The following is a 117,688-nucleotide window of genomic DNA, read 5'->3' as shown; positions in this document are numbered from 1 at the left end:
TGTCTCTGGCTTATAATTGTCTGTTTGTTTTTGTTGTGTTGTGTTTAGTATTGTTATTATTCCCCCCCCATGCCTAATTCTGTTCCCCTATATTCCACCTATAAGTGATATCCGATACTTTTCTTTTTCCTTCTGATTTATTTCACAGAGCATAACCCTTTCTAGCTCCAGCCTTGTTGCTGTGAATGGCATGAGTTTATCTTTTTTGATTGCTGAATAGTATTCTATTGTATATATATATATATCACATCTTCTTGATCCAGTCATCTATTTTTGTAGCCCAGATTTTAAAAGGTTGGAATGCAGTTTTCCACAGGGAGGTGGAACTGGATGGTTGGCGATAAAGACAGACTTTCTTTTACTGCATCTGTTCTTTTAAAATTCACCATTATATGCATATATTACCAAAAACAAAAGGACAAAGTTAAAGAGTAGAGATATGAGTGAGATGACTACAAGGAAATAATGTTACAGGGCAGGGAGAGGGGCACTCCGGACCCTGCAAACCTGCCTGCTCTAAATGGGTTCTGCCATCCTATGCATCACATCAATACAAAACATATGAGACTTTAATTGGAAGGAACTTTAATATAATTAGGAAACAATACAGAAAAGACAAAGAATATGGTTTCTAAATCAAGCACCCAAAGTTACCCATCCCCTCGTGGGTAAAAGTCCATCCAAATTGGGATTGGCCCAGAGCAAGGCCCCAAAGCCTGCCACAATTCTAAGGCATCTTCCAGTGGGGACCCACAGAAAAGGATCAGAAACAACCAGACAAGTCTGGAGGGAAAAGAGCAAAATCAACATCAAGACAAAAACCATCATTGTCTCTTCCTCACGGATCTCTCACCCACATATGTTTTAATCAGTCCAGGACCAAAAGGCAAGCAGAGTTTCTTTACGTGTCTCTCTACTCCATGTGCCTCCTCCAGGTCTCCTTCTGGCTCTCCATCCTGCTTCTTTCCTTCCTCCGTCCCTTCTCCAGCTGCTGCTTCTCCCAGTTCAGCAACACCCTCCCTTGGGTGGGGCAGGAAACCTGGAACCTCCCCCTTTCCTGGGGACCACCCTATTACAATAAGAGCAGCATATCAGAGTAGATTGGGCAGTAATGGTGTAAACCTTGCAAGGCTAGTGATGGAGTCACAACTGGACAAGGAGATTTGGGTTGGAGGGACCTGTAACTTGGGCAGGGAAAATATGGGAAGGCAGAGCTTTAGGATCAGTAGGTCTGCAAAATGGCTTAGAGTGGAGGCAGATGGGAGTGAGGGACTCCAAGTGGTTAATTACAGCGGTATAACTAGTACTAACAATGAAAATGGAAAGGGTTAGACTCAGTTCAAGTCATCATTAGAGCAAGACTTCCCAGACCACTCTATCCACTCTCTCCAATAAATGCACTAACCTGAATCATTCATTGGACTTTTATTGCCTAGGAATGTCTGGGATGGTAGCTGTTCCAGATATTTGCAGACCTTAGATACGTATTTTTTTTCTTTTTCTTCTAAATATTTTATTTATTTTTGCGTAGAACTGTGGGCCAGAGGTGTGGGGATGGGGGGGTTTGATTCATCAGAGACAGAGTGGGAAGCAGAACAGGCAGATCTACTGAAATAACACTGCTTTGGGGAGCAGTGGGCTAGACAGGAGAGGTCTGCTCTGCTGTGTGGGTTAGCTCCCTGCCTGGGGATTGAATTCAGGCCATTGTGGTGGTAGTGCCAAGCCTTAACCCCTAAGCCACCAGGGAGGCCCTAGAGCTCAGATATTTCAACTTGCAAAAAGAAAGTAAATTGTCCATTTTCTGGGTAGGTTCTCTTAGTTCATAATAGTGCTTGAATTAGATGATGAAATGTATACAATTTACAACTGCCATTCAACAACTCTGAAACATTGTCACACACATACACACACACACACACACACACAGGTCAATTAATGCACCAAAAGCAAATGTTAGGATTCATATCATCTGTCCATATCATGTAGACAGGCTGCATCACCCCAGCCATACCCCTTAAAAATGGTAATCATTTAGAAAATGCATAATCCTTTAAGTAAGTGAATAAACTACTTTAACAATAATTCTAGTGCTTGGATGGCTTCATATGTTCAGACTCCCAGATAAGCATTCTTTCTTTTTTTTTGGTCTGTGCATAAATATTTTTTATTTATATTTTTGTTAGTGAAGTATCATTTGTTTTATATCTGTTAATATTTTGGGGCCTCCCTGGTGGTGCAAGGAGTTAAGCACAGCACTATGAAGTTATCCACAGCCTCTGCAGCATGAGTTCAATCCCGGGCTGGCCAGGGAGCTACCCACATGGTGCAGCAGACCTCTCTTGACTTGCCCGCTGCTTCCCTCAGCAGTGTATTTCAGTCAGTCTACCTGTTCTGTTCCCCACTGTCTCTGGTGAATCCTCTCAAACCTCCCCCCTCACCCCGGCACCTCTGGTCTGTACCCCAGTTCTTGTATGCAAAAATAAATAAATCTTTAAAAAAATATTTTGACAGTGTATGATTCTCCACTCAGGTGTGACTATCATAGCTCTCCCACCAACAAAGCACCCATAGTCCTCCACCAGTTGTTGTGCTCCCTCTCCCCCTCATTGTCATCTCTTCCCATATCCCTCCCTCTCCAGATAAGCATTCTTATAGTACTGCCTGTGTTAACTGTTTCTGAGCTTGCCATCAAGCTCAGTAACTTCCAATCAACAGGTACAGAAATGTTTATTAAACATTTCCAGAACAATAGAAAGGAGAGAGAGACCCCTATATGACAACTGACAGAATTTCCATCTTTAGAAAAATAGTATACCAGATGATTAAAAATCTCAAAGCTAATCCAAGGTTTCAAACCTGGAAGACATTTCTAGCAGAAATGGGAATGATGTGAGTATGACAGTTTATTGAACATGATATGAGCATATTTTCAGATATGGATTGTGGCAATGGGACATGTCATGAGAAAAGACATGCTGCCCAGTACTGTCTTTACTGTAAGTCCTGTTTAATTCCTAAGGAAAATACAGAGAGAGCCCATTATGTTATTCTATACTCCAAATTCACATCATGGACCCTTCACATTTTCCCAACATATTATTTTTAAGATTTATTTTTATTTATTTATGTATACAGGAGCTGGGGTACAGGCCAGAGATGTGGGGGGTGAGAGGATTCACCAGAGACAGAATGGGGAGCAGAACAGGTAGGTTGACTGAAATACACTGCTGAGGGGAGCAGCGGGCGAGACAGGAGAGGCCTGCTGTGCCATGTGGGTAGCTCCCTGGCCAGGGATCGAACTCGTGCCACAGTGGCTGTGGACAGCTTCGCAGTACTGAGACTTTACCCCTGTGCCACCAGGGAGGCCTCCTTTCCCTACATATTTATGTTAGATTCTAATTTTAAAGAATAAAGATTCAAAAAGTAATTTAAAAATCATTTAATATGCAAAGTGAAAAACTGTCTACAATACAAAAGCATTTCACATTTTTTAAAAACAAACAATACCCTTTAACTTACTTAACTGAAGACAGAGATCCACAATTCTTTATCTGAAACCCTTAGGGTCAGATGCTTCGGAATTATGAAATTTTCAGGTTTCACAAAGGTAATTTGATGCACAAAGCATACTATATAACCCCCCCCCCCACCCCACCAAGCAGGGTCTATGACAGCACCCTGCCCCCTCATTATGAAACACATTATTAGTTCTTCAGAAAAATAAATGAATATTCACACTGATGGGAGAAGTAGTCAATGTCAGTTCAAATTAGGCTTGCAAACAAATGAGCTTTGTTGCCAAGCTTACAAAAAACCTGTATATAGCTTTTTGAATTTTGGAATTATAGATAAGGGAGTACAGACCTTTATAAATTTGTATGACAAGAAATGAAAGATTTCTTAAACAAATGAGCCATTTTTACAACTGAAAAAACAGGTGAGTTTTCAAATACATTATAAATTAACAGACATCATCACTATGATATTATTTAAATGTACATCTTAAATACATATATACATAGCACACTCATGTAAGGCACCTGGTATTAAAAACACAGATGCGCAATCTCTTATGTAGGAAAGGAATACTGTCAAATGTGCAGTAAAAGCAAAAATGTAATTGAGCCAACTCCTTATGATGCCAGGAAGAGCACTGTGCAACACAAGGAGGTAGGGATTTTTCTTCAAGAAATATTATTTTACTTGTGAGCAGTCTCTTCCATTGAAACATAGGCAGACAACTTTTACTAGGAATACATAATTATTAGCTGAGGTTTTCTTCTCTGTATATATTTGTGGCTTTATACCCAAAAGTTAAACATTAAAAGATTCTTTTTACTCAGTTAAATAAGTAATGTTTTCCCAAGTTTGAAGACAAATGAATTGCAGTGATACCCTACATAGCTGCAGTATTTAAACAAATTCACTGACTTCTTGCAAAGTTCTATCTGTTCAAAGTTGAAATTACCCAAAGTAAAAATATTGTGTTAGTAAAATCATAAGTAGTTTCTAACCATAGACGTTTCTTCCGATGACTAGTATCCGAAGAATGGGTTCATGAGTGATAACAAGTTTTTGACACTTGTTAACAACTTCCACAGAGAGACAGTGAACAGATAGTCATTCTGTCAACCAACTCCAATCAAGATTCTAAAATAAGCCATGAAAAAGGTTACAATTAGAAGGTGACTATAAGTGGTAGGTATACAGGCATTTATTTTTGCAAGTTTTCTGTATGTTTGAACATTTTTAAATAAAAAGTTAAAAAATCAAGTGTAAATATGTTACAATTAGAAAATTTAGTTTACCTTATTTTCTGCTAATGAAAAATTTTGGTTTTTGTAAGTATTTGAAATAAATAATTATTCTTAATGAAAAAAGGAAACACAAAGAGTTGACAGCAAACTAAATGTAGTAAAAGTTAATTCAATAAACATTTTATTGGAGTTTCTTCCAAGTTTTAATAAGTAACCAAATTTTAATATAAACACTATTAATTACAACAGTAATAACATTATTCATTTTGCACATAGCACTTATTATATTTGAATTATAGTACAAATTCTGCCCCATTTTATTGGAGAAAATTGACTGCTGAGCAAAAAGGTACAAACCATTCAATTTTAGTGGTTACACTGCAAAGAAAGCTCACCACTCATTTGACCAAAAATACCCCTAATGACATAATCACAGTATATCCCTGAGTAAGAGAAGATGGAGATTTGAGGTTGAAGATAGTCCTCAAATGCTCTTTCCTCTGAGTCCCTCTGTTTGCCCATCTGCTTCCCAAACACCCTATACAAGGCTAGCAGGGAAACTTAACCTTTTGGTAACCAACATACCTCAAATACACCTCTATCCACATAAAACTTACCATGCTACTGTCCTGTTCCTCATTTGCTTCATGAATAATAGTGCTTAAATGGCCAAGACAGTTCAAATTTTCTTCTATCATTTGTGCTGAAGTCTCCCTATGAGATGGAAAAAAAAAAAAAAACAAAACAAAGCCTTTTCAAATTCAGCAAAAGAACTTGTGAATTTCCTCCAATTTCTGGTCTTCAGGGTCAGAATTACCCTGGCCCCTCCTCCAGTCAACACCCCAATGCAGCTGACTCCTTTAGTCTCGTGTTTCCTCACCCAGAGGCAGAGTCCCACCCAGAGGCAGAGTCCTTGCTGGTTACTCCAGGCTGTTGCCTCCGCCCAACCCTAATGATAAGAAGTTCACTAGAACTCTGGATTTGTCTCTGAAATATAAGTGGCAAGATACAACTTTTCCCTCTTGAAAATACTAACTCGTGTCGGGGAGGGAATCTGTGGCATTGATAGATGGAAAGTTTCTCTCTCTTTTTTTTTTATTTCTGAAATATGTCCCTTTCCTTACAAGTAGTTAAAACATCAGTGTGCTTCAGAGACACAAATGAAGAGAGAAGATATGAAAATATAATTTGTCCTGCAAAGATCAGGGAAATAAAAATCTCTGGTTGAAAACTACAGATGACAGCAATGAAAAAGAATACAAGCAAGCTGATTTCTGAGGATAGCAGAACACAGTGTGACAGGGGAGTGCCCAGAACCAAGAAGTATTCCTGGAAGTTTATATTTGAGGGAAATCTGATTCTGGTTTCCACCTTCCACGCTTTCCTCTCCATATGGCCTCTACCCTCATCTTTATTTATTTATTTTTATGTGGGACCCTCACCAGTGGCCGGCGATCAAACTGGCGCTGCAGAGGCTGCGGGCAGCCTTGCAACCCAGCGCTCAACAGCTGCACCACCAGGGGAGGCCCTATCCTCATCTTTTACCAGCCCTTAGTCCCTACCCCACGAGAATTAATTTTGGACCATGGATGATAGCCACCATTAACTCAGAACTAAATCCCAATTCAGCTCTAATTCAACAGATGAAGAAATTGAAGATAAAAGTTCCTAATCCATGACAGTTAAGTACCATGGGTACATTATAAGTGAAATCAGTTTTCCTTTACAACATATTCCTACTATAAAATATAATTTAAATCCCTGTCAGATACACTTTTGCAAATAATCAGAACCTCAAATGGAAATTACCTGTATAGGGGTGACATTTGCAACCATTAGAAACCCCAACAAACATAAATGTCTTTAATGAAAGCAAAAAGGTTAGCAAAATATTAACTTTTGTTTGCTTCAATTCTGATTGATGGTTTATTTGCTAAAATCTGTAATTAATTATAGTCTCTGCTACAGCTATGGATGTATTACACTGGGCCAATTCTATAATGACCCCAAGATATACCCTGGAACTTGCCTTCTTTAAAAGAATAAAATACCTGATATCAACTTGCCTTCCTGCCATGTGCTTTTCTGTCATAAAAGTAGAGTAACAGAATGTGCAACTGCATGACCTCCTGAGCAGTGATGTAACATGGCTGCACTTCTGCAAAACTAATTATGGGCACAGCTTCCAGGAAATGCTGGTGCTTGTAGAGGTCTCCATGAGTTGTGAGAAAAGCGACAATACACAAGCTAGCAAAGAGCCACTGGCTCTCGATACGGCACATCTTATGCTGAGAAAATAATAGAAATGGATAGTCATTCAGCTTTTAGCAGAAGAGCAGGTATTAATAAAAGAAAATATAGGGATTAAAACGTGAGTTCTTATTTGTCAAACTGATTTACGGCATTGAAAAAGCCTGATTTTAGAAACACCAAGTTATAAAACAGAATAAACTGAACAATTATTAGAGGGGTAATCAATGACCTGCAAGTGACAAATGTAAAAAGATAGCATAATTTCTCATGGAGATAAATAGTTAAGGAAGGAATAAAGTTTGGGTAAAAGAATTGACAGCTAATAACACAAAGGACTTAGAACTTGAATTGAGGTAATGAGTAACATTTGTTATTTACTTCCCAAGCACATTACATATATTACCTAATTAAATTTTCACAGTAGTCCCTATTTTATAGATAAGGAAATGTATTTAAAAAGTCAAGTTAACTGCATAGGGTTATCTATTACAAAGAGACAGTCAGGACTCAATCCTGGTCTATAAGGCACTGAAGACTGCCTTAACCATTGCTCTACTGCCTCATTCCTGCCACTGCTCTTGAAAATACAACTATCTATTGTTATAAAGTGAACCCACCCATCTTGAGGAGTTACCACGCATGACAGAGAAGGTTCATGTTCTGCTGAAGTTGGGGGTAGCCATGCTGATGACTGAGGGGTTACTGCACCTTCTAGACTGGATCCTACAAGGGATCGGGCAGAACTCTGTGTCTAAAGCGGAAAAAAAAAATTTAATTATATGCAAGCACCTTTACTTATTCGTATCATTTTCTACCATATTCCTAGGACTTACATTTCTATCATTAATAATATGTACAACCGGAGTTTCTATACAAAGTACCCTCACCTTTACACACCACTGCTAACTATTCTGTCCTTGGCCCCTTTTTTTTCATTGACTAAAATAAAATGTATCTGCTCCTCTAATTCTAGTTTAGTAGGAGGAAAAAAAAAAACACCCCAGGTGAACAGAGGACTGGTTTCATTACATAGTCAGGCATAAGTGAGCCCCAAATTGGGGTAGAGTGTATAAAAATAGATTGGAAAGGAGAGAGGTAACAGATGATCATGAAGTTTGTATCTGAGTTGATAGTCAGACTAAGCAAGGAACATGAACAGCAACCCACATAAAATACACACTACTTCAAGAGGACACAGATGATGCTGTTGAACTTCCCTTTTGCAGGAATAATAATTTGTTAATAGTTAAATAATTTGCTAATAGTTACTTACACAAGCAATTTTAAGGAGATGCCATATTTCTTTTTGCCTCTTTCCCTGCATAAACATGACAGTGTTGTCAGCTTCTTTGATGCTACTAAGGGCGATTTCCACCTTGGGCAGGAGATCAATAATCTTCTGCTTACAGCCCAACAACTTGCTGGAGAGATTAAATCAGTGTCAGACACTCAAACATCCCCCAATACTGTACATGATAATCCCAAACCCAGCTGGAGAAGTTATTCACTATCAGCATCACATTTAATGACTGATTTCCAAAGCAATGAACACAGGCAGGACACACATGCTCACAGTTGTGGTCAAGCTGCCCAGGGCGCTGCCAAACCTACACCTAGATCTAGTGTATTTAGCAAATAAGGGTATCATAGTTTGAAAGTAACATGATAAAGTACCCTAACTTTTCAATAAGAAATAAACAACTTTTCTACCTCAGATGACCAAACAGCTCCTTGAGAACCCGGTCCTGACTCTGCACAGTATGCACAATGATCTTCACCATATCCGTACTGTCACTGTAGGAGTGATCTAGAAAAGACCTCAGTCAGTGGGCACAAACTCTTTTCTGCATTAATATATCAGCCTCCAAATAAAAAGTTCATAAAACTCTGAAATTAATTTTAACTAAAAAGCAGCTCCATTTAAATTAAAAAATTGGATTAAGAAGATCTTAATCTTAAAACATGAAAGATTTTTAAGATTATATAGTATATTTCTGTAAATAAATAATAAATATATGCCTAAAAACAAATGTGTTTATGTGCATATAATGTATATATAAATTTACTGCTGTTTCTTCAGAGACCTTAGTTGCTTGTTTCTGAGAAGAATGGTTTTAACTGTGTTTAGTCTTTACTAAAGCAAGACCCAGACACATATGCAACCTTCTGGCCAAGAGATCCATTTTTCTTGGATGATTAACATCACTCATTTAAAAACAGAAGGACAATTCATCAAACTCTGGATGCCTCAAAGGAAAAAGGTCCTTGCCCCAAATATGTGGTTTGGAATTTCATGTTTAACCATCTGTTTCTAGTCCACAAAAACTGTGAAAAAGCTGAGTGACTTAAGTCAAATCTGATACATTAATAAAAGGACTTCCAAATACCCTAAAAGTTCAGTTTGAGGATAGTATCATCTCAAGGAAAACTGGCAGCTGATAAATGTCCTTAAATGGGAAGGTTGTGTGGTCACAATGAATGAGATCTACAATTTATAGGAGATGCTACCTCAAAAAAAACAAAAAAAGAAAACAAAAAACCCTTAAAATCTCAAAACAAAAAATTAACACTAATTGTTAAATTTCAGAAAATGGCCACTTAGCTTTTAAAAAATTACAAGGTTGCTCATGAATCATGCTTGTATTTCCTTGGACAATATTTAATCTCAGGTGCAAAAATAATATTGTTATTTGGTATTACCTGCTTACAGTGTTCTCATTTAACCGTTACTGCAGTGAGATGGCTACTATCATTACCTACATTTTATTATGAAAGGAGTCTCAAAAGAGGTATAAAAAAAAAAAAAAGCTGCAAAAAAGCTCTCCTATAGTTCAACTTTATTTCCGGCATCTGTTCCTCACCAACCAGACACAGAGGCTACAAAAGGGCTCCAAACAGCATCCCTCCCTACATCCCGCAGACCATGCCCAACAATTTTTCTATATAACCATTATAACTTAAATCACTTTTTGTCAATATCTCCAGTACTTTTGTTCTCATATTCTATCAGCAAAATCCTAACTCTGGATCAGGCTAAACATCTGCTCTATCAGTCCTGTATCCAAACTACTAACCACTACAAGCAAAAAAGTATACTATCATTCACTCTGCTGTCTACTAATTCACAGGTTCTCACTTCTGCTCTGAATTGTTTGTTTGTTTTGTTTTGTTTTGTAAATGTTCTGGGTAAGCAACATCTTCCTGTGCACACACCAGCTTTAAGAAAGTTTTTTAAAAAGTTGATGTCATTACCTCTTCCCTTACAGTTAACCCCAATTCTTATTTTAGAATAAGAGGCAAGGGGCCTCCCCAGTGGCGCAAAGGTTTAAGACACAACCTATGAAGCAATCTACAGCCATTGCAGCACGAGTTCGATCCCCCAGCCAGCCAGGAAGCAACCCATATGGCGCAGCAGACCTCTCCTGACTTGCCCGCTGCTCCCCTCAGCAGTGTATTTCAGTCAGTCTGCCTGTTCTGTTCCCCATTCTGTCTGTGGTGAATCCTCTCACCATCCACACCTCTGGCCAGTACCCCAGTTCTTGTATGCATAAATAAATAAATCTTTAAAAAAAAAGAAAGAAAGAACACCAAAGTGTTTTTCAGGAATTAAACAGATATTTTAAAATATGTATTCACTTAAAAATAGTAACAACTCACCTATTAACATACTGCTATTAAAAATAACTATCTTTTCCAAAACAATATATAATGAAAAACTGGCACTATTTTACATTTTTATAAATCTTTAATATCACCACTGATCTGATAAGAAAAGTCTTTTAAGTATTGGGAAGCTGAGAAATTTCAGTTGATAGACACAAGTTTTCCTAAATTTGAATTCCTTCCTTGACACATGGAATTTATCATTGCCAACAAATACTGGTTTCTCCCCTAATAGTGACAGGTATGCTTCATTAATTTTTGAGGAAATATATGACATGTACCCCAATCTGAACAGCCACAGTTTGTCTTACAATCACTCTTTCAATTAAAAATGATGTTTCATTAAACAAGAGGTCAGTCAACAAGCAATGTGAACAACTGTGGAAATGGATTTCCTTAAATACAATTTTTGCTGCTTTAATCAAGGGTACTCTTAAATGAAACTTAAGATTGTGGTGAAAAGTATAATGACTACTAAAACTGTTTTGGCAATGAAATGAATAATTGGTGACCAGTGTAGATAAAGGTGTTATTTTCAAGGCAAACTGCTTTGTACTGGGAACTGGACCTCCCTCTGACCTTCCATACCTGAGTCCCCTGCATCAACTTCTGTCCTGCCCCTCTAATAATGAGCACTTACTTTTTCCATACTTCCACATATTTTCTTCCCTCTTCCTTTTTACTCTTTTATTCCTTTCTTTCACTTCCCTTTATTTTTTCATCATTCCATACATTTTTTTGCTTTCTCTCCCCCTTTCTTGAGTCCTTTTTTCTCTTTCATGCATTCCTTTCACTTCCCTTTTATTTTATTTTTTTTAATTTATACAAGAACCGGGGCACAGGCCAGACGTGCGGGAGGGTGAGAGGATTCACCAGAGACAGAGCGGGGAACAGAACAGGCAGACTGACTGAAATATACTGCTGAGGGGAGCAGTGGGCAAGGCAGGAGAGGTCTGCCCCGCCATGGAGGACCCTCGCCGGCCGGCCAGGATCGAACCCGCGCTGCAGAGGCTATGGACAGCTTCACAACGCAGTGCTCAACCACCTGTGCCACCATGGAGGCCCCACTTCCCTTTTAAAAGACTGTCATCTCTTAAATTGCCACAAACTTAAAAGCTGTTGTACTATAAACATCTCAATGGCAATATCAAAGCTGGAATTTATTCTATAGCTTCTTTAAAATTCAATCCCCTGAATTTGCTAAACTACTGGTGCCTTCTTAAAAAGCCTATGTACACTGAGATAAAAATGTCTTACCTGGAGGTCTGTGCTTTAACTGCTTATACAGATCAATGGCACGCTGTTCCCTGCAAAAGAGAAGGCATGCTTCTATGTGTACAGATAATTTAATGGCGCTAATAATCCACCACTTAATATCGTTTGAATAGAAAAAGTATCACTTTTTAAAGCAAATACATATAACCAATGAATATTTTACAGAGTATTTCACTGAGTAATAAGCAAGGTCTTAAAATGTAAAGCTTAATGTACTTCATATATGTTCTAATCTACCACCATATATACAAAATTCTTAACACAGAAACACCTAATTGGGCAAATATTATGGTCTGTGACTAGAGAAAAAAGTGTTAAGTTTCTAACTCAAACACTTAGGACATCAACCTCACTTAGGGCATTTACTACACAATATCTTAGACCAGAATAATTATGATAAGTAAGGAAATCATTTATATTTTAGCATATTTGAAAAATTCTTACCCATTATGTGAGAAGATGCTTTGATTTAAAAAGTAAAGATCAACTCAAAAAGTCATTTCTGAAATTTCCTATGACTAAGAAAAAAAACTCTTTAAAATATGATGCCAATATGCTTGAGGAAAGAAAAACTATAAAAAGAAGAACCATGTACATGCTTAATCTGCCAGATCTACACAGAAACAACCTGCTAAAAAAATTACAGACATCGGTTTTAGAACATGAATACATTCTTACAGAGTTTCCATCAAGTCTCCCTGACGTCTTCCATAGGGGCTTTTCTGTAGCTCCATGATTTCAGTGTGCAGTGACATAATCTGATCCTCCAGGTAACCGATGATACCCACCTAAAACAGAGAAACAAAGGAAATGACAGGCTCACCACCACACAATGCAGAAAAGAACTCAGATTGTAAGGAATGGCCTGCTACCACACAAGAGAACAAAATCATTCAATATGCAAACTGATTTTGTTCAAGTCTTTTTATCTTTTAGATTCTGACATTTAATCTAACCAAAAACATACTTTTCCCATTCTCCTTCCTTTTCTGACAACTATAAGCTACTAGCATTTACTCTCTCCTCCTGAGAAGCAAAAAGATGGAAGTGTCACTAACAAAGCCAAGAAAGTAACCACCAAAACAATTGATGTGGTTTTCACTGCCCTAGTTTTTACCTCCACAGTTTTTGTTGCTTCTTACTCCTTACTGCCTTGAGTAATATGGCAAAGAGATAAAGAGTAATCTGCCAGATCAGCCTGGGATATCAACTACCTCATCCATGTTCTCAAGGTAAGAACTGGCATCACAGACAGCAACAACTTAGGAGGCCTAAGAATGATGCTCAGGTACAGGGTAAAGAAGGAATCTGCGATCTGGAGTACGCTCTACACTTGGGTGACCATATTATTGTTCAAAATAGCATAATTTTGAGAGTGAAGGGAGTACAATAGCTAATTATGGTAAGACAGAGACTGGAACTATCCCAAGTTAACAAGATGTGGCACCCTCCTATCTAAACTAGTGATAAAAATAATAGCAAGAGCTACCATTTATTACTCCCTTCAAATTAATCTGCATAACTCTGCCAAAAAAGATATAACTCCCATAATATAATATGGAAATTGAACCCCAGTGAGGCTTTAATTTAATCTCATTTTCCCAAAGCCCTTGTTTTTATCCCTAAGTATCCACTAGATATTTGTCTGATATTCAGGAGTGACATGAAAGATACTTCACATACCTAAAGCAGAGATAATTTCAAAGAGAGACCTCAGGAATTAAGAGGCATAGAGAATGAGCTCAGTGGTTTTACCTCAGCATAGTGGATAGCCTTTTCTTCCATCTCCTTCCACGCTTTTAACATTTTTTCTGAGGCTAAAAAAAAAAGTATAAATTAGTTTTCTCAGAAATAATCACAACCTCAATTACTGACCTACCTACCTCCTTGCTACATCACCATCAAAAATGGTGTTATTGGTTAAACTATCCCCAAAAAGATAGCTGAAGTTATAACCCCAGTATCTTAAAATGTGACCTCACTTGGAAATAGGGTCATTGCAGATACAATTAACTAAGTTAAGATGAGGTCATTCTGGAGTAGGGGGACCTTTAAAGCACTCTGACTAGTATCCTTACAAAATGAGGAGAATAGAGAGACACAGACATGTCATGGGAGAACTCCATCTGATGATGGAGGCAGAGATTAAAGCGCTGCAGGTGCAAGTCAAGAAACTAGGGATTGCTGGCAAAACATCAGTAACTAGGAAGAAGCAAAAAAGGATTCTTTTCCATAGGTTTCTGAGGGATTATGGCCTTGCCAACACTTTAAATTTGAACATTTGCCTCTGGATGTAAGGACAATTTAATATATATTAATCAATCAATGTAACACATCAACAAAAAAATAAAGGTTAAAATCATGATAAATATCAATACATGCAGAGAAAGCACTGATAAGATTCAGCACCCATTTATGACAAAAAGGAGACATAAGACAATGGGTGTTCCAGAAAGTGAAGAAAGACAGAAGGCAACAGACTCTAGTAAAATGAGTAAATAAGAACTTCCCAGACCTAGGAAAAGAAATAAACATGGATTCAGGAAGCAGAAAGAACAGCCATATTTCTAAATATAAAAAAAAAGACACATCATTGTTAAATTATCAAAAGTCAAAAATAAGGAAAAAATATTAAATACTGCTAGGAGGAAAAAAAGGTAACATTTCAGATTTTTCAGCAGTTACTCTAATCTCAAAAAGAGTGGAATGAACTGTTCACAGTCCTAAAAGACAAAAACTGCCAGTCAAGTAATACTTTAACCTGCAAAATTATCATTGCAATATCAAGGCTTTCCCAGACCAAAAAAACATAATGGAGTCAACTACTACAGACCTGCCCTACAAGAAATCTTAAAAGAAGTTCTTCTAGAAGAACAGAAAAAAAATAAAACACAAATTCTTGAGCAGTGACAATAAGAATGCAGAATCAGAAGTATAAGAGTACAAGAGTAGTATCAGACAATAAAACACTGTAGGGGAGGAAGATGAGATGAGAACAAGCAGAATGACTATGAGTCCATACCAGTTCATAAAGGACTTTCTTGGACAATTTGACATAATCCTCATGGTAACCAAAAGCAAAAATCTAGACAAGACACAGAAGAAGAAATGAAGAAACAGAAAGAACCACCAAGGAAAGCCACCCAAATAAAAATGCAGAGAAAAACAAATAAAAAAGAAACAACCAAAAGGCGAAACAATTAAAAAAAAAAAAAACACAAAAAGACAGAAAATAAAACTCATATCAATAAATCAGAGAGTCCAGATACTAAACAGCTTCACTTATTTGTGGAATATAAATAACTAAAGAAAACAAACTGGCAAAGCACAGCAAAGATAATTCTCAGCTCTGAAAAATACACTGGGTACAGGGGAGGCGGGCGAGGGAAGAGAGGATGCAGGAAGGAAGGGGACAGGGCATGGGCATAGGAGTCTTGGTGGAGGGTAAGTGAAGCTCATGTACATGTGAAGATGTGAAAACACGCTACCAGAGTGTAAACAACTTACAAATTAATAATATTTGAAAGGAAAAAGTGAAAGAAAACACAAATACTGGTGATGATCTCTTCAATTTATTATTTAAATTTTAACTCTGCTTTTTACATTTCTTTAGTACAACTGAAGGGAGATAAGCTTGGTGTGAAATACTGAAAAACGGAAGACTGTGTACAATAAAAAACAGTGCAACTCCAGAGTAAAAGGTATGGGTTGGAGGAGAAATAATCCTAGAATTATTTACAGTATAAAGATGAGTTTAAGACTTCCCTGGCTAGAAGCTACTTCAGCATGTATTTTATATCTATTTTAAAAGGAAGATTTGAAAATCACAAATTCTTAAATCACTTCTGTATTTTTCTGGAGTTAATTTTAATTCAACTGTGAAAATAAGAATGTACAGTTGCTCAACTAAGGGTTAGAAAACCAAATATACAAAACAAACATGGTTTATGACGAATTGCCCTGTCTCTTGTTCTAACAAAAACATAAGTGAAACAACTGCTAGTGAGTAATGAAGGCAAAACAATACTGGTTTTAAAGACTAGATATCTTTCAAACACATTGTCCAAACACTTACATATGCCATAAGTCATTTGCTCACTATATCTTTCCAAGTCAAGCTGAATGCTTTTATGAAAAAATTCCAATTTAGCTTTCAGTTGCTGAGATGCTGAAATCAAAGTGTTCTTCATTTTCGTCAAGTTAGCATTATATCTAAGAAGACTAAGCCTAAATCATACCAAAAAAGAAAAAAAAATCAACATTTTAGAAACATTAGACAAAATTTAAAAACTTAAATTGCAATACACCAAAGCCTGTGTCTATTATAAATTACAAGAAACTGGTAATCTCTTGAATCTGGTCTCTCTATTCCTTCCTGTGATCTTCTGTAATAAAACAATCTTCTGCACTAGGCCCACTCAGGAACTACTCTCAAGTTATTCCAACTGGACAGTTCCAGACTATTTGTAAGAATTCTATAAATCTGACAATATTACATTTCAATTCAGGCCAATATCTTACTATTGTATGTATATTGATAAATGAAAACTGGTGAGATTAGTTCTTCAGTATTAATGCACATGACACTGCTCCTCTAAGCAACAGAATCTACTTACATTGCTGCTCTTTGTCCCTGAAAGAGCCTGCTGTAGTCTTCCTTTAGCCCAGACACATAGTGCACTGCTTCGGCCCATACTTTACGTAGCTGTATAATAGGAAGCTGTATCTTGCTGTCCTGTACTACATGTAAGAAGATGGGGGAAAAAGAAAACAGGGGCCGTTATTTTTTAAGATTTTAAGGTCTTTTATCATTCTTTGCGATTTTATGTTTAAATATTATTCTCATAGATGCTACAAATAACCACTTGATACTGTTTAATTCAATTCAATATACATTTACTGAGCACCTACAATAGACAAGCCTTGCTTCAGCTGCAAAGGGAAATAAATATGAGCATAGTCCCTACCCTTTCTGTACCTGCCTTTTTTTCCTTGCTTCTCTCTAAACTGGAATACTGTTTCTTCCCACTAATCCAATTTGTTTTATCTTTCAAGTTCTAAATCCACCACAGTTGATCCCCTCATTGACTAATAAATTTCATTTCCTGGACTACCAACCCAGCTTCAGAAAAACATACAGGGTAAATGGCAGTTCAATAAGATACAGTTTCTTCAATGCCAGACTCACAAAATCATTTATGTATCTTTTATTCTTTCTTTGATAAAGGGAATGCTATTTTCTAAAACTATGGCAGGTAAGTGTTCAGTTTACTGAAATCTCCAAGACTGGAAGAAATTAACCTTAGACTTTAAGGTAGTTTCTGTGATTATTTTCCAGTGAAAACCTTCAGGGACAGGTTGCTCTACTAGTGTTCATATGAGAAAACACACTTTCTGAAGTAGATTAAAAAAAAAAAAACACTACCTGGAAAAATCTTATTTCCCATAATAATTATTAATAGCCTCAATTAACCTTTCTTCTATTTTCATAAGACTTCCTATAATAGACCAAAATATCAAAACCCAAACAAAACAAAAACAATCCAAATACTTTTTGAAATAAAATGTCTGAGGGAGGGGAACCTTATGAGCCTCCCCACAAAACATATTCTTTAAAACATAAAATCTGAAAGAGCTTAAAAGGAATGATACCCCATTAGCAACAAGCACACCTAGAGTCCAGATCTTGGTTTCCAAATACCATTCTTCAATTAAAGAAGCCAGGGATCCTTGGAGAAATACCTGATTCTATGACTATGGCAGGAAACACACAAGATGAGTCTGGAACATCTTATAGTGCTAAAATGTAGGAAAGTTTTGTTTGTTTGTTTTTTTAAAGATTTATTTATTTATTTACACAAGCACTGGGTACAGTCAGAAGCATGGGAGGGTGAGAGAATTCACCAGAGCCAGAGCGGGGAGCAGAGCAGGCAGAAGGACCGAAGTACACTGCTGAGGGGAGCAGCGGGCGGCAGGAGAGGTCTGCGCACCATGTGGGACCCTCCTCTGGTGGCCGGGGAGCAGCTGGGGATCGAACCAGTGCTGCAGAGGCTGCAGGCAGCTTTGCAACCCAGCGCTCAACCTCTGCACCACCGGGGAAGCCCAAATGTAGGGAAGTATGAAAAAGAAAAATGCACTGGGGGCCTCCCTGGTGGTGCAAGGGGTTAAGACGCAACCCATGAAGCTATCCGCAGCTGCAGCACGAGTGACATGGCGCAGCAGACCTCTCCTGACTCACCTGCTGCTCCCCTCAGTAGTGTATTTCAGTCAGTCTACCTATTCTGTTCCCCGCTTTGTCTCTGGTGAATCCTCTCACTCCCTGCACCTCTGGCCTGTACCCCGGTTCTTGTATGCATAAATAAATCTTTAAAAAAAATGCACTGGAACCAACTGAAAGGCTCCAAATGACCAAAACTGCAACAACACAATAACACAAACTGCAAAACTTCAACAACTCAAACATTAGTACTGGATTATAATCTAAAGCATAAAAATATCCATGAATGCAAACTGACACAATAAATGATTGAATAAATATATAAATGGGAGAGAAGAGACAAATCTTTAAATAAATTAGGTAGATATGCTATCCTAAAGAAGGGAAAGCATAGTTCCCCCTCTTTAAGTATGGGTTATGCACAGTGACTTCCTCCCAAAGAGTAGAGTATGGGTTTGGTAAAAAAGACTAAACTTAGAGTGGAGAAAATGGACAAACACTACTATAGCTGGAATCAAAGTCATACAGGTCATAAATATGCTGATAGTGTGTACCTTTTATATAACATGATGAAAATGGCACTTTATTTCTGCAATATTTTTCTGAAAACACTATAACCCTAGTCCAATCATGTAGGGGGAAAAATCTGATAAATTACAACAGAAATAAACTGCAATATCTATAAAACAGAGACAAATTACAAAATACTTGCATGGTAACTCCTTAAAATTATCAAGGTCGTCAAAAGGAAGGAAAGTCTAAGAAATTTTAACAGCCAAGAGGAGCCTCTTCAGACATTACAACTAAAAGTAATGTGGCATCCTGGATGAAATCATGGACAGAAAAAGGACACCAAATAAAAACTTAGGTATGAATAAAGTATGGACATTGGTTAATATTAACATGTTGGTTCATTAATTGTAACAAATGTACTATACTAATGTAAGATGTTAATAAACGGGGAAACCATGTGTGAGAAAGGGGAGTAACATGAGAAAGAATACTATATATTGCTCAGCTTCTTGTAATCTAAAACCATTCCTTAAAAAAATCTTATTAATAAATAATAATAACAATAAAATTAAGTCTGGGAGGAGGGTTAACTGGAAAGAGACATGAAGGAACTGTCTGAGGTGAAGGAAATTTCTGTATCTTGATAGTGATGTCAATTATACATGTACATATATTTGTCAAAAATCACCAAACTATAGGATCTGTGCATTTCAGTATATTCAAACTATAAAAAACTTAAAAACAACAACAACAAAATGGTAACAGAGAGGAAAGATTATATAGTTTTAGCCCTTATGTCCAATTTTGTTCTTGATTTTACAAGTTAGTACTTGATTTTAATTTTGACTAGACAGAAATTGATCACTTAACTTATTCCAAAGAAAGAAATAATTCTCACAGAGAAGTGAAAACATTTGAACACCAAGGTTGCCTAATTCAGTATACAGTACAAAATGAAATAAATATTTGAACATACTTAAATAATAAAGGAGCAACTAAAAAAGTAGGCTTAGTTAATAGTGGCAATTCTTCTATCTATAAGAGCCCTATGGTTAGGAATATGTCTTCTCCCAAATGAGGAATCTGGTAGGGTTTAAAATCTGTCTTTTCACCTTTCAAATTATAAATACATTTCTTGTCACATATAGAAACCTCAAGTATGAGACACAATAAAAACACCAAAAAACAATTTCCACTAATTATGTTGAGTCAACATTATATTATTTCAGAATTAAAAACTCAGTTAATAAATGGACTGTACTTACCAATATAATTTACACAGTCAGATAAACTTCTGGAAGCAAATGGTCCTTCATATACAGTTTTACTTTTATCAAACAAGTAAACCATATAGCTATCACAACCTCTCTGAAAAAGAATTAAAAAAAAAGTTTCTTAAAAATCCTATATTCTCTAAGTACTTAAGCCATAGATTTCCTACATTGAAATGCAAATGAATGAAGCCAACACTTATTAACATAACTCTCAGACTTAGGGTCAAAACTTTTGCTTAAGAAAAATAAATAACTGCAGAATGGGTTAAAGTAAAAAACAATCACCACCCCCACCCCCCCAAAAAAGCAACATATATCCATGCACTGGGAATGCTATTCCATAATCAAAAGGAAATGAAGCACTGATACAGGCTATGGCATGGATGGACCTCCAAAACATAAGTGCAAAAGTCAACACAAGACACTACAGATTATATGATTCCATTTACATGAAATGTTCAGAAAAGCAAATCTATAAAGTAAATTAGTGATTGCCTGGGCCAGTGGGCAGAATGGAAATTAACAGTCAATGGACATGAAAGGTCTTACTGAGATGAAGTGTTTTAAAACTGATTTATGGTGATGGCACAATTTTGGTTAAAAAAAAATTACTTAGTTGCAATATGCCCCAATAAAGTGATAAAAAGAAAAATGAAAAAATAAATCACGACCACAATCATATTTTACCATCCATCTATCCTCTGGCAGGATCTATGAGGCTTCTGGTCTAATTTCAAGGTTCTAGGCTTTAAGTACAAAACGTGAAGAAGGAGGAGAGAAGTGACACCAAAGAGAAAGTCATTTGTATCTTGTTCACTTGGCAAAGCAATGATAACCAGTAACAGTAAGATAAAACTAAAAGAATTATAAAATGTGAGCCATCCCCCACATACATACAAAAAACATGAGACATGCAAACCCTTACAGCAAACAGATTTCTTATACTCTAAGTATATTAGAATTCTCTTACAACTCCATCTAGAACACATTGAGAGGCTGGTTTCCGAGGATCCAGAGAAATTCCCATCTCTGAAAGAAGCTCTTGAGAAACAGTATTTATTCCCGTTTCACGCTCAATGCGAGATTGTAGTGAATGAAGACTTTCATCCGGTGGCAACAGAAAGGAAATTATCTTTGCAGAAGTCATATTTAAGATGTGTACTATCTGTACAAATAAGAAAAAAGAGAAATGATTATTGATCATCAAGTACATAAAAGACTCAAGATGAGAAAAAGATTCTATCGCTGCACTAAACAAGGTTTAATCATATTCAAAGTGAGATCTCCTATAATTATGAAATGACAGACTGGAAGCTGAAGAGCAGAGTTTACTTTTCTACTACAACAGATGTTAGTTCAAGGGAAAATATTTCAAAGGTTTAAGGATGTACAAATTCCAGCACTAAAAATTCCAATTTAAAAAGAAAACATTTATTCTGCAAAACATATCATGGACCTAGAAGAAAACATTCCATTTACCAAGTGCCTAATAGATGCCAACCATGTGCATAATATTTTGTTAATTGGAACTTCTAATCACCATTTGGCAAAAGAGAGAAACCAGCTCTCTGAGAAGTTAAATAACTTGTCAGGTCACACAGCTGATAACTGTTAAGAGCTTAAATATGAACTCATAAATTTCTTGACTACTTTCTCAAGAAATAATTACCTGACAGAAAAGATAGGCCTCTATTTAAACAGGAAACTGCATTGTTATCCTCATTTTCCAGATATGAGACCCAAATCTGAGAGCAGTGATCTGGCTAAGGGCCCAAAGTTAGATAAGAAAAATCTTAGTCTCACTTAAAGCCCCAGTGAAAGTAGCCTGAGAGGGGACAAGAGAGGGCAAGAATGAGTCAGCTGGGGCTTTACCATGGAGCCACAGAACTAGAAATCAGTCTTTTGAAACAACATTTTATTTTTTATTATTATTATTTTTTTAAAGATTTATTTATTCATGCATACAAGAATGGGGTACAGGCCAGATGCGTGGGAGGGTAAGTGGATTCACCAGAGACAGCAGGGAACAGAACAGGCAGATTGGGGCCTCCCCGGTGGCTCAGCAGTTGAGCGCTGGGCTGCGAAGCTGCCGATAGCCTCTGCAGCGCCGGTTCAATCCCCGACTGCCGGCGAGGGTCCCACATGGCGCACAGACCTCTCCTGCCACGCCTGCTGCTCCCCTCAGCAGTGTACTTTGTTAGTCTGCCTGTTCTGCTCCCCGCTCTAGCTCTGGTGAATTCTCTCACCCTCCCATGCTTCTGACTATACCCAGTGCTTGAATAAATAAATAAATAAATCTTTAAAAAAAAAAGCGGGCAAGACAGGAGAGGTCTGCCACACCATGTGGGATTCTTGCCGGCCGGACTGGATCCAACCTGCGCTGCAGAGGCTGCGGACAGCTTCACAGCGATGCGCTCAACTGCCTGCACCATCGGGAGGCCCTGAAACATTTTAAATCCTCTTCCTCCCACTGCCTTTAGGTAAGTCACACAAAATTATTATCTGTTGACAAGTATATAATTCCTTACACTGACTAGTATATGCAATATAAGGAAGGGGAAAATAAAAAAAATACTTCAAAGGAATAATCAATACCACAAAGAAGTAAAACAGAGAAAGCTTAAAATTTCAGCTCTAAGAATATTATTTTATTTTTCAAATAAGCATCAAGATTATTAAAATATATTTATGTTCACGTTCTGAATAAAATTGTTAACTTCAATATTAGACTTATTAGGTAGACCCCCTTTGAACTAACCTTCAAATTCAGAATGTGATCCATTAATACAAAACATCTTGGCTGCTTCAAAGTAACATCAATAGGTCCTCCTCTTTGCTGAGGATCCCAATTTAGCATCAATTGTAGCCAGCTTTCCATGGGTTCTATTATTAAACTAGAAAATATACAAAAATAGACTGAAAATCATGTTTCAATTTTCCTTTAGTACTGTAAAAAAGGTAATTTACAAGTTGTCAATGTCCTTTGTCATTACTTATCTATACCATTTTATATCAATTCTGAAATGACAGAGGACAAACTTTTTTCCCATTAAAAAAAATAAACACGATAAACCCATATATATAAGCTAGTTACTGGCAACCTCAACAGGAGAATCCAGTTTCTTTCACCAAGAAATTCATTAACTGCACCATCCCAAGAATTTTCTTGGTACTGAAGATAATAGTTAAATGGCAGTAGTTCTGGTTTCCACTAGATCTGTGCTGTCCAATATGGTAGCCACCAGTCACAAGTGACTACTTGAATTTACATTTAAATTATTTAAAATTAAATAAAATTTAAAATTCATTTTTCAGTCACAGTACCTACCCTACCTTTCAAGTGCTCAACAGCCTCAGGTGACCAGCAAAGATATAAAACATTTACATCAACACAGACAGTTCTATTGGATAATGCTACTTGGAAAACACAACTACTCTATTGTTCTTTTTTCTTTTCTTTTTTTTAATTTATGCATACAAGAACTGAAGTACAGGCCAGAAGTATGGAGGGGGTGAGAGGATTCACCAGTGACAGTGGGGAACACAACCAGCAGACTGACTGAAATACACTGATGAGGGGAGCAGTGGGCGAGACAGAAGAGGTCTGCTGCACCATATGGGTAGCTTCCTGGCTAGCCACGGATCAAACTCAATCTGCAGAGGCTGCAGATAGCTTCACAGTGCTGTGTTTAACCCTTTGAGCCACCAGGGAGACCCTCTATTGTTCTTTTTTAAACCCTGAAGAACTTCCTCTACTAAAATGCACTTACCCACAAAGACTATTTGGTTGAGGTAAATGGCTACTAAACCGAACTTCCCCTGTCATCTCTTCACCTACAAATATACACTTTGGATCCTTCTTCTTAATCTTCTCATGCCTATGAAAACAAAAGCTGCCTCAGTTGACAATCTGATTCTCATAAACACATTTAGATTTTTCTTGCCACTTTATTGTATTCAATTACATTTCTAAAAGCATTGTACCATGAATAGAGAAGTGAAAAATAAAGCAGGCAATTGAAAATCTCCATTTCCCAAGCACACCAAAGCTCTCTTCTACTTCTTACCAGGTAAATGGCTGCAGATGATGCAAAAAAGGCCTGTATCCAGCAATACATTCAAATACCATGGTCCCAAAGCTCCAGTAATCAACAGTGGCTGTGTAAGGCTTATTCTCAAAGAGTTCTGGGGCCTTAAAAAGAAAAAATGTTTTAGATGCCGTCATGATAAGACAAAAGTTACCTTATTTTGTACCATTATATTCATGACTTTTAGAATTAAGAATGAAATTGATCCACTTAAATTCAAAGAAACAATACTTAGAGTGTTATAAACCAATATAATTTCAATTAAAAAATACACATATGAAAATCAATTAATGCAACTCAATGAAGCATCAACAAAAAGAAAAATAAAAACCATATGATCCTATCAACACATGCTGAGAAAGCATTTGACAAAGTTCAACATCCATTTATGATGAAGGTCCCTGAAACTCCTGGGATGGAAGGAACAATACTTTAAGCCATATACAACAAACCCACAGCCAATGTTCACTCTCACCTCTGCTTTTCAATATAATACTGGAAGTTCTAGCTAGAGCAATAATCACAAAAAAACCTTGAATAACCAAAGCACTCCTGACTAAATGAGGGAGAATGGAGATATTATGCTCCCAGACTTCAAACTATACAACAAAGCCATAATAATTAAAGTAGCATGGTACTGGAACAAAAAAAAGGACACACAGACCAGTGCAATCGAATTGAAAACCAGAAATAAAGTCATACATATATGGTCAACTAATCTATGACAAAGGAGAAAATAATATGCAATGGAACAAGCATAGTCTCTTTAATAAATGGTGCTGGGAAAAACAGAGAGCTACATGCAAAAGAATGAAACTAGACTACTACCTCATACCATATACAAAAACCCATCAAAATGGATAAAAGACTTGAATATATGATCTGAAACCATAAAATTCACAGAAGAAAACACATGCTAGACACTCCATGACATATACCTCAGAATCACTAAGGACATCCAGAAGCAAACAAAATGAAGGAAAAGCAGGAACTACATCAAGCTAAAAAGCTTCTATACAGCAAAAGAGACAATAATCAAAACCCGGAGACATCTTACTGATTGGTAGAAAATATCTGCATTCCATACAACTGATAAGGTACTGATTTCAAGATCTACAAAGATCTCACATGACTCAACCAAAACAAAGCAAACAACCCAGTGAAAAAATGGGCCAAAGAGCTAAAAAGACACTTCTCCAAAGACGAAATTAAAATGGCCAATAAGCATTTGAAAAATGCTCAACCTCACTTATAATCAGAGAAATGCAAATCAAAACCACAATGAGATATCACCTTACACTGGTGAGAACGGCCCGTATCAAAGACTGGCAACAACAAATGCTGAAGAGGATGTGGAGAAAAAGGAACCCTCTTATACTGCTGGTGGGAATGCAAACTAGCCCAGCCACTATGGAAAGCTGTGTGGAGGATCCCCAAATTCCTAAAAATGGAGCTACCATGCGACCCAGCAATTCCACTCCTAGGAATCTACCCAAAGGACATAAAAACATTAATTTGAAAGGAAAACTGCACTCCTGTGTTTATCGCAGCACTTTTTTTACAACAGCTAAGATATGGAAACAACCTAAATGCCCCAATACATGAATGGCTCAAGAAGATGTATATATACACCATGGAACACTACTCAGCAATCAAAAAAGATAAACTCATTCCATTTGCAACAAGATGGGTAGAGCTGGAAAGGATTATGCTCAGTGAAATAGGTCAGAAGGAAAAAGAAAAAATATCAGATGATATCACTTAGAGGAGGAATACAGGGAAATTGAACAAAGAGAAAAAAAGACAAAACTAACAGGCAAATTAGAGATCTGAGATATACAGCAGGGGAGGGGGAGGGAGAGAGGGATCAAAACAGGTGAAGGAAGAGCACAAGGCACTATGGTGATGGTTCACAGGGTGATGTCCTAATGGGAGATTTATGGGACTACACCCAGGAGGAGAACTCAAATATTGTACAAAAAATGAAAAACAATGTAAGATAATTTTAAAAAAACCTAAAATAAGACAATGAAAAAAAAAAATACAAGTCTTACCAGATACTGTAACGTTCCCACAAAAGATGTGCACAGACTTCCCTGATCAACATCTTTTGCATATCCCAGATCAATTATTTTATGCATAATCTGCAAAATATTAAATGGTTGACAAATATGAAAAGGAAAGGCAACAATGCCCTTAACAGTCCCTAGAGAAGTTTGTAGTAGAGCTTGCATTTTGTAATAACACAAATATGTTCCAAGTCTGATCTCTACCACTTTACTAGTCATGTGATCTTGATTAAGCTACTTATCTTCTCTCAGTTTCCTATATATGGTATTACTAACAATCCCTACTCTACATAATTGTTATTAGGATTCAACGAAATAGTGAAAATATTGAAGCAGCATTATGCCATCTTAGAATGGATTGATGCGAGCAAATGCCTATCTAACCTCAAAAATATCCTGGATACACAACAAGGCAAAGTTGGTGCAAAGCATAAATGAAAGGCTCTGCAAAAAAAAGCATCAGCTATGTCGTATCACCTAAAACTGACCAACATCTCACTAACTAAAGAACTCAAGGTTCAGACTCTTGGGTCTACACAGATTCTGGGCACTGGAAGCAAGAAAATTGCTCAAATTATTCTGATAAAAATAAAAATTTTAGGAGTCAATTCACAATTTCTGTTTGTTTGTTTTTTTTTCCCAAGATGACTCATTTAGGAATCTGAGAAATCAAGGGTTTGGATTTTAATTTAACAACAGCACTTGGAACCTTGTGGGAGAAGAATTAGTTGGGTTTTTTTCCTTAAATTAGTTGGGGTTTTTTAATCTTAAAGTAAGGCAGATGTAGGATGTGTGTGTTTTTTGGATGTGCTTCCTAAGGATTAACAAATTATGTACTCACTGCCTACTCTCTCTGGTAGAAACTGTGCTGGAAAAACAAGTATACAAGGTAGTTCTTTCTCTGAAAGAGCTACTTCATTAGCAGGGAAGAAAAACTAAACACGAAAGTATAGTTCAGTGTAGTAAGGACTGGGGGAGCAAAGAACAAAATGCTAGGGGTATACAGGAAGGCACCAAACCTCAAAGACTAGCCACATCAGGGAGACTGTAGTCAATAGGCATGGGTCATTTCTTCAAGTTCCACCTACCTTTCCACCAACATCCTGAAGAACTATGTTTTCTGGTTTCAGATCACGATGTATAATTTTGTTTTCATGCAAATATCGGATGCCAGACCCTAAAAGTTTAAGATGCATTTTGAGGTAATAGCAAACACTAAATTAAATAAAAAATAATTCATTTCACATTTTGTACAAATCCGCTCCAATGCTCAAATTCATATGGGCCACTACAACTAAAGAATAAATGATATTAAAGCAGTTGAGATTTTCTCCACAGAAAATCCAGTAACATTAAGACAAATACTACAGAATTATAATATATGCTCATTTAACTTATGAAAATTAACATTGAAAAGAACATTAAAAAGAAATGAAAAAGCATATATTTACCCTTGTAGCCTTTCCCTCCAACCTACATCACCCTCTTCAATTAGACTTTGGACACTATGACCCAAGAAAGAAAGCAAAACTAAAATATATAAACATATTCTTGGTCTTCAAGTTTCCGCCAAGGGCCTAAGTACTAGTTATTTTAGGGCTTTTTTCAGGAGTAATGAATATAAAGAGATGTTTCACCTGAAAAGCTGACTTTAAAACCTCTGCCCAAGAAACAGTGACACTGGTAAATAGTTACTATGTTAATTGGGGAGGAGGAATAAAATTGAAAGGTCATTTCACATAATCTTTCATCAGCAATTAATTCATCTATTAACCAAAAATGGACACCTAGTCAAAAATAAAAATTAATTACAAAATATCTTAACTTTAATTTAACATCCACAGTAACACTTAAATTTTTTAAAAAGTCTCACATAGATACTAAAATTTTATGCTTTGTATATATAGCAACAATTTTCTTTAATTCCCAAGCAGTAGTATGAGAATCTTTTATACTACCAAAGGGACATTATATAATAATAATTGCATAGAAGAATTGGGGTGTGGGCCAGAGGTGAGAGGATTCACCAGAGACAGTGTGGAGAACAACACAGGCAGATTTATTGAAATACACTGCTGAGAGGAGCAGCAGGTAAGACAAGAAAGGTCTACTGCACCATATGTGGGTTAGGTCCCTGGCCAGGGATCGAATTATGTACTCAATGTCACAGCAGTTATAGCAATGAGACCTAACCCCTAGACCACCAAAGAGGCCCAGGGGCATTAAATTATGATAGTAATTTTATATTGCTTACATACCTATATCACTTAGTAAAGAAAGTATCTGGCTTTCTTTAAGTCCACAGCAATTTTCTGGTTTGTTCAGTAGCTAAAGAAATAAAAAGAAGTCTAAAAAAATGTATACTGCCAATATTGCTGGGCAATAATAACAACATATTTAGCACTATAATAAGATTATTCAGACAAGAAAATAAGTTGTAATTAATAAAATATGAGGGTAAAAATCACCAAATCCATACTGAGGACACATAAATTTCATGGCAAAGCTTATGTAAGTAAAGTAAAATATTTGAAATTGGAAGGTTAAAAAAAAAACCCTGAAAACTCAAACAATAGCCATATGGTAGATTTAAAATGAGACAGGAAAGATTTGCAGCAGAGAAAACAACTTTTTTATAAACACCTTCAACATGGATATTTTGATCTAACATCAATATAATTCCATTCTGTAAACACCAATATCAAAAAAAGGCCTGTTGTAAACCGGAGATCAGTCAACATTTCCTGTAAAAGGTCAGATGGCAAACACTTTATTCTACTCAACTCTGTCACAGCAGTACGAAAGCAGCCATAAACAATGCATAAGAAAGAGCCTGGCTGTGTTCCAGTAAAATTTTATTTAACAACAACCAAAAAAAGGTAACTGGTCACAGTTCTCTGATCCATAATCTCAATGACCATATTGAAAGTTCTTCAAGCACTGCTAAAGTTCCTGATTTACTCTCATCATCTCAAAAATTCACACTACCTTCCGGAGATCTCCTCCAGAGCAGTATTCCATTGCTAGAAGAGGCACATCATTAATTAAAAAATTCAGCTCCTCAGGAACATCACAGGCCTTTACAACATTGGCATGGTTCAACCTGAAAAAGAAGGGGAAAATATAATTAAAAATTGTTTTTCAATCAGTGGACTGTGGTGGTGGACTATGGGAGCGTTGGTGGACTATAGTGGGGGGTGCACTACGGCAACAACGCTTGAAGGCAGGGAGCCCACACTACTCAAATACAAACAGTGGCATAAACCAACATTACCACAATAAAAAATGAAAATAATAAAATAAAAATTACCTTCTAATGAAAACGGACTAGGTTGGAAATGGTAAGTAACTGGAGGGCAATGAGGGGAAAGAAGGTTGGCATTATTTATAAAATTTGCCTTTTGTATAATTAAAAATAAAAAATTTTATAAAGAAAATATAGATAAAAATACTATTACTACTACTACATTTCTATGTGGAAAACAGTAAGCACTTTACATATATTAACTCACTGACTTATCGCAATAATTCTAGGTAGACTTAATAGTCATATCACACAAGAGAAAACTGAAGCACAAACTGGTTAAGTAACATGTGATCACAGTTTGTAGGTGATTGCGTAAGGATACAATGTGCCAGCCTGGTTCCAAAGCCTATATAAGACCATCTCTCCCATAATCACAATGTCACTCAAAGCTGAGTCTATTAAAATTTTGCTGTATTTACTTCCAGATTTTAATCTGTACACTAATATATTTTCTTCAATGAATATTGAACCACACTATATGTTGTTTTCTGACATGGTTTTTTTTAACTTAACAATATTATCATTCCAGCCTCCGCCACCACCACCACCACCATCATCATCAGACAGAAGATGTCAAACCTAGGATTGACTCACAGGTCCTAAAGAAACAATCTCCAGGAGGAGGGTTGTGAACACGCTTTCCTGATGCTGCCCCCACATTACCAAGTTTGGGCACAGACACTAAAGTCAGAAAGTGCTTATTTTAAACCCAGACTCTATTATCTACCAGTTGTATGACTCTATGAACTTCAACTTTGTTACTATAAACAAAGATAATACCTAACTATAGAGTTTTTGTGACAACTAGAAGAATTATTTATAAAGAACTGAATACAGTACCTTTGGAGTTTCAAAGATACGTCTGCTTTTCCCTTCAAGAGCTTACTTTTTCTCACCTTTAGAGTAGACCGTTCTTAGTGACTCATTTCTAACAAACACAGTGCGGTAGAAATGATGAAATGAATTCCAAGGAAAGATCATAACCGATATGTTTCCTTCTTGCTCTCTGTCTCAGATCCCTCATGTTGGGAAACCTAGCTGCCATGTCATGAAGACATTCACGCATCCCTGTGGAGAGGCCCACAAGCTGAGGAACTGATGTCTCTGGCAAAAAGTCATATAAAAGAACTTGGAAGGAAATACTCCAGTCACATCTTTGGGTGATTATAGCTCCAGTCAACATTTTGACATAATTCAGAAGAAATTTGAGTCAGAAGCACCCAACTAAGTCACTCCCAAATTCCTCAGTCACAGAAACTGTGAGATATTAAATATTAGCTGTTTTAAGCCACTAATTTTTCAAGTAATTTTTGTCAAAGCAATAAGTAAACTATTCAACTAAAATAGATAAGAGTAAAGAGATAAGAGTAACTTATCTTTAACTAGAAGATATAGCAGATGAGTATTGCCCAAGATCCAGAAGAGATAGATTCTGTCCTTGGAGAAAGTTTTATAATTCCTAGATGACTTTTTTTTTTTAAAGATTTATTTATTTATTTGTACAAGCACTGGGTAGGTACAGTCAGAAGTGTGGGAGGGTGAAAAAATTCACCAGAGCCAGAGCGGGGAACAGAACAGGCAAAAGGACCAAAGTACACTGCTGAAGGGAGTATCGGGTGCGGCAGGAGAGGTCTATGTGCCATGTGGGACCCTCGCCGGTGGCCGGGGATTGAACTGGCACTGCAGAGGCTGCGGGCAGCTTCGCAGGCCAGAGCTCAACCGCTGCGCCACCAGGGGAGGCCCCTTAGATGACTTTTTAAACTAAACTTCCTTATAACAATCATAATGTGATGCTATTTGAAATAGAACACACTTATTTCATGAGAGAGAAAAAAATATGTACCCAAAAAGATGCTGAGAAGGATAAATTCCTGGCCCCCTTCCCTATGATGCCATCTAGGTAGGCTGCAAAACTGAGAAAATGTCATCAAGTACACTTACTTCTTCATGATCTGGATTTCATGGCACCACCGCTCTCTGTTTTTGGTACTTAGCTCTAGGCGACATGATTTAATTGCTATTTTGACATCAAGTTCCTGCCAACATAAAAAATGAACAAAATAATGTATTAGGCTCTTGTGCATATTTACTTGTTATCAAAGAAATGTCAACTTGGGAAAACAAAACTCTTTTAGCTCTACTAATTAAATATTTATCCATGGCTCTCCTGAGTCAACACTTTTGCTAGGTAAACTATGAAGCTACACAAGCAATGTTTTAAAACTGACCTTCAGACACACAATCAAAAAGTGACTAAGGCTGATCCTCTATCAGGTCTCTTCAGTACACTGTCTCACAATATATTACTAGAAAGAGAAATACCAAGGACCCTGTCCCTCCAAACTCTATTCAAAGTTAGTTAAGACAATTAACAAGCCTCTAGACTAAATAGAATGAAGAGGAGAATTCAGAATTCCCTGAATTCCAAGAAATAGTTTTTCCAAGAAATAGTTTTAATATGACCAAGTCTATTATAAAAACTGCAGAATTAGTTCCTAATCTTTACATTTCAAATGACATATAAAATAATCCTACAATGATTATACTTCTGTTTCCAAATATTATAAAATGAACCTGTCCACTCCTGCCTTTGACTAATGATTTAGTCAATTCTGACTAAAATTAAAACCACCCAGAAGCACATTACAGGAAATAGCCAGAGCTCATCACATACAGGCATCACTAAAAATGAGGCTCAGGACCAGCAGTCAGGACCAAACAGGAAGGAAAAAAATATACAGATGAGGAAATAAGACATGGATGGAACAGTCTAAAGGTGGGGCGGGAGGGGGCGGGACACAGAGGAGAGGCTACAGATAGGATATTCAATGCATACAGAGAGAAGAAAAGAACTAAGACTACAATCTAGCCTAACTACAGTCCTCACTCCCCTCAATCTTTCTTTTGTTCTGAGCATGTACCTTCCTGTAGCTAAGTGCCATGTAAACTCATGAGACATTCTGGTACAAGCATGAACAACATACAGTCCTAAATTTTCATATGAATGAGACAGGAAGCTATGTATTTTAAAAAGATCCCATCCTAAAAGATTATTCAACTCCTCAGTTTATATTTCACCTACTCTGTGAAGGCCTTCCTCTTTACTCTACCTTTTCAGAATGTTCTGTGAAAAGTTTATAAATGTCCTGCCCCAAAAAAAAAGTTGTTTTAAAAAATAGAGAGAGGGGTAGTGGTGATGACTGCAGAGTGTATGAATGTACATCATGTTCCAGAATTTAAAAATAGTTAAAATGGAAACATTATGCTTCTCTTACAACAGTTAAAAAATACAAAGGAAAATAGAAAGTTAAATTAGTTTCTTTACTACAGAACTTCTCAGAGCTTGTAGTAAGCTAATGTGAATTGTCAATCTCCAAATAAAGGAATACTGCACGATTTCCCAATGTATCAGACCAACATAACCTCTTTTCCCAACCTCTTTTCTGAGATTAGTTTTTCCAAACACACTTTGAGAAAGAAGTGCTACCCTACTGGAGGTAGAGTTCTTTGGTTATTTTGTTGTTTCCATATCACTTTAAAAATTCTTCATTGTAACCACTGCACTTAAAGTGTTTCTGTGTCTCTAGCCACCACTAGACTTGAAGTCTCCTTGGGGGGGGGAGGGGAGTGTGTGAGTGTGTGTGTGTGTGTGTGTGTGTGTGTGTGTGTGTGAGTGTGTATCATCCAGGGGTGGGGGTGTGTGTGTCTGTGTGTGTGCGTGTGACAGAGAAAGAGATTTACCATAGGCATCCAGCAAAATAATGAGCTAAATAAACTATCTCATATCTTTTTCTCTTCCTCGTTGTTTTAAAAGGTGTGGATGAAATCCTGGGATGTGGCTTGTACCAGAACACTGGGATCTTGAAAACCATAAATGCACACCTTAGTCAGGTTTGGAAAAGGAATGATATTGCTTCCAACTCTTATGACAAAGCATGTCTTCTCTTCTTGCTATAGGCTCTGTTGTCAAATGTCCCAGTTTGGGGAAAGGGTCACGCTGGCAATTGGAAAGTTCCTAAGAGATTTTTTTTTTTAAAAGATTCATTTTATTTATTTATATATACAAGAAATGGGGTGTAGGCCAAAGGCATGGGGGCAGGGTGGGGGGGGTGGGAGGAGAGGTGTTGGAGAGGTGTTTGAGAGGCCTCACCTGAGTCAGAGTAGGGAGCAGAACAGGTGGATCCACTGAAATACACTGCTGAGGGAAGCAGCGGGCGAGACAGGCGTGGTCTGCTGCACCATGTGGGTCAGGTCCCTGGCCAGGAATCGAACTCAGGCCATAGAGCTCAGGCCGACTCAGGCAACAGTGGCTAGTGATAGCTTGATAGTGCTAGACTTAACCCCTGCACCACCAGGGAGGCCCTCTTGAGTGATTTTTCAAGATTCTAAAGGAAGCCAAATGTCTTCCATTTAAGAAATGATGACTGTTACAGAAACAAAAAGTAGCAAAGGTGATTGTCAGCGAATGGGGGAGGAGGAAATGGGGAAATATTGTTTAATGGGATCAGAGTCTCTGGGAAGACTGAAAAGTTCTGAAGATGGTTGTTGGTGATGGGTGCACAACTGAATGCAACTGAACTATACAGTTAAAAATGGTTAAAATGATAAATTTTAAGCTATGTATACTTTATCACAGTTAAAAAAAAAAAAGACATATTCACCCAACCCCAAGTCAGGGAACAAGGAAAGCATCCACAAAAGCATGCCAGCATGTATAACACATTTTTTCTTAAGACCAGGCTGATGGGCAGCTTAGTTAGCAAGGCCATGAGCAATATTCTACTGGAAGCACTTGAGTCCCTCTCTTTTCTCTTTGAGTACTTTACATCCCCTCTGATGAGGAGAATAATTAAATATACTGTTTGACTATCAAAGTATTTAATGCCTTATCCTTTTCACCTTCCATCCTCTCTCTCCCCAAAATTTCCTCTTATGAAATCTGCTTCACAGAATTTCATCAACTCTATCAGTGACATCTGTCATTCTAACTGCACAAAAGTGTACTATTTCCGCCACATAAACTCTCATCTCCCACCCTGAAGTGTGGGTTCTCCCCACTGTTCTCATATTCCTTAAGACAGCAAATCATAATTTCTCCATTTATAGGTCAAATGCAGGCATTTTATAGTAAAATCTTAACTGTTCATCTTGTTTCATGTTTTTCCACTCAGATTTATCTTTTACAAAATAATCTTCTTAGAACACCACTACATCTTGATATTTACCTATTTAAGAATGATAATAGCAAGAATAACACAGCCGCAGGAGTTAATATTTCACAGCTTACCATGGGCGAGGTACTATACTTAGCTTTACACACATTATTATCTTATTTACCTCTCAAAACAGACCCACAACATTTTACATTATTATACACATTTAAGAGATGAGAAAACAAAGGTGATACTGCAGAGAATAATAGTCCAGCGTTTACATATTTGAGAATGTCCTTTAGGAGTGCATAAACACCCTCAAATGGCAATGCATATAGTGTTGTGGATGTGCATTTATGCATTTTTTTCTGCAAAAGGGTTTATAGTTTTTATTGGTAAAATGCCTCAAAAGAAGCTCAACTCAAACATAATTATTAACTCCTGCTACAGCAGTCAAACATTTCCTGTTAAATCAAAGTAAAATCCCACATCTGAAGGCAGGTGTCTTCCACCCCCAGAGAACCTTACCCCAGGTCCACGACCTTCCTTTCTGAAGTCATGATCATTTTAAAAAGCTGTTCCCCCAATCCCAAAGCCTACCCAATGCTTCCAAAAGCGTAACTGTACACCCTCCATGAAACCTGTCTACCCCAGCCCCTACTGGCATCTCATGTCCTCCTAATACACACACACACACACACACACACACACACACACACACACACACACTCCAACAGACAGCCCTCCTCATCAGCCCCCTTTACTCACGCATTCGTGTTCACACGTACACTCTGCTGTGTCTGCCTCACACGCCCTGACTCCTCTACATTGAGAGACACATGCGCTGTCACACTCAGTAAACAACCTGTCATAGCTTGACACTCAGACCAAAAGTTCCCCTAACAGTTCTATATACCCCACACACTGACCTAAGACCTCAGGTACCACCTGAGACGAGGTCACCAGGCTCACAGGCCCTCTCCCTCTCGCCCCCCGCCCCGCACACGCACGCACGCGGGGCACTCTCCGGCCACAACAGTGCCCCGGTCTCTCCGACAGCCTCACGTACTGACAGTCACGGCTCCACAGGCTATGACAAGCACCCAGCGCGGCTCCCTCGCGCCCGCCTCACCCGATGCTGGTACAGGCAGACGTTCCCGAAGCCGCCGGTGCCCAGCCGCTCCCGCATCTCCCAGGGCCCGCCCGCGCCCGGCCGCAGCCCCGGGGGCCGCTCCATGGGGCGGGAGGGCAGGCGGCCGCAGGTTCCGCCACCGCTCCAAGGCCGGTTCCGGGCCGCCGAGGCTCGCGCAACCGTCCTCTCGCGAGACGATGCGTCATTTCCGTACTGGCCGAGCGAGGGTGTCTATTGTCCCCCAAAGCCCCGCCCCGAGCTCGCGCGAGGAGCTGCAGCTCAGCCCTCCAGAGGGTGAGGCGTTGAGGAGCCCTCCGTCCGCTGTCTTATGTTCCCAGGACGTTTTCTAGCTGCGTTTCACAAAGCTCTCTCCGAACCCTGCATCGCCTCCCGGTCACGTTCCAAACCAGTCTCCCCTACACGCCTCTCTTCAAGACCTCGCCATCTCCTGCAGCCCCCACCACCCACTGCGCTGGTACTGGCAAAGGCCACCAGTGATTTAAATAGTGTGGAATCCTAAGAACTAGGAAGAACCCCGTGCTAACTGGTCCGCTGATGCACTCGCCTTCATAGTTCATTTAAAAAAAATCATTAATCTTCCATAAACTATTCGTCGTGAGCTCTTCCTTTGCTTGACCTCTCATACACCTAATGGATACTCTCCCCCGTAATTCCAAACAACTTAAGGATGTGCTGCTCTATTTAGTGGAGTCATGTGCTCTGGGAAGTCGTGTGTAGCCCAGCCTGTCAGCTCAGTACTTGGGATTCCAACTAACATATTGTAACATGGTTGAGCCAAGACATATGTAATATTCACAACACTTAAACTCACAATAGCAACAGGTCGTGGCTATGAAATTACTGCATATACTACAGTTAATTTTATGTAGTTACAACATTTGTTTACATTTTTCTCAACTGTGAATGGCACCACATTCAGCTTGTTTGTGTGAAGGTTTTGATAAATTAACTTTTCATAATAAATATGTATGTTTTATAGTGCCTAATGAGAGAGTACATTTTAAGCATTCATTACATTCCTTTCTCTTAATTTTTCCAATACTTCTAGACAATGCAGTCCATTTGAGTGATTTGTTTTTGTTTTTTTAAAATTGTTGCAAATCTCCAAAAAAAATATTCCCATGTAGACCTACACATTTCAAACTCATATTTTCAAGGATCAACTGTACTTCATTTCAATGGTTATAAGTAACATGAAACCACACTTTCCAACCATAGAAAAGCATCTGGATTTTATTTGATAGTTTACATGTTTCTGAAAATGTTGACAAAATCAAGCTATATTTGTAGCTGATGTTTGTACTTTTTAACAAATTTTCACCCTAGAATGTGACTTTTTCTAAAATACTCCATTTTAAGCCTCTCGCACCAGGCAGGTTCCATGGGAATGCACCAAAAAGAGGCAGGGAAACAGTCCCCATGGGAGACTGTCATTTCATAAAAAAAACAGATTGCTACTTCCTATGAAGCTCATAAAGTGCTTTTCCCCTTGCTTAGTCATCCAGGGTGAAGTCAAAGGGCTCAAAATCTTTCCGAAAGCGACGAGCCAGAGTCTCCTCCTCTTCCTTGCTGATCTGACACTGCCTCCAGTCAGACTTGTCAGGAATATTCAGGATGGCTTCACTGGCTAGGACCTCCCTGCAGAAAAAGCACAAGGAAGTCAAAATGGAGAATAGCAGCCTGAATTTCCTCTCCCATTTCTCTACAATCACAGCCCTCACCACAGCATCACCCAACAAAGGTAGGCAAATTCTTCTGATTTTGCTTATACAATTTCCTTTTACCCTAGTGCCATCACTGCCATTCTATCAAGTGCACATGCATTTCAAGTGACTGGCTCAGGTCTTATCTCTTTCCTAAACCTTCATATTCCATTTACTTCTCTTTTGAACAACTTGGAATTATATTACTGAAGCAATATGACACAGCAGAAAGAGGGCACGCTCTGGTGTCAAAAAGGTCAGAGGCTGGATTTCATCCATAGCTCCACCACTTGGTATCTATGACTTGAACAGATTACTTCAACTTTCAGTCTTGATTCCCTCATTTATGGAATACAAATTAAGGGTTTCTTTGAGGTATGGCGGTAACAATCAAAGCACCAAACCTGCTGTGCTTACATCCTGCTATAAACTGCAGTTTGTCATCCCAAATAGACCATGAATTTGCTGAGAGCATGGTTCAGAGTCAGGCACAGTGTGTCATAGCCCTCTGGCTTAAAACTCCTGACTCTCCTTGCAGGGGACTGGGGCACACATAGGCACAATAGCACAAGCTCAACACCACAAAATAACTTATCTTAGCTCTCAGACTAAAGTATAACTATGTGCATGCACAGACACACACACACATGCTACCTTCTAATTGCCACTGCTTTAATTTATTTTTACTTATAATGATACATTAGAAATAACTTTATTTGCATGTAAAGTTCTTGGCATAGTCCTGGTACAGAGTATATGCTCAATTAATGGTAGCACTTTACTCCTTCAGGTTAGAAAACCACCCCATGTCTGCCTTGTAAATCTACCTCTCAGACCCAAATTCTATCTTTCATGAAGTCTTTGACCAAGTAGAAACAAGTTCTCCCTTTTCTGATTTTCTAAACTACACTGGCCCTCAAAACTCTGTTATGGTACTTTTTACATTCTGCCTTAAGTTACTGTCATATATATATATATATATATATATATATATATATATATATATAAATATCTGACTTGCCTTAAGACTATTGGTTTCTTGGGACAAGGACTTTTTCTTATGTGGCTTTTTATTCCACCATCTATGCAGTCCACTACTATGTTCATAGTGGGTCCACTGAAAATACATCAAATTACACACACACACACACACTCTCTCTCTCTCTCTCATACACGTATAAACACATACATATGTGTACAAACCTTCCAAACTGCAAAGGAAAATTCTTTTTAATTCTGTGGAAAAGCTTCTCTCCTGTGTCAAGTTCAACATAAAAATATGCTGCTCCAGGCTGTGCAATCTAAAAAGTAAACAGAATTAAACATTCCACTAATTTTTTTTTAAGTGGAGAGCAGCTTGGTAATATTAGTACTATAATTAAAAAGTAAACAGAGCTGCATGAGGACACACTACTGCTCTAGAACCCTAAACCCCTAACTCATCTCTTATAAGCTTGAATTTAGCAAAGAATTGAGTCTAGAAGCACCAGAAAAAGGATATGAGCAGCTATAGGTCCCAAACCACTTAGCGGAACTAGAGTTTAAGCCAGACTGGCAGATTCTCCCAGTGACACCCATCCTTCTAAGTTCCTATCTTAAGAAATGTTTTGCCCTTCCCAGGAAAGCATGAAGGCACTGCTGTCATGCCATCTCTATCCCCAGTCTAAACAGTACCCTAAGCTCGAGTTCCAAACTGCCACCTGTATTTAACATTTTTAGAATTCCTTGCTAGTACCTCAAACTCGATATATCAGAAACCAGGTCTTTCCTTCTCCCTGAACGTCATCCTTCCCTCCTGTTTTACCTGCTTGATGTCAGAGTGCTCTGGGATTTCCAGCAGCTCTATCTGTTGCTCCTGTGCCTGGGTAATGAAGGCATCTTTGATGTCATCAGTACTGCAGCAACCGAGTGGCACAGGAATAAGCTGGGGGTGGGGGAAGAAGAGATTGCCAGCAATTCTTTGTGCAGGACCCACAGAGTTCAGACCTTCTGCACAGTCCCTGAGAAGTAGCAAATTCATCACAGGGGTGAAGAAAAACCCCTCAGCATAAATTCTCCTCAGGTCAGACAGGCCTGTGTCAGCCGGTCTGTAAGGACTTAAACTTATGAGAGAGCTTGCCACATGTGGGAGCCAATCTCTGATGTGGAAAAGGCTAGAGAAAGATCGCTTTGTCATCCAGCCTTTACCAGCTCCTATGCAATATCTGTGGCAGAATCAGGCCCATTTGAAAACTTAACAAATGTGCCAGAATGAAAACCACCACAGCTATAAATAAACTGTCTATAAACAAAGTGAATTTCTCAGGGACTGTCCTATCTCTGAGTCTTTACTCACACTGGGCCTCCACATAAAATATTCACTTCTTCCAAACCCTAGTTATCAAGACCCAAATCTTTCCTGGAACCTTTCTCAACTACACATTCCTCTTCTAAACAAGGCCCTTACTGTCTGTGCTGTTAATTGTAGTGATGATGCATCTTCCTGTGAAGTCTCTAGAGTTATCACCTTTTAAAATTCTTTTTTTTAAATTATGCATACAAGAACTGGGGTACAGGCCAGAGGTGTGGGGGGATGAGAGGATTCGACAGAGACAGAGTGGGGAACAGAACAGGTGGACTGACTGAAACACACTGCTGAAGAAAGCAGCGGGTGAGTCAGGAGAGGTCTGCTGCGCCATGTAGGTAGCTCCCTGGCTGGGGACTGGACTCGTGCTGCAGTGGCTGCGGACAGCTTCATACGATACTTCTTAACCCCTTGTGCTACCAGGGAGGCCCGAGTCATCACCTTTTAAAAGAGACTTTTTAACCTTTTACATGATCATTATTTAAATATTAGTAAGAAAATTCCTAGTAAATTTTCAAATATTAAAAAAGTAGTGTTTAATTTTAGATTAGGACCAAATATTTAAAAATTAATTAAAACTGAGTATTAAACTGACATTATTTAAATATTTATCAACATCCAGGTGCCCAAAGGGCTTTTAGGACAGAGACCACTTACCTGTAGCTGGAGGTGATGGCTCTTGTAATTTCTCTCAAATAGAACACACCGTTTCCCTCGACTCTTAAAGAAACGTTTCAGTGTAACTTTGTACTTCTCCACCTCTTCTACTACCTCTGCTGAAAGCTCAACCACTGACTGGTAGTGTCCAATGGGCAGAATGAGGACATGGTCATCAGATAAGCCTCCCTTGGCTAGAGCAAGGTAGCACTGAAGAGAAAACACAGAATCGTGCCATCAATATATGATTATTCGGGATCTCCCCAGTGGCACAGTGGGTTGAGTGCAGCGCTGTGAAGCTGTCCGAAGCCTCTGCAGTGCCGGTTCGATTCCTGGCCGGCCAGGGAGATTCCCACATGGTGCGACAGACCTCTCCTATCTCGCCCACTGCTCCCCTCAACAGTGTATTTTTGTCCTTCTGCCTGTTCTGCTCCCTGCTGTCTCTGGTGAATTCTCTCACCCCACCCTCCTGCACCTCTGGCCTGTACCCCAGTGCTTGTATAAATAAATCTTTGAAAAAAAAAAAAAAAGTATTTCTGGAGCTAGCCTTAAATCTAGGCCATCTCCATTTTTTAAAAAAAAAATCAATATATGATTCTTCAGGGTGAAAAGCCTATACAAAGAATGAGCCTGAAGGTGTGGAAAAAAATGCTTAAGAGGCTATCCAAAGAAATTCTCCGACTTTGAAAATCTGATTTTATGTGGTGAGCATGGTATATATACATCTGACAATGTATGAACTTATACCCTCAATTCATATACAGTGTTGGAAGCCATTATTACCTCAATAAAAATAATACAGTTATAATAATAATTACTACCTGCAAAAAAATACGATTTTAGAAGTTATAACAACAATGTTCTCAGGTATCTGCTAAAGAGTAAGATTCCATGCAACAAAATTTTTTTTAAATCTCCTCTCTCCAAATCCTTCTTGTAATGTCAAGTGGTGCTTCAACCCAAATGCACAGGATATATGCCATAGATAAGGGAACCTGTAGACATCCGAGTCATACATGGTGTGAAAGATACAAACCTTGGCTCAATGCAAAGGCGCAATCAAAGGCTTAGAGGGATGGTGTGCCCTTTTCCCTCCTCATTTCTCTCTCCCATCGGGCTTACACTAAAGTCTGAAAGTTCTTTTTGAGTGGAGCCAATGAGGTTCCAGAGCTTTGGATGGTAGATTTGGTTGTACAACATTACAAATTACATTGAAGAAACAAACAGCTCAGGCCTTCCATCAGCAACCCTAGTGGCAGCAGGTCCATGGCCTGACTTCCACATCTAGGTGGTGGACAGGGAAGGGGGAATGGGTGATTGGTGGTGCTAGTGTCAGTTTATGATGGAGCAGCATGATTCTCCCCGGCCTATGGACAAGCACATAAAACATTTAGAACTCCTCCCCTCAGCCCTGCTCTGCTGCAAGGAAGTCACTAAGAGAGAGTGATGGCTGGGCACAAAGTGGTGAGATCAATTTTGGGATCTACTGCAGTGAAGTAAGTCATTCATTTGGGACCTATTTCACACATGACTAAGCAAAAACCAGAAACTTCTATTTCACCCTTTAAACTGAGACATTCCAACCAATATATTTATCAATAACAAATGTTTCAACTCGAAACAGGCCTAGCTACTGCAAAGGTTGAAGTGTGGGAAACATATAATCCAGCTCTTAGATTTTAGCCCAAGCTCTAGCTTCCAGCAAGACTTTCTGCAGATTTCTAATTGAAAGGCAGAAGCATGTGGTAAGAAGGCAGCTATGGAAGGAATTCCAGGATCATGAGGCTGAGCCTGTAAAGCTGAGTACTATAATGCAACAAATCTCTATGCAACTTCAAATGAACTGGGAGCAAAAGAGTAGCACACAAGAGGGCTGTTGGCTTCAAATACAGGAGCAACCCAAACAACAATTGGTTTCCCCAACCAGGCTCTAAACTTAAAAATAATTTTTTGGCTGTCACCTTCAGACACAGAAAGATTTCACTTCTGATTTCAAAATGACTACTTTCCCTATAATAGCATCCAATCCCACTCCTTCCCCACATGACCCCATACACAATGCCCTGGGCTCACAAAATAAGGCTAAGGTGACTTGATTAGCATCCAATGTCCTTACAGCCTTAAATTGCTGACTAACCTCTATAAAATGAAAGCAAACACATATAAGGATGGAAGAAAAAAGGAGAAACCTCATACTCATACATTCAAAGGGGTAGAAAAGTATGGTTCCTAACACTGGATGTCAGCAACTAAGTATCAACTAAAATTACTTCTGTTAAAACCATACATGCAAGAGGCTCTACCACTCTTGACAAATTTGAAGGGAAAACACTATGAGGAGTAGAAAAGGGCCTATGACTATCAGTACAGGCAAATGAAAGTACTGGAGCTTTAGAAAAAACAATCCAAGCTATACTTTCAGTGTGGTGCGTTCAAAGTTAAGACTGAAGGAAGGAATCAGTTATTTCTCATCTACCATGAAAAAAAGTCCCAGCAGATTGACCTGGGAGGTATCAGAACCAAACTAAAAGCATAACTATCCTTGACTTATATCCTTGACAGAGCACTGAGCACAACCACTTAAAAATGTTTACAATAACCATTATTTATTGTATTGTATTTGAAGACTTTCTTTTCATCTTTTCTTATGCTGGGGCGGAGAAAGTCACCGCCATAAAGGCCACTTATTACTTTGTGTTGCACATTTTGAGGTTCTTGAAAGTTTCCAGTCTAGACTAAGTAACAAATACCCACCCCCAAACATTTCTTGTGAATAGTTTCACACTTGCCCATATCCTCCCTCCCTGTCAATCTATCATCTTCTAATCACCTCTATACTTGAATTATCTCTAATAATGTGCAAACAGGATCTGAATAAATGCTGTTCCCCTAAGTAAAATGCACGAATTCTGCAGCATTTATACTGGACTCTTAACAGCATTCCTGTATAGATAGGAGTTTTTCAAGTTTGTTCTTCCTTCCAATGAAGAGTTCATCTTCATGGTTCAACTCTGTCACAGACTTGACCCCTATAGATACAGACTCCTAGAGATGCAATTGTGCCCATAATCAAGACATAAATATTACATGTAAAAGACTAGGATTCTTCGGTCTGAAACAACAGAGTCAGGAGAGGAATGTGACTTAAATTATAAGATGAAACTGAGACTCTATAAGAACTCACAATAAAGGGTAATCAGACTCTCAAGAGAAGTGGAGGAAAAAGTCACTTTGAAATACCATACTTAAACAAATCAATGGAAAATGGATAGCAGGATCTGTCTGCAGAAGTACCACATACTAAGAAACATCTGTAAAGACTTCCCTCAGGAGCCTTGGGAAATAGCCAATTCTAATCACAGGTAAGTAAGGTACACGTATAATACTGAAAATTAAACTTCTTATTGAATGAAAAGGAGGTATCATGGTTTACTTGCAGCCAGAGATAAAGGGTCAGAGAATAGTATTGTATAATGCCTAACAGACCTGTCCACGGAAAAGTCTCCAGGAAAAACTGAAATAGAATGACTTTCCTGTGAGACACACACAGTTGTTCATCAGTTTTCTACAGCCTGTGTAAAATCACCCTTGACATCCAGTCCTTATAGTATAATTCAGTGCTTATCAAGTAATCTTAAAATTATTATCTCAGGTTTCCAGGTACTCACACCGAGAATGCGGATATGGGTATTTCTGTCATTAGGAACTACATACTCTTTACTAGGCAAAACTGAGAATTAGTTTTGCCTTTAGTTTATTATGTTTAGTGTGACTCAGTTCCCTTTAGTTTAATATATTTAGTGTGACTCAGTTCTCAGCATGATATAAATCTATATAAATACCACTAAAGTCAAGTTTCTGATTGAAGATATATTAAAAAGAATGTAAACATTTTTAACCTAATAGGGTTTTCTAGACAATAAGACTCCCTTTTTAAGACAAAGGAAGTCTGTTTTAAGTAGCGAATTATTAATAAAGGCAACTCATCACCTTCAAAGTAGTTATACACTAAAAATACAGTGTTCAAAAGTATATAAAAGCATCACCCTACAAAATCAATACCTATCTGTCAGGGAGGGAGAAACCAAGAAATCTTGTGAAACTGGCTCTAGGAAATCACAGGAGAATTACTATAATGAAAAAGGCATACAATAATAGCTGGCTTATATGTGGAAAAACTGAAACCCCCATACATTGCTAGTGAGCATGTAAGATGGTTCAGCTATTTTGGAAGTTTGACACTTTCTTAAAAAGTTAAACATAAAGTTGGGCCTCCGCAGTGGCGCAGCGGTTGAGCGCTGGGTTGCGAAGCTGCCCGCAGCCTCTGCAGCGCCAGTTCAATCCCCGGCTGCTCCCCGGCCACTGGAGGAGGGTCCCACATGGTGCGCAGACCTCTCCTGCCACCCGCTGCTCCCCTCAGCAGTGTACTTCGGTCCTTTTGCCTGCTCTGCTCCCCGCTCTGGCTCTGGTGAATTCTCCCACCCTCCCGCGCTTGTATAAACTAAAAAATAAATAAATAAAACACAAATGTTTAAAAAAAAAAAAGTTAAACATAAAGTTACCGCAGTTCCTAGGTGTCTATTCAAATGAAATAAAAACATACAGATAAAGATTTGCATACAAATGCTGATAACGTTATTTCTAATAGTTTTAAAGTAGAAACAACACAATTGCCTATCAATAGATGAATGTATACACAAAATGTAGTATGTCCATATAATGGAATACCATTCGATAACAGGAAGAAATGGAATACTGATACATACTACAGCATGGATGAGCCTCAAGAGTATTATGCTAAGAGAAAGTCAAGCCATCTCCAGAAAAGGCAAATCCTGATGCAGAGAGTGGAACAGGTATTAAATGTAAATGGGCAAGAGGGATCGAAGTGATGGATACGTTTTAAAACCACATTATGTGATGGCTTGCATACTTAAAGTGGGTAATTTTTGTATGTAAACTATAACTCAAAGTTAATAGAAAACAAACAGGTATCACCTCTGCAAAAGATTCTTGGAAGTAACTCACATGTGTGCCAATGTTGACCACCAAATGCTTTTCTACTTCAGGACTGGCAAGGCAAAACCAACAGGGTCCTGGAGGCTGAGCTTATGTGGAAGAATGCCAAATGTTAGCGTGTCAAGAATTCCAGCAAACAACTCCAGCATATACAATCTTGTCTGATCGTTACATCCTGCAAAAACTGGTGTATGAGCACTGCCACAGTGGCATGCGCTGTTGTGCTTTTCACTATGAAACCTACCCCCACCCCTTCACTATTAATAATGAAAACTAATCTTTACTAGAAAACTTCTGAATTTGTAACCAATCCATATGTAAGTGACCCACAAAAGGATAACCACCTATTGACTAAAGTAGCATGCAACTGGTAACACTGATCTGGGTGTCAGGAGCCTCAATCCTAACCCCAGCAAAGCCATTAGCTGTCCATGTGACCCTGGATAAGATGACTACTTTCCCAAGATCAATTTCTTCATCTTTGAAATAAAAGAGTGGAGAAAGAGGATCTCAATAAAAGAGCCTTCAAATTCTACCAGTTTGATTACTCCACTATTTTTTGAAGATATGTTGGTTTTACAGGCTTTTTACCTCATGTTTCACAGATACGAAGAGAGCTCTTTCCCTAGTCTTATAAGAATCACCTGAGACTATTTCCAAGTCAGGCCATCTTTGTATTGTTTTTATTATTGATTCATTGTACAACTTTCCTCTGTCTAAACAGGCTGTCTTAGCCATGCTGTTTCCCACATAAGACCTGAAATAGCAATTATTGCTCACACAGGAGACCTTTGGTACAAAAGTACTTACGAGGTTTGCGAGGCTGCTTTGCGTGAGGAGAAGACTTGCTATCTCTGCCAGTAGATGAACGCTTCCTTCCCTGCTTTTCGTTTAAATCAAAGAAAAATTGACAGGCTGATTCCTCCTGCAATGGCCAAAGCAGAAGAGTAAACACTCTTAAAGAAACTGTTAGACAAGTAGTCAAAAATTCATATACAAATATACCTGCCTTGTCATGTCCAGCTTTCCTTCCCAGCCCTTTCTGCCTAGTCAAGTGAAAACATCTTCCCAGCCCTGATGCCTGGACTTTCAATATTTCTCAACACTTATCAGGCTTATACCATCAAATTCATCTCTTTGCAAAAACAAGTTAAAACACAAGTAATAGGGGGCCTCCCGGTGGCGCAGCAGTTGAGCACTGGGTTGCGAAGCTGCCCGCAGCCTCTACAGCACCGGTTCGATCCCCGGCCACCAGGCAAGGGTCTCACATGGCGCACAAACCTCTCCTGCCACCCGTTGCTCCCCTCAGCAGTGTACTTCGGTCCTTCTGCCTGTTCTGCTGCCTGCTCTGGCTCTGGTGAAATCTCTCACCCTCCCGCACTTCTGACTGTACCCAGTGCTCGTATAAATAAATAAATCTTTAAAAAAAAAAAAAAAAAAACCACAAGTAATAAAGCAATTCTTCCCTAAAACAGGGACGGGCCATAAGCATCGTACAAGTTTCAAGGGTCACAAAAATCTCAGCTTTAATTATAAAGATGAGTTTACTCATAAAGGGAAAAAAAAGTCTGAGAAAGCAAGCCATGAATACTACTAAGGGAACTTAATATTCCTTGGTTTAAAGGAAAAAATGATCAGGAAAGCTTACTATAAAGAAATTTCCTCAGTGACTCTTATTTACCTACTTACACTCATTACATTGCTACCCAGCACTTGGATCTGCCCTGAAAAGTTAACACTAGAAAAGGGAAGGCAACATATGAAATTCCAACATATGAATCAGAATCACACAGAGAAGACTTAACATATGCCTCTCTTCACCCAAACCACAATAAAACATCCTGAATGTACCTGAAATCTGCTACGGTTTTCTAAACACCACCATGATTTTCCAAGGATTAAAAAAAGAGTTAGATGCTAAGGATTAAACTTGTATTATGAACTAAACTATAACCAAGAAAAGCAGATTTGCTTACGGGCAATCCTGCCCAGAAAAATGCCACCTCTGAATCAGAACATACCTCCGGGGCGGGAATTTGTTTTCCTATGGATACTTCTTTTCCAGATTTTCTGTAAGGGTTTTCAGTGACATCTGGAGGCTGTTTCACCAGTTCTGCTGCATCCATTAGTTTCATAGGAACAATACTGAATGCATAAAGATACTTTGGAGAGAAACAACATAACATTAAGAGAAATACTGTTTACTCAAATGTAATCAACCGATTTTATGGTGAAGATTTCACAGAAAGTTTCAGAAATTGAGTACAACTGGCCCATCTGTAGCTCAGAGAAAACACAGTAAATCAAATGCCAATCCAGTAATCTCTGCAGGAGCTAACCAAGAGTGACAAAGTAACAAGCAACAAATCAAAACTCCAGCCTTACAAAAATCACCCCTTACACAGAACAACCATCACTATAATGCCTAGAGGGATTGCTCAGAAACCTTTAAAGACAAACTGCTTCTGTCTCTGACACCTGTATCTTTGCATAATTTGTCAACAGAATCAATGTACTAGCATTCTTTTTTTTTTTTAACTAATAAAAACTAAACTAAAAAAAAGGAAAGAAAATTAAACTGGACAACTTCACCACTTCATTATTATATTATACAACAGCCATATATTATACAACAGCCAGCACTATGAATCTAATATATATATATTTACTTCTTTGCTGCTTATCCTTAGAAAATTTTTCAGCATATTCAGTAGAAATTGTGTATATATATATGTACATATATATAACATGTATAGATGTATACATATATATGTATATATACAACATATATACAACATGTATATATGTATACGTGTATGTATACATGTATATGTACATATATACATGTGTGTATATATACACGTACATATATATACACACACACACACACCCCTACAATCTCAGACTAATGACATACATATTAGAAACTTCACATGTGACAAGAACAGACCCATAATGTCACTGGTGATCAGAGCAATGCCACTGATTAATAGTGACACACCATCTTCACCTATCAGCCTGGCAAAAACTTTAATAAAAATTTGACACTATCCAGTGAGAATGTGTGTAGAAAAGAAAATCATACACCCCAGCAAGGGTATAAATTAGAACAAAATTTTGAGATGAATTTAATGATGCTTGCCAAATTTTACAACATGCAAACACTTTTTTTTCTTTTTAACTTTTCTTTGTTTTTTCTTTTTTTAAATTTATTATTTTGTGCATGCACTTTGAAGTATGAATTGCTGAGGCTAACATGTCTCTGGTAGTAAAGTAGCAGAATGAAAATGCTGTGAGTGTGCTTTGGTTTTGAAAGTGAAATTAAAAAAAAAATTACAGATCTAACCTTGCTAAGAATACACTGGGCTTAAAAACTTAAGATATTATAGAAAAAACAAAACTTGTCTTTGCTTACATTGGTATGTACATTATTTGTGTCATGTTACCGTGAGTACTCTTCAGATTATTACTGCCTATTTTCCCAGTTGCCAGACTGTTCTGGTCTTAAGTGTCACTATTAACCACATGCTGCTTTTGGCCCGAGAGTCAGAAATGCTCTCTCAGGTGAATGAGAAAAATTTACCTGCACTGTTTTCCAATACAAAGCTACGTTCCAGGTATCACCACGTTTCCCAAAGTTAAGAAGGGGTTAGATAAATTTTGGGGAGGATTTTACTATTTCCACACAAAGTTGATAAAAGAAGCAGAGCAAGAGTACTATCCGAGGACAAACTCGTGAATATCCTCAGAAGCAGGGGTAAGAAAGGAACGTGGGAAGAAAGCAACATCGTTCACTTGAAGTTTTGCTTTTGTCCACTGGTCCTAATTTCTCAAATCCTTTGTACAAAAGACCCAAGGAAACTTGACCTTTCATTACCATATCTTTACAAAGGAGTCACTGAGCTTCTAGGACCTTATAGCTGGGAAAAGAAAAGATCTGAATGCCCCACTGGGCAAGAGACAATGAGTATTAACCTACCCCTAAATACTCAAATTCTCACCTTTTTCTTTTCTGGATTTCCAACATTTGCCAGCGCTATGAACCTAGTGGCATGCTGTGCATTTTCCTGCAGAACGATGTGGTTTCTAGAACATATTTGAGAGGTAATTGGTTACCAACAAACTTTACTTTTAATTCACAATTATGAAATATGTAAACTCCACAGGCCACAAAAAAGCCCAGGTCTTAAGTCCATTATCATCAGTAACATCATCTCAGATGTTCCCTGCATGTCTGCAGGACGGTGGCAGCTCACAGGACTTCTGTGAGGAAAAAACAAGATCATATATCCAAAGTACAAAAACTGCAACTTTAGGTTTTAAAACCTAAAACCTCTATTTGTATCTTAGGCTGTGGTAGTATTGGGGAAAAGGTAGGTTATTCTCTTCATTTTGCCCGCCTATATTTTTCAACAACACATATATTACTTTTGTTTAAAAAAAAGGTTTTTATAAATTATTTTAGCGATTATCCATGCCCTTTACCAGTTAAGAGGAGTTAACTCTATCACTCAACAAAAAAACACTGGTTTTCTTTCCTCTGCAAAACAACCTTTAAAAAACTTAGTTCCAAATACAAATACAAACAAGAAAAAGAAAAAGAAAAAAAGCTCAATACAAGCTCTTAATTCCTAAATTGAAATACTTCTGAAGGGATTATACTGAGAACTGAGTTTTCAAAACTGGTTTGACCTGATCAAAACAGGACCTACTGTGCTATATTAAGCTCCGACGATTCATTAATATTGGTACCGCAGACACTCAAATCTTTAATGGGGTTTATATATAGTCCACTCTCTTATATTTCAAATTAAGAAACAAGTCAGAGAAGTTGAATGATTTAAGAGTTAATCATTTCAGTGCCTGGCTGGCTCAGTGGAACCAAGACATTATATGACTAAAGTGAGCATGAGACGTCCACACAGAATATTTAAGGCTAGTTCGTCAACAAGACAAAAAATGAACAAGGTACTTCTCACCGATATGGAAGTCTTTCATAATAGGTCTTTTCCAAAGCAGCAAAATGATATCTTGGTTTCAGGCCAGTGGCCAAGCTGGAGATCAAAGCAGAGCCACACTTTTTTGTATCCACTTCTCCCTAGGAAACAGAAACTCAATCATAACAGACCTATGAGTTATCAAGAAAGGCAAAGATATAAGAAGACACTGAAATGCTGACATTCATCTGTGGATACAAATGTGGGCAGCAGTATTTGCATGGTAGATTCCACACTTAAGTTAATCAGAAAAATTTCACTTAATCAGAAAAATTTCAATCTTTTTTGTATCTCTCTCTTTGAAAAACTTCACATAAACATGCACTCTCTTTTGCTTCAGTTAAGGATGCCATGGTTTGTGGAAGGGCGCAACCTTGCAATTGTTACAAAGTTTATAACATAAAGTCTGACAAGAGTTAGACTTGTTTCCAGAACATTCCAGTTTCCACTAATAGCAAATTAAGTCTCTCATCCATTACATTATTTATGAACTCAATTCCAAGGGAAGGCATTAGCTGGAAATAAAGGAATTGCCAAAACTAATTTTCTACTACATAAATCAAGAACTTCTTTTTGTCTTATTCTTGCCTCCTTCAGGTCTCTCCTGAAGGGCAGGGAACTGGTTTTGAGGTTAGTTACAGCATCTTAGGGACTGGTGAATTATGTTGGTTTCTTCCCTATAAATTGTGTGTATGGTTATTTACAAACTTCAATAAACTTCAATTACAAATTATAAACTGTTTTAGTACCCCCAAAATGAAGGGGCCTCACTCTTCTCATCCTTCCTTATGGGACATTACACGTATCTTTTCCGCTTCCAGCATCACTTGAGTGGCCATTGGGGTCTTCTTGAGCTTTGCTGAATCTCCTCTATGCTGCCTCTTACACTCTAGATGAAGAATAACCCTGGGTTTGTGGAAGGAGGAGAAAGTATTGCTTCTTTTCCTTTCAACACCTTCTCTCACAACGGTTGATACCGCATGGCCTTTTTGGTCATGAACAGATTGTAATAAAGTTCATAGGGGGTGTTTTACAAGACTCTCTATTGGGTCTCCACAAATAACTCTTAATTTATTAATTGACATTTGTGCCAAAATACATCTTACATTTCCCTTCCCTGCACATGCTTTCTGCCTTCACATAGACTTTCAAAATCTTCCTCAGGCTTATTTCCAATGTAGCACTTCTCTTCCCATAACAGCTATCACTCACCAACCTGGTGGACCTTTTTCTAGACTGCTTATACAATTATTAAGATGGTGAGCAACACTGTATTCCAACATGAAAGCTTTCCCACTAGAGCAGTACCAAGTTCTTAACATCTTGTTTCCCATTTAGATCAGTATCCTCAATCCCAAAATGATTCCATCTTTAAAAATACTTTGATAGCTGAAAGACTGTGATGCAGAGTGGAAGGGGAGAAATACAACTTCAGAACTGCCACTACTCATAAATCTTTTCACTGAACATCAGTGAACCACAAAACATATTAAGAAGCAGCTTGAAAGAGAGCACTTGAAATAGAGACGATAATTTAAAGAACCATTCATTTATAGTTAAGGTGTTAGCAGTCTCATCTGTGAATCATGCTTTCAAAAGATCAACTTTTTTTAGCCAACTGAGTTTGAAGTGTCTTGAAAAAAAATCATAAAAAATTTCTATTGAATGGTACCGAGAGCTAAAATATTCAAATATAAAGAGCAAAAAAAAAAAAAAAAAAAAAAAGGTCCAAATTAAGCCAGTGCAACTTGCTTTTAGAAATTCCAACTGAACAAGCACTACTCACAGAAGAATTCCCAAAGTTCCCCACATACTTGGGCCAGGGGGATGTAAGCAAGATATCAACACCCTTAAATTGGGATGTTGAACACAGCATTGTTCTCAGGGAAGACACATCCTTGGGACTGAAACTGTAACCTGAGACGGGCTCATTTAAGGACTCAGTCCCACTGAGGTACACAATCTGCAGCCCCGAGCTTCCAGTGAAGATACCTTTCCGACCTGGGTTCAAAGAAAAATAGACATGCTGTAGTCAAAACTGCAAAATGAAATGTCATTAGAGATGACGCTTCCTGTGCCATGAATCTCCCTCCTCCCTGTTTTTTCCTTTTTTCTACATGCCTGAGTATAAACTCTCCTACAGGGCCCCCACCCCAACCCCCGTCCACTTTGGTGCTGCATGACCACAACAGCCAGCCTGGTTAGTAAGCAAGAGGCGCCCTTATGTGGAGGCCAGTCAGATTACAAATGAAAAAAGGTGGGAGGCACTGATTTAGAAAAAAGCTTTCTAACTTCCAGAAGATACTAAAAAACTCAGACATCTGGACACAGGGAGAGGCAATTAGAAGAAAAAATAAGTGCGGTTTTGAAGAAATTTAATCTAAAACAGATGTACTCTTCATGGAGCAACAACTTCTAATTGAAGGAAAACATTTGGAAAGAACAACTGTTGGCAAAAATTAGAGACTCTACCCTCTTCTAAATTTATCCCTGGCTGTGCCCTTGACTCCAGTCCTTCCTGTTGCCTCTAAGACCTTGCTCCATCAATTTTCACCCTCCTTTCATCCAGAGTCTCTTCTCAAAGGGCTCTTTCCAGTCAGAAAAGAACAGAACATCATATTCTTTTCTGAAAAGAAATATACATACTAACAAAGGAACATACATACTACAAGGAATAATGAAGGAACAACGAAGGAACAAAGGAACACTCAAGCTAACTAACTAAAGGGACAGACTAGTGAAAAGGAACACATATACTAATAAAAACCAAGAAAGGAACAAACATACCAATAAAAAAACAACAAAGGAACAAGCACACTAAGAAAGTTCCTGTTCTGTTTCAAATTTCTCAAATGAGGAGGACATGATGCTGAAAAGTTTTACCTTTAGTTAGTCCTCAGCACACTGCCATGGTTCCCCTCTGCCACCAGGCTCTCAAAGGTCACTATCACCCTTTAATTGCCAAAGATCTCTTTTCCTGAAACTATTCTGCGGGGCCTTGCTGCCCCAGCCAGATAAGATGCTGGCAAGCAGTTAAGAAAAGGGCCTCACACCGTGGGGCTGAAGACTTTTAAAGGGCCTCACACCGTGGGGCTGAAGATTAATCTATAACCTATAAATCTCCCTTTGTTTTTTGCTCTTGGTCATAAAAAAAAAAAAAAAAACTTCTCGAAAAATACACTGGGCAATAAAGTATATGTATAAGAATATTGTAAGCACATGGCACGGAAAATTACCTGCTTAAAAATTAATCACTAAACAATTTGGTCTACTTGACAATGGGAAACAATTTATTATACCTGCCTGACAAGCAATCCAGGACAACTACTATAGTAATTCCTTCTTTTGCTTTTTTTGAAGTTTCTTAGGAAAGCTTTTAAATGACGCTAATTGTGTTAAGAAGTTCCTAGGTAGAAAACCCTGTTAGCTGATAACCAGAAAGCAGCTGGTCTTCGGCTGAAGGCCATATAATAAGAAGAGTCTATACTGACGGCTATAGGCTGTCTTAGGTAATGATCTAAACTGAAATAATAAATTTTAGTGTAAGGTTTAGTTTTTTTATCTATTAACCTTGAAGGCTACTATCTTGCTGAGACCTGTAGGAGCCATAAGTTTATGGGAAAAGAATGTACCGATTGTTTCTGCTTTGTTCTATGCATATATTGGTGTAATCTCACTGCTTGCAAAAAATGAATAAATAAAGACCCGTTGAGTCCCTCAGTAGGAGATACTTGCACCAAAAAAGAGTGTCTGTGTCTGCCTCACTCCCCTTCTCCTCAGCCCTCAAGTTTCGCCGACGCTGTCTCATCCTTTCAGGGACTCCTGACATGACATTTTGCCGAGAGTGGCTTTCGACACTATTCTCTCTTCACTTAGGGTCCCTGAATTTGACAATACCTCTTTATCTGTCCAAATACCCCTGCAATCACTTTCATCTCTCTCTGCCTGCCCTCTAGATAGATATACACCCTCCACCACAGGTATTACTATCTGCCTGCTTCCCTTATTGTATTTCTTCCTTAACAACTTAATTCTCTTCTCAGCTTTTTCATCTTTATAGGACCAACTCTCCAAAACCTGTACTCTACAATACTGACCTTGTACATGATTTTCCAAATGTACATTGGATGTTATGCCAGCACTTCAAGCTCTCTAGCACATATTCACTATCAAACTCATTGTTTACTCATCCCACCAGATCTCAAAAAATAACCCTAGAACCTCAAATGCTCTTACATTCCTGACACTATCTCATATTGTAAAATGACTGCCAAATACCTTACAGCAGTGATCTTAATGTACATCTAATAGCCACATTGAGAACTGCCACATCCTTATGAACATCAAGCCCTTTGTTAGATGTACAACAAAAGGATTTCCAAATATGCATCTCACAACTGTGGTTAAAAATCACGAATAGGGCCTCCCCTGGTGGTGCAGTGGTTGAGCGCTGGGCTGCAAAGCTGCCCGCAGCCTCTGCAGCGCCAGTTCAATCCCCGGCCACCAGCAAGGGTCCCACATGGTGCGACAGACCTCTCCTGCCTCGCCCACTGCTCCCCTCAGCAGTGTATTTTGTCAGTCTGCCTGTTCTGTTCCCTGCTCTGGCTCTGGTGAATTCTCTCACCCTCCTGTGCTTCTGACTGTACCCAGTGCTTGTATAAATAAATAAATAAATCTTTAAAAAAAAAATCACAAACAAAAACTCATCCATAATATTGGAGCAAGATGAGATGGGACCGTTTACAATGAGGGCCACAGTCAGATGTAGAGAATAAAGGTGAAGATAGACCGTGATGGGGAGAGAGAGTGACAAAGGAAACACAGCTTTCTAGAGAAATGTGACTGAGAGGAAATATAAAGAGCAGTGGGATCATTTTAGAATAAAAAAGTTGACTGATACAAGAAGCAGTACACTGGCAGCAGGGGGTTGAGAGTGAGACAAAAGCAAAATTTGATAGTATTTCAATATTTTTTAAAAATATTGAAAGAACCATTAAAGATATGGGGGATTGTGCAGGGAACAACTTTAACCTGGAATTGAAAAGTGGATCTGGAGCCAGAATGACAGAGTGGAAAAGCTCAAGATCAGCACTGAAAATGTGAATTTCCAAAAGCTTAGAGTATTATATATATGGGGGGGAGGGGCTGGGAGAAAGAGAGAGAGAGAGATCACTAGCACACATGCAAGCAGTGTTTTATGATGAGACCACAAACATGGAATTTCTTAATTTAAACCTGAAGTACTTCATGCATTGCAGTCAAGTAGCTTATTCCTCTAGTGCTGAAAAAGTACATATTGGGTTGTGGAAACACAGGTGGGAAAGACAACAAAGAAAAAAAATGCCATAGTCTTAAGGGTATAGATACAGACTTTGAAAAAGAACTTTAAGCTTTGTATGTTTAGGCAGCAATGGCAGAAGAATTCAGCCACAAATTTCTGGAAGACTAATTCCTGGCACACTATATTATGTTCATTACAAATGCAAAAAATGGGGGTGGGGGGAAGCAAATATTGTCTAAAAAAATGTAAAAAAAAAGATAAATGTTAAAAGGAAAAAAAAGAAAAAAAAATGCAAAAAATGTTGACTTACCCAGATAAGTAATGTTTTCAGCTAATTCACACCCATCAACATCTTGGAAATATTTTACTGTTTCCTGGTTATTGGCACCCAGCACATATGTCTGAATAGGAGCTAGTGAGAAGAAACACGATACCATATAGTTACTAGACCTGCTTTGAAACTAGAAAAGTGCCTCCCTAAAGGAGAAAATATTCACAGCCAAAGTAGAGCCTGCAATCCTATATGTGAAACATGCTTAGGGTACACTATAACCAACCTTATGGCCCGACTATTAAATGGTATCACTAGGCTGATGATGTGACATCCTAAAGATAATGGTCAATATATAATTAGAAAAACACAGACCCTACAAACCTTAATATAGATACTAAAAATGGAAAAAGGATACAGACTGCATTTACTCAATTTCTGCTACTTAGAAGAGTTATTTTTCTGAAACTAAATAAAACCAAATTAAAAATGTAAACATTTAGATGCATGGTTATTCTTCCCAGCATAACGCAGAGCTCAAAGGGAAATCCTTAAATAACTAGCATCCATGAAAAATAACCCAGAAAGAATGGTGTAAGCTGAAACTTCATTAGAAATCATTTGTTAGGGCCTCCTCTGGTGGCGCAGGCAGTTGAACACAGCGCTGTGAGGCTGTCGGCAGCCACTGCAGCACTGGTAAAATTCCGGCCGACTGGCGAGGGTCCCATATGGCGTGGCAGACCTCTCCTGTCTTGCCCACTGCTCCCCTCAGCAGTGTATTTCATCAGTCTGTCTGTTCTGTTCCCCGCTCTGCCTATGGTGAATCTTCTCACCCTCCCGTGCATCTGGCCTGTACCCCGGTTCTTATATAAATAAATAAATGAATCTTAAAAAAAAAAAAAGAAATCATTTGTTAAATAAAAATAATTTCTGTACCTTTCTTGATGCCAGTTTTATACTCCTCCCACTCAGCATCTGGAGTAGAGCCAAAGAAATTTCCGACACACAACAGCAGCTAAAATGAGTTTTTAAACAGATGAGTTTTTTTTAATCAAATGGTACACCATTGATAATAACATCATTCAGCTAATCATCCTACTCAGTGATCCCAAATCAATTTGCAAAATTTCAATACATAATTCTTTAGTAGTGATTATAGTAATTATTTAATTCTATAAATTATTACTACTAAATTTTGGTTCACTGGCAATCAAATTCAAATAGGGGATGGGGAAGAGGTGGTCAGGGAAAGATAGAAAAATGGACCTTAACGATTTCCTCTGTGAAATACAAAACTTTAAAATATTAGATACTGAGAAAGAGAGAAGGCAGAAGAGAAACCTGCCTCTTTACTCAATCTTTAACCCTATGAACAAATTATCTGCATTCCAAAGAGAGCCTTCTGTGCTGCAGGAGTCTACAGTCTAGTTGGCAACCACACAAAACATGTTTATAGGGTTGTTTAGTTTGTGAAATACTTGTACACGTTATCTGATTTAATGTGGATTAAATATATCTAACCCAGGGAGATTTTACTAGTCTGTTTTCAGTTTTGTATAAAGTAACAAGGCTCAAATTTTAAAATTATTAAAAGGTAAACAGGTCTTCTTTTTCCCACTACTCTGGAGTTTTGTGTGCCTATGCTCACAAAAGGAATTCATTTGGACAAAAAAGGAAGAGTATGCATTTAATTTAGAAATGAATAAGAAGCCCAAACTATTTCAGTATGTTTGTCTACAACAGTAAAATTAAATTCAGTAAAAAGAAACATCTTACATCGAAGTCTCCACTTTTCTTTTGAATTGCTCGAACTCTATTAAATAAAACATCAAACTTTCCTTCAACATCTCCACAAGCCAAGCTGCAAACAAGAGATAAACATTAAGGCAATTCAAGAAACACAAAGGCCTGCCAGTTTTCCTGATTAAACAGATGTCTGATTCAGTCTCTCTGAGGTTCCCTGAGAGGTTCAGTGCATGTGAACTATTACTGACCACTCCAGTAAGGCCTCAACATTACTTCCAAGACATCATATCTAAGATTTAGCTTACTATCTCCTCCAAAATTGACCCAGTTTCTTCTCTCTTCCCAAGTTTTGTGGATGAGTCAAAATTCAAGTCAAAAATTCCCCATTTGGGGCCTCTTTGGTGGTGCAAGGGGTTAAGGCACAGCACTATGAAATTTATAATTATCCGCAGCTATCCGCAACCACCGTAGCATGAGTTCAATCCCCAGCCAGGGAGGTGGCCCATATGGCGCAGCTGTCCTCTCCTGTCTCGCCCACTGCTCCTCTCAGCAGTGTATTTCAGTGGATCTGTCTGTTCTGTTCCCAATTCTGTCTCTGATGAATTCTCTCACGCCCCACACCTCTGGCCTGTACCCCAGCTCTTGTATGCATAAATAAATAAATCTTTAAAAAAAAATTCCCCATCCAATCATTAAGTTTCATCAATTCCATTTCCCAAATATCTTTCACAATCCTTCCGTCCTTTTTCATTTCCACTGCCACTATCTCAGCACAGAATGTTTGTCATCCATTCATCAAATAGTCTGGGACACCAACAATATGCTAAGTATAATATCCAAGCACTATCCTAAGGACATCTTAGGAGTATAAAGAGCAGGAATGCTCAGCTCAAGCTTCAAGGAGTTTACCATCAGGGAAGGGGATACTGTGATAATTATAAATTTACATGAAAAGGCCAATAATAGGAGCTAAAGTGTTAAGGGGCAGAGAGGTAGAAACTGGCAAGAGTTGAGTTTCATAAATCAGACTGACCCCAAGTTGTGAAATAACTTATTCTATCATCTCATTTCTGAGTTTTTATAATTCTGATTTACATGGTTTTCCCACTTTTCATATCACCTTCTTAATGTATTTTAATTCATCTTCAGCTATCACAGTTCTTAATATTTTGTCAGCATGTTTTTTCTGGTGTGCGAAATGTCATTGTCCATATCACAGAACATTTTCAAGTTGGGTAGTGGAATGACCAAATTTGCTTCAGAAAAATTATTTTAGTAACAGAACGAAAGAAGGTCTGGAGAAACAAGTGATTATAGGCAAATATTCCAGCAAAAAGGCAATGTCAAATGAAGATGGGGAAGAGAGAAACAAATGAGAAATTTAGAATTATGAAGACCTGAACACAAATTGGAATGGAGAAGTAGGATGGGAAATGAGGTAAGAGGAAAAATAGAGGTTAACTACAGGACTGAGAATCCTGTGATACAGTAGATGGAGACTCAAAGAGAAACATAATGAATCTGGATTCATTATATTAAGTGCATAAAAGACACTTAATTCTCTTCCAAAGCTTTTTCTTATTCCTATTCATCCTACATATAGTCATTTGTTTAATGTTCTTTCCTCCAAAACATCAGAACACCACTGCCTTAAAACAGCCTTCCACAAGTCCCTGATCACTCCTCCTAGTGCCTTCTCCAAATTATCCTACCAGAAACTTTTCCTACTACCAATCTGATCACTCTCTGCCTCTGCCAGTCCTGTGGTAGTGATTTCTAACAGTTCCACCCTAACCATCCTGAGTCTATTTTTTTCCATTCTTCAAGGCCAAGCACATCTCTAAAGCCTTCCTGACAGGCTCTGAAAGTCACCCTCTTCTCAAAACTTCAGAAACCCATACAGAACTTCAGCGCAAGCTCTGTAATAAACTATTAAACATTTTTATCTTATGAGCACCAATTCTTCTAGGGACCACTCCAATCCTTATAAGCCACCAGCTCCTGCTGCTCCCATCACAACACCCTCCACCTCCCCTATCATAGCAGTTGTCATGTGTGACTCTGATTGTTTCTGTGAGAGTCGTCATGGAGTTGGTCCATCACAGGGCACCTCTGAATTATCCTCTCCTTATCTGGCCCCTTACCCAATATCTCCTATCCCACAAAAGAAAAACAAATTCAGGCCCCTGACAGTGCTGACTCTTTCTTCTCACAACTTAACCAACTCCCACGCCTGTTGAGTCCATCTCCCTAATACACGGAATCCCTGCACTTTTGTTCTGACATCGCTCTACCTAAACCCAGCTGTCCTCTACTTTGGCTCTAATTCGTTCTCCAAGTAGCAGCCAGAATCGCTTCCAAAATAAGAATTTGATCATGCCAAGGTGTCCTTAAACAGTTCTCTGACTTATAAAGGGTAAAGACAAAAGTATTCATCCAGGTTCAATCCTCGTTTCGCTGAATTGTCATATTAAGCCCTATTATAAACTGTCCCACACCAGTGAACGTTTTCCTTCTGACATTTATCATTACTGTGATTTTACAATTACTGGGTTGTTACGTTTTTCTAGAATACAAATTCCACTAAAGCAGAAAGTCCATCTGTCCAACACCTAAACACATTGCCTACTGAACAAATTACAACTGTTCAAGAAATATCTGTTGAATGAATGAATGAGTGGACGATCTCTCTTTACCACCCTTCTCCCAAAAAGGTGCACCAGAGCAGGAGTCCTATCAATCTATCTACAGGGCACACCACTGACCAGCGTCCATCAATGGACTCCGTGCCCAGAAAAGTATGATAATAAATAAACGGGTTGCGGAGACAAAGTGGAACTTACGTGCTGGGGCAGAACGGGCTAAGATGGAGACCTGAGACTGGCAACTTCCGCTTCTCCCAGCGAGTGTTGCCAAGAGACTACCTCTAGGAAACGAAAGCCGCCGGGAAACAGACACGCCCCGACAACGGAAAGAAGTGACCAGAGCCCCCCGCGCTCCCTCCGGCCGGCCACTGAAAGAAGTGATCTGAGCTCGCGGTTCCCACCCCTGCCTACTCGTCCTCCCTTCCAGTCTTGAGGAAGACCCCTACAAGTAAAACACACACGCACTCTTCAACTTCAGGGACACACACACACACACACACACACTCTTCAACTTCAGGGACACACACACACACACACACACACACACACACACACTCTTCAACTTCAGGGTCACTCACAGGCGCAGCGGCTTCTGAGCCATCGGTCCCAGCTGCATGTGTTATAGCACAAACCCCCTCCGCGGAAAAACGCGACCGCACCACAATAAGACGTCAGCGCTCCCAGCCAATGAGGAGTCAGTTATCTACGGAGAGCGCTGAGGGACAGAAACCTCTTAGGCGGTTTTTCTTCAAGGACTCAGGAAGCTGAAGGAATATGACCAGAAAGGATTTTTATTAGGATCTGTTCCCCCCTTCACCCCTACCCCGTAGCCAATATAAGTTCTTGGAAAAATGCTGTGCTCTACCTTAACCACATCAGTCTGGTGGACAAGACAATTTGCCTCCACATGCTTCTATTAGTTTAACCTATTAAAAGAATAATCGCTATCACTTCGATTCAGTATCAACAGGTTGCCACATTACTCCTGCGTCTGCTCTCACTCCGCTTCAAGATGCACAAGCACTTTTATTCTCATGGTGTTGCAGAAATTCTGGCCTTTTTCCCAGGCAGAGGAAGAACAGGCGGTACTTCAGGAATGGTGAGGTCAGGAAAAGCTTTATTATTCATGCATGAGGTCCCAGATCTGGGTAGCCCTGTAAAGTCTGAACACCTGTTTAAAGATAAGGGGTTTATTTTATACATTACTATCTTACATTGATAGCATCGGTTTTCAGCAGACACAACTATTTGCTGCAAAGTCACCAGGCAAAGGGGGAAAGATACAGGCATTCAGGGATGGCCTTGGAGAGAGAGACCAGCTTGGCTGGCTGCCCAATCTTGTAACTTTGTTTAAATAAGCTAAAACTTAGTCAGAAAGTTCTCTAAGGAAAAATTTGTTAAGTGAGAAAACTTGTTAATTATAAAGCATTGGATTATTAACTGCTCCAGGCATAAGACTCTTTAGCATGGAGCTTTAATGATTATTTGCTTAGTGGTTCCCTTTTAATGGAATCTTAAAAATAAATCACAGACTTCAGAGATATTTCAGCATGAATTTCCTAAAATAAGGATATCCCCTAAATAACTGTAATGCCAGTAACAAGCCCAAGAAAATTAACATTAATTCAATAATATCATCTAATACATACCCATATTTAAAGTTCCCCATTTACCTTCCCAAATTTATTTTATACCTGGGGTTTGTTTTCATTTATGATCCAATCAAGTTTCACACTTGCATTCATCTCTCTCTCTTTTTTGCATTCTCTCTTGTTCGGGAAACTGAAACAAGACAGGAAGTTCCTGACAATTAAGGGGGAGAGTGTCATCCAGTTGGTCCATCACAGGGCACCTTGGAATTATCCTCTCCTCATCTGACCCCTTACCCAGTATCTCCTACTGGAAAATAGTGAGTGAAGATTCACTACTGGCACAAAAAAGTAATTCAAGATTAACAAAAATATAAGATAAAAAATAAGTTTAAGGAAGAACCTCAAACTTCTGGTTTCCCTCAACGTCTGCAATCATTTTGTTTATTTTTAAATATCAAGTTCCAATAGATATTAATGCTCCCTCTTTTCTGGCACACAAAGCACTTTTTTTTTCTACTTTGGAAGTAATGGGGCACAGCCCAGGTGTGAAGATTAAGACAATCTTGAAGAAAAGTAGAAGTTTGGCAAATATGGGCAGGTAATAGTTTCAGAAAGAGGAAATAACTCTGATATGAAAACTCAGACACATGGAATTCTGTATAAATTTCACAACTCCCCTGCAAATCTGAATTTACTATAGTATTAAGAGTTTATGAAAACATCTATAGGAATTTAAGGGTAGCTCAAAACTGTAAGTGTAACACTGTAAGTGTGAGAGTTACTGGAAGTGAAATTGAAAAAGGCTGGGGGGTGGGGGGGAGGAGGCCTCCCCGGTGGCGCAGCGGTTGAGCACTGGGTTGCGAAGCTGCCCGCAGCCTCTGCAGCACCGGTTCGATCCCTGGCTGCTCCCCGGCCACCGGAAGAGGGACCCACATGGCGCGCAGACCTCTCCTGCCACCCGCTGCTCCCCTCAGCAGTGTACTTCTGTCCTTCTGCCTGCTCTGCTCCCTGCTCTGGCTCTGATGAATTCTCTCACCCTCCCGCGCTTCTGGCTGTACCCAGTCTTGTATAAATAAATAGATAAATCTTAAAAAAAAAAAAAAAAAAGGTTGCAGGGAATAGAGGGTTTATGTGTGTGCTAAAGTTTGCCACTTGTGAGACAACATGGATGAACTACAGGCATTATGCTAAAATAAGTCAGACAGAGAAAGATACTGTCTGATTTTGTTTACATGTGATACCTAAAACTCAGAGGCAGCTCTCCAGTCCCCCTCTGACTATGCAGGTATCTCTTCACAAACCTGCCCCTGAAAGGGACAGCTTTCTACCTGCTTGTGTCTGTGCAAACCTTTCCTTTCCTTTTTTTAAAATAATAAACCTGCCCTTTTGGGTACATATATAAAAAACTCATAGAAACATAAATTGCTGATTGCTGAGGTTGGGGGAAGGGGTGTAAAATGGGGAAATGTTGGTGGAAGGGTACAGCTACCAAGATAAGATGAATACATTCTGGGGATTTGATATACAACACAGTGACTGGTGTTGCAATGAATACTTGAAAGTTGCTAAAAGAATGAATCTTAAATGTCCTTACCACACACACAAAAGGTAACTATGTTGGGGGAAGAAATAGAGTTAAGCGCTAACTCTCAACATACATACACATAGAAAAACTGGTATATCATCAATACTATTTTGGGAGTACCCTATGTCCTAAATGTAATTGGGGAGGTTGTCCACTATATATGTGTATACCAATTTCAGAGTATTTTTGTGTCAGGATGCTGATCTAGCCATGTTTCAAATCTTGGTGAAAAACTTATACAAGCTTAATAAAGGACCAAAGAAACTTACATCAGACTAGTTCATCCTCAGAAATACAAAAGGGAATTAAAATATTTCATTAAAATGTTGGTTTCCAAGTTAAAAGTTCTGTTTTTTTTGTTTTTTCCAAAGAGGCCATTAAGTCACTGAAGGATTCCAAGCAGGTTACTAACTTGGCTAGTTTACATTTTAGAGAGACTGTTTTGGCAGTAGTATGGAGGACGGGTTGGAGGAATAGTTGAAAACAGACTGCAGCAATAATCCAAAAGAGCAGAGTATGAATGATAGTGGTCTGGGACAGTGAGAAATGGCAGAAGAGAATTAAGAACTCTTTTGTAGAGGAATCAGGGACCTCAAGTACCTTCTTTTTTTCTTAGCTTGATTTATTTATGCATGCAAGAAGTGGGGTATAGGCAAGAGGTGGGGGAAGGGGTGTGAGAGGATTCACTAGAGACAGAGTAGGGAACAGAAAGGCAGAATGACTGAAAATACACTGCTGAGGGGAGCAGCAGGTGAGTCAGGAGAGGTCTGTAGCGCCATATGGGTAGCTCCCTGGCTGGGGATTGAACTTGTGCTATAGTGGCTGTGGATAGCTTCATAGTGTTGAGACTTAACTCCTCGCACCACCAGGGAGGCCGCTCAAGTACCTTCTTAACTACTAACACCTAACTCTGGATGAGGTTGCCTATCTTCCAAATTAGACTGATCAGTCTGTATCCTCCATCCTCTGATGTCTTAGTCTAAAAGGAAGATGATCAGGTACCCCTGGAACCCCCTCTCACCTTGAAAGCACAAGAAAATATTATATAATTTTTGGGGGGGAGGCCTCCCTGGTGGCGCAAGGGTTAAGTCTCAGCACTATCAAGATATCACTAGCCACTGCAGCCTGAATTCAATCCCTGGCCAGGAAGCTAACCTACATGGTGCAGCAGACCTCCCAGTGCTCCCCTCAGCAGTGTATTCCATTAGATCTGCCTGTTCTGCTCCCTGCTCTGGCTCTGCTGAATCCCCTCACCCCCTGCCTACACCTCATTCTTGTACGCATAAATAAATAAAAATAAATCTTTAAAAAATTTTCTTTTCTGAGTGGCAGCCCCATCTCCCCCTCCAACACACATATACACATCCAAAGGGGAACATATATCACGATGTCATTCACTTCTCAGACATCTGACTCACATAGAGAAGAGGTAGCAGGGCCCCATCACGTACCCCAAGAGATGGCAACACTTCTTTCGATGTTTCTGCTCAGTCTAGAAGACTCAGTCTGGAATTATTATAAGATTGTCTGTTATTGTAACGGTATGGGAAAGTAAATTAGTGACATTCACAAAATGATAAAATGTAAAAAACAGGGTTTTTTTTTCCTTTTTTATTTCAGTATCTTGTTAGCAATGCAATAGCATCGTTAACAGAACAACCATTTACAGAGTAACTCAAAAACCAGCCTTCTAAGAAAATAATGTAGTATCAACCACCGCCAGAATAAATAGGTCCTCTCATTTGATTTTACTGGCAAGCCCAGGTTTATCCTGAACTCTGAGAGACTCCCTGTCCTGAATGGACAATGAAACATTCAAGTAAAAGTTAAGGAATTATTAGTATGAGTTTCTGAGGGATACTGCCTCAAAAGACATTCAGGAGTGGCCACAGTCCTCCAGTTTACTCCAATGTTGGCATATTTCTGGGAAGAGCAGCATAGTTCCTTCCAAGGAGTTTTGACAATTCATCAGTCTCAAGATTCATGTCTTATAAAATATTCTTCCACATTAAAAAAGACTGTCCCACAGGAACAAGCATTTCATCGCTTCTCCAGCTTCTTGTACTTGGCTTCTGCTTGGGAGAAAGAAAAAGGAAGTTATATTTTTTAAAACTGAACCTTACATAGACACTTTTTGGTTAGCGTTTCCAGGCAAATTCAAAAACACCTACATTAGCTTTCATTTCATCATCTGTCCCAAAAAACAGATCGGTAACGAGCACAACTTAAATATTCAAACAAACACACATACACACACACAATTGAGAACCCAACATAAGGTTACTAAGTTTTAACCCTGTAAATAGCACCTCTGGATATACTGGCACTTGAGCCACCAGAAGAAGCCTTCCAAAAGCACAGGAAATTACTATCCACGTTACTGTCCCAGGTATCTCTGGGAGCCAGAATGGAACTCTCAGGAAATATAAATGTATGTTCCCACCTTTTGTTTATTAATTCCTACCTCTCACTCTAGGAAAGCAATTCTGAAAGAGAGATTTATTACACCATCAAATAAGCCTCTCAATGTGATAGATTTCTTTGAAACGTCAAAAGTACCTGGTACAATGCCTTCTACATATTAAGTAAACTCAATTGTGGACAATGAGACTGTTAATCACTGCCCATGTCACCACCCTGGTCAAATCTCAGCTACAAACCACTCTCATGAAGTAGCAAAACCATTGTTGATGAAAATAAAATAATGTGCAAATTATACCTAGAACTAAAACAAATTCATTATCTTTAATCATGGACAAAAATAATTAAATGAAATTTAATTTAAAATAAAATAAAAGAGCCATAGTCAGTAAGTCATAAGCACTACCAGCATCCTTAAAGGAAAAGTATTCCATCATGAAAACCTTAATTGACCACTGTTTTTTTAAGGCATGTATCTACATTATTCAAGATGCTTTAGCCTGCTGCATCACATGTATACTAGGTCTTCTATATACTAGCTTTGTATTCTTACTCAAGCTACTTAACCACTTCAACCAGTAAAATGGAGGTGAAAATCATGTACTTATCTTGTAATTACAGGGAAGATAAAAAACATAATACATGTAGGGCCTCCCCAGTGGCGTAGCGGTTGAGCGCTGGGTTGCAAAGCTGCCCGCAGCCTCTGCAGCGCCAGTTCGATCCCCGGCTGCAACCCAGCCACAGAAGGAGGGACCCACATGGCGCGCAGACCTCTCCTGCCGCCAGCTGCTCCTCTCAGCAGTGTACTTCGGTCCTTCTGCCTGCTCTGCTCCCCGCTCTGGCTCTGGTGAATTCTCTCACCCTCCCGCGCTTCTGACTATACCCAGTGCTTGTATAAATAAATAAATAAATTTAAAAAAAAAAAAAACTTAAAAAAAAACAAAAACATAATACATGTAAAACCCTAAGAACAGCATCTGATATAGCATTAAATACTCAGGAAATGTTACTTTTCTCTACTAAAAAAGTTATTCTGACTAAGCTTTTGTGAAAATTAAAATAGATCTTTGTAGGCGCACCATAAATGTTAGGTATCATATTAGTTAAGGTCATACTGGCATCAAATCAAAACAGAAATAAAAATGGTTACCCAGTTTTTTTGAATATGCATCCAACTTGTAGGCTGCCTGCTCAAGAGCTGCTACCTGCTCCTCAATTACATTGATTTGATCCAGATAAGGCTGCAATCCAGCATCTTTAAAAACAAAGACAGGTCACATGTTTACACAGCATCATCCAGGAGTGTGGAAGAAAGGGAAAGTGAGAATGTGAATGTCTCTCCAGCTCTACGTGAGGCAGACTAGCTGGGGTAACATGATTTTGATGACTAGCAGGGCAGATTTTTTAGAAAACAGTAGCTAGTTGATCAGGCATGAACTCAACAAATAAGTCCTTTTCATCTACTAGTTTTCCTCTCTTTTACATGCATTGCTCTCCAAGCAAACTTTCCATGACTGATTCAATTTCTCGGGTACTCCCAGAACAAGAAAGAATAAACTAGAGACAGGGAACACAAATGACAATGGAAATGTCTCTTTTGCCGCTCTAATTAGCATTTTTCATTTACAGATGTTCTAGTTTTCTGTTTATAGAGTAGTCCTTTATATATTTCATTGTTAAATCCATTTATTAGAATCTAGTCACTTTTCCTCTGCCCTGACCCCCCTTTTCCAGAAGAAACCAATGAAATTAAGATTCAGAAGCAGAAATAATCACACCACTAAGCATGCTAATCCTCAGAATGGAAGAAATTAACCTTTACTTTGTAATTCACTTTTAGGAGATGAGCTCTCTGAGGACAAGGGCCATGTTCCCACCCCTTCTCCACAGCCCCAAGCACAAAAGAAAAAAAAAAAAAACATTAAAAACAAACACGTTTAGTTATAAATTTTATTACTTACACTTCTGGTTTAAGTCCTTTAAGTTTCGACTAATGTTTATAGCAATATCTTTCATTTCAAGATACTTCAGGCTGGTTAGTTTATTCATATTTTCCAGGAGTTTATAGTCTTCACTAGTGGCTTTAAAACAAACAGAAGAGAGGATGCCTTTAAGATTAAATCTTAGATCACTGGAGCGTGGAATTATCGGTCAAGTGGTTGTTCAAGGCTGGACCTGGGGACTGTCAAAGGATCAGGTGATTTTTGATCTATGACATTCATACACAGCCTGTGTACTAGGAACATCTAGAGACTCAGACAATATTAGCAACCAAGTAAGAACCAGAAGCTTAATCATCTTGGCTAGAAAGGTAAAAGATAAACTTAAGTGCTCAAAAAAGGGAGGTAAAATATAGTCCTGGTATCTCTACAACTTGAAAACATGTAATCTGGAAGATAGCATCATACATACATACGTAAAATCAACTAGGATCACACCACTATTAAGTAAATCATTTATTACAGTGATTCCATCTTGTATTTTATGCACTTAGTTTTCCAAACCATTTGCCTTCTTTTCATATCCTCAATTCCCTTCCCCACCCTACTCAAAACAATTGGCCTTTATTCCAATTTTCCTAAAAGCCAAGTCCATTTACATAAGTTCCCTCAACCTTTCTGCCTCTCGTCTAAACTCTTCTGTAGCATATTTTCCCAAGAGGCAGAAGTGTTTCTGCCAAAACAACAACTCTTGTGCCATTGATCCCAACTTTTCTACCTCCTCAGGAACTCTCTTCAGTCATCTCCCTTCTCTTGCATTTTCAAGATCTCTCTCCATGCTGAAACCTTCCTCTCTATCTAGAAATATCTCCATTGGGGTTTCTCTAACCCAAAACCACTGCCTCCATTCAGCTAGACCTATACTATTTGCTTAGTAAGGCAAAGGTGCTTCACTGTTAACGTCTAAGAGCAGCTTTCACTCACTGCTTCCTTTTCTTCACCATTCACTCATATAAACTTGGAAGGTGGGCCTCTCCTCCCACCATCCAGAGAAACTGCATGCTCCAAAATATCACTGTTCTCCTAAACACCAAACCCATGACATCCTCAGTTATTATCCTCCTGAACCTCTCCATAGTATCTGACACCACTGAGCTAGCTCTCTTCTGGAAATGTTCATTTCCTTCGGCTGCTCTGGCATTGTACTGCTCCTGGTTTCCTAAACTCTTTCTAACTGCTCTTTCACTTTCTATGTCAAATCCTTTCTTATCCAAGCCTTTTAACTACTAGTTCTCAGCTTTTTCTTAATTATAACATATGACTCATGTTTACATGGGTGGCACATCCCCATGGGCATTCCTAAGGTTATGCTAGCTTCCTCTCAAACTTAAGAAAGCATTTGTGCAAGCAAGAATGAATGGCAATTACAGGAAAATTATAATCTGCTTAACTTTATTTTTATAATAAATAAATCAACTGAACACCTAGGTACCTTAAATACTGAAATTAAAGGCAAATTAATTGCCCTTTTCCCTAAGATTTTAGTCTAGAGCCTTTTATTTGCACTCTAAGCAAATCTTTGGCAATCTCATCCTTTGCGCAACTCACACCACTATGCAGGTGACTCCCAATCCATTTCTCCTGCTCTGAGTACTCCTCATACTCTGGACTCACATGTTCAAGTTGCCTGAGCATCCTGAAAATGGTCACCTGAGTGTCCTGATAATATCTAAAATCAGTTAAGCCAAAACTGAAAGTATTATTTTTGCACTAGGATATGGTTCCTCTTTCCAACTTCTCTGTCTCGATGATACCACAAAAGCTTAAAATCTCATACCATGTCAGGCTGCTCCCATTCCTCAATACCATAACACTTCAACAAGTCCTATAAATTCCATTTTGTTGTGTTCTTGCACCTGTGCTCTCTCCTGTTCCTTTTTATCACTCTGTTCCTTTCTCATCACTCTCTCACAGACCATGATTATTTTCCACCTGAAACATTGCTCATCTATCTCTGGTATCTCTCCTCCATAGTCATAGTCAGTGCTATCGTATTAGTTTCTCTAAAACAAGGGTCACACACTCAAATACCCAGAAGCCAGAAAAATAATATAAATGTGTGAAGCAAACAAGATGTTCATATATTAAACACATTAGAAAAATTACTCATTTCCACAAAGAAATATGCTCTCTCTCACTTCTTGGAATATGTGGTTCTCTGTAAGTCTATTGTTTATTTTACCAATGTTAATAGAGAAACTAGTACAGAAAACCATTTCCGTACCACTAAGTTGAAAAGCAACAGTATAATAATAGTGGTAAATAGTAGGTGACACCAGTTCTCAGCAAGAGGAAGAAAACAGGGAATGGACTCCCTGCACATCACTAACCTATGTAAGAGACAACTGCTCAGTTCTAGTCAATTATAGCCTCAATTAGTATCGCCAAATCTTTATAAATTTAAAAAAGACAAGAATCTAGATTTTGTTACTTGGTTTCTCTTGGTAATAAGTAGTCAGATTGATAAACCCTCCTATTCTGCCTTAAGCCTTTTCTCATAGAGTCTGATTTCCAAATTTAGCTCACAGCAATTTCCTGGGAAAGAAAAACTGTATAATAATTGCTTACAAGAAGCCACACTGAACCCGACTCTTTTTTTAGACGCTCCTCTACACATGAGTTATATGTTCACCTGGAAACACACACACACACACACACACACACACACACACACGTCCCAAAGGCTGGGTCACCAAATCCTCAAACCAACCTAACGAGTCCCTAAAGTTGCAGGTCACAACCCATTCACCAATTTAATTTCTCTTTGGCCGAGTAAATACACCCACTGTAGCCAAAACAACAACCACACCCGTGGTTTATACCACCACTCCACTCACTAGTCGTTAACTCCTTTCTCAACTTTGCTCAACATACACTTTCCACAAGGACTCACTTCCTTTTTTTTTTTCTGTTTTAGTCTACACCACGGAGTTCCACAGAGTTGTATTAATTCTTATATTTCGGAAACGGAAAATATTTCGTGAATTTCCCCCGGGGCTGGGGGGTGGGGGTAGAGGAATGAGCGGAGCAGTCAGGACCCGTCCCTCGTTCAGCATTCATGACCTCCCCAAACTTCCCACAGGCATATTTCAGGGAATCTGGAGTGATCATCGACTGATGCTGCTGAAGCACCTCACCCCTCTCCCACCGTTCCAGAGAGTGGTGCATCAGGCTACCAGAATCAACCCACACTCCAGCTCACCCGTCAGTTCCCCGGTCAGGTAAGTTGCCATTTTGGAGAACATGTCCCGGCAGAGTTCATTGATGTCAGCCTCTGCGGGCTCCTTCGCTTCCTCAGCTGTCTCCACCGCGGCATCGTCTGGGTCAAGAGAGAATGGGTGTCCTGCCTTACACTGGGTCCCAACGCACAGCAGCCTCTTCCCACATCCCTCCACCTGTCATTCGATCACATCGGCTCCATTCTGAGCCAGAATTTCAAGTCCCCCTTGCGCCCTTGCCCCACTTAACACGCCAACTTCTCCACCCGCCTCCACCCGCCGACCCCTCAGTTCTCCACCAACCGGCGGCCAAACCCTGTCTCCTTGACAGCACAAACACTCCCAGACACACAGGTGCACCCCTCCCACCTGCCCGCCCTGCTCGGTGAGCCCGGCCACCCAGGGCCCCTACTTGGAAGCCCAGGCCTCCCCCGGGACTTTTCATGTTCGTCCACTCCAAGTACCTCGAACGGGCTCCTCTCGCAGAGGGGCCGGGTCGCCCTCCGCAGCCGCCGCCATGCCGGACCCGCGCCGCTTCCGGTTCTGGGAGCCTGCGCATGCGCGTCGGCGTCCGGCCCGCGGCCCGCAGCCCCGCGCGCCCTCCGCCCCTGGGCTCAGGGGAGCCGACGACAGTGACCGCCGGGTGTGCGCGCGAGGCCGGCTGTGTGGAGCCCTTCCACATTTAAGACTGGCGACTTCTGCAACTGAGGGTGTGCCCCTCCCCGCAGCCATGCCCTAAAGGTGTCACTCGTTTAGCAAAACCTACCAACTGCCTGGGGTGGGTGGACCCGGGGTGTCCCGCTGACCAAAATATGCTGAGCTAGTTTACTCCCTCCCCAGAGACTCCACACCCCAGCCGGGACTGGTCGCCTAAAGACTGCTCAGGAATCCTCGCAGTTGAAGGTAGTCGCATCCAGGCGCTGGGAAGCCTCCAGGCATAGACCCCTGAGCCTAAATATTTTTTCTTCCAGTGTCCTGTATTTACAGCAACTCATTGGTTCCTTTTGCTTAAGCTGTAGGCCAGTGCCTACTTCTCTTGGATTGATACCACCTTTCTGGAAGAAAGCTTAGATCATACATTATTTTCCGGTCATACTTTGTTTCAGATCTAGAATCCACTCTGGCTATCTTAATTGCATTTAGCTGCTTCACAGCTCACCTTGGTATAGCGTGTACTTGATGGAATGCGAGACCGGGTGGGTGAAGGGAATGGAATGGACGAAAAGAAACTACTGGGGAGCAACAGAAAGTTCAAAATGAGGAAGGAATAAAGGTCACAGGGGATGGGAGAGGGGGCATATATGTAGCAGATTTCCCCATGCAGGCCTGAGCACCCAAAATCTTGGTGCAGGAATTTTTGTCTTACTGTCCTCCCTTGCAGTCCTCCATGCACACCCTCTCACTTCCCATACCAGACAACGCTCACAACAGGGACCTCCGATCCCAAAGTAAGGGCTACTTTACTCTCCCTGAAGGCACAGGGTCTCCCTAGGTCACTGTCTGCACTCTCTTTAATGGTACAATCACAGCTCCTACCATTTCAAGCCACTCCTCAGAACCACAAGTTCTTGTTTCAGAACTTAAAGCAACCCAGCTCCTTTCCATCATCACAGCCCCACTCCACAGCTCCTCGGGGTGAGCTTTCCCCAGCCCAAGAACAGAACAGATCAGTTCCTGCCTCTCTTTTTCCCTTGCCATCACAAAGCAAAGGCACAGTCCTGTTTTCTTAAGGATTTTTATTAATAGTCAGCAGGGAAACCCGCATTGTCCTATGGAAAATAGAGTCAGAGCCCAGCACACTTAGTGACAAATTCTTGACTTCCTGTGGTCATTTCATTGCCCGGTTCTCCTCAGGCCCCAAGTTAGGCTCCTGGATTACGGCCTCTTCAGTTATTAGTGTTCAATGGTATGCCGGAAAGCAGGTCCTCCACTGAGTCTTGGTGGACTTGGCCCTGGGGACATCACTCCAACTCCATGCCACATGTCATCTCCCCCCAAGTGAGGAAATCTCTCCTCTAAAGGCTTCCCCTTCTCTTTCAGGGAAACTCCATGGGGAAGACAAGAACCCCAGAGGTACTAGCAGAAGATCTCCAGATGCACAAAGGATAAGATTCACTGCTGTTGGGAAGAGGTCTAGATATTATCACTCACTTGCCTCCTGCTTTTTTCACAAGTCATGGCTACCTGGGTGCATAGGGAAGGTCATTGCCCTCCTTTCCTTTGTTCTGTTTGTGATTGCCTTTTTTTTTAGTTGTCACAGCATGACTGAGAGGGAGTGAGAAACCTGGTGGAAAATGTTACTTCACAGAGCTACAGGGTTGCGTGGCTATACAGACAAAGGCTGAGTCATAGGCCCAAGCATGACACCTGCCTACACACAGACACAATGACTCAAAAGACCAGACACTGGGTTGGACTCAGTGGCAGCAGCAGAGGTTCGAGCAGCTGCCCTACAAGTGGAGGGCTTGTGCAGAGGACACTTATGGGGAGGCAGAGGGAGAGAAGCCTGCTCTCTGGTGCTTTAGGACCCCTCCCCCATCATTCTCATGCCCATTCTGGACTCCCCAGGAGGCTGGAGTCACAGCTGGAGCTGGCTGGAGGTGCTCCCAAACACCTTGTTCTCCCTGTTGGGAAAAAAAAAGGTACGGGTCACTGGAAGGAGGAGTTGGTGTCCCACTTTCCTTTTATCTGGATCTGATTCTCCAGCCCCACACCAAGGCCAAGGCATTTCTTAGACCCGAATGACCAAATTCAGGTCTTCCCTCTACCCCCTCCCCTTTGCTGATATACTGACTACTCTGAAGAAAATGTTGCCCAGGAAACTGAAAACATAGGTCTTTCAAAAATGTTTTGTCTTTCCCCCCTCCATCTCTTATGGAAATGACTGTAGATTTTGGCTGTGGGGAGTTAAGAGACCCCAGGTGAAGGGCCACTCACCATTCCTGGGGAGGGAGCCAGCTGCCCCTTCCTTTCCAGCATCTTCAGCTTTGAACCCACAGCATCAACCTGGGACACAACTCCTTCCAGAACAGACTCCAGCTGCAGGACTCTCCTTGTGAGTCTGTGCAGGGTTTGAGAGATCCCAAGGGAGGAGAAATATGAGTCTGGGGAGGCCGAGTATCTGTAGAGGCCAGGGTGTGTATATGTGGGGAACAGAATGGTGCATCTCTTAATGGGAGCAAGGAAGGTACGGCCTACTTCATAGGGAGAATTAAAGGACAGAGTTTCTCCTTAGACTAGGTCAGGGGATTGGAAGATTGTGGAAAGAAAATCAAAGTAGGATTTTACAATCAGAGTCAGCCCTGGGGCTCTTGTTTCGCGTACTTGTAGAATTCTTCTCCTGAAACCCCGCCACCTGCTCCGGCAGCCTTTGGAACCGAATCTCCTGGTGGGCTATTCACAACGCACTGGCCCAGGATCTGAATCTCAGTGTTGAGAGCCACCTTGACAAGGAAGTCAGAGGTCAGAGAAGGGAAATGACTGGAAGACCATTGTTCCTGTTCCAATACCTGATTTAATGGACTCCCAGGACCTGGGGTCCAGTCCTTGCTCTTCCCCTCCCTTCTAGAAGCCTCGATTAACCAAGTGCTCCCTGGAAACCCATTCAGTTCGGGAGAGGAGGCACAGACCAGAATACCTGCAGCGTATCCTCTTGCCTTTGGCCTTTTGGTCTCCCCTGGGTGGGGATGAAGGAGGCACAGCAGGGGCAGCTGAGGATCAGACTTTGAAAATCCTAGAGATGTCAAGTCTTCAGAAAGAGTTGCCAGGATTCAGAGGCAACTGATCCTTTCCCCCAAGACTATTTTGGAACAATGGTTCTCAGCCTTGACTGCGCATTGGGGGACTTCTAAAAAGTACCAATGCTGAGCCCCCTAGAGAATCTAGTCTAGGGTGTGTGGCCTGAGCATAAAGATTTTGAATAGCTCCCAGGGTATTCTAGTGTGCAACAGTTTGCAAACCACTGTTTCAGAGAGTTGTTTCCTGTCCATCTATCTGAAGATTTTCGTTTTGGGTTCATGTTCTGGGTGTGTTGACAGGGAAGGGAGGGTGAGCAGCTTCTTTACACTGCCTCTCCCCAACCAGCTGGGCTCACCCTCTCTTCTTCCAGACCCTGTCTCATTTGGTCCTGCTCCTTCTCATCCAGGATGTGATTCCCATCTTGGTCAAATCTGGTGAAGGCGGCTGTTAACTCAGTGATCTCCTGCTCTGCGTGCCCAAGTCTGCGGAGAACAGGATGATAGAATGACTTCTGCCCTGCCATGGCTGTCATCTCTCTGTTATCAATTTCTCCAGACTCCACTCTTTCGCCAGACTGTGGCAAGAGTTTTGCTCTCTGGGGAAAAGGGGGGCTACATGGGAAGGTCAGGATGTCCAAGGGTGAGCAATTTTACCTCCAAGAAATCACTTGAATCTATTTCTTCCTCCCTTGACTCCTGCCAGCTAAGTTCAGGCCCTGTGATTTCCTATAGGGATTATTAGAAAATCTCTCTGCTCTGGAAAACCCATCTACCCCCTATCTCCAGGCTTCCCCTTCATTCCCTACCCCTGAAATCCAGAGTAATTAATATTTTTTAAGAGCAGGACTAAATATACCTCTTCCTTGCTTAAAATCCCTCCTGGGCACCCTGTTCTTTGGATACACTGGTGATCATCTCTTGCCCTCACCCACAGGCTGCCAGGCTGCCTTTCCCAAAGTGGCTGGCGCCCCTTTCTCTGACCACTTCTCCTGGTATGCCCCACATTTTACTTGGCCCTTTAGCAAGACTCAGCTACTCATTACTGCTGTGTGCTGCAGATCTCTGTGTCCTTGTAGAAGCTTTCCTCTTGTGGAATTGCTTCCTCTGCTTGTCCATATGTAAGCTCTTTATTCTCTAAGACCATTCTTAAGCATTACCTCTTCCAAGAAGTCTTCTCTTAAACTTAAAGATCAAATTGATGACTCTCTCACAGGTCACTTTTTTGCTGAACTTGTTCTGTGCTCCAAATTATTTGCTTACATGTCTATGAACTCCTAGAAGATAAAGACTGTGTCTCATTTAATTTGGGCCCTGCTTATTGCCCAGCTCACAGCACTGCTTACAATTTATTTGTTCAGTGTTTGCTTATATGTTTAGCTGGGAAGCAGGGAGAAATGGCTAAGGGAATGGCATATGTGGAAGAATATAGATCTAAGAGCAGAGTTATGTGGGGTTGAGGGATGTATGTAGTAACTAGGGGATTACTTTATCACATTACTCCTAGGAGTTGTTCAACAAGGTCCAAAGTGTTACTGAATATGTTCAGAGACCTGTAAATCAAGGGCACAATTCTGAAGGTCAGGATCAGAGACCTACAGGCCAAAAGCAGAGGCTTGTAGGCAAAGGGTATATGACCAATGCCAGGAAGCCTGGATCTCTGGTTTCTCACTCTTTCAAGGTATTGGTGAAATCTTCAAACTGGATCTTCTGGTCTGCACCCTGCAGGACCTTCTGCACATCTGAAACCTGTTCTTTCCTCAGACGCAGCCTCAGTAGGGTCTTGTTATAGCCCTGAGAGGAAAAAGGAAACAAGTCCTGTTCCCACAACCTCCTCCTTATCTCTTGCCGCCACCACAGGCTGCCAGGATTAAATCAAAGGCACACAAGACCATGGCCTCTACACTGGTCAGGGACAGACCAGGACAGAGTCTGAGCCCTGATGCTGATGTGTGGTTCAAGATGATGGAGGAGTCAGTCACCTGTTTCAGGAGGTCAGAAAGCTGCAGCTCATCCTTCTGTCTAGCCAGCTCCTCCTTGACCTCTGAGTATGTGTCATTGATGATGGCCAGGAACATGTTCTGGAGAATAAAGTAGGACACTTTATTACCCTCAGACCCACTAAAAGCATTGAGCCCACTGACCCTACTAAGATCTCAGACACATGTTCTAAAAGGGCCTCTGCTTTCAACCCCAGCTCTGCAGTCTACATGGGGACTCATATCTCAGGGCCCCCAGAGTCCAACCTTTCAGAGCATCCTGTTAAGGGTGGACCATGCTCCCTCATCAACCTGGTGTCCTTACTCAGTTGCTGCATAACCCAGCTACAGTGATACCCCAACATATTCTACCTATCCCTTCCACATAAGGGTCTACTAGGCACTGGAACCAGAAACTTTTCAAGGTGAGGGAGTAGTTGTACTCTGTTTATCATCTGCCCCAATCCATGTCTGTATCGCATCTATTGGTCAAATAAAGAAAATTGTATCGGGGCCTCTCTGGTGGCGCAAGGGGTTAAGATGCAACCTGTGAAGCTATCCGGTCACTGCAGCTCGAGTTCAATCCCTGGCTAGCCAGGGAGCAACCCATATGGCGCAGTAGACCTTTCCTGTCTCGCCCACTGCTCCCCTCAGCAGTGTATTTCAGTCGGTCTCCCTGTTCTGTTCCCAACTCTGTCTGTGGCAAATCCTCTCACCCCCCCCACCCCCCACACACACTTCTGGCCTGTACCCAGGTTCTTGTATGCATAAATAAATAATCTTTTAAAAAGGACTTTAAAAATAAAGAAAATTGTATTAGTGACTTTGTTAATGAAACTCAAACCCAGACCTTTCATGGTTGGCAGGGAAAGAGAATAAATACAAAGCAGTGGTAGCAGAAAGAGTCTGAGATTCCCGGAAGGGAAGTCTTGGAGAATGGAGCTAGAAGTTTTCAGGTGCAGCTCCTTCTCATGAAACACTTATATCCCTTTTCTCCTTGAAGGACAAGGGTTTGATTTAAGTGAGGGGCCTGCATATTCCTCTGCATATGTTGGTGCTGACCACACTGGCCACATTAGCCAGGTCTCAGAAGATCCCTACCCCCACTCTCCATCCTTGATTTGAGGAACCCATCCTACTCTTGACTCGTCAGGTTTTTGTTCTACACTCTCCCACAAAACCCCCCTCTGCAGGCCTTCTCCATCTCTATCCCTCAGAGCCCCACCCTCAGAAGGGCCCTCACCAGGAGCACAAAGAAGACAAAGAACACATAGGTGACGAAGTAGGCAGGTCCCAGGATGCGGTTCGCATTGTCAATAGCATTGTAGTCGAAGTCCCCAAGGATGATCCGGAACTGAGTAAAACTGAAAGACAAGGGTTTGGGCCTCACCCAGAGCCCCACCATATCTCTGACTCCAATCTATAACCCATCCCACTCGTCTAACTACTGCTCTTTGCTCTTCAGTGAACTCTGAATATAGACCCCCCCCCATTGCACCTCCAATCCAACCTGACAGGTGCACAGAACCCCGAGCACACACCAGGCTTCTGAGGACTCTCATACAGATGTTTCAAGCACAGACATGCCCACACATATTTACCTAGCACCCTTAAGGACACACACACACACACACACACACACATACACTATGGAGTGGGAGGGGCTGGGATCAGTGAAGGGGACAGGATACACACATGCACTTGATGAAAGTGCTAAAGTTTTCCACTTGGGTCCCAAAAAGCAGGTAGCCGAGTTGAGCATAGGCAAAAAAAACGATGAAGAACATGACAGCAAAGCCCAGGATGTCCTTGGCACAGCGGGCCAGTGTGGAGGAGAGCTGGGTCATGGTTTTGTTGAAGCTGATGTACTTAAATACCTTGAAGGACCGTGTTGAGCCAAGCATTGAAAAAAGAAAAGAGAAAATCTTTGAACAGTCTACTTCCATAGCCTCTAGAGGCCACAGGAGCTACCAAACAAGACGAGGGAAATGAAACAAGTACTGAGGAAGGGAGAATGAGTGCCCAGATATGGAGCTGGGGGTGGGGAGTCCCAGGGTACCTTGATCCAGGCAAAGAAGAGGTTGACAGCATTCATGTTGTTGTACTGTGTCTGCCAGAAGGCGAGGAACTCAAAGTCTGCATATGAGTTTGGCTGCTGCAGGAGCTTCCCCATCAGCCGATTCACCTCGAGGGTTCGGAATATGTGGAAGCCCACAGCCACAATGGAGAGCTGCCATCACAGGGGGCAAAGGGGGGCTTGATAGTCAAGGAGAATCTCAAAGGGAATTAAAAAATGTCCCAGGGGAGAGCTGGGGTAGGCAAGACAGGTGGGGGAAAAGTCCCTCCCTGCTGAGTTGTCTACTACTTCAGGTACAAATAGAAGTGAACAGGATGATTGGGAGCATCTTAAAGTCGAGGAAAAGGCTGTGGGGCCAGTGGTAAGTTACACAGTGTTCTTATCAAGGACACCAGAGAACTGGAACCAAGTAATTTTATTTCTCCCAACACTTCCCAGCTTTGGGCAGGAAATAAATATGTCTTGTTAATAGGAAGGAGAAAAGGGGAGATGCAGACTATTTTGATAGAAGACAAGAGAAAAGGAAGGAGTTTCAAAGGGGCAGGTCAAAAAGGCAAGGGACAGAGAGGAACATGTTGTCAAACGCATAAAGAAGAGAGCAGGACTTGGATTACAGGCAGAGGGAGAGGGGATGTGAGAAACAGGGTTTTCCCCAGAATGAGCCAGGGGAACACCCGCCTCTGGCTTAGGGATTTGTCACATGGTGACCTGATCAGTAATTATGAGGCGTCTTGGGGCTCCAAAGGGAACAATTTGGAGTCCCTATCAGGGTGTATCTCCCCCTTATCCTGACACATCTCATGTCCAACAGCAACTGTCCCTCACCAAGATGATGACCAGGTCCAGGATGTTCCAGATGCTGCGGAGATAGCGAAGCCGGTGGATGTGGAGCTCCAGAATCTCTTCTACCACATAATAGAGGATGAAGACACAGAAGATGATCTCGCAGCCAACAATAAAGAAGTCCCAGTTGCTGACATAGCGGATCAGCTTGACTGTGCGGATTTGCCAGGATGGGATGGCCCCTCCTGTAGCTGGAAACTCCACCACCAGTCTGTGGGAGGAGGTGGAAGAGGAGCAGTTCTTCCCATCATCTCTCCCCCCACCCTTACTATAGAGTCGAAGTTTAGGGAAGGACCCACCTCAGCACACAGAAAAGATTGATGTTGGCATTGTAGACTGAGAAGTCGATGAATACTACCCGGGTGCCCCTGTCTAGCCACAGCCCCTCCTGAAGCTCCTGGAGAGCCTCTGCACTGGCCTGTCGGGACCCTGGAAGGTCCAGGTAGTAGCCACCTCCACTGTAGCTGGTGAGTAGGCCCCAGTGGGAGGAGCCTCCCAGCTCATCCTGCGAGTGGTATGTCCACCTGACACAGAAGAAGAGTAAAGGTCAGAGTCAACTAAAACTTGGTGTCCCGAGGCAATGGCAACACCTTACGATTCCCTAAGATCATAGAGAATTTCGTTTCACCTATCATAATATATATTTCACATAAAATATCTTGTTTGATCCTGATAACTGGTTGGCCAAAGAGGGCATATATCATCCATATTTTGCAGATGAGGAAACTAAGGCTCAGAGGTGTGTAAGATAATCCAGTTAGTTAGCAGCAGATGTCAATCTCCAATTTTCTTATGTCACCCAAGACAATGGATGATAGACCCTAGCCCCACCTTTTACCTCAGCCTGAGTGGTCAACATGAGGTAAGCTCCTGTTTCATACCATCCAGAAAAGACCCGTTCTATTCTTGTGCTTGTACACCTGGTTGCTTGCCCCACTGATTCTTTGTTCTGTCTATAAGCTTTCCTCCTTAGACCGTTGTTGCCATCTTCTTTCTGACCTATACACCCTTTCCCCTTTCTGCTTTAGTTCCCCATCCATCCTTCAGACTGTGCTCCCCTATCAGTTCCAAGGGTCAGATTCTTCCAACCCCAACTCATGTGGCAGCATCAATGTTTCATCCATTCTCCATGCCCCCAAGGGACTTCTGGGCAAGAAAGGATGTCTTCTCTGGCAGGACCTGTGTGCAGAACAAGTCCAGAAGATATGGCTCTGCCTGCTAATACATCTTCTCTATTCCTGAGTGACTGAGACCACTGTCTCTAAACAGTGATACTTGGGATTCAGAGAGATGTACCCCTGCTCTCTCCAAGTACTCCCAAGTTTCTTTAAGACTCAGTGGAAGTGGTTCCCAAACCTGGGGATGGTGTCAGGCCCAGAGGGACAAGCCCTGCAACATTGGTGGGGAGACTCACGCTGTTCCATTGAAGGGCCCAAAGGGGAGTTTCTCTTCTTTTTCAGGAGAGTAGACATCATAGCAGCTCAAAATGTCTTCACGGAAGTCCTCATGCACCACGCAGGAGTCATTGCGGACCCTGAGCTGCCGCAGTCTTGGAACCCCCAGCAGCAGATTCTCATAGTAGATGAAGGAGTGGGAGCCATGACCCAGGCTCTGGTTGTTGTACCATTTGGTCCAGTATAAACTGTCCAGTAGTGGACCCTGGGCAAACTAAACCACAAAGCTGGATTGGGCCTGATCCAGCCTCTCCTGACCCCTACCCTTAGAATGACCTTTGCCCTCCCTCCCAGACCCTCCATCTTGTCTCCAGTCAGCTTCTATTGGACTTCTCAGCTGACCCATAAACCTTGACCAGCTCTTGACTTGATATGGCTTTATTCTTTACTGAAACAGCATTTTGAAGTCCAGCTTTACCTCTGACTCCCAATTCTAGTCACGTTGGCTTGACCCTCTGATCAACATCTACTTGAACTCAGATCCAACCCATTAATTCTTGCTTGACCCTTTGAATTTCCCCAATCACAGACTGACCTAGTCTTTGGATATGGCCAGATCCACCATCTGACATCCCTGAACTTTGGCTTGTGGCCTCACACTTCACACCATTGAGAAGGAGAGGGGAGGGGTAGAAACCTCATACTTACATCCCAGAAGTCCGTCATGCTGCTGATTGCCTGAAAGGAGACTCCGGTGTCTGATGGGGTATGTAAGAAGAGCTCAGACATCACTTTGGTGTAGTAATAGGCACTGGAGCTTGTCATTCCATAGGTCACTAGAAAATAACCCAAGAGGCTGTGTCCTGCTTTCTGTTCCCATCTGCATTCTCCAGAGGAAACAGGAAAGTCCATTGTCCTGGGCCCAGAGATGCTACCTTGATGGAAACCCATCGGACCTACCACCTAGAGTTCACTGAGGAGGCTGGTAGTGCTATCAGGGAAACCAGAGGGTGCATTAGGGAAGAATTGTGTCCACAAAGACTCTTCCTAGCCTTCCAATTCACTTCAGAAAGATTGAACTCCATTAATGAATTGTCTCTTAACACTGTCATCTGAAAATTCACTTTTCTCTTCCTGAACCATTTTAATTTCTTAGTTCTTACTCCCTAGAATTAAGAAATTTCTACTTTCTGCATCAGGTAGTACTTCCTCTTATTTGTCCGACATTTTATATTCTTGGAAAAATACCTCCAAATTCTAGAGTACTCCAAGGCTCACAATAGACATTTTACATTGGATATAAGGACTCCTGGAATCATGGAAGTAGGAGGTGGGGACAGCACCTCTGATCCTGGTGCATCCTGATGGGCATAGTTGTTTCCTGAGGGAGAGACCTGGAGTATCACCAGATTAAAAAAGACTTGGCTTTAGTCCTGAAGAACTGGATCTCTCTCAACTACTCTACCACACATATTTACTCTAAACTAGGGCTATCGAGGATGTTATCAGTTTTCTGGTTACAAGAATTTGAAGAGTATAAGTCATATATTTTGTATATTGTCTCTCAATTTAGACTTGCCTGATGTTTCTTTACTTTAAATTCAGGTTATACAGCATGACAAGGAATATAAAAGAAACAATATTGTGTTCTTCTTAGTCATCGTATCAGAAGGCACACACTGATTAATTTTATCATTATTGGTCATATTAACTTTGATCCCTTGTTAAGTTAGGTGGTGTCTTCCTGCTGTCTTCAATGTAAAACTACTGGTTTTCTCTTTTAATTAATACTCATTTTGTGGGGAAATACTTTGAAACTATCTAGTTTTAGCATACACAGATGACTTTTATCTCATTATTACTATTATAGCTGTCAAATGGTGATTTTTCTCTTTCTGTCTTTCCTTCTGCATTATTTGTCGACATTCTCTTCAGGAAGAGTTTGTCCTTCTTCCTCATATATTAATTTTTGTATATCAGTATGAACTCAGGATTCTTGTGCTGTTTCTATAGGTAATGATTTGTCAATATTATGATACATATTCTAAATAAAATTTTAAACTAGTTTGTGAAAGACAAAGAAAGACTCAAGAATTGTTTCAGATTAAAAGAGACTAAAGAAACATGAAATCCAAATGCAATATTTACAGTTAGCTAGTGCTGGATCCTGGATGATATTTTTTCCTCTTTCTATAAAGGCCTTTAGTTGGATAGTTGATAAAACTGTAATAAGGTCTGTTTGTTAAAAGGTAGTACTGGATCAGTGATAATCTCCTGATGATGAGAAGAGAATCTCCTTGTTTTTAGAAGACATCCATTATATTATTCAGAGTAATGGTAAATTTGCTTTCAATTTACTTTCAAATAAGTGTGTGTGTGCGGGGGGGGGGTTGTATGTGTGTGAAAGGGAGGTAGAGTGAAAGAGAGACATGATAAAAGCAAATAAGTAAGGTAAAGTGTTCATATTTGGACAATATGGATGAAATATATATGTGTATACATGTATACACAGGCTGAGGAGGTCGACCTGCAGGCCAGCCCCAGCCCAGCCTGGAGAGTGAGGAGATCAACAAGTGGGCCGGCCCTATCCCAACCTGGAGGCTGAGGAGGTCGACATGCGGGCCGGCACCAGCCCAGCCTAGGCTGAGGAGATCGACCAGCAAGCTGGACCCAGCCCAGACTGGAAACTGAGAAGGCCGACCTGCAGGCGGGCCCCAGCCCAGCCTGCAGCTGAGGAGGTCGACCTGAAGGCCGGACACAGCCCAGCCTGAATGCTGAGGAGGTCGACCTATAGGCTACTCCCAGGCCAGCCTGGGGGCTGAGGAGGACCACTACCAGGCAGGGACCAGCACAAGACTGGAGGCTGAGGAGGTCGACCTGCAGGCTGGACCCAGCCCAGCCTGGAGGATGAGGAGGTCGACATGCGGCCTGGCTCTAGCCCAGCCTGGAGGCTAAGGAGGTAGACCTGCAGGGCTAGACCAGCCCAAGCCTCGAGGCATAGGAGGTACACCTGAGGCAGGCTCCAGCCCAGCTTGGAGGCTGAGAGGACTACATGCGGGCCGGCCCCAGTGCAGCCTGGAGGCGGTGGAGGTTGACCTGAGGGATGGCTCCAGCTGAGCCTGGAGACTGAGGATGTGGACACATGGTTCTGCCCCAGCACAGCCTGGAGGCTGAGGGGTTCGCCCTGAAGGCCAGACTGAGCCCAGCCTGTAAGCTGAGGAGATCAACTGCAGGCCGTACCCAGCCCAGCCTGATGGCTGAGGAAGTCGACCTGCGACCTGCGGGCCAGCCCCAGCTCAGCCTGGAGGCTGAGGAGGTCGACCTGTAGGCAGCCCCAGACCAGCCTGGAAGTTGAGGATGTCAACCTACGGGCCGGCCCCAACCCAACCTCAAGGTTGAGGAGGCTGACCTGGGCCGGATCCAGCCTAGCAGAAGGCTGAGGAGGTCATCCTGCGGGCAGGCCCCAGCCCAGCCTGGAGGCTGAGGAGGTTGACCTGCGGACCAGACCAGACCCTGCCTAGCCTGGAGGCTGAGGAGGTCCACCTGCGGGCAGGCCCCAGCCCAGCCTGGAGGATGAGGAGGTCGACATGCGGGCTGGGTCCAGCCCAGCCTGAAGGCTGGGGAGGTAGACCTGAAGGCCTGGACCAGCCCAAGCCTCGAGGCATAGGAGGTACACCTGCAGGCAGGCCCCAGCCCAGCCTGAAGGCTAAGGAGGTCGACATGTGGGCCGGCCCCAGCGCAGCCTGGAGGCGGTGGAGGTTGACCTGTGGGATGGCTCCAGCTGAGCCTGGAGGCTGAGGAGGTGGACACACGGTTCTGCCCCAGCACAGCCTGGAGGCTGAGGAGGTCGACCTGCAGGCCGGCCCCAGCCCTGCCTGAAGCCTGAGGATGTCAACGTGCAGGTCTGCCTCAGCACAGCCTGGAGGCTGAGGAGGTCCACCTGCGGGCAGGCCCCAGCCCAGCCTGGAGGCTGAGGAGGTCGACCTGCAGGCCAGCCCCAGCCCAGCCTGGAGGTTCAGGAGGTCGACATTCCGGTCTGTCCCAGCACAGCCCTGAGGCTGAGGAGTTCGCCCTGAAGTTCAGCCCCTGCCCAGCCTGCAGGCTGAGGAGGTCGACCTGAGGGCCGGACCCAGCCCAGCCTGGAGGCTGAGGAGATCGAACTGCAGGTTGTCCCCAGACCAGCCTGGAGGCTCAGGAGGTCGACGTGAGACTGGCCCCTGCCCAGCCTGGAGGTTGAGAATATCGACCACCAGGCCAGCCCCAGCGGAGCCTGGAGGCTGTCAGGTCGACCTGAGGGTCGTCCCCAGCCTGGGCTGGAGGCTGAGGAGGTCCACCTGAGGGCTGGACCCAGCCCTGCCTGGAGGCTGAGGAGGTCGACCTGAAGGCAGGCCCCAGCCCAGCCTGGTGGCTGAGGAGGTCAACCTGCAGGCTGGACCCAGCCCAGCCTGGTGGCTGAGGAGGTTGACCTACAGGCCGGGACCAGCCTAAACCTGGAGGCAGAGGAGGTCCACCTGCAGGCAGGCCCCAGCCCAGCCTGGAGGCTGAAGAGGTCGACATTCGGGGCTGCCCTGGTACAGCCTGGAGGCTGAGGAGATTGACCTGCAGGCCGGCCTCAGCCCAGGCTGGAGAGTGAGGAGGTCAACCTTCTGGCAGGTCCCTGCCTAGCCAGGAGGCTGAGGATGTCTACCTGCAGGCCGGACCTAACCCAGCCTGGAGGCTGAAGAGTTCGACCTACAGACTGGCCCCAGCCCAGCCTGCAGACATATATATATATAACATATTCTTATATATAACAATATACATATATAAGATATGCACATTCTTATATATATATGTTGTTACACACACACACACACACACACATATATATATAAGAATTCTTTGTATTATTCTTTCAGGTTTTTTCTAAGTCTATAATTATGTCAAAAAATTTTAAAGTAGGATTTATTTATTTGCGTTATTCCCTTTAAAATTTTTCCTTTCATAGGTTGTGTCGTAACTCCTTGCACCACCAGGGAGGCCCTTAAAATTTTTCCTTTCAAGAAAGTCTCCTGCACTGATGGTGGGAGTGCAAACTTGTCCAACTACTATGGAGAGCTTTGTGGAGATTTCTTTCTTTTTTTTTTTTAAGATTTGTTTGTTTGTTTGTTTGTTTGTTTGTTTATTTATTTAGACAAGCACTGGGTACAGTCAGAAGCGTGGGAGGGTGAGAGGATTCACCAGAGTCAGAGCAGGGAGCAGAGCAGGCAGAAGGACCGAAGTACACTGCTGAGGGGAGCAGCGGGCGGCAGGAGAGGTCTGCGCGCCATGTGGGACCCTCTTCTGGTGGCCGGGGAGCAGCCGGGGATCACACTGGTGCTGCAGAGGCTGTAGCAGCTTCGCAACCCAGCGCTCAACTGCTGCGCCACCAGGGAGGCCCTGTGGAGATTTCTTGACCTACTAAACATAGAGCTTCCATAGGATCCAGCAATTCCACTCCTAGGTATTTACCCAAATGACACAGAAACATTAATTCAAAAGGGCACCTGCACCGTATGTTTATAGCAGTTCTATTTTCAATAGCTAAGCTACGGAAACAACCCAAATGACCAAAAATAGATGACTGGATCAAGAAGATGTGGTACATATACACCATGGAATATTACTCAGCAATCAAAAAAGATAAACACATGCAGTTTGCAGCAACATGAATGAAGCTAGAAGGGATCATGCTCAGCGAAATAAGTCAGAAAGAAAAAGAAAAATACCAGATGGTCTCACTCATAACAGGAATTTAGAAAACTTAAATAAGGGACCAGGAAAAAGACTAATCAATACAAAGTAAAAATCAAAATCAACAAGCAACTATAAACCAGAGACACACTGGGGTGGGGGGTAGAGAGAGGGGCGGGAAGAGGAAAGACTAGAGTCAAAATAAGGGGGGGGTGCAATTTTATGGGGAATATAACCATAATGAAAATGCATACATTGTGCAAAGTTGAGAAATGATGTAAGAATTATATAAAATAAAATATTAAAAAAAATAAAATAAAACTTTTCCTTTTCAGGGCCTCCCCTGGTGGCACAGGTGGTTGAATGCCGCGCTGTGAAGTTGTGCGTGGCCTCTGCAGTGCCAGCTTGAACCCCAGCCGGTGAGGGTCCCACATGGCGCAGCAGACCTCTCCTGTCTCACCCGCTGCTCCCCTCAGCAGTGTATTTCAGTCAGTCTGCCTGTTCTGTTCCCAGCTCTGTCTCTGGTGAATTCACTCACCCTCACGCACATCTGGCCTGTACCCCAGTTCTTGTATAAATAAATAAATCTTTATAAAAAAATACCTAGTTGTAATTAAATGTTTATAAAAAAATTTTCCTTTTCAGATCTTGTGTCATATTTTCTCCCACCACCCTATCTGGAAAGGAAACGTATGGGGTGGACTGGAGTCTGTCCTCCGTCTCGAAAGAAAGAGGGCCCTGGAATGGTACCACATCAAGCACAAGCAATATCATACTTGTCTAGGGGGAGGAAATTAGCGAAGGAAGCATTAACACTTCCCATTCTACCTGTTAGGTCCAAGAGATGACTGTACTTTTCTCTAATGCAAACCTATGACTACCTGGAAAAGTCAGACTCAGCCTTTCAGAATCTGGAAAACAGGCTACAAATGAAACGTCTATGTGCCGAAAGCCCATCACACTGTTATAACTGTTGGTCAGTGAGTTAACTTTTCCGAATGCAAAGGCTGATGAAATTGCTGCTCCGTGTGAACGGCCACTAGGTGGTACTTGTTGCTGTAGCTTTTCCTCTTGTCCAGTTATCCAATTCCAAGTTACTGCCAGGAATTAACACTGTTCTGAACAGCTTGTTGACCCTTTGTGGAGGAATACACGCCCGTTATCCAAGACAGTAATGACTATATATTCTGTGAAAAATGGCTTTGCCTCTTCAAATGCCCTCCTACTCTCAGAAGCTCAGTATTCACTCTTTGTCACTTTTTCATTGAAGTACATATGTAGAGAAAAGACTAAGAAACTACTTTAAAATTCTTGCAAATTAGGATCTAAACCTTGTTTAGGACTTTTTCAGTACCTTCTTTCCAACCAAATATCCTTTCTTCTTTGTTAATTCCTAAGTCTGAAAATCTTATACTTTGCTCCATGAAACAAGACATGCTTTCCTCCATTATTCTCTGAAAACCAATAGAATATTTCTCATATTCCAAATTGATAGTAGATCATATTATCCATCAAACTGATTATTCTGAAGACATGTTTTTATTAAACAGACCACTCAAAATTGACTATGTGTCAAATACCTTGCTAGTTGTCATTTATGTCTACCCACAAAAACTTCTATTGAAGAAGAGCTGTCCCAGGATGAACTTGGTACAGAATAAATATGAGCCTTAGATTAGAACCATACTGACCTAGGTTCAAGTCCCAGCTCTGCCATTTACAGTATAGACTTGGGCTCTGAGTCTTAGATTGTTTATCTGATGAATGGGGAATTAGTACCTTTCTTTAATTGAAGATTAAAGTTGATGTCTTTTCACAACCTATGAAGCTATCTGCAGCCACTGCAGCATGAGTTCAATCCCCAGCCAGCCAAGGAGCAACACACATGGCGCAGTAGACCTCTCCTGACTCGCCCGCTGCTCCCCTTAGCAGTGGTCAATATGCCTGTTCTGTTCTCCACTCTATCTCTGGTGAATCCTCTCACCCCCTGTGCCTCTAGCCTGTACCCCAGCTCTTGTATGAATAAATCTTAAAAAAAAACAAAAAAATGATATCTTTCGAACGTGCTGAATATAGTAGTTCTAGTCACCTCATTGTATGTTCTTCCTGGGACAAGGATTGTTTTCTTCATTTAGCATAATGCCTGGTATATAATGGGTTCTCAAAAAGTGTTTGTTGGGTTGAACCAAAAGTGAAAATTTTTTTTTTCAAAAGTGAAAAATTTGGGCCTCCCCTGGTGACGCAGTGGTTGAGCGCTGGGCTGCGAGGCTGCCCGCAGCCTCTGCAGTGCCAGTTCGATCCCTGGCCACCAGCGAGGGTCCCACATGGTGCGCAGACCTCTCCTGCTGCCCGCTGCTCCCCTCAGCAGTGTATTTTGTCAGTCTGCCTGTTCTGTTCCCCGCTCTGGCTCTGGTGAATTCTCTCACCCTCCCATGCTTCTGACTGTACCCAGTGCTTGTATAAATAAATAAATAAATCTTTAAAAAAAAAAGTGAAAAATTTTAAAAACTGTACTACAGAGTAGAGTGGAATAAGCAAATCATTTATAAACTGAGTAAAATGTTATGGCTCCTTATTTAACTCATACCATCAATGTCATCAAATAGTCAGGACAACTTCTATTTAGTAGATGTTGGAAAGAAGCTGGAACATCCCTTAGTCCAAAGGGAGAACAATAAAAATCATATAAATGATTTTTATCAATCATATAAATCTGGCGTAAGAGAAATGAAGCCAGGTCTTAACAGGCCTGAGAAGCAAGCAAAGTTGGCCAGTTAACCCCTACACAGTGCGGGGGTGGAAACTGTGTTGGCAGAACTCAATCTCCCTAACAAGTCATTTATCCAGATTGCCATTGGGTGTAGAGGTTGCAGCAATCTGAGCCCAAAAGTCAGGCAAAAGAAACCTGGTATTAGGTGATAGGGTGATGATTCCAGTCCCCACCCCCTTTTATAAATCCACTGAGATGCAAACTACAGCATACATCAGAATCACCTGGAAGACATGTTAAACTACAGCTTGCTGTAAATCTAGATGGGTCTCAAAATTTGTATTTCCAATAAGTTCCCATGTAATGCTGATGCCCCTGGTGCCAGGAGAACAATTGAACCCACTGCCTTGACCTGTTGCAATATCATCCCACTTGTCTTTGACAGAGTTGTCAAGAAGGTAGACTTCTCTAATAAATAGTGCTCATTTCAGTGATTCTCAAGATTGGGAGTGGGGAAGAAGGAATAACATTTCTCCCAAAGAACTCTCCAAACTTCCCTGGGATTGGGAGAGTTTTTTTTTTTTTTATAAACTCCTAGCCCTCTTAGAGCACTCCTTTTCACCCCAGGAGAAAATTAGAGAATCCATTGCCCCCATGACCCACCGGTGGCCATCGGAGGGAATCACATCCCTCAGGTATTATGCGGTGGAAGAAGACTGAAAGCAACTTGTATCTTTCTTGGTGTCCTCCTCCAGGCACTCCATCCCATTAACTTCCATTCAAGTTATAAGGATCATTGTTGGACTTCACCACAAGGAACCAGTTTGCCTACCTGGAACATCTGGTTCAGAGATTTCTGATCTGACAGGGACTAAGCATGTCCAGTCCACCTACAACCGTCTCCATATCGGCAAAAAAAAAATGACCAGAATAACTGCTTACTCAGAACACCTATTACATGTCCTGTGCTAGGTGCTTGACATACCAATTTCATTTAATCCTCCAACAATTCTATGTATTAGGTACTGTTACTATCCCAATTTTCCAGTCTCAGAGAGATACAATAATTTGCCCAGGGTAAATGAGTAACAGAACCAGTATTAAAATGCAATCTGTTGTCAAAACTAATTCTGTTCATCTCCAGGGACAGAACTATATCCAAGAGGTAGATGATTAGGAGGGAAAACATAAAAGCATAAAAGATCTTCCTAAACACTAGTGCTTTCAGTTGTGCAATGATCCAGTTCATCAACCTCCATTTCACCTCAGCATAGACTGCCTGCTGAGGATTAGGGTGGGAGTGGGTGGATCATGCACTGGGGCTGAGCTTGGTCTTCCAGGTTCCTTCATGTAAGGTCCAGTGAAGGAGTGGAAGTGCTCTGTGTGTTTTATTTTTTTATTATTTTTTTAATAGAGGCATGCTTTATTTATTTATTTTGTTTGTTTGTTTGTTTGTTTTGTTTGTTTATACATGCACTGGGTACAGTCAGAAGCACGGGAGGGTGAGAGAATTCACCAGAGCCAGAGCGGGGAGCAGAGCAGGCAGAAGGACTGAAGTACACTGCTGAGGGGAGCAGCGGGCGGCAGGAGAGGTCTGCGCGCCGTGTGGGACCCTCCTCCGGTGGCCGGGGAGCAGCCAGGGATCGAACCGGCACCGCAGAGGCCGCAGGCAGCCTCGCAACCCAGCGCTCAACCGCTGCGCCACTGGGGAGGCCCTGCTCTGTGTGTTTTAAAAGGTGACATTAGACTAGAGAGTGGGTAGGAGCTGAAAGGAGTCACAATATGAGTTAGTATACCAAAGGTCAGAGTATCAGTACATCATGACCTTTTTGATGTGGTGATGGTCTCATCCCAGAAAATTGTCAGACACTGAACAATGACTGCATGACAGTGTTAATAAGGGATTCAGAGACCAGTGATGGTTTCACTGACCAATAGAGTATCTGGTTTATTTAATCTCTTGGACAGAAATTAATGTCTCCTATACATACTGTATTGTGCCTTTTAACTTTGACCTCAGATTAAATTCATCATTGCTGAATAATAACAATAACCACCTTTATTGACACAATATTCACTGGGTTTTGCATTCATTGTCTCCTATAATCCTAAAGATATTTTAAAAAACTTCATAAAGTAGGAACAACCACCTGCATTTTATGTAGATAAGTCAGAGCCAGAATGTTTTTAAATAACTTGTCCAAAAATCAAACAGTAAGCAGGTAGAACTTGGATTCAAACTCAGATCAGTCTTACTCCAAATATCATGAATTTAACAGCCACTCTATGCTACACCAATATAACATACTACCATTCTAAAGCCTTCCGATTAGGGTTTCTGACTTACTGTCTAAAATCCAACCCAAATGGATAGGATTGTGCAAGTTTATAAGGTGCCCTCATAAGAAAATCTATTTGAAGTATTTAGTATCTGAGCCAAGAGATGAATTGTGAAAGTACTTGGTAGACTCCAAAGATTACCACATTTTTTTTTTTTGAGCCAACTTTGGTTTACATCATAGCTTGTACTTGGGGATTATAGGACCTACCCCCACCCCTGTCATAGGTGAAGATGATCATCTTAAGAAAAGCTTCAAATGTCTTCATTCTAGCAGTTGTAAATAGATAATGGTATATAAATCTATGTTAATAAATAGTTCTCTGGCATAGATGAGTCCCAAAGGACAGCAGGCACAAGTATGTTACTGAGTTTATTTATATAATCAAAAATTGCCAATAACCTATGTCCTGCAAAATGGCAATGGTTAGGTAAATTCATGGTATCACTGACCCACTTAACAGAGTCTTATATACCCAATGAAATGGTGATAAAACCAGAATATGAAATTCTTGCCATACTGTCATTATAATTAAATATTTTTTAAAATACTAAGTACATTAAAACTTGAAGGAAAAAATGGGTTTTTAAATGAATGAATAGTATGATAGGTGGATTCCATTTTTCTATATTCCCAAGGAGTTCAGTTAATGATATAATAATAAAGAATAATGAAATCATTTTTAAAACTTTCCATCTATTTATTTCCAAGTTACAGACTGATATTTCCAGGTGCTATAGCCAGACTGTGTGACTGCTTCCCTGAGATTCTTTTTGGTTAACACCATGGTTTTATCTGAGGTGTCACATCTCTGTGTATCATCTCATATATGTTGCCAGAAGCTGAATCCATCCCTGGCTATAGGACTTGGACAGGAAGCTTAGACCTAAATGAATCCACGACTACCCCTCTCTTAGTCTTGTTACTAATTCAAGGGTGAGCACATTACCCATTTCCATTTCAGTCCAACTAGTCACAAAGAGAGATTTCTGGAATCTTTTCAATTCTCTCTCATATCAGATATGAATGAGAAAGCCCAAGAGGATTCAGCCTAAAACTTATTCTGTAGCTGCCAGGACTAAATGACAGAATCAGACAGGTCTTTGATAATGTCATTTAGCCACTAGCTTGATCAGCCCTGAACCCTGCCCTCCTTTGGACTTTCATTATCTACATAATAAATCCCTTAATTGTTTAAGTCAATTTTCATTAGATTTTACTTCATCCTAGCACAGTCCTTACTTACATAGTAGCAATGATATTTTTTATTTTTTAAAGATTTATTTTTATTTATACAAGAACTGGGGCACAGGCCAGAGGGACAGGAGGGCGAGAGGATTCACCAGAGACAGAGCGGGGAACAGAACAGACAGACCAACTGAAGACACTGCTGAGGGGAGCAGCAGGTGAGACTGGAGAAGTCTGCCACACCACGTGAGTCTCTCCCTGGTCAGCCGGAATCGAACCCACACCACAGAGGTTGCAGACAGCTTCACTGCGCTGCACTCAACCCCCATGCCCTTGGGGAGGCCCAGCAGTGATATTTTTTTTAAAAAATTATATTATTTCTGACAAAAATGTAGGTAGAAAAGCTTCTGAACATCTCTAAAGGGCAGTGGATGACTTTAGTATATCTGGCAAAGTCTCCATTAATTAAAATACATTATTACCCTATATTGAAGGAGGCTTGTTCACCAAGCCCACTAATGTTGATATTTTAGACACATATCATAATTCCTCAAGGCTTTCCAAGCTTTATTTCTGGGTAAAGTCAGGTCTCTAGAATATTATGAAAATTTATCTATAAAGGCTATATATAAATTGTTATAGACATTTTAAAAATTGCATAGACATTTATGTATGCATATCTAAATTTACCCTATAATGCCTTCAATTATTTATATGCATATAATTATTGTTAAAAATGACTTTATACAATGAAGTTTTAATATAGATGTTAAGGGAGGCAGACATAAATAAAGAAAAATAGCTCAAATTTTTAACATTGCTTTTATGCTTTTATCCGTTATGATATTCCATGTCCTAAATGCAAAATCCACAAGCTAATTCTTTCCAGAGTTAACATCTCTTTATTAATTGGTGTGCTTTTTCTTTTTCAACAAAAAGAACTGTGCATTCTATTTGTGTTTTCTTCTTTGCTTCGGCTGCCAGCAAGTGTAGGCTTGATTCTCATTTGCAGTACTCTTGTTTATCTTAAGTTCTCTGGTACAAGTTATCTTCCTCCTTTATCATTGCCCACTTCTTTGGCTAAGTCTTTTTATTATAGTTCTAATGGACTATGTTTCATTTTATCTGTGCTTTTTAATATAAACTCAGATCCCTTTTAGATGTCGGTGGGACATAAACATGTTATTAAAGAAGTTTGACTGTAATAATTATTATTAATCATCATCATCATGAGCTTGGATGATAACTTGATTTTATCTATTCCTCTTTTCAGTAGAGCCTAAATATTCTTGTCCTCTCTTCTGAACTGCTAGAACTTTCCAGCTCAGAGAAATAACAAGAAGACAGCAATTGCTTTGAGCTTCTCTTTTCCCAGGTGATTGTCATAGAGGCCATAAGGCAAGTGAGTGCCTCTTCTGTTCCTAGTTACTATTCAGTGAAAATTAGTTGTCTTTTTCTAATGGCTCTCTCCTTGGGCAGGAATGAGATCCCTCCCTCCACTACTTCACGAAGAACCTTGAAGAACTAAGGTGCTTCTGCCAGCAAGTATATAATTGGAAATTCTGCACCTTCAAGTTTCTGACATTTGAAAAAAGACAACCAACAGAAGCATTTCATATTACTATATCCATGTCAGAGGAATTTTTCTAAGAAAATAAGGGTAGGCGTAGAAGGAAGAAGAGATACAGTTGAAGGAAACAAACTGACAACACAAAATGTCCATTCAAAGAAAAGTCAAGTCCGAGTGCTGATCTCTTGGTTAAAATTATTTATTGAATAGGCAGAACTTTGCTCTTTTTCTTATTAAGTTCTCTATTAAGAAATACTTTATTTTTTTCTTATTTATTTATTTATTTATTAACACTATTTGCTTCCCCCCACCCCCTCAGATTGAGTCCCCATAGAATTTCCTTCCCCAAGACATCCATGCACCATCACCACAGTCTTCTGTGCTCCTCCCTCCCTCCCTCTGATCCCTCTCCCTCCTCCTCCCCAGCAGTATGTCTCTGATTTATAATTGTCTGTTTTTGCTTTGTTGTGTAAGAAATACTTTAAATGTTGTTGTCATCATTATTCTTCTTGGGCAATTCCTTCTTCCAATCCCTTTTTTTGCTTGCTATCCCACCCACTCGTTATGATTAATGCTCTTGGGTCATTCTAAGGTGGATTCCAAAGGCCTCATGTATCTTTTTTTTTTTTTAAGATTGATTGATTGATTGATTGATTTATACAAGCACTGGGTACAGTCAGAAGCGCGGGAGGGTGAGAGAATTCACCAGAGCCAGAGCGGGGAGCAGAGCAGGCAGAAGGACCGAAGTACACTGCTGAGGGGAGCAGCGGGCAGCAGGAGAGGTCTGCGTGCCATGCGGGACCCGCCTCTGGTGGCCGGGGAGCAGCTGGGGATGGAACCGGTGCTGCAGAGGCTGCGGGCAGCTTCGCAACCCACCGCTCAACCACTGCGCCACCAGGGAGGCCCATGTATCTTTTTTTTTAAGATTTGTTTTTATTCGAGAACCAGGGTACAGGCCAGATGCGTGGGAGGGTAAGAGGATTCACCAGAGACAGAGCGGGGAGCAGAACAGGCAGACTGACAAAACACACTGCGGCCTCATATTTCTTACCATGGACTGGATACAGGAGAAAGTTTGGTCCTGGAAATGATGAAAGGGTTAAACCTTAGAGTGTTCGCTGGAGGATTGTAGAAAACTGGTGCATTTCACATAACTGTCTACAGAAGCCACAGAGAACTAGATCTTTCACATATGCCTTGGTTACTAAATTTATGAGCATAACTAAGTCTATGAGCACATTAGGGCTAAGGTTCAAAAGATTTTCAAATTCTAGAGAACCTGTGACTATACATGGCCAGTTACTTCTTAGGAAATTAGATTCAGGGTCAAGAGTTTTGAATTCCTATTGAAGGGAATTCAATCAGGTTGAAGGTGATCAGTCTCAGAAATGTAAACACAAGAACTGATTAATGACTCCCTAAAGTTTCTGGTAGCTCTGAGGTCTTAGGATAGAAGGAAGAAAAATCCTATAAATACTTGTTCTTACCGAGTGAATGTAGCAGATTATCCCAGTTGGGGTGTACATGTGATACTGACATTAGACATCTAGAGGTTGGAGATGGGCCTAGGGAATAGGTTGTAAAAGTACACTTGTGATTAGTGGCTGGTACTTCTGTTTTATTCAATTCTTAGTGCATATTCAAGGGAGAACAAAAAAAAAATGGATTCTCATACATTTAGTGTAATCTTAATTGATGATTTGTAAACTCTTACATGTATTGAAATAAATTTCTAAACCCCACATACCTAGATGCAATTGCCTGGAGTGTCAAACTTTTGTGTTTATGTCAATGTTCCATGATATATGCCAACCAGTAAATCCTTATGATGCCGGAATTGTCAGGCCTAGTCTCCCAGCCAGGAACGGATTCCAGGCTGCAGGGCAGTGCTGAGCCCCAGCCGCTAGACCCCCCACGGGTTGGTGTCTCACGAAGCCGCAGCAGGAACTTCGCAGACGCTCAGGCAAGCAAGCGAGAAGAGGCAGTTTGTTTAGAAAAAGAAAAAGTTTATTGAGGGGAAAAAGAACAGAAATAAAGTGGGACTCCCAGGCCAGGGAACCAGGCCTGGGAGGGGCAAGGAAGCCAAAGTAGAGTCGTGTCTTAGGGAATATATACCTTTTTTCCCTCATTATTCTAAAGCTGCCCCAGTCTCTTTGTGATTGGTCAGTTCTCGGCTGTCTCACTCAATTTGCTACTGAGTGGGGATCTCCACATTCCTTATCTAACAGCTTTTTCTTTCCCCTTTTGTTGCATCTTTAAATTTATGGCCCAGTCTTCTGGATGGGCATCCCTGTATTGAAGTTAAACAGCTGCCCTTTTAATGTGACCATAAATTAAACCACTCTCCATTTCTCCAATCTCCGCCTCCCTTTACCACCTGAAGGAAACCAGGACCAGCATTAACAATGTTGTCCTTGGTCCTGGCATGTTTGTTTTTCCTAATGGAATTGGTTATATTTCTTTGGTTGTCCTTATCTCTGAAGCCTCCCTAAATTCTTCAGAGGTCCCCTCCTGCACTGTCCCTAAAACTGCCTAATAACCCTAGCTTGCCCTGTCTCAATTAAATGTCAAGCCAATGCCAGACTATTTATTTCCTCATTCCTAGATCTTTCTAAATTAGGTTAGATATGCAACTCCTGCCAATCATGCTCTGTTTCGGTGTTTCAACTTATAATGCTCAATAAAGCATGCTCTTGCCCCAAATCCCTTGGAAAGAGTGTTCCACAGCTGGTGAGGCACGGATTTCCCCAATTCACAGATTGTTTTCCCTTGAATACAGGACCTCAAACTTGTCACAAAATTGCTTGTTTTGTCATTTCACACATGGTTTCAAGTTTGTTTAAAGAGTTTATTAAGGTGCCAGGAAATGAAAGGTCAGCAGGAAAAGGGGTGGTCTTCTTCTTCAAAGTCATCTGAAGAAATTGTGCTCTCCCAATAGCCTAGTTCTTGGGCTGCCCAGAAACATTAAGACACAGCATGAACTGCAGACAGTGTCATGAAAGAGACATAAGACTGTATAGCTTTGGTCTCTAACAGGAAGAATAGAGTCCTGCTTCAAGACAGTTGATACCAACCAAGACCAGCTTTGGAATGTTTTTTTTTTCTCTCTTAATATGGGGATTGATGAGTCAGAGATGGTTCTATACACATTCTCACAGATGGATTCCAAGGAAGACTATGCTTGTTCTTAACTGTGTTCCTTGAATTATTTTACCTGAGAGCTCCTAAAGACAGAAGCTCTTGGAAAAATTAAGACCACAGAGAATAGTACAGAGCTGATATTTAAAGACTTTTTGTTGCCTATATCTACCACTACCAAAGAGATATTTTGGTATACTAGGAACTGAGGGAGTATTAAAAGAGGAGACAGATATCAACAGGTGCCATACGAGAGCCCTTGAAAATATGGACCTGGGAGATACGGGAAGCCAGACAAGACAAACCTATAACCACACTGGTTACTCCATTTATGCTGCACTCATTGCATGTACTACCTTAACAAATAATATAAGAAAGGTGACTAATAAGAAAGGTAGGCAACTGGACACAGTGTGGGCCCTTTTGGTCACATACAGATAGCTGAACAATATGGAAATTTTTTTTATGGCACAGAAAAGACTTTATTATGTCATGGCTCAAATCTGCCTCCCCAATCTTTATAGGGTTAGGACTTTAAAGGATGAGTGGAGAACACAGAGGTGTCTGTATTGGGCAAGGAGAAGAGAGGAGAGAAGTTCCCAGTGCACAGGTGCAGCAGCTGAAGTGTATATTTGAAAGTCGTTAGGAGAGTACATCTTAAAAGTTTTCATCCCAAGGCAAAAAACTAACTATGTGTGCTTAGGTGTTCACTAAATTTATTGTGGTGACCATTTTGTAATACACACATCTATCAAATCATTATATTGTACACCTGAATACAATATTCTATGTCAGTTATATCTCAATTTTAAAAAAAAAAATCTCCTTCTTGATCCCCAAACTTATTTCAGTCTCTCCTATTAATGCCAAATCCCATCAATCTATAGCTAGAACTATGAGAAGCAGAGTAAACAGAGGGAGATTTTTCCTTACAACCAGTGATAAGGAGCACCCAACTGATGTTAATTAGCAAGTAAATGCAAGTCACCAAAGGCTGAGGGTCTCTGTCCTCCCCTACTCCATGGGGACCAGACCCAGCCTTGTCTGGCTCAGAGCCACCCTTCTCCAGGGCTAGTTCCAGGTGCACCTTTGAGATAACAATACTGTCTCCTAAAACAAATAGCTATTATTTCCATACAAAGACCTTCAATGTTTCCTCTATCAACAAAAGGCTAAGCCATCCTGCTGAGAAGACAAAGGGCTGGGAGCCCTTTCATAAATATGATGATAGTCAGAGGGGTAGGCTGGAGGCAGGAAGATCATTCTCCAGCATTTTCTCTGCCAAGAAATAGGACCGACTCCACCCAGCAGGCACCTTCTGAATTACTGATCATTCCTGAACTATTTATTCACAATGACAATAAAAACTGCTTTCTAATCTGTAGAACAGAAATAATAATATCTATCCATTACAGGATTGCTGTCAGGAGCAAATGAGATAATAGATGTGAAGCCTCTTGGTGAGATTTAAAGGTCTGCACAAGTGATACAGTTACTAGGAGATTGATGGTTCACCCACATTGCCTGCATTAAAAAGATAGCTCTGTTTTAGCCAGATAAGACTCCAAATAGCTCTGGTGTCTAAGCCCCTCTTGGCCCCACTTCTTAGAAGGGAGAAGAAATGAAGTCAATAAGGGAGAAGAAATGAAGTCAATATGGGGGAGGGGACACTATAGTCTACTAGGGCCTATCCCAGGTCAAAAGCTGTGCCTACTTGTTGGCTATTATTTTTTCCAGCACCAGGGAACCCCTATCTTAGAGATGAGCCCCCTGGTGGTTGATGCCACCAGGCACCAACTTAGAGTCTAATGCTGCAACTTCACCCCCTCATTGCATTTTCTCCCTGTCCTTCTTAAAATATATCTTTCTTATGCAATTTACATGAAGATAAATACATACCATAAGTCAAAATATAAGCAAAACGATCATTTGTCACTAGTGATCGAAGACAAATGAAGACAAATCATACTGTGTTATGCCTATTTAATAAGAAAAACTAAAAATGAGATGTGGATAGAATTGGTGTGATCTTATAGGACTAGCAGTGTAATAAATTTCTCTGATCTTTACAGAGGCAAAATGACAACATAGCAAGTTCTAAAAAGCTATTCCTCCCTTTTGGTCTTTCTGTTTTGTGATCTCTCTTCTAGGAAATTCCCAAGGAAATCATCCAACAGTAGTGAAAAAAAGGCAGCAAGTTTAGCTATATTTACTTATACTGGACAACGATCGAAATAACAAGAGCAATAACAGTGTGACTATAATCATTAAAATGAAAATGTAAAAACAAGAGGAAATGTTTATGATAAGTCAGAGTGTACAATATGATACAACTAGGTCAACTATGTAATTATATAGAGAAGGATTGGAAAAGTGAAAATATCTTTGGTATTGTGGTGGTCAATTTTATTTCAAAACATTCTCTAATGTTTCATATCATCTTTTAAATACACCAATAAAGAAAAAGAAAAGTAATCAGTTGGCAGTCTTCTCTCAAGATCCTGCTTCTATTAGGTATGGGCAGGAGTTTATCCTTGCTAAGATGCTGACAGGTGTTAACAAATTAGTGTATAACACATTTGCAGGCAGAGGCTAGAGAAGATTTTAGCAGTTAAAAGCCTCAGAATTGGAGTCAGACCAACAGTCACTAAATTGGAATCTTGTGTGGTCTTGGGCATGCCATTTGACACATCTAAACCTTTCTTGATTTGTAAAGTGGGGGTAATAACCGAACCCATTTCATAGAACCATTGGAAGAAGTCAATGAGATAATGTACAAAGTACGTGCTAAGCACATTAGACAATTACTCAATATGGGGGCCTCCCTGGTGGTGCAAGGGGTTAAGATGCAACACTATGGAGCTATTTGCAGTCACTGCAGCAAGAGATCGATACCTGGCCAGGGAGGTGACCCACATGGTACAGCAGACCTCTCCTGACTCACCCACTGCTCCCCTCAGCAGTGTATTTCAGTCAGTCTGCCTGTTCTGCTCCCCACTCTGTCTCTAGTGAATACTCTCACCTGCACACCTCTGGCCTGTATACCAGTTCTTATATGCATAAATAAATAAATACATCAAAAAAAAAAGAAAATTACTCAATAAAGGGTTGCTTTTGCTGTCATGATTACAGTGGTGATAAACCTAGGTTTTCTGGAGAATATGCCTTAACTTAAAGGTGCAACATCAAAAGTGGATCCCACTTAAGTGACACTATCACTGTGTGTGGAGCCAACCACAAATGTGTAGTTTTTAATATACATCTTTCAGGTTCAAAGAGAAATTGAGTAGAAGGTACAGAGATTTCCCATATGCACAGCTTCCCCACTATAAAAATCCCATTCCAGAGTAATATCTGTTATAATCAATGAACCTACACCGATATATCATTATCTATAGTTTACATTAGGATGCACTTCTGGTGGTGTACATCTATGGGGATTGACAGATGTAGAACATGTATCCACCATTACAGTGTTATGAAGAGCAGTGTCCACCTATTCATCTCCTTCTTCCTCCCAGAAGCCCTGGCAACCACTGGTCTTTGTACTATCTCCATGGTTTTAATTTTTCCAGAATGTCATATAATTATAGAATCATACAATATGTAATGTTTCCAGATTGACATCTTTCTTTTCTATTTTTTAAAGATTTGTTTATTTATGCATAGAAGAACTGGGGTATAGACCACAGGTGTGGGGGTGAAAGGATTCACCTGAGACTGAGTGGAGAGCAGAACAGGCAGATCTACTGAAATACACTGCTGAGGGGAGAAGCAGGTGGGACAGGAGAGGTCTGCTGAGTCATGTGGGTTAGCTCCCTGGCCAGCTGGGGATCAAATTTGTGCTGCAGTGGCTGGTGATAGCTTGATAGTGCTGTGTCTTTAACCCCTGTGCTACCAGAGAGGCCCAGATTGACATCTTCCTTGCTATTTATTTTATATAAGAATCTAGGGGGCCTCCCCTGGTGGCGCAGCGGTTGAGCGCTGGGTTGCGAGGCTGCCCACAGCCTCTGCAGCACCGGTTCAATCCCCGGCCACCGGCGAGGGTCCCACCAAAAAAAAAAAAAAAAAGAGTCTAAAGGACCAACTGAATATTTTAAAATTCCACTGGCTAATACAAAGATAACTCCCACCAGTGATTTGGTAGATTCTTTATACATATTATTTCTGTAACATAAGTATTATCATCCTTGTTTATTACCAAGGAAATGTCCAAGGTCACAAAACCAGTAAGTGGCAGAACTGGTACTAGAGTCCAATTTGTCTGACTCCAGCATTCACATTTTGTCTTTATGACAATGGCATTTACCCTGATACCTAAAGGGGTCCTAGAGTATTCGAATGCAGCCACAGGAACTGATAAGGAAAAGCACCCAGGCAAAGGCGCATATCCAACCTCATGTAACTGCAGTGCTTAGAAGACAGCATTCTGATAGAACAACAGCACTCTCCCTGCTGTGGTCAGGACCAGCATTCCATCTTTAGACAGGAGAGATTAATCAGCACATTACTAGCAAAGTTAGGTGGATATAGTTCAGTGTCTCTTAACTACATTTGCATTATCTTCCCCCCTCTGCAACCAGGAGCTCCTCAGATATATTTTTCCTAATCATCCTTCACCCCAAATTAAATGTTAATACATTTATACTCAACACTTAAATGTATATATACTGTGGCCCATTGTAAAACCAAAAAACTATTGTAATATCTAAGGGTTTCTTTCTTCCAGGAGTCAGTTGCCACCCCCTTAGGTGCAATATCATCCATTACTAAAATGAGTAGTCCAGCTACAGATGTCCAAAGTTTGGGGAGACTGCCCGGGAGTTGCTACCAGGACGGTGAGATCAGGACCCTGGAGAGCACCAAGGCAGCCCCACTGAGCTGATGCCCAAGGCACAATGTTGCCTCAAGATTTGTCTGAAAAGCAATAAAAAATAAATAAACTCATGCCATTTGCAGCAACGTGGATGGAGCTAGAAGGAATTATGCTCAGTGAAAGAAGTCAGAAGAAAAAAAAATAGTGGATGGTTTTACTTATAGGAGGAATATAGGGGAACCAAATAAGACCTCAGTGTAAAAAAATAGTAGCAGTACAAAACACAACAAAACAAAAACAGACAATTATAAACCAGAGACATCCTGCAGGGGAGGAGGTGAGAGAGGGATCAGAGGGAGGGAGGGAGGAGCATAGGGGACTGTGGTGATGGTGCACGGGTGCATTGGTGAAGGAAATTCTTTGGGGACTACATGGGGCGGGGGAGCAAATATTGTTTAAAAATGAACAATGATGCAAAAAAAATTTTTTTAAATTTTAAAAAAGATTTGTCTGAAAGAAGGAAGAGCCCAGGAGAGGATATGGGCTGGGAAACTATTATTTGTATTATTTTTACTATATGTTGAAAGAATCATTAGAATGTGAAGGCCTTCAAATTCTGTTGCATAGGAAAGTTCTCTAGGGAGCTGGCACTTTGTAGATAGGGACTTCAGTTTCAAGGTCAAGGTCAATTAATGACACACCTTCAGGTAGTTTAACAATTTACCAAGAGCCCAACTTCATAGGGGTTGGAGGTTTTCAGAGGTTTAAAGATAGCAGGTTAATTCTCCCTCACTCTCCATTACTGATTGAGTTTACCATAAAGCAAAATAGTTGTACAGTCTGTTGTGAGCAGAAAATAATAATAGGTATTATTTATGTGTTGGACCCCACATTAAACATATTAGTGGGCCCCTTTATCTTTACAACAATCTTATCAGGTGGTGATCATCATCCAAGAGTAAGAGAGTTCAGCAAACTTGCTCCAGATCACACAGCTGATATCTAGAAGTGCCTGGTTGGAACCTACTAGGGCTTCAGCCCCAGTGCTCAACCAGCATGCCATAATGCCACTAAATTTCTTCAGCTGTCTCAGTATGGTTGTTGTGAGGGCTAAATAAAATATCCCATTAATACGCTTAACACAGACTAGCATCTTCCCCAAAGATATTCTCTGATTCAAGGCTTTATCCTCTTCCCAGAATTAGAACTCAAGATTTGCCATGTCACTCCTATGATGATAATCCTTCCAACAGCTCCTTCTTGGCCCTCAGAATAACATCCCAATTCCTTATCATATCTTATAAATTTTTCCATGATCTACCACTGGTAATGTGGCCAGACTCATCATTTTTTTAAAACCACTTTGCTCCTCAAACTCTCTGCTTAGGGCCTCCTTGGTGACCTGGGGGTAAGTCTCAGTGCTAGCACCACTATGGGCTGAGTTCAATCACTGGCCAGGAAGCAGCAAGTGAGACAGGATAGGTGTGCTGTGCCATTTGTGGATTAGCTCCCTGTCCGGGTATCGAACTCAGGCAGTTGAGCTGATAGTACTGAGACCTAACCCCTAGGCTACCAGGGAGGTCCCCAAATTAAAATTTTAATCTAGAGAACATATGACCAAATGACCAAAGAGAAACATGATCACTAGAGTCACTCAAGCAGTTGAAGTGCTGTCACTGAAGAAAAGAACAAGGAGGTAAATGGTTAACAAGAGAAGAAAAGGAGAAGGTGAGCCTCCAAAAGGCCTCAGAATGTCATCGCTGTGTTCTCCAGTCCAAAATCTGGAAGGGGCTCCGAAATGGAAGGAAATATGGTTGCCCAAGAGAATGAGTTTTCTCCATGAAACAAGTGCCCATGGATATTCTTCAGGATGGGGCTGGCTGCCTATGTGACAGTGCACCCCATGAGGGAATCCTAAAGAAGGGGTTGCTGCATCCTTGAACTAGCACTTTGGAGTGCTTGGACACTAAGGAATTCTGTAATTATTGGACTGAGTCTAGAGTAAAACTTTGGCAGGTGACAGACCACCTCCCAAGATCTTGGGAAGTGGAGACAGGTAGATGGGACAAGTGGGCTTCCAGAACCCAATCTTCCACCCCTCCAATTCCATACAGAGGGGACAGAAAAGGTTTGCTATAACTCAGGGGAACTAGAAATCTCCCAATTTTCTCCAAAAGTGAATCTGAAAATGGAGAAATTTGAGTCATTTACAGAGAAAGGCTCTGTTTATGGGTTTCAGCTGCTATCACAGGATGTGAAAAAGGAGAGGGACATTTCCTTTCTAGCAGATGGTGAAGACAAAACTTAGTATGTCACCAAACGAACTTCTGACAGTCTTTTGCTGAAAGTAATCAAATGGGCCCCACAAAATGTACACTGGGTCATCCACTGTTCCCCCCATGGTCTCCTTTCACTCCATGCTGATAGCCCATGGTAAGCACTCAGAACCCATAGTAAGCACCCCCACCCCCAAAGTGAGTCACAATTGAGTGGCCAGAAGCAAGTGTTTTCTCTTCTGCTTCCCTAGGGGCTTACATAGGTGAGCTCATAGAGGCAACTATAAATATAGGTGGCTCATAAGGATGACATTTTCATCAACACTTAGGTTATCATAACTTTGGATTCCACTTTCAAAAGATCCATGCATCCTAAAAAGAGTAGTGCCTTTTGTGAGGTTTAAGGTCACCTAGCAATGGAGACACCTTAGTTGTATGGTCCAAACTATATTTTTAATGAACAAGCACACACACAACTATGAAATTAGTCAAACTCCACTTGTGCAAGTTTTTAAAGAAGTAATTAACTGGACACAAAGCACCCTTCTCTTTAGTTTTTATAACTGCTGTTTGGTCCACCTTTATTATCCTCTACAGCTCATTAAGTCTATGCTTCTGTGACTCACCATTCTATTTTTTCACTTGCTCCTTTCAACTTAGAGTCCAAAGTTTCCTGGTGCGTCTACAGACAGGGTTTCAGATAAGCCCTCTCAAAGCCCGTGGCATGGCGGTCACTCACTAGGGAGAACCTGACTGCATTTATCACCACCGCACCAGCTGCATTTTTAACTCTTTTATCAGGGATGACAGTTCTAAGGCCTGTTGAATCACTTCTTCCTGTCTCTAACGAGACCTGGATCAGACACAGTATAATAACTGTGAAACCCACCATGCTGGGTTTTTTTTTTCTCCTTCAAACACAAAGGAAGGTCTTCCATCCTTTCCAGAAAGGTAAAAATTTTCCATGTGCTAATAGAAAACAATGGGATATCACTAGCAATGGTTGCTGAGTAGGTGTTGGGAACTTGCACTTAAAAACTGGGTTTCACCTCTGAATCATAAACAGTGTTGTAAATGAATGCCAACTCCATTTAAAAAATGTTTCCCTTGTGACTCTTGACAAAGCAACTTTTTATTAATAGTCTTTCTAACAATCTCCCGTCTATTGAATTTAGATACAAATTCTTTTTAAACAAAATATCTTAAGCTGAAAAGGTAATAAATAGAAATGTGTTGCTGATATGAAGATCCCGGGACACAGCTTACTCACTCACAGTTGACCCCACAGATGTTGCCTGCAGAAGTGTGTACACAAACATTGTACACATTGATGCTTCTGACAGACTGATGTACAAAAGACAGGAATTACTCACAGAGACAGGTGTCCACCAGGAACATGGCATACACCAGAAGCTCCCGCAGGGTGGTCTTGACATAGAGCTCCCGGTTCTCAGCTGTGTTTTCAGTCAGGGTTGTTCCCCAGAGTCCTAAGGGGCAGTGGAGAGATGTCTAGGACCCCCGCCAGCAGTTCCTCCCAGTTGCCCCCACCCATCAGTCTCTGGACTTTACCCCATGTCCACCCCAGCCCCTTTCCTTGCCCATCACCTCATCCCTCTGCTGAATCCCTCACTCTCGAGCCCACACCTGCCTCCTCCAGCCAGCAACCTGAGGCAGCGGGGGAAGCCTGGCCTGTAGAGAATGAAGGTTGGGAAGGACGACCCTGTTGCAGGTGGGGCTGTGAAGAGTCCATCACATCTATGTCCTCCCTCAAACTAGCTCCCCCATACATAATCCCACACGATTGTCTTGTGCCCCCAAGAGATAATCATCCCAGCTCTCCCTCTGGGACATCGCTAGTTTGACCTCTTTGTTCTGGAGGCACACAGCCAAGTAGTTCACAAACCCCAAAGTGACACTGAGATTTTACCTCTTCTTTAGATTACATGCTCTCTCTCTCTCTCTCTCTCTCTCTCTCTCTCTCTCTCTCTCTCTCTCTCTCTCTTACACACATACACACACACACACACACACAAAACTAAACTTTTAGTGACCCCCCTCTCCTGGCTCCAACATCCCAGGAGAACCTTCCTCCCCACCCACCCCTACCCATACCTCTGACACAACGACGGATCTGGAGGCAGCAGCTGGACACAAGGGCCCTAGATGCCTTCTCTTGGGGTTCATCTTCAGGCTTCTTGGGGTGTGGCTGGGGGGGAACCACGCTGGAGATGGCGAAGATCTTCCGTGTCCCACATGGGGAGTGGGGACCAGCGTAGGCAGGATTGTCCCAGGCTCCACTCCCCAACTTTTGCAGCTCCTGCACCTCAGAGCTTTCCACAACATTCATTGGGGATGAGGTGGGGGGCCAGGCACCTCAGGTGCCCACTCACCCAGAGAGAAAGGGAGCAAAGGCACAACCCAGCCAGCCAGCAGAGGACAAAGGAAAGGGAGGCAGGGAGCAGCTGGGCTCCGCAGCCTCCTGCCTTTTATAAGGGAAATCTGTGCCCAGTTAGGGGGAAGGAGCCAATGAGAAGGGGGGATGACCGGCAATCTTATCAGGGCTTCTCCAGCTCTCTCCCTCCTGCTGCAAGTCCCAGGGGACAAGCAGAAAGGGGGTCGGAAGGAACTGGGAGGCAGAGTTTGACGAGGGGAAATACAAGGAAGATGAGGAGACCGGGGGTGTGCGAAAGAGGGGTGAAAGTGGTGAATGCTGAGGGAAAGGTGGGCTGCTTGCAGATGGGTGGAGGGAAGGTCCAGAGTCAGAGAGAAGAGGTGATGAAAGCAAAGGGCCGGGCTGGGAGGAGAGAGGCTGGCAGCTCCGTTGCAGGTCTGGGCTATTTTCCACTAAAAGCTCTTGAAAGGGCTGCCATGGATCGGGGTGGAGGCTGAGGCCAGGGCCGGGAGCCGGAAAGGGCTGCTTCCCTCCGGGGCCCAGCCAATGGTGTCTGAGTCTTGTTTATGTGTCACCTTGAGTTGTCCCCTAGTGGAGTGGAAAAGGGGGGTTCCTCCTCCTCCCACCCTCCCACCACAACTGGAGGTAAAGAAGAGAGAGAAGCCCCCTGTTTCAGGTTAACAGTCTTTGGCTGCTGCTGAGGAGAGGTTTGCAGAGTTCCAGATTCACCCTGTGTCCTGCGGTCTGCCCTCTGGTGGCTACAGATGAGCCGTGCCGGTAGAAAGGAGGACGTGGGCTCAGGCTAGGAAAAAGCGGACCCTCTGATTTGGAGGACAGATTAGAATGCAAAGGGCAAGGATGTGTTGAGGCCCCTTTCAGGGAGTGGAGATCTGGATCCAGCTCAGCCGACAACCTTACCTTGTGGCTCTGCTTAGTGCTAGACCTAGAAATGTGGACACAAACTCAGAATGGAAATATGAGTGGCAGGACAATCTCCTATCAATGTCAGGTCTCTGAATTCAAGTCCCAGCCTGGTTCCTTGAGCACTTCCCTGCCTGTGCCCACTGCCGGCCTCTGCCCACCTACCCTGGCAGTCTGTAGGTTTGTGCTCTGGCCCAGAGTGGAGCTGGCTCACCAGTGCGGAGGGGGAGCTGCCCTCTAACTCCTGGCCTTACTACTCGGGCTACTGCATTGCTGCACTAGCCTGAAACCCACCTTCACATTCAGTAAAACATCAGCCTGGTAGAAGGCACTAGTTCTCAGTGTTTCTGGAAAGAGATCTTGATCCCAGATAGGCCAGAGCAGGGCTCAGGAACATGACAAATAATTTCACCACAATGTATCAGACAGGCCGCCAAATAGGTGGCGACTGTCTGCCCCTAGGTCTGCTGTGTGGACTGCCCGCCCTAGGTCTAGATACTGTCGGAAGTAATGACCCGCCTGGCTGGAGCTCAGGCCTCCCTGTGAGACTCCGAGATGGAGAAGTTTTCCATCTTCCCATCTTCCCAGCCAGTGAAACACATATCAAATTCTTGTTTTCTTTGTGTGCTAAGATCAACCATTTTGTACAAAATGGTCAGTGGTGAAGGAATGGAGGCTGCCACCTCTTACACACAAGTTTTTTTTTTTTAGCAATTGCAAAAGGAAGTCTGGCTTGCAGATTTGGACTTTGGACCAGGATGAGAACAAGACCCTAGGGAAGCAGGAAGAAGGCTGGGAGATGGTTTCTGATTCACCTGGGGTATTATTGTTCTGAAGGAGTCCTGTCATCAGGAGGGGATGCTTGGACTCAAAGGAGGTTCACTGTGGGACTCCTCATGCTCCTCACGCTCAAGGCAGCACCAGACCGCTTTATTCAAGGTCACCTTGCTGGAAAACACTGCTTTTCTTGAGCACTCACCATGTGCATGGATCAGCCCAGAAAGCATCCCCCCCCACCGAGCCCCAGGTTGTGCAACACAGCTTGAGAAATGTTCTCAAAAGGCGCTCTACATTCCTTGGATGTTTACTTACTGTCAAGAAGTTGCCAAATGTAGTAATCAAGTGGGACATCTCCTGATGATTTTGTGTCCAGTAGCTTTCTGTGTCTTCAGTCTTCTATTGCACTCGACTGTTCCTGGTGACAGTACCTGTTAAGAAAGACAACCAATTTGGGGAGAGTCCTGTGGCCCAGAATTGCCTCTTATCAGTTCAGTAAAATTCTAGAAGCTTGAACTTGAAACCTAGGTTTAACTGTGGCTTCAGAACTGTGTGGTTTTAAGCAAGTTTGTCTTGAGACCTAACTTGCCTTCCTGCAAAATGTTGGTATTAATACCTGCCTTGTTGACCATAAGGATCATTTTAGGATTAAAAAAGTAGAAGATAGAAGTCTTTATCATCTGTGCACTACAAAGAAAACACACAAAAAATCAATTTTCTTACCATATCATGCATGCATCCTTGTGCATCCCACTTACACACAGCCATTCATGGTTCAAAGAGATACTTTCAGTCAGGACCCTGTTGTCACTCCCTCTGAGAGACAGGGGTCCCAGAAATCTCTGTTCTATTCCATTTCAGGTGACACCAGGAGAGTGCAATGATGGCATTTCATCCAGAGAGTATTATGAAAGTAGTCTTTGAATAAAAGCACCCCTTAGAAGTTTTATAACCATATGCAAGCCTTCCAGCTCATAAAACCTAAAGCACAGCTTCATCATGCTGCCTCTTAGCCCACTGGTGAATTGGTCCCCCAGGATAAAGTTTTGGGTCACAAACTATCCTAGCACAGAAGCCAAGAAGAGGGTTACCTCATTCTTGCCACCAGTGCACTCCCTTTTCATACCACGTTCACCCCAGCTGGCTTCTTCCCTGCTACCCAGATCTGCTTGGCCCTCACAAAGAGTTCAAAATGTCAAAATCTGTAAGATATAAACTCGAGACCCATCTCCTTATTCTCTTTATATGTTCTGCATAAAATTCCCCTAGGAATCCCTTTTCCTAATAAACTTTTCCTTTTAAAATGTGAAAAAAAAAAAGTTCCCCTGGATAAGTCACCTTCTAAAGAAAGGAACCCTGGGGTGATTCACAGTGCAGGTTCTTTGGGGAGGAGCAAACCACCTTCTGTATTGTACAAAGTGACTCTCTGCCTTTTCCATGCCAAACAAATAAACAATAGAACACACTCCAGAAGTAACAGTGGTTTACTGTCGCAATGATTCCCAACGGAAGATATTAGAAATCACTTATCTAGAGTTAAAGAGCCCTGTGCATAAAGAGCTTAAGCTTCAATAATACACCACTAGAGTCAACTGCAGGGCAAAAAAATTTAAGCCACCCCAAGTTTTTAGCAACAAAGACGGTGAATCAAGCAAGCAGATCCGAGCAGGCTCAGCCCCAGGAGTCCCCTGTGCATCTTCATGTTATGCACACCATAGTACAGGGATCTCCACAAGCCCCAGCTGCTCAACACATCAGAATGGACCACCCAGGTCATTGGAAGGTTCAAGGTCACAAAGTCCTGTTGCAGCTGTCCCAATCCAGGAAACCAGGAAAACAGCATTTTGTCCTAATTCATCTGGGACCTCTCAGAAAGGCTCGAGGTCACTCACCTCCTCATCAAAACAACCTAACTTACCCTTTTACTTCCTTCTTATCACCTCCTCAGTTTTATAGGTCCTGCTAGTATTTACTTTGTGACTTCCATCTCTCCAAAGAAAACCCTTTTGAGGGAATTCTAGACCTCCCCATGTCTAGAGGACCTTCCTGGACATCTATGTCCATTTGTCCATGACTTCTACAGAAGATTTTACAGCTGGAGGCAATGAATCAAGTCCAGGTGGTAGAAGACAGATGATGCCATCAACAAAAAATAAAGGAAATTAGTCTTCAGCTACCTAAGCCCTTGGAAACTTGGTTCTGGGGTCAAGATCATGCTCCTTGCTGAGTGTAATCCGGACATGGAGTACTCAGGTGGTCCTGAAATGATCCCTTTAGGCAGAGCTCCAGTTTCGACAGGCAGGTTCTGCAGGTGATGTGGAGTGATAGCTGGGCTACCTACTGGCGGGGTAGAGTGGGAAAGGTAAGTGCTCCCTGTGAATGTAAGACACCAGGCTAGAAAGAAAGAGGAGGAGAAGAAAATCATGAGAGAGAAGCGCTTGGGGAAGAAGACCCAAGAAAACGCAATTCTTTCCCTCAGAGCTACTCAGCAAACTGCACATTAGGCACAGTGCTCTGAACACCCCAAGGCTGACAAGGGGGGAGATTGGGCACCAGGGCAGAGTTCCTGCTGCTTCCTGTTCTAACTTTGTTTCAGGGTCTTGGGCAATGACCCAAGACACCCTCTAGTCCCACAGACTCTGAGGGGCCCATTACAGGAGGCACATATTTTTTCATCCTGAGTCTTCATTCCTGTCTTTCAGTCATTCCGTAGATATTTACTTGAGTGCCAGCTATATGGTAGGGACTATGCTTAGCTCTAGGGACAAAGCAGCAAACCCGATCACTTAAGGCTACTGCCATGTGAACTTACATTCTGGCGAACAAGATAGTCATTAAACAAATGCACAGAGAATTTATGATTTATAGACATAAAAGGGGCTGAGACTATTCAGCAGGAGATCCGGCTTTGTGACATTCAAGGGCAAAGGAATGGTACTTTTCTCCTCTTTTTATTCCTGCAGCAAACAAGGTTTTCTGAGATGCAAAATGTTTAGTTGCTAATAGGCACAAGGAAATACATAGAGACTCTCCACCAAACAAGGAGAAAGTTACAGCAATGCAAGAAATGTTGAGACTTACAGTCATCTTTATCCCACATGGTCACAGGAATGTGAGTTGAACTAAGCTTGAACTCTTGTACTTTTTCACTCCTGTAACTGGTTATCTCCTCAAAATCTGAAAAAGAGACAGATATTAATAAAAAAAAAAAAGCTAGGCAAAAGGGCAAACTGATTTCAAATTTCTCAAGGTGATGTTTCCATGGGTGCATACTTATCTCCAAAATCTTCATGTTGCCTACGTTCAAAAGGTATGGTTTTTTTGGATGTCAATTAGACCTCAACAAAGTCAGTCATATTTCAATTTCATCTTAATTCCTGAAGAAGAATTCAGAACCGTGAAATTTATTTTCTTTTATTCTCTTGGCTCTATAATCCAAAATCTAGAAATCTATCCTAATATTTCTATTAGCATGCTTGCTAAGTGTTTATAAAAAGAGGAAGTCCAAATATCCAAAAGTAGGGAAAAAATAAATAAATTAGGACTCATTCACACGATGGGTGATTGTATAGAAATTAACATTTTCAAATAATATTTAATGTAATAAAACCCTTTTAGAAAAAAAATTTAATATCATGAGAAAACACTCAGCAGGATGTTATGTGAAAAATTCTGGCATCTACAGCTACAGAACCTGTATCTTATGTTATATTTTATTTCGATGAAAAGAAATAAAAGGACTAATATTAAAAAGCAAAACTGAATAGTGGTATCTCTGGCTGAATGTGATTACAGATTATTTTTATTTTGTTAAACTTTTTCTACAATGGTTGCACTTTCATTTAAAAAAATAATAATTTGGGATCTCCCTGGTGGAGCAAGAGGTTAAGCCTATGACACTATCCGCAGCCACTGCAGCATGAGTTCTATCCCCGGCCAGGGAGATGACCCACATGGCACAGCAGACCTCTCTCCTGTCTCGCCCACTGCTCCCCTCAGCAGTGTATTTCAGTAGATCCGCCTGTTCTGCTCCCCACTCTGTCTCTGTCTCTGGTGAATCCTCTCATCTCCTCCTCCCCCCTCCCCACCCCCTGCTCCACACTTCTGGCCTGTATCCTAGTTCTTGTGTGCATAAATAAATAAATCTTTAAAAAAAAAAATTTAAAAGCCAGTAGTCAGTAAGTGTGTTATTTTCGTCTCAGATTCAGAGAAGCTCTTGACTTGTCGCCATTACCACACCATCTCTCCCCATCAGCAAGAAATCACTGTAGTTCATTTCTTGAGTTGGGAGTCATCCAGGCAGTTGATTTGCTTGTCTCCTGATTTCTGCAAGGCTTCACATTAATTGTTACTTCCTTGGAGATTACAGCTGGGAAAGGATATGGGCATGATGTGTGATAGGTGTGGAAATGCTCTGACAAGAAGCAGCTAAGAGGTTCAGAGGAAGGAGGGCACTGGGAGTCCAGAGGCTTAGAAACAAATTTTGAAGAATGGCGCAGAGATGGACTTTGGAGGACAGATAATATTTTAAAAGTCAGAAAAAAAGTATGAAGTACCATTTATTTACTGCCCACACGCCAGACATTTACCATTATCTCAGTTAAGTCTCACACAATCCTGTGGGGCAGGTGTCTATAATCTCCATTTTACAAGTTAGAAATCGAAGGTCAGAGATAACTTGTGGTTGAATCGGTCTTCCAGCTCAGGTCTAGCTTACTGAAGTCAACAATGACTTCCTGCGTGTCATCCATAGAGGGATAAGCAGGCTGGGCAAAGCCAAGCAGGTGGGAACATTGGGGTCTCTTTTGGAAGAACTGTTTCACTTTGGCTGGAGAATAGGCAGTTCAATAAAGAGGGATGGGAACAATACAGAAGGGCTCAAACACCAGACATCTAATTCATCTCCTTCTGAGAAACCCAGAAGGAGAACCAATAGAAAGACAAAGAAATCTCTGAACAGAGGAATGAAATCCAAGTTCTATTTTATGAAAAACTATTGGCAATAAGATGTGTTGGTTGGTGGGGGTGGCTGGGAGAAGGGAGAATTGGAAGCAAGGAAACGTTGCTAGAAAGGAATGGAAGGATACACAGTATATCTTACAGACAGAGGCTGCTGGGACTGGTGCCTGTTGTAAATGCAGGCTGCAAGGGAGCGAGAAATCAAAGGTGGCTCTGATCTCCAATGTGCACAACTGCAAGGATGACTCTATTAGAAGAGGGAGGTCAAAGGAGCAACTTTGAGAGGGAAGACGATGAATTCAGCTTTAGATGTGTTTGAGTCTAAAGTGTTAGCGGAACATTCAGATGGTGAAATCTGAGAGGCCATTTAGACAATTTGGACTAGAGCTTGAGACAGTAATAAAGATTAGGGAGAGGCACGCGGAGATCATATACTAGACGTGTTCGAGCCAGAGGTACAGTTGAGATTGCCCAAGGACTGAACGAAGAAAGAAAAGTGTTTATGGAGCTGGGGGGATGGAAGAGGAGCCAGACGAGGAGGGAGAGAGCCATGAGAAACCCAGAAGGAGAACCAAGTTTTCTCAAGACACAAAAGTCACAGGAGTGTTCTAAGAAGGGGGGAGTGATCAGCAGTACCAAAGGTGCTAAACTTTCAAAAAGGGTTCTGATCATTTAAAAACCTTTGACTGTTTAGACTAGAAATTCTTAGGGACCTTGGAAAGTGAGAAAAGTTCTAGATGTGTAGAAAATGAGAAGTTTCTAGATGCATCTAGTAGGGAGGAGTAGAGGTATAGAGATTAAAGAGTGGGTGGTGAAGCAAGGAAAGAATTGGCTCTCTAACTGCACAGGTTATTTTTTGAGTAGTTACTGAATATCCACTGTGCCACTTTCTTGCCTGCATTTGGAGAAGTGACAAGACACTGAAACCAACTATCGTCATCTTTTACTAAAAGTCTCAGTTCATTCCAACTCTCCCTTGATTTGATTTTATTTTTTTTTAAAGATTTATTTGCTCATTTATTTATACAAGCACTGGGTACAGTCAGAAGTGCGGGGGGAGGGGGTGAGAGAATTCACCAGAGCCGGAGCGGGGAACAGAACAGGCAGAAGGGCCGAAGCACACTGCTGAGGGGAGCAGCGGGCGGCAGGAGAGGTCTGCGCGCCATGCGGGACCCTCCTCTGGTGGCCGGGGAGCAGCCGGGATCGAACCGGCGCCACAGAGGCTGCAGGCAGCTTCACAACCCAGCACTCAACTGCTGCGCCACTGGGGAGGCCCTCTCCCTTGATTTTAAAACATCTTTAGTGAGAGAGTTCATATACTGTACAATTCACCCATTTGAAGTGTACAATTCAAAGGTTTTGGTATATTCACAGATGTGCAACTATGGTGCTGTTTTTATTTATTTTATATTTTTTAAGATTTATTTATTTATGCATACAAGAGATGGGGTGTAGGCCAGAGGTGCAGAGGAGGTTAGAGGATTCACCAGAGACAGACTGGGGAGCAGAACAGGCGGATCTGCTGAAATACACTGCTGAGGGGAGCAGCGGGCGAGACAGGAGAGGTCTGCTGTGCCATGTGGGTCAGCTCCCTGGCTGTGGATTGAACTCGTGCTGCAGTGGCTGCGGATAGCTTCATAGTGTTGAGACTTAGCCCCTTGTGCCACCAAGGAGGCCCTGGTGCTGATTTTAAAGGAGAAATTGTGAGGCACAAAGATTGGAAGCCAATTCTTATCATTTATGCTGTAAGTTAGGGTGAGAGAGAACCCCAAACACCAGAACAAATTCTGTATTCACAATCTCTTCAGCAGGATTGCAGAACAGAAGACAAACAAGGTACAATTTCACTCATACGTGGAAGGTAAAGAAACAAAACTAATGAACAAACAAAACAAAAGCAAACTTAGATTGTAAAGAACACAATGGTGGTGATCAGAAGGAGAGGAGGGAAGTGGGGGTAGAGGGAGGGTAAGATAAAAAAAGGAGTCACCTGTATGGTGAAGGATAGGAACTAGACTTTTAGTGGCAAACATCATGCAGCATGCACAGGTGTTGATTTCAAATGTTCACCTGAAACTGTAACAGGGTGGTCCCCAAGGAAAGGGTTGGTTCCAGGTTCCCTGCCCCACCCAAGAGAGGGTGGAGCTGAGCAGGGAGGAAAAGAAGCTGGGGAGGAGACTGGAGAAAGGAGGAAGATGGATGGAGAGCAAGAAGGAGACCTGGAGGAGGCACAGGGAGCAGAGAGACATGTGAAGAAGCTACACCTGTTTCTTGGTCCTGGGCTGGTTGAAACAGATGTGGGTGAGAGGCCCGTGGGGAGGTGAACAATTGCAGAGTTAATCTTGATTTTGATTTTGCTCTTTTCTTTCCAGACTTGTCTGGCTGTTTCCTATGGGTCCCCACCAGAAGGTGCTTTAGACTGTGGCAGGCTTTCGGGCCTCAGAGGCCCGGCTTTAGGTCAACCCTGCCTGACTGGGCATTTACCCATGAGGGGATGGGTAACTTTGGGTGCTTGATTTGGGAACTATATTCTTCCCCATACTTTCTCTTTTCTATATTGCACATAAATTGTATTAAAGTTCCTTTCCATTGAAGGTCTTATGTACTAGAGTATGTTTTGTCTTGCTGTGGCAGACAGCAGAGCCAATTTAGAGTGGAGAGGCTTGGGGGTTTGGGGTGTCCCTCTCCCTGTCCTGTGACAAAATCAAAATGATGTTATAAATCAATATTACTTCAATTAAAAAAATCAGCGGGGGGGCCTCCCCAGTGGCGCAGCGGTTGAGCGCTGGGTTGCGAAGCTGCCCGCAGCCTCTGCAGTGCCGGTTCGATCCCCGGCTGCTCCCCGGCCACCAGAGGAGGGTCCCACATGGTGCGCAGACCTCTCCTGCCGCCCGCTGCTCCCCTCAGGAGTGTACTTCAGTCCTTCTGCCTGTTCTGCTCCCCGCTCTGGCTCTGGTGAATTCTCTCACCCTCCCGCACTTCTGACTGTACCCAGTGCTTGTATAAATAAATAAAAATAAATCTTTGAAAAAAAAAAAAATCAGCGGGGTGGGAGGCTGCAAAGGTGCTTTGCCTTGAACGGCCACCAGGGGACAGCAGGACCCGCGCCCTATGTCAGTAAAGGCAAACCAGGGCTGTTCACTCAGAGGGTCACCTAGAGGACCCCAATTAGCAACTCCTTTCTGCTACTTACTCTTTTCTTTGGGCTAATTCTGCAGGTTCATGTCTGACCCGACCAACAGGGACTTGTCTTCTCTGATAATCTGGGGCATCTGATAATGGCATTATTCAGAGACTGGATCAGGGGCAATGGTTTTTGTGGTGGAAAACACTTGTCAGAGAAAACCAGGAGAGGACCAAGGATGTTTGGGGATGCTGTCAGACCACGATGCTGGTCCAACATGAAGGAGAGAGCATAGGAAGATTAGGTGGATTTCTGGTGTAGTCTAGGAAAGGTTTGCCCTGGGGTGTGGAAGTAAGCCACCAGGGAGCTCTGTGTCTCAGAGGAAGGGGCCTGCATATCCCTGCTGAGTGCAATGGCTGGTTGTTTGCTCCTAGGAAGCAGAAGTTCTGACCACACCTGAAAGTGTGGTCTATGTGGACACTCTGGGTTAATTACTCCACCAGTAGTTGGAGGCTTATGAAGTCCACTCTACTGGACT

At 41.3% G+C, this 117,688-nt stretch overlaps 4 protein-coding genes and 1 non-coding gene across 12 annotated transcripts; all 5 read right to left on the bottom strand.

The window, feature by feature from the left end:
- Positions 1–573: 573 nt before the first annotated feature.
- On the bottom strand, positions 574–35,898 carry CHUK (component of inhibitor of nuclear factor kappa B kinase complex). 6 transcript variants are annotated; one of them, XR_008549827.1, is made up of 22 exons: positions 35,702–35,813; positions 31,358–31,452; positions 29,098–29,212; positions 28,368–28,437; positions 27,198–27,286; positions 26,095–26,184; positions 24,020–24,144; positions 23,723–23,830; positions 22,711–22,846; positions 20,923–21,117; positions 19,944–20,046; positions 16,565–16,688; positions 16,024–16,175; positions 13,704–13,765; positions 12,627–12,736; positions 11,931–11,980; positions 8,721–8,817; positions 8,284–8,431; positions 7,628–7,761; positions 5,375–5,471; positions 4,515–4,650; positions 574–1,069 (listed from the first exon to the last, which is right to left on the bottom strand). XR_008549827.1 is itself a non-coding variant. In XM_037496068.2 (21 exons), exons 1-21 carry the CDS (start codon positions 35,804–35,806, stop codon positions 4,621–4,623), a joined length of 2,235 nt encoding a protein of 744 aa, XP_037351965.1. In that variant the 5' UTR covers positions 35,807–35,898; the 3' UTR covers positions 3,101–4,620. The 6 variants fall into 6 exon arrangements, 5 of the variants coding, with proteins under 5 accessions (XP_037351965.1, XP_054546037.1, XP_037351966.1 ...); XM_037496068.2 differs by lacking the exon at positions 574–1,069 and having other exon boundaries at positions 3,101–4,650; positions 35,702–35,898; XM_054690062.1 differs by lacking the exon at positions 574–1,069 and having other exon boundaries at positions 4,613–4,650; positions 7,645–7,761.
- A 999-nt stretch (positions 35,899–36,897) lies between these two features.
- On the bottom strand, positions 36,898–61,162 carry CWF19L1 (CWF19 like cell cycle control factor 1). Of its 2 annotated transcripts, none has more exons than XM_037495778.2 (14): positions 60,964–61,162; positions 57,771–57,855; positions 56,931–57,009; positions 56,034–56,135; positions 52,229–52,443; positions 50,425–50,543; positions 49,447–49,531; positions 47,467–47,607; positions 46,256–46,370; positions 45,455–45,534; positions 40,427–40,636; positions 39,230–39,349; positions 38,629–38,726; positions 36,898–37,360 (listed from the first exon to the last, which is right to left on the bottom strand). In XM_037495778.2, exons 1-14 carry the CDS (start codon positions 60,999–61,001, stop codon positions 37,216–37,218), a joined length of 1,632 nt encoding a protein of 543 aa, XP_037351675.1. In that variant the 5' UTR covers positions 61,002–61,162; the 3' UTR covers positions 36,898–37,215. The 2 variants fall into 2 exon arrangements, with proteins under 2 accessions (XP_037351675.1, XP_037351677.1); XM_037495780.2 differs by lacking the exon at positions 60,964–61,162 and adding an exon at positions 60,584–60,648.
- Positions 39,546–39,693, bottom strand: LOC119234967 (small nucleolar RNA SNORA12). The gene has a single exon (XR_005122738.1). It is a non-coding gene; the product is annotated as a small nucleolar RNA SNORA12 (small nucleolar RNA).
- A 3,972-nt stretch (positions 61,163–65,134) lies between the features above and the next one.
- On the bottom strand, positions 65,135–71,726 carry BLOC1S2 (biogenesis of lysosomal organelles complex 1 subunit 2). 2 transcript variants are annotated; one of them, XM_037497087.2, is made up of 5 exons: positions 71,666–71,726; positions 71,186–71,302; positions 67,945–68,064; positions 67,134–67,238; positions 65,135–65,637 (listed from the first exon to the last, which is right to left on the bottom strand). In XM_037497087.2, exons 1-5 carry the CDS (start codon positions 71,718–71,720, stop codon positions 65,603–65,605), a joined length of 432 nt encoding a protein of 143 aa, XP_037352984.1. In that variant the 5' UTR covers positions 71,721–71,726; the 3' UTR covers positions 65,135–65,602. The 2 variants fall into 2 exon arrangements, with proteins under 2 accessions (XP_037352984.1, XP_037352985.1); XM_037497088.2 differs by having other exon boundaries at positions 65,135–65,634.
- A 1,955-nt stretch (positions 71,727–73,681) lies between these two features.
- On the bottom strand, positions 73,682–107,442 carry PKD2L1 (polycystin 2 like 1, transient receptor potential cation channel). The gene is made up of 15 exons (XM_037497181.2): positions 107,090–107,442; positions 106,351–106,464; positions 81,937–82,064; positions 81,249–81,502; positions 80,134–80,358; positions 79,817–80,045; positions 78,974–79,144; positions 78,610–78,791; positions 78,158–78,278; positions 76,918–77,016; positions 76,608–76,729; positions 75,295–75,421; positions 74,526–74,644; positions 74,139–74,262; positions 73,682–73,825 (listed from the first exon to the last, which is right to left on the bottom strand). Exons 1-15 carry the CDS (start codon positions 107,322–107,324, stop codon positions 73,682–73,684), a joined length of 2,394 nt encoding a protein of 797 aa, XP_037353078.1. The 5' UTR covers positions 107,325–107,442.
- Between the last annotated feature and the right edge of the window lie 10,246 nt (positions 107,443–117,688).

Source organism: Talpa occidentalis, unplaced genomic scaffold (assembly GCF_014898055.3).
Source record: "Talpa occidentalis isolate TD23 unplaced genomic scaffold, MPIMG_talOcc4v2.1 talOcc4.8, whole genome shotgun sequence".
NCBI classification, from domain to species: domain Eukaryota; kingdom Metazoa; phylum Chordata; class Mammalia; order Eulipotyphla; family Talpidae; genus Talpa; species Talpa occidentalis.
This window is presented reverse-complemented; position numbering and strand designations above follow the sequence as displayed.

Coding starts and splice junctions, on each gene's coding strand:
- CHUK (XM_054690060.1), bottom strand. CDS start 35,806: ATGGAGCGGCCCCCGGGGCTGCGGCCGGGCGCGGGCGGGCCCTGGGAG. Junction 20,047..20,922: donor AATGTGTTCTAGATGGAGTT/GTAAGAGAATTC, acceptor ATTCTTTTTCAG/AGAGGTTGTGATAGCTATAT. Junction 16,176..16,564: donor CAGGGACAAAGAGCAGCAAT/GTAAGTAGATTC, acceptor GGTATGATTTAG/GCTTAGTCTTCTTAGATATA.
- CWF19L1 (XM_037495778.2), bottom strand. CDS start 61,001: ATGCAGCTGGGACCGATGGCTCAGAAGCCGCTGCGCCT. Junction 52,444..56,033: donor TGAAAACATTACTTATCTGG/GTAAGTCAACAT, acceptor CTTTGAACCCAG/GTCGGAAAGGTATCTTCACT. Junction 37,361..38,628: donor TTTCCTTTGCAGTTTGGAAG/GTTTGTACACAT, acceptor CTTTTTCTGCAG/GGAGGTCCTAGCCAGTGAAG.
- BLOC1S2 (XM_037497087.2), bottom strand. CDS start 71,720: ATGGCGGCGGCTGCGGAGGGCGACCCGGCCCCTCTGCGAGAGGAGCCC. Junction 71,303..71,665: donor GCGAGAGGAGCCCGTTCGAG/GTACTTGGAGTG, acceptor CTCTTGACCCAG/ACGATGCCGCGGTGGAGACA. Junction 65,638..67,133: donor TGCATATTCAAAAAAACTGG/GTAACCATTTTT, acceptor CTTTCTCCCAAG/CAGAAGCCAAGTACAAGAAG.
- PKD2L1 (XM_037497181.2), bottom strand. CDS start 107,324: ATGAATGTTGTGGAAAGCTCTGAGGTGCAGGAGCTGCAAAAGTTGGGG. Junction 78,792..78,973: donor TCTTCTTTGCCTGGATCAAG/GTACCCTGGGAC, acceptor CGGTCCTTCAAG/GTATTTAAGTACATCAGCTT. Junction 73,826..74,138: donor TGGCTCCCTCCCCAGGAATG/GTGAGTGGCCCT, acceptor TTTTCCCAACAG/GGAGAACAAGGTGTTTGGGA.